General features: G+C 42.3%; 1 protein-coding gene across 1 annotated transcript; it reads left to right on the forward strand.

Annotated features, from left to right (window-relative positions):
* The first annotated feature begins 5,366 nt into the window (after nucleotides 1-5,366).
* Nucleotides 5,367-91,051, forward strand: PTEN (phosphatase and tensin homolog). The gene is made up of 9 exons (XM_053307449.1): nucleotides 5,367-6,071; nucleotides 30,547-30,631; nucleotides 43,206-43,250; nucleotides 58,439-58,482; nucleotides 66,319-66,557; nucleotides 76,165-76,306; nucleotides 80,356-80,519; nucleotides 85,606-85,833; nucleotides 86,621-91,051. Exons 1-9 carry the CDS (start codon nucleotides 5,993-5,995, stop codon nucleotides 86,804-86,806), a joined length of 1,212 nt encoding a protein of 403 aa, XP_053163424.1. The 5' UTR covers nucleotides 5,367-5,992; the 3' UTR covers nucleotides 86,807-91,051.
* Nucleotides 91,052-144,179: the final 53,128 nt, after the last annotated feature.

Consider the following 144,179-nt stretch of genomic DNA (forward strand, 5'->3'; position numbering starts at 1 on the left):
CTGCAGATGTCCATCCGCATTGCTTTGGGGTGAAGTAATGACCACAGTTCTGGGATATATCAGTCATGAAGCAATGATGTGTGGTTTGAAATGTTAATTCTCCAGTCCCATAAAGGAGATTGATAGATGAGGCATAAAATGGTTCCAGATGCTGTGTTTTCCTAACTGTTCAGCTGTGCTCACTTTCCCTATCGCTATAACCTGAAGCTATATTACTGTAAGTAGGCCACCTGCAACTTCCGATTTACCTGCATGTGGAAGAATGCCCTTGAATGTATTTGGAAAACTGTATGTTGCTACTTCATTTTATTCCTGAATGGTTGAAAAAATATTGCCTACGAAGCAGGTAATGTGGTTATATATGACTGGAAATATGCAGAGAAGAATTAATATCGAGAGAGAAAGTTGCATATGGATTGAAAACAATGTATCCACTTAAGAATGTTGAATATACTAGTACGATTGTGTCAGTGTTTTCTCCCACTGATTGATGTACCTGTAAATAACAGAGATTTATTTAAATCATGTTTATGCTGCTCTTCAGATTAACAAAACTCTCAGGGCAATTCAAAAATGGTATAAAACCAGTATCAAGTAAACATATATATACACAGACTCGGCAGAACACTAAAAATCAGCAGTACCACTAACAATCAACAGATTAAAGTCAGCTTAGATGGCATGAAGGAAAGCAAGCATGCTTGGATAATTAAGAAAGAAAGAAAGAAATAAAGAAAGGTCTTTGCCTAGTGCCAAAAAGGCATTGAATTTGGTGCCAAGCAAGTCTCCCTGGGAGAGACACCAGGGGTGGAAACTTATTAACAGTGCTTACACCTTGTCAGGATTGCGCTTTGGCTTTTTAGCCCTCATCTAGTCTGTCACTGACCTTGAACACAGAGTATGTACACCCTTAAGTCTGTCATTATAATCATGGAACCTTCAATTGCTTCATTTTGACATTATGCTTTTCAACAAATTCACACAATGAATTTGAATATGTAGTGTTACTTAGTTCTGCTAACAAGAGGGCTGAATTGGCTTGTGGAGACTGAAATTAAGAGTCTCTTCTCACATTGCTCTTTCCTTCTGCTGCTTCCAATTATGCAGCTTATTTTGAACCATTTGTGTGACGTGCACCCATCTATCCAATTTAAAACTGTTGTTAGCCACTCTAGCTTCTCTGCATAGGATGAGATATAAGATCAAAATAAATAAATAAATCTCACATTTTCCTTTAATGGGCTACACTGGATTAAACCACTGAACAACTAGAATAAATGGTTTGATTCTTGTGGCTTTACTATAATGTTGTGAAGAAAAGCAACAATCATGTAAACCTGTATCTATATTGTTGGTTTTGCTGTTTGCAAATGCAAACTAATGTCCATTTAGTATGGTTTATTATGCAATTTAACAGGATCCTTAATCTATTTTGTTGACATTCCCTAAAAGAGAGTTGTGTGACTCATCTTGTGTTTTGTAAAGTGGGTGGGGGAAATGGAGGGGATGCTGTTAGCAAACAAAATTGGCTTAGAGGATTCTATTTCATTCCACTTGAGAGGCAAACAGTTCATTATAAAGCCCATATATCTTTATTATTCTTGGACATTCTACTTTTACAGGACTTTAAATTTACACTGTGCTTTGCAATCACAGATTAAGTAAGATGTGTTCTTTACCCTGAAGAACTTGCTATATAAATAGCTGCTGCTAAAGGTGACCTGTAAAAGAAAATCCTGAGTTGATGACATTTTGCCCCTAGCAAAGTGAATATACAAAAAATTGTTACTGTTTGCAATATGTTAAACTATAGGTCTGACTTTCAAGTGAAATTCAACAGCAAGTTATTGGATGATTATTTGTTTCACCTGCAGCAGGAGGGCTTAGAATCTACGAAAGATTGTTTGGTTTTGGTCATGGGGAGCTCAGAGATGTTTCTGGTGACAATTTAGGAGTGAAAAGCTACAAGGCTCTTGGTCCTCCCTATTTGCTTTCATGCAATTTCTATTCCTCCTCTCACTTCTTAATTATCAGTGATAGTCCTTTGTGTGCACTCAGAAATACCTATTGATGAGTCAAGGAGATTGGTTTTCAATGGGTGAGTTAGGAGCTTCAATTGGATTGTACTGCTACCTGATCGCTTCTCGACCTAAGGGCTAAGATCAATGAGTTGTCCTTTACTTTCTTTGTTTTAAGTGGAAAAAGAACATGGGAGAAAGGGGATGGGAAAAGGAGTCAGACATACATGGTAAACATTTAATGTGGGTTCCATGTTGTCACTTAGAGTAGAAAGTGGGTGCTGACACTGAAAAAGTTGAAAGGCTGAAGCAAGCTGTAGGCTAGGGGATTAACTGCAGGTCTTCATTCGCATGCTGAATTTGACAAATGGTGAGAAAACCCAGCACTGAATCAATAGTGGAAGAGAATGTGATACAGGCCAAGACCGCTTCTGAGTCCATTCTGTTTTTAGTAATCTACTGTCTCCTCCTAATGCAATTATCATATACTGTAATTAGGCATCTATGAACTTTAGCTTTGCACTAGGTGTGCAATTTTCTCCTGCTAAAGACAATTGGCTCAACAGAATTATACTGCATTCTTTTTTTCACGATGGCCTTTTTATGTTTCAAGGCAAAGATGATCTATCAGATCTGCTTTGTCTGAAGAGTAATAACAGTATCAGTATTAAGCTTCAAAGGAAGATGTAATAGAAAAATCAGGAAAGCAACTAAAGGGAGTGAAAATGCATGGAGTTTCTCTGTCCGCTCCTCTTTTGGACCTACTGTATACTAAAATACTTTTTAAATTCAGGAAAGTTCAAATGCTATTTAAAGCAGTTGGTGAGTGAGCAGCTGGAAACAGAAAAACTGATGTGTGCGTGCAGATGGCATGCATAGGTTTCTGAATCACAGCCACACGTTCCAATAGAATAGCTTATAGAAGAGCCCAAGAAAATATTTACATACTTAAGAAATTTCCAGAGAATCAGTTAGGCCATCAGAGCCAAAAGATGAGACGATAACTTAAGACAGCAACAGAACAGAGAAGCAAATGAATTATTTCAATAAGTCCTCACAAAAGGAGATGGCAAAATATTCTCAACTGAAACATTATTTGTGTATTATAAATCTGAATAACTGTTGCAACTGATGTACAAGCAAAGTAAGACAGTCCAAGCCGGTATAAAAGAGCAAGCCAAGATTCCCCCAGTTTGCAACCCTTATTCTCCATATTGTGCATAGTAAGATCTGGCATCAGAATACAGAATCTTGAGAAACTCAACTTTTATTTATTTATTTTTGTAGATCCCGTGATAGACAAGTTTCAAAAGCCTCTAGTTTGAAAGCGGAATGGTTCTGGTTGATTTTGCCTTTCTTTCAAGTAAGCTTTGAGAATCGTCACTCACCCTGGTTTAAGACAGGGCCCGTATCTTTTTACCGTGCAAGCACTGGAGCAGGGCTCTGTGCCTGAACTAGGGACAGATGAGGTTCACGACGGTGGTGATGGCCCTGAGAATTGTGAGGGTAGAGGGGTGGGATAGTGCCCCCCCCCCCGCTGCCCTTCCACCCTGCTATTTTAGCTGCTATTTCCTCTTCCGAGGCAATAGGTGGCGCAGCAGCCTTGGTTGCAGCTGCATCCGTTCCTTGCGATTCCTGCTGTATATGTTTGAGCTCGATGCCAGCCATAGAAAGAAGGCGGCTTATCTCGAGCTGTGTTGCAGCCACCTGGGGGCCACCGCAGTCCTACTTCCACCTCTCTGAATTCACTCCGTTTCTAGTACTTGCCCTTGTACTCCTCTGCTCCCTCCCTTCCCCGCAATCTTCTCTTGAACAGTAGCGAACTGCTGGCCAGGAAGACTTTGCTGTCAGTCAGCTCTTGAGCATCGAGTGACATCAGCAGGAGAGCCACGGAACGCAGCCCTTCCCTTTCAGGTTTACAGGTGTCTACGACTGAGAAAGCACCTTTCTCCAGCATCAGCCCAGACTGGGTGCCATGGGTTCTGCGGTTTCCATCCGATGCAGCCACACTGCAGGGATTCAACGCCCAGCTTTCCCCTTAATCCCTCCCCGCGAAAAAAACCGACCGCGAAAGGTTTCTGCTTGATACATTCCCCCCCCCCTTATCTACACGTTTTTCTTCTTCAAGAGTTTATGTTCTCTCTGCCCAAGGTGTAGAGACCCACTACCCAATTTGCAATTCGAGAAACAAACTTTGTTGGATTTTGTTCTATCGCCACCTCGATCTGCAACCTTTAGCCGGGAATTATAGTTATCCCTATGCAGTTAAAAGCTGCACCTGCTAAATTCTGCAAATCGGGTTGCTGTGAAAGGCACAGGAGTAGGCCAGGTCTCTCTATTAAGTCAATTGGCAACCATTCTTGCAATGGTTCAAGCGCTCCAATAGCCAAACAGCAGAGGCCAATTTCTTTCTATATCTTCCAAGCCTAAGGTGCAAGGGCTGGCGGCCGCTACGCTAGCCCCTTGCCTTCACTGCGGGGAGGGAGGGAGGGAGGGGGACGGAGATGGCGGCTGTGGTTGGGGAAGCGGGAAGTTCCCCCCTCCTCAAGCGCGCATCACGTGACTCCGTAGGGAATTAGCCCGTCAGTGCGATGAGGCAATCGCCTGCTGTATCCTTCCGCCGCCCAGTACGTGTGCGCGCGCTCGCCCTCCCTCCCGCGCTCGCCGAACCTGGCCAGTACCTTCCATGCGGAAAGTCCCCGCCGCTTCTTGCTCCGGAGCGGGGGTGGCTTATGGAGCTAGGGGGTTGCTGGCTAGGCGCGCAGCAAGTCGTCTGGAGCTGTGGCTGAGGCGGCGGTGATGTGGCGAAGGAGAACTAATTTTTTCGTCAGCGGTGGCGGAGGGAACCTGCGAGGAGTGGGACCGTAGCGCTCACTTTTTCTCTCCCTCCTCTCCCTCTCGGTACTGTTCCCTCGTTATCCCTTCCCCCCTCCCTGTTTCCCTTCCCTCGTTCTCCCCCCCCCCTCTCTCTCGGAAGCTGCAGCCATGATGGCAGTTTGAAGCCCAGGCAATTGGCGCTGGGGCTCGGAGCCACAGCCCAGCGGACCGACGGACAGACCAACGCTCCAGGGAGGCAGGCGGGGGGGTGGGGGGTGCGCGCGCGCGCGCGCGGCGTGAGGATAAGCGGGCGGCGCGCCGGATTGATTGAGGAGGGCACCGAGGAGCCGAGCGAGATGACACGGGGCAGCCTCCAGCCCCGCGGTCCCCTCAGGACCTGAGCTTTTCCTCCCTCTGCTGCGCGCATTTCTTTGCTCCAGGCCCTGCCGTTTCGCTTCTCTCTCCCTTCGCCCCGGGGAGGGAGCCGGAGCCAGAGCCAAGGAGCCAGCCGCCGAGTCAAACTTTAAGTCGGACGCCTTCCACTGAACCTAAACCTTGACTGCTTGTCCGCCTGCCTGGCCCCCCCTTCGCAGGGGGTGAGGGGCGGGGAGAGGAAAGAAGGGGGGGCCCTCTCCGCGCCCGCGGAGCCGCTGTCACCGCTTCTGCTTGGAGCGTCGCTGCCCAAGAGAGGAAAAAAGCGACTCAAAGGCAGTGGCGGCAGCGTTTCCTCTTTCTCCTCGCTCAGCACCAGCACTAAAGAGACTCGGCCCGATATCTACCCATCCGCCGCCGTTGCCACCGCCACCCCCACCGCACTCAAGGTATTGGCAGCAGCAGGAGCACCGGGTAGCCGCGCCAGTGCCGGGAGCTGCAGTAGCAGCAGGAGAATCCCTTCCCCGCCACCGCCTTCTGGCCAGGCCCCTTCTGCCGCGGCGGGGCCTTCGCCTGAATTGCAGCCGCAGCAGGCCCTGTTCACGGTGCCATCCTCGCAACGCCGGAGGAAGGAGCAGCGTTGCTTTGCTGGCTCGTCGTCTTCCTCATCGGTGGGGAAAGGTGGAGGGACAGTCTCCTCCGCCAAGGCTAGAACCATCTGCGCCCTGCAGCCGCTGTTGCTGTGCCTGTCCCTGCTGTTCTTGAGCGGCTCCAGGCTCACAGACATGACCGCCATCATCAAAGAGTTCGTCAGCAGGAACAAAAGGCGATACCAGGAGGATGGCTTCGATTTAGATCTTACCTGTATCCCAAATCTGATTCAGGCCTGCCTGGGTCGGGCATACCTTGCTCTCCCCTTGTATTGGGGGGTGGGGTGGAGCCCCTACAACTTATCTCTCCCCACCATGTCTATTGTTGTAGACCAGTGGTGGGTTCCTTTTAGACTCTCTCTGGTTCACCTTTAGGTACCATGTTCTGGGGGTGGATGGAGTGGGGGAAGCTGCTGTGACTTTTTCCTTCCTCACCTTCCCTGTTTCCAGCAGCGAGAATCTGGCAAGCTTAGGCCTAGGCCTGGCATTAAAGGTAGAGTTGGAATTCAAGTGGGAATCAGTAGTGCACCTATCGCTGTTGCATCAGAATCCTGCAGCAATTATCCAGTATGGTGTTGTGGGTTTTTTTTGGTATTTCTTGTCTAATATAATGTGGCACGGTTAGATTTATGATGGCAGAGGGGTGTGTGTGAAAACTTTGCCAGCTATTCTGACAAAGAGCTTGGTACTCTGTGGCTCTAATGCCTTTGTCTTCTGGAAGATGTTCCTTGTGGTATAGAAAAATGGGCACTGTAGGTTGGTTACATAGTATTTCGTTCCTGGCTGCAGATGGGGAGATTGGCCATAGGTATTATCCACTTAATAGGTTTTTGTGTGGTGTTTTATTAAGTAAAAATAGAGGCTCAGTAGTTGATCTTAAATGATGACATGTGTATTATATGCAGCAAATGATGATTGCAAAGATTAACATTAGTGTTCATTTGAAATTAAACTGCCTTGTCCTGACATGCATCTTACATTGGGTTATGTCCTACAGAAATTGACTACCTGGTGTGTTTCAGAGTGATGGTAATCTTGAAACAATCTCTATTGACTTCAGTAACTTCTCCTATTAAAGTAGTGGAGTTCTAAATAGTGATGTAGTTGAATATGAAATTTATGGTATGAAAGTGCATAGTTGTAAATTCTAATACTTGAGTATGATGATTAAATTGGTGATAACAGATGAATTCACACCATTAGTTTTATAGACTCGGGGTGGGAGGCGTGGTCATTGTACTCATGAATGTAGGTTCTTTGTGTCAGCTGATTGACAACTAAGACCACCTCTCTTCCAGATCTTATAATATAGTATTTAATTAAGACCAAACCTGATAATGCAAGCCAAAATAAATAGAATTGGAATGTTAACTTGTATACAGTTACTGTGTTGCAGTTGCAAGTGTTCATATCACTCACCAGAGTTAAAGCACAGAGGTGGTTTCATATGCAGAAAGAGGCTTCATATAGCAAAGTGATATGCTATATTAAATAGATTAGAATGTTTCCGAAATACTGATTAAAAGTGAGAACCCTTCTCAGAAAGCAATTCTAAATTAGGTTCATAGTTCTTCAGATAGACTACTAAAAATATATATATATGTCTTGATTATAGTTGTAAAATAGTAGCAGTTTGTACATGGGTGTGGAGAGGCTCTAATCTTGCTTTGGTCTTAGTTTAATGAGTTGGAGTCTCAGATTTTCAGAAGTGAATACCAAATAACTTATTCCATGTGTTTAACCCTTTGGAGGCTTCCAGTGTCTTGGAAGATTAGGTTCTGTGATTTGAAAATATGTCTGCAACAAATTTTGCTAAGTGCATACAGTGATCCTGTAAAACAACAACCACTGTTGAAGAAAATACTTTGAATATTTTTAAATAATTCATTTAGCAGTTCTGTTCAGAGTGTATTCTTCACGCATATCTTCAGAGGAATAGAACTGACTACTCCACTGATGACATTAATTATTTGAAATCTAACCGACCCCAGTTCTTTGAAATGGGACTGATCCCAGTTTAGCATTTTAAAGATGCTAACAAATTTGTTCTTAGTTGTGTAGAATCTTTATTTGTGTTAATTATGAATTGCAAGACAGCTGCTTTATTGAAGATGTAGCATGGTTAATTGAAAGGTTAAATGTATGAAATTAAAAGCAAAAAAGCATAACTGCTGTACTGAATAATCTTCCACCTATTTGAATAAAGGATGAAATCACTTCACCCATCAATGAATGACAAATCTATTTGGACCTTGTAGACTAGCAAAAATAATCCAAGCAACTTGTTCAGCAGTAGTCAGTTGTGGATTAAATTATATGCAGGTGTAATTGGTTAAATTAATAAGCATAGAAATATTGTGCGAGGAATCCCTTATGAATTATTTTATTGCTTGTAGTGTCTAAGACTTCCAGAATTACCCTTCTGTAATTAGTTGCATGTAGCACACTGTGGTATGCTTATTTCCTCAGATGTAGTCTGGAAATCCCTCACTTTTTCCATTGGAGGGGGGAGTAATTTCTACTTCATGAAACTATAAAACAAGAAATAAGTTGTGGATTTTTAAAAAGTGTGTTAAGTATTCAAGTACAATGGACACAATCAAGCAAAAATTGTAACTAATTACAAACTATTAAATTGGGACTGACTTCTGAGTAAACCTGGCTAGGATTGTACTGTAAATCCTGTTCCATTACTCTTGTGGAATTTAGTCATAACTAATGACTTATTTTCCTCCTAATTAAAAACATAATAGACTCAGAAGTATCTATTTCATAGATATAAGATTGCATGTGGTAGTAAATTGAACACAAGTTCTTATGAGAAGGAGTGGATGTTTACTACTTGTTGCACAGTCCCAATATTACATTAATTTAAGGAAGATTTGTACTTGGGGCACATTGCATATTGGAATAGCAACACAATTCTTGTGGAAAAAGTATTTAAAGCATGTTGAATGACAACGCATTGCTTCTGGTACATCCTCAAATGTTGTGAGAAAATGTATTAATCTTGCTGCTCTGTTAATTCACATGTTGAAATTTTGTCTTGTTGGAATGTATTTTGGTATAATCTTAATGGAAGATTGAATATCTGATTTATGCTTCCTTACTTGTATTCATCTCTCCCAAGTACTTTGGAATAGATGGATTTTATTTCTTTCCCCAAGTGCTTTCAGTTAGGAATTGTTTGACTTGAAAGCTGTAGTTAGAACGTACAGATTTGTAAAGGTATGCAAACTAAACATGAAGTTAAAAATTAACATGTTACTTGTGTACACAGTTAAATCACTGCTTTTGGTGCTCTTGTGGTCAGTAGTAGTTGCTGTATAAGCAGTAGCCACATGTGTTGCTGTACAAGCAGTAACCATGTGTTGCGCTGCAGCTTTGTTTAATAAAAAGGGTTATTTGAAGTGGTAGGTAACTGGTAAAGGAATTGGCATATAAAACAGCTGAAAGTTTGGATTCTGTCATAATATAATTATGTATATGTGAATGATTATCTTAACAGTGATAGCTGCCTTATATTGAGTTGGATCAATGGTCAGTTTAGCTTAGTACTACTTATTTTTGCTGACAGTGGTTCTCCAAGGCCACAGGAAGATGTTTTCCCAGCCTTGCTACTGGAGATGCCAAAGGATTGAATGTGGGGCATAATGCACGCAAAGCATGTTCCATAACCTGGTGCTTGTATTTCTGTCTTTATAAACTTAATTTGTAGCAGTTTTTGCAGTGAGTTTGTCTGATCTTGTATGGGGGATAATTGGTATATAGTACTATGTAAAAATAGGCAGGATTAATTGAAATTGTTCATCCTAGAGCAGGCCTTGACACATTTTCTTTGTATCTAGCAGCCAGCCCCAAAATCTAGGAGCCAGCTGATGGACACTTGATAGAATTACTGTGGTTAGTGACACATTGTGGAGGGGGAGGGTAAATGAATTCTTGTTTTTATCCTTTTTACAAGTAATTTACTTAGAGCAGTATGTATCTAAGTACATATAAAATACAGATTTTATTAAATAAATTTATCTTTCAATATCTTAGTCAAGGTGCCACAGTTAAATTTCTAGGGGCTGTGCCTCCTGGGTGCCTGGGATTTCTCAAGTCCTGTCCTAGAAGCCTTTGAGAGAGGCAAAAATTTGGGTAACGGGGGGGGGGGGGAGATTCTGAAATGAATTGTGTTTAGTGCTATTATATCTAGATTTGAATTCATAATGTATAATTTAGAAACTACAAGTACATACTTGTCAGCATATGCAGCAGGAGTGTCGACCAGTCTTTTCCACACACATATGTGTGTTTGGCGTGGGCTCTAATTTCTCACCAAAAATGAAAATTTGGCATCTATAAATGTGCATCAGCTCTCTTTGACATAAAAGATAAGTTCAATAGAAGTGATTTGTAAAATTAAAAAGACTACCTTTGAAATCTGGGTTTCAAATAATAGAGTTCTGGAAGATGATGTGTGAAAGGCTAATGCTAACTAAATTCTTAAGGCATTAGCAAATATTATAATGTTCAGTTGTCCAAATCATGGCATGCCAAAAGCACAGGAATTATTCTGCTAGTTATGTCTCATGTTCATATATTTATTTCAGTTTTTCCAAATTTGTAGACCACTCGAAACTTCTGTCTCTGGGCGGTTGCAAAATGTTTGGACTATTTCGTAGAAAGTGAGGGTGTTGACCAGATACCTTCATCTGGTCTTGTTGGTCACAAATCAGTGTCTGCAAATAAGTGAGCTTTATGCAACTCCAGCTCTATGACTGCCTGTAGTAGAGCAAAAGAGAACTTGATTTAACCCGTAGCCTATTCAGTGAATGTGATGCAATCACCTTGAGACTCTGCCCTTATCTGATCTTTCCTCAGCCAACAAAAAAGCTCTCCTGCACCCCACTCTGAAGTAACTGACTATACCATCTTCATAGGTGCATTAGAATAACTGCTACATTTGCAGGTCTTTCTGCCTTTTTGTTTTGTTGCTGCGTTTTCTGCATTTTGTGCTTCATGTTGGATCTTCTGTAGGAAATTGAGCCTGGAAGGAGAACCCCAGCCTCTTAACTTTACCCATCAGGTGGCAAGTCAGACCTCTTATTTCAAGGGCAAAATCAAAATAGCACAGCAGCACTACTCTGAAGCCATAGCCTGGGTTTGGGAGACTTTGGGCTATTTCTTGACTGTAGATTTAACAGGATATGAGATTCTTGTTTTTAACATAAGCAGTCTATTATTGATAAATACCGATTTAGGATGTCCATACAATATTATTGTTAGTAATGTTTAGTAGTATTAAATCTTACGATATAGTAATGCCATCAGTATGGCCATTTCTACTGGACTGGTAAAAGGTTTAAACAACTAAAATAAGGCAAGTGCTAGAGATCACACCCGTAAGTGTTAGTATTGTAGATTTGTGCTTACCAACTTCAGAAAGCATGTTTTTATGTATCTAGAAATAACCTGCCTTGTGTGGTGTATAAATATTGAGGCCACTCCTTTTGTTCTGACATACATTTGTAATTTTGGCTGGCTAAATAAGAATGTTTGTGCAGTATTGTTGACACTGCTAAAAAAATCCTAACATAGTATCTGTCATTGTGTTTGTTTTGGTTGCCTGACGTTGACAATATTTTTATACTTTTTCACACTTCTATGTCTTACTACAAAAACCTTGGAATTATATACCTACACTGAATAGCATATAGCTGTACATCTGTTTTCAGAAAGGATGCATAATTTTAGCCAACAGTATTATGAGATAGGTTAAGATAAGATAGAGGACCTTGCCCTAGATCACTTAATAAATTTCATGAGTAGAATTTGAAGCTGGGTCGTCCCCATCCACGTTAGACATTACTACTTATAACATGATGGCTTTTGTGCATGTATAGTACTATTGTCCTTCAGTAGTTACCCTCTCTGTTGTAGAAACTGGATGTAGACCAGTGGGATTGGAGGGAAGCAGTGTGTGGAAGATTTACCCACTCTGGTTCTCTTTCCACAGTCACACCCACATGTTGTAATGATAGGCATTTTGGTACGAAGTAAATAGGCTCTGATCAGGGGGAGTTGTGGAAGCCAAATGTTGCCATTGCTGCATGATGGGAGGTGGTAAGCCTTCACCTCAGTGGTGTATCCAAGCTGTGCACTTCCTTTTAGAAAGAATGCATCATTTTCATGAAATTTGACCATATATAATGGGCCTTTAATCTCAGCACTAAAAAAACTCAAGAAAATTCTGTTGTAAAGCACCTGAGCCTCCCTGAAGCTGCTGAATGGCTTTTCTATGGGCTTTTGCTTGGGGACATTGGTTAGTTCAGAACAAGCCCAGCTGCTTTAATAGTTGGTAGTCTAGACCCATTGATTGGGATCCTACAGAGAGGAACAGTACATAGGTGCACAGAGCTGACAGCTACACAGTAATACTTGAATATCCCTGAAATATGCAGGTCTTCTGCTTCCCGCTTAAGTGCATTTTGCTAGTAGTGAATGGTGGTAGTAGTAGAAGGCTGTGGACTTAAACACTGTTGAAAACTAATTCAGTACAATTTGATTAAGAAATTATTTCGAGAGCAGTGTTTGCTGTCACCCCATAATGAGCCCCTGGAGGCGCAGTGGTAAAACTGCCGCCCTGTAACCAGAAGGTTACAAGTTCCATCCTGACCAGGGGCTCAAGGTTGACTCAGCCTTCCATCCTTCCGAGGTCGGTAAAATGAGTACCCAGAATGTTGGGGGGCAATATGCTAAAATCATTGTAAACCGCTTAGAGAGCTTCCAGCTATAGAGCGGTATATAAATGTAAGTGCTATTGCTATTGCTATTGCTAGTAGAAGTTATGTGAAAACTACTGCCACTTTTTTGGTTTTGTGTTGAATTCTGTCATGTCTTTAGGATCTTGTTGGTGTGTTAGTCATGGATCAAGAAGTTGGTGGCTGATATTCAGACTGACTTACTCATGAGTAGTCCCATTGAGATATTGCTAACTTGAATTGATTTCAGTGGGTTTACTTAGAAGTAATTCAGTCTGGATGTCAGTGGTCGTCAATAACTCTTTGTATGTAACACTGCAACAACCATATGTTTCAGCCATAGAAAAACAGTAGCCACAGCAAAATGCTGAACAAAGTTTACAAAAGAACAGTTTTATAGTTGTATTCATTGAGGCAATAAATAGAATCTCTTGGGCAGATTGTATATGTTTGGGATTGGAAAAATCTGCCATGACACACAGGAAGAAATGTTGGCTCAGTTTATTAGTCGGACAAAATATTTTACTTGTCAGATGGTTCCTTAAGCTATATTGGCCAATTATTCATCAGAACTTGTTTCACTCGTCAGGCTTCATTTTTTCACTCGTCACCATGTGGTAGACTAATGGATTTCCATAGCCCTGATGACATGTATCTTTCAGATGCATTTTTAAAAAAATAAAGGCAGAAATCCTTATAGTAGTACATATTTAGAATGGAAACTAATGACTATTGCATTGGTAAATGTTCTAGAGATATAGTTCAGTAGGCTGTGCTTTTGGAGAATCCAAATCCAAATAATATGTACAACCCTTTGGAATTGTGTGAAAGTCACTGCTTCAAGTGTGGCAGTCCTTCCGCAGTACTGTGGGCTTCCAGTGTGGGGGGACTTACTTCACAAGAAGTAGCGCCTGTATTGCCTTGGTGATAGCTGCGAAATTGCATGGGGAGTGCTGGGATGTGTACCATTTACCCCCTAGAGCTCTGTGGGGAAAGCATTTGAAGGAACTACATATTCTGCTTTCACAGCACTCCCCATGCGTCTTCTGAGTGGATGCTGGGACAGTTCAGGGCTCTGCTACCTCCAAAAGAGGCCACTTTGCACTGAAAGGTCACTGCTGGGAGCAGCCACCTCTGTGCAGTAGTAGAGGGCTGGTATATATAAGGACTGTGCGCTTCAGTAACGTTGGATTTCTGACGCCTGAAATCTCAACAGGAGGCAGCAGGATGCGGGACAAGTGCCCTGGGTATTGCAGTGGTGGTGATGGCCCTTTAACTGCCCACCCAGCTCTGTGGAGGCTGAGCAGCACAGCGATTCTCGGGAGCTTTGGGAATGGGTGGGAAGCGAAGGGCAGCTTGGGAAGCCTATACAGCTGCTGGGAGAGCTGCCACCACTGCACTAAGCAGGGTACTTGTCCACTGCTCTCCTGCCTTCTGGTGGTAGTGGCAGGGATTTTGGATGTCAGAAATCAAAATTTACTGAAGTGCACAGCCCTAGTATATATTATTTGGCTTTGGATGTTGCAAAACATAGTCCTATTTAACTGTAGTTATAACATTCCAGTAACTTTAGGAAGTCTCAGGGCATTCGGATAAATGCCAATTTTACAGTTTCTGGTGTCGTTGATGCTAAACTTAGAGACCCTTTTTAAATTGACCTGTGTCATGAAAATGATTCTCTCTGTGCTTTCAGTAAAACAGTGGTTTCAAGCATTTTGAATTCATGAAATGATTGAATAATATGCACAACAGTGTTAAAATTGAAGAGTGTAATCTTAATTACATTGTGTATGCATAGCATTTTATGTGTTTTCAAGGCGTAAATGATGCTTGGTTCAATTTATTAGTTGCAGAACTTTACATGCATAATCATATGTTCCAGAACTTGATGTGTAAGGTTTTTAAGAGAGAAGACTATAGTCCTATGCTCATTTCAGTTGCAATGAACTTTGGGACTTGTTTTCATGTAAACCTCTTCTAGGATCACATTCTTTTTCTATAAAACGTAGAGGTTCCTAACTATTGCTGTGATTTTAGAATAGAATATAATTTCTTTAGCCAAGGACACATGCATGAATTTGGCCTTTCCATCCCATGTCTGCATTATCTAATACTTTCATTGGAATAAATTAATGAAAACTGTGAATGTTTTCAAACTTGAAGATAGCATTGGACACAGGATTTTTGTTTGTTTGAAAGCTAAAGTAGGAGGCAATAAATAGACTACAATACATTGTGGCTGGGGATGAAGGAAGTTGTTGTTCAACAGCTGGAATGCCAACATTTCCTACCCTTGCTTTATAGAGTAATTAAATTTCTTTAGGTATGGTGCATCCCCACAGCTTTTAATTTATCACAGGCAAGTGGGGAGTGCACTTGTATTCCTGGAAACACTTAGCTGCCATTTGCCTATAAGGAGCATTCGTGTGAATTAATGGCTTTTCCACTGTTGGAATCTTGTTCTTGTCTGTTCCCAGACAGTTGCTGGGAATAACCATAAGCCTGTCTGCTCCTTTTCTCCCAGGATTCATCAGAGAGAGATTGGGAACAGGCTTCTGATTTACACTTCACCCCTGTGCTCCGGGCGGGGGGTGGGGCAGGAACAGGAACATCAAAATTCAGAGACCCTGTTGCTATAACCACAGGCTCTCCATGACTGGGAGATTTTCCTAGGTTCAGGTAAGGTCTGCTGTTCAAATATGCATGTGACCTTATGACTTTCGCCGTGTGATGAGAGCTGGGAGAAGATAGCAGGGTCGGAGTCTAGGCCTGCTCATGATTGCTTCCTTGGAACAATTGCTGGTGAGGTCAATTAAGTCTTAGTTTTCACCTGTTAATTTGTTCTAAAACCAGATCCATATGTCTTCAAGAATAATCTTCAAATATATATAGATAGATAGATAGATAGATAGATATTGTTCTGCCTTAGTAGTAGTAAATATTCAGACAGTTTTTAGTGATTCTTCTTTTTGTAGAATCAGAGTAGGAAGAAAGTTGCTCATATATCCTCTTGTAAAACGGTATTAAGCAAGACTCTGATGCAGCCCTAGCAAACTTCTATGTACTCTTCTCTTGCAACTTTCAAGAAAGAGCATTCTACAACCTTCCTAGGAAGCTGCTTCAATTATTGAACTACTCTTACAATTAGTACATCTTTCTAATATTTCTCTTTGGTCTTCTTCCCTTTACTTCAAAACTGTTCCTTCTCATTCTTAGTATATCACAATTTTTATTTTATTTTATTTGCCAAACATGCTTTGTTCCTGTAATATTTAATCATGATATAACTTCTGGGCTGCTTTATCTTCATAGCTGTCCCCTGAATTTAAAAGAAGAAATAAATTATTGAAGGGTTAAGTCTGTCAGCACCTAATCACCATAATAGTTTAGTGAACTTACCTATTCAGAGCCATTGTGCTATGAATTTCTGGGGAGTAAACAGGACTGCTGACAGGAACTGGTGGTTTCTGGTTCAGCAAGCAAAATCCCCTAAGGTGCGAGGGTGCACCAGGAGTAGAGCAGACAGAATCACATGACAGCTGGTCAAAACGGTCAAATGATAGTAAGGGAGGTAGCACATGCCAACAACCAGGTAAGAGGCTTGGCGTATAGGTATTTATATACCAATGCCAAGAAGCTTCCAAGCCAAGATGGGTGAGCTGGAGTGCTTGGTTGCTAATGAAAACATAGATATAGCAGGCATAATGGAAACCTGGTGGAATGGTGAGAACCAGTGGGATATACCTGGATACAAACTCTACAGAAAGGACAGAGGGGAGGATTTGGGGGATAGAGTAGCACTGTATAATAAAGAGGGGATAGAATCCAACAACTTAGAAAACATGGGAGGAGCAGAGTCCTCCACAGAATCATTATGGATAACAGTACGAGGACTGAAATGATATGATGTTAGGGACGTGGTATCGCCCTCTGGATTATAATACTGGGAGAGACCTGAAGTTGGAGAAGCAAATCAGAGAGGCATCAAAGAGAGACAGAGCTGTAATAATGGGTGACTTCAATTACCCTCACATTGACAAAGCAAATTCACATGTGGGTATTGACAGAGGCGTGCTAGGCATTTCTAGGCATGCTAAATGACTGTGCCTTGGAACAGTTGGTTGCAGAACCAACCAGAGAGAAGGTGAGCTTGGACTTAATCCTGAGTAGTGCCCAGGACCTGTTACTAGATATCAGAGTTGTAGAACTATTGGTGAACAGTGACAATAGTGTGACCCAATTCAGCTTATATGTGAGTAGAACATTGTCAAGGAAGTCCAACACAGGTGCGTTGGACCTAAGAAGAAGAAACTACTTAAAAATGAGGGGACTAGTAAAAAGGAACCTGAAAAGGAAAGTCAGGAGGATCAAATCACTCAAGAAAGCATGGAACTTATTTAAAACCACAAAAATAGAAGCTCTGTTGGAATATATATCAAGATGGAAGAAAGATACCTCCAAGTTCAGGAGGATGCCACCATGGCTATCAAGTAGTGAAGGAAGCTGTAAAAGGAAAGACTTGCTTCAGAAAATGGAAGTCCTGCCCAAACGAAGAGAACAGAAAGAAAGAAGCTCTGGAAAAAGAAATGCAAGAAGACAATAAGATATGCGAAAAGAGAGCATATAGCTAGAAGTGTCAAGGGGAATAACAAAAGCTTCTTGAAATAGATCAGAAGCAGAAAACCTGCCCGGGAGGTGGTTGGGCGCTGAGATGATGAGGTTGTGAAAGTGATTATTGAAGAGGATAAGCAGATTGCAGAGAAGCTGAATGAGTTATTTGCATCTGTCTTCCTGGTGGAGGATACTGATCATATCCCCGCTCTGGAACTGAGCTTCTCATGCTTGGAGGCCGAAGACTTGGGCCATTTTGAGGTGATGAGAGAGCATATTCTAAGCTGTCTTGAGAAAAACCTAAAAATTAACAAATCACTACCCAAGAGTTCGGAAGGAATTCAAATGTCAAATTGCTGATCTAGCAAAAATATGTAGCTTGTCCTTACAATCAAGATCTGTGCCAGAAAGTAGTTAATGCAACTCAGATTTTCAAAAAGGAATCCAGGGGGTGATCTGGGAAACTACAGGTGAATTAGCTTAACTTCTGTGCTGAGTAAATGGATGGAAAGCATGTTTAAGGACAAAAACATATAGAAGAACATGCCTTCCTGAAGGAGAACCAGCATGCCTCCCTCAAGGGCAAGCCTTGCCTCACTAATCTTTTGGAGTTGTTTGAGAGTGTCAACAGGCATGTGGATAAAGGTGATCCGGTTGAAATAGTATACTTGTACTTCCAAAAAGCTTTTGACAAATACGATGAATATTTATATACCGTTTTCAGCAAAAGTTCCCAAAGCACTTTACATAGATATAATAAATTCATAAAATAGAAAGTTCCCCACCTAAGGTTATTGAGTAAATTTGCTAAATTTACTCATGGGATAAGGGGACATGACATGTTCATGTGTGAATTGGTAACTGGTTGAAGGACAGGGAACGGTGGGTAGGAATAAATAGTGTTCACAATGGAGGGAAGCAAGAAGTTGGATCCCCTAGGGATCTGTACTTGGACCAGTGCTCTTTAATTTGTTCATATTTATTCTAGAAGTTGGGGTAAGCAAATTGGCCAAATTTGCAGATGATATTAAACTATTTAGGCTAGTGAAATCCAAAACAGATTGTGAGGAGCTCCAAAAGAACCTTTCCAAACTGGGTGAGTGGGTGACAAAATGGCAAATGTAGTTCAGTGCAAGCAAGTGTAAAGTGATGCATATTGGGCCAAAAAACCGAACTTCACATATACACTAATGGGGTCTGAGCTGTCAGTAGAGATCTTGGGGTTGTGGTGGCTAGCTCGTTGAAAGTGTCAATGCCATGCGCGGCAGCTGTGAAAAAGGCAAATTCCATGCTGGAATCTAGAAAGGGAATTGAAAATAAAAAAATGCCAAAATTAAAATAAAGGTAGTGTGTGCTGTTGACTTGATTTTGATTCCTGGCACCCACAGAGCCCTGTGGTTTTCTTTGGTAGAATACAGGAGGGGCTTACCATTGCCATCTTGTGCACAGTATGAGATTATGCCTTTCATCATCTTCCTGTATTGCTGCTGCCCAATATAGGTGTTTCCCATAGTCTGGGAAGCATACCAGTGAGGATTCAAACTGAATCCTCTGGTTTGCTAATCTGGCTTGCTAATCAAGTCATTTCCCTGCTGCGCCATACCCTTATACAAATAGATGGTGTGGCCACATTTGTTGTTCTGCTTACAGTTTTGGTCACTGTATCTTGACACTGTAGAACTGGAAAAGGTGCAGAAGAGGGCATCCAAGATTGTGATCAGGGGCCTGGAGCATCTTACTTATGAGGCAAGGCTACAGCATCTGGGGCTACAGCATCTGCAAAAAGAGGTGACTACAGGGAGACATGATAGAGATGTATATAAAGTTATGCATGGCATAGGGAGAGTGGACAGATAATTTTTTCTCCCCTTCACACAACACTAGAACCAGGGGTCATCCCAAGAACTGATGACCAGGAAATTTAGGACCAACATAGGAAGCTGCCATATACTGAGTCAGACCATAGGTCCATCTCGCTCAGTATTGTCTACACAGAATGGCAGCGGCTTCTCCAAGGTTGCAGGCAGGAATCTCTCTCAGCCCTATCTTGGAGATGCAAGGGAAGGAACTTGGAGCCTAGATGCTCTTCCCAGAGTGGCTCCATCCCCTGAGAGGAATATCTTACAGCGCTCACACTTCTAGTCTCCCTTTCGTATGCAACCAGTGTGGATCCTGCGTAGCTTAAGGGGACAAGTCATGCTTGCTACCACAAGACCAGCTCTTTTCCCATAGAAAGGAAGGAACGAAGTATGCGAAGTTTTTCACACAGTGCTTATCTATGGAATTCTCTACCATAGGATGTGGTGATGGCCACTAGCTTGAATGGCTTTAAAAGTGGTTTAGACAAACTCATGTTGGATATGTCTGTCAGTGGCTATTAGTCTGTTGGCTATAGACCACCTCCAGCCACAGAGCCTGGGATTGGGACATTTAGTGTTTTTTTTAAATATATAGCTGTAAAAATAAACAATACGTTGGTGACTCTTTCATTTATTTTAACACTTTTTGTTTCTTTATTATGCTCCCACCACCAAATTAAATTACATTTGGGTTTCTAACACTAACTTTGGTATTGTGCCTAAGTGGTAACATGGAGAGAAGTAAGTAGACACAGTTGAAACAGTTCTAGAATTCTAAACTAAAAAAAACACAACGTTATTCTTGTACAATAGCTTCAGTGGTTTCTTATTCACTACACTGCAGGGTCAAACGTGTAATGGTTTCTGAGACAAAGTAACAACCTTAGAATTAGCAAGACTGTACACCACATTTTATATATTAAACTTGTATTCAAACTCAGGTACTTATATAAAAATGTGTCAGTATATCAACAAAGGCTTTACTTTCAAGTTACTGAGGTGACTGTTTAGAAATAACAAGCTTCTTTAGACTTTCAACACCTTTACTGGAATACAACCTCTCTGGCTGTGTATCCTGTGTAATCAACCATACACTCATACAATTTACATTCAGTAGTCAAGCTTACTCCACAGAGGTCATGCCTGATGTGTAAAACCTACCCACCAAGCTGCCGATTCCACCCTCAGTCCTGCTCTAGAGACTGTAATCAGAGACTATATCTCAGGCTCATCCAAATCCTATCTGAACTAGGGATGTGCACGAACCAGTTTGGAGGCCTTTTTACAGGCCTCTGAACTGGTTTGATATTAATCCAGATAAGACGGAAGTGCTCTGGGTCAATTAAACTGATTACCTAGTGGTCCAGTAAATCCAGTCTTGGTCAGAATCAGATTCCCTATGAAAGGCAAAGTTAGCAGCTTGGGGGTGCTTCTGGACGAATATTGTCATTGAAGGCTCCAGTGGCAGCAGTGTACAGGAGTGGCAGCTGCTATTGGTATGCCAGCTGCAACCTTACTTTGAAACGTCAGACCTGACTTCAGTCATACTTGTTTTGGTGAAATCCAGATGGGATTTCACCAAATCCAATTGATTTAGAAGCTTCAGCTGGTTCAGTGCACTGCTGCAAGGATGCTCGTGGATGTGAGTCACTTCGCAAGTAATACGCTCATTCTGCGACAGCTTCACTGGCTACTAGTCTGCTTTCGGGCTAGATTAAAAGTGCTGATTTTGACATTTTGAAGCTCTGTGCACCTTGAGGCTGATGTATCAGTTGGACTAAATTTGCCCATTTGAATCTGCCAAGGCCCTTGGTTCAGCATCTCAAGCCCTGCTTGTGGCTCTGCTACTGACTTGAAATTTGGTTGGCAGGCTCTTAGGACAGGGTCTTTTTGGGTGTGACCCCTTCACTTTGGAAAACCATTCCAGAAGAGCTTTGCTAGACTCCCTCCCCAAGAGTTTTAAAAAGCATCTGAGAGGCTTTTTAGTATTTTATCTACAACTATATCTGGTGAGGGTTTTGTTTTTTTAAATGTTTTAGCTTTTTAAATCTAGTTTTAACTAGATCTGTGTTTTCACATATTGTACTTATTCTATTAATGTTATATTTTTAATTATGACTTTAACCATTTTTGTAAGCTTCCCTGAGCAATATTGCACTGGAGGGGTGGGATATAAATACTTTAAATGAATAAGATAAGTAATCTCAGTTGCATATTGTTCCCAAATAAGAAGTCGAAGTAACAGGCTTGTAACATTATACATATGCATATACATGCGATATATATTTTTTCCCTTCGTCTTTTGGGACCATGGCAGTTTACCATGAGTTCATGCATACAATTGCTAGTGATTCTGAGAGACCAGCTAACTTTCCATAGAATCCTTGGGTGAATGTTATGAGGCCTTGCTGACTTTAGTAAACTTGTGTTTTTCCCCCCACTTTCTGGATTATCATGACCTCACTCTTGTTTTATGTCTGGTGAATGTCCTATCACTTTTTTTCTTTGTAAATAGTTTCAGTTATATCGATGAATAACCTTCTTGCCTTGTGTGTTTACTTCATATTAATCTGGCTGTGATTTGAATTTTTTGTTTCCAGAAATACTTATATTGCTATCTGGAAAGTAGGTGTTTCTAGATAAATTGTTACTTTAGTCACTACTAGTCAGAGATATGAAGTTCAATGTTTTTTACAGAAAAAATTCCCAGTTTTTTGTATAAAATAAATTTTTAAAAAAGTATGCCCCCCACCCCCCGTGAAACACTTCCTTTTCTAAAAACTCCTTGTCTCATAACATTCGGTAAATGAATGCCAATGCATTATAAAGTTGTGATGTGTTTTCAGTTGATCATCCCTAGCACATGTTTGAGAGAGTACATATTTATATGTGTACTCTTGTAGCTAATAAGGTACTACAGTGTTGGTTTTTCATTAAATTTGTGACTGTAGAGCTGCTGTCATGGTAGACAAGGACTAGTCTCTTTCAGCATCTTCTTTCTTATGACACAGAATATTTTGAGTGGGGGGGAAACGGTTCCTGGGCATGTTACTAGCTCAGTATTCCAATGCGCCTTCTGAATGGGAAGTTCCATGCTGACCTTAGCATGCTGGCACCCAGCCCTGTGCATGTTTACTCAGAAGTAAGTCACATTGAGTTCAATGAAACCTGCTCCCAATGGAATGTTAGGATTGCAGTCTGAATTATATTCCTTGCAGAATTTGTACTGTGTTGTATTGGAGCAAGGTCTGAGATTTCCTGATTAGGTCATCTGCACTAAGAGTGCAACTATTTCTTGCTGTTAAAGGCAAAGAAATGGAGTAAGCCCCTTGCACCAAAAGTATACATTGGCTAAAATTTGATAAGGAGTTCATTGCAGGGTTGATAAGTGTTAATTTTTTTAAAATGACATGTGACTAAGGGTGTGCACATACAACTTGTTCCTGGAGATTAATACTTGCATATGTAAACTGGTCAGTGAGAACTTTCTGTTCCTGAAAGATGAGTTTACATTTTCTTATGCCATGTTCCTCTCCTCCTGGTGTGTTCATTTTTATCCCATATCACCCTTTGTGCCATAATGTTAGCAAAGGAGGATGCGGGGCATAAGGCAGTGGAATAATCTCTGATCTCCCTGTCAGCTGGGCTGGCCAGGCATAAAAAAGTTAGAGGCAGTCTTCAGTTGCAGCTTGCTTCCACTTTCAACAAGAACATCTAACATTCATTGCAGTTGCCCTGACATGGTGTGTTGAAAGATTGATTAGAAAATAGTCCTGTGTATGCAGTGACATCAACCTAATCTTCGTTAGCTTTTCCAAACGTAATGTTGACAAAATCACCTTCAGTTGAACGTTTTAAATTAGTAGCTTATGCATTAATTGCAGATGAATTTGTATCTCTGTCACATAAACAAGTGTATTGAATATTTGGAAGTTGCTGATGTTTTATAGTGGGTTTGCACAACTTTGGCCTTCCTGCAGATGCTGGCCTACAACTCCAATCATCCCTCCCTATTGGGCACTGTGGCTGGGGAAGTTGAGAGTTGTAGTCCAAAAACAGCTAGAGGGCCAAAGTTGTGCAGCCTTGTTCTATAGCATAGATGTTTGCTTATTGAAAGAAAGTAACCTTCTGGTGGGAAAGGTACTACATAAGGAGACAAATTTGGAAACATTCTTTTTGTTAAAAGACCTTGATTGTATTACTATTGTTTGTTCTTTGGCAGTGCAGTAAAGAAATATAGCAATTTCTGGGAACAATTTGCACTATGGCTTTCTTGCCTTGCTTCATCATCATCATTATCATCATGTTTATTAATAGCAAACTCAAATGGTTGAGTTGATTTGAACTAGCTCATGCCTGCTTGCTGAGACATACCTGTGGTGCTGTATACTTGGGGCCTCCCTAGACAGACAGAAGTGTAACAATTTGTAAAGAAATGGGAAGCTAATACAAACAATAAAGAGCCCTGTGAGCTTCCATTAACTTGTAGAATGTTGAGAGAGTAGTGATAAGAATATATAATATATCTTATCTGCATAAAGTAAACTGTAAAATTCTGCTGCCACCAAATGACACCTATATTAAAATCATAGTTTTAAAAAAATTATGGGCAATACTATCACTTTTGTGCTGGAGAAAGGAGCGGCGGAGGGAGCATCTAAATTAAAGTTGGATAGGATGTGGGAGTTTAATCAACTAATTTGGTGGTTGAGACAAGAATGTTTAAGGTGCCCATTGAAAAGACCAAACAAACAACACCCACAGAAAAATGGAAAGTGTGAGCAGAAGGAATTGGCCTGCTGAAACTTGGTAACAGCTTTTAGTAAGTATCCTGGAGGAGAAAATTAGGATTGAGTGGATATGTGCTAAGAGATTAGTCTCTGCCTGCACTGTGCAGGGATGTTTCAGGAGAAAGGAAAAAGGGATGATTTCCCCATTTCTACCCACGCCCACCCAATGAGGGGGATGTTGCTGGCAGGCAGTCTCAATCCTGAACCTCTGGTGTGATATAACACATCAGGATAGGGCCTCAAAGTGGGAAAGATAAATGTTTGAGGCTTGAAAAGCATTTCAAGGCTCTTGTTTCAGGCTAGCTGGAACCTCAAAGAGAGGCATGCCATCTAGCAACGGGGGGTATACTGAAACATTTTGTTGCAGGTCTCACTTATGTACTATTCTGCAACAAATTAAATGCCCCTTTTGTATTAAGAAAAATTATCAAAGGAAAAAGTCTTGTGGCATCTTAAAGACTAGCAAACCTATTAAAGCATACATTTACATGAACTATAGTGTACTTCATCAGATGCCTGGAGTGGCATGTATATTATATGAATATAGAGAAAAAGAAAAGTACTCAAACAGTATGGCCAAATGGCCATGAAATACAAGCGATATAAAATGTGAGTAGATTTCAGCTTCGCTGATGATAGCCCTTGCATTTCATGGTCATTTGACCCCACTATTTACAATGGCTTATCTTTTCCCTACACCCGTTATATATAAACCTGCTAGCTGAGAATCGGCATCTGATGGAAGTGAATTGTAGTCCAAGAAAGCTTATGTTATAAATTTATCAGTTTTTAAGGTGCCACAAGACTGTGTTTGCTGCCTCACACTTGACAAAGCAACAGACCCAAAATGTATCTAGGCATTATTGCAGCACAGCTCAACATAGATCATTCAGATCTATGAAATAGGAGGGCAGAAACACAGCATGAGTTGGAGGGACTGAACCCTTCCCCTTACTGTGCTTTCTCACAAAAATGAACTTCTCCCAGTAGTTGTCGTCCTGGCAAGAATACTTTTGGGCTGTTTGTGTGTGTACGTACACAAAATCTCGGGCAGGGGACAGACTCTGTTCCCCCACCTTACCATGCTGTAGTCCTGTTCCTTCCCTTTCCTGTTTCATATTGAAACGGTGGCTACCTGATATATGAAATATTAGTTTGGTGTCAGGTATATTTTGCACACAGAACACTGTGTAAACATTCTGAACAGCCTTGCAAATAATCTTACAGTGAATGTTCACCCACCCAGCCCTGTATATTTTGCACTACTGCTCCTTCATCCTCCTCCCTGCTGCTGCTTATTACGGCACTACCAGAACTTCAGGCACCAATGTGTTGCTGTCACTTTACTGGGAGCTTTGTGGGTTACGTGCAGCTTGCCTTTTACTATTCATCTGGGGACGATAGCTGCTATTTGCCCTGGCAAATTGCATGGTTAGTTTTAAGCCTTCTAACTGTTAACTATGCACAGTTTACTCACCTATAACTTCTTGTTACTACAGATATTTGAGAATACTTTTTGCTGTATCCCCAGATTTAATTATTGCCAAGGCTCATTCTCATAGTACTAAACCATAATGATGTATTGCATCTGAACTGAACCAATAGGTCTATGTCTATTTACCACAAACTATTTAGACCATCAACAAAACATGGACAGTTCCATTTTATGAAAAAGCATTGTTTTGCCCAGTAATACCAGCTTTTGTTCTGGAATGCTTGGGGCATTTGCTCTACAGTTCTGTATACTTAACTCAGTAGTAGATTTTGACCCTTGCCGCAAGTAAGTGATTTTGCTTAGTCTTAAATGTGTAAAGATAATTGCACCACTTATTTAAGAGGAATATAATCATGTATTGCAAAAGGCTTGTGAACTATAGGTGGCTAGAGTAGAGGTATTAGACTTGGTTTGTATGAAGACTATTTAATTGTAAACCAACTTGTTTGCAATCTTGATTAGCAAATGCATGAATTACATACAAGTGGGTAACCCCTTCTAACTGAGCAAAGAGGCACCTTTTAAAAGTGGTGATTCTCTTATATTTAGCATGGGGAGAACAACTGTTCCTATCCAGCCCCAGCACATCATTTCTCCAGTGGTTGTAGCTGGTGTCTGTTTATTTTTAGATTGTGAGCCCTTTGGGGACAGGGAGCCATCTTTCGTCGTTTTTCTGTGCAAACCACTTTGAGAACTTAGTTAAAAAGCAGTATATGAATATTCATAGTAGTAACTTTAAAAATCATTTAAAACCTTTTGGGATATGTGTGATTTCAATCACTGATTTGAAGTTGTTTTTATATAAAAATAATCCACCCTGCTAGGTCATGCAAATTTTAACTAGCCTGCTTGCCCAGACTTAGCTGTGATGTTTGCACAACCAAGGTGTGAAGAGAACCCAACTAATTCATTTTGCAAAAGTTTGGTCAGAAGGACATTTGTTTTTTCCATAAGTTATGAGGCGAATGTTAGGTACAAAAGTGATTTGTGCATTTTCTCCAGGTTTGAGGAAGCAGATAAATGACTTCCTCCAGCAGTGAGCATGTTTGTGCACATATTTAATTATTTTACTGTTGAAATATAGATGGTTAGATATACAGATTCTATGTACTGTGCAGTATCTGTAGTGAAAAGTACCATCTGTTACACAGATTTAGCTCTTTTAAAATGCCAAAAAGAGCTTGTGGATTAAAGCAAACTGGACCTGTCGGGTTTCTCTAGCTGTTCACTTTCCAACTTATTTAACGGTTTTCTCTACTCCCCCCCATACAACCACCACCACTCACTCTAGTTAAACTAAATTACGCACCAAAGCTGTACATTCACCCAAGTAATGGATTCATGTACAGTTCCTCTTTTGTTAAAAACAGAATTTACTTTTTAGATCTTGGCAGGAAAAGCACATTGGCTTCTTTAAGAATGTCATTTGAAATCCAGTTTAGGCCCAGCACTAGTATTGGTATTTCCAAATTAGTATGGCAATTGTCAAAAACAGTTTGCACTTAAATTGCTTAAAGAAGCAGAAAGAAAGAAATTGTCTGAAGAGTATTTTGGAAGAATTGTCATTGTGTTAATACTATATTCAGATCTACAGGTGAAACTCGGAAAATTAGAATATCGTGCAAAAGTCAATTAATTTCAGTAATGCAAATTAAAAGGTGAAACTGATATATGAGACAGACGCATTACATGCAAAGCGAGATAAGTCAAGCCTTAATTTGTTATAATTGTGATGATCATGGCGTACAGCTCATGAAAACCCCAAATCCACAATCTCAGAAAATTAGAATATTACATGGAACCAATAAGACAAGGATTGAAGAATAGAACAATATCGGACCTCTGAAAAGTATACAGTGTACTGTGCTTGATTGGCCAGCAAACTCGCCTGACCTGACCCCATAGAGAATCTATGGGGCATTGCCAAGAGAAGGATGAGAGACATGAGACCAAACAATGCAGAATTGCTGAAGGCCACTAATGAAGCATCCTGGTCTTCCATAATACCTCATCAGTGCCACAGGCTGATAGCATCCATGCCACGCCGCATTGAGGCAGTAATTGCTGCAAAAGGGGCCCAAACCAAGTACTGAATACATATGCATGCTTATACTTTTCAGAGGTCCGATATTGTTCTATTCTTCAATCCTTGTCTTATTGGTTCCATGTAATATTCTAATTTTCTGAGATTGTGGATTTGGGGTTTTCATGAGCTGTACGCCATGATCATCACAATTATAACAAATTAAGGCTTGACTTATCTCGCTTTGCATGTAATGTGTCTGTCTCATATATCAGTTTCACCTTTAAATTTGCATTACTGAAATTAATGGACTTTTGCACGATATTCTAATTTTCCGAGTTTCACCTGTAGAACAAACTCCTGATGGCCTGATCACCTAGGAATATAATCTGCCTAAGAATCTTATACTAGCATTTAAGAATCAAGGGTCAATTGACTCTAAATTGGACAAGACTAATTTAAATTGTTGATTCTAAATCAGATGTCCCATTTTTACTCCATCTGCTTCTTTCCCAAGCAAAAGCATACAAGTTGATTGATTGCTTCATTAAAATATGCTGACTTACAAATAAATGACATAAAAACATATCTGGAAGGATAATCTAAAACTGTTCATGTGGCCTGCATTGCAGGATTTTACTCTTTAAAAAAGGGTGGGGTGCAGGAGGAGCATTATGAAATTAATTGATATATTTGTTTTTCTGTACTTGTAAGTGTACTGTGCAAGGTGATTACACAACAGCTTCCGAAAGTGATAATTGATACTGGTTGGCCAGGTCAGTATTTCTGCACAAGATGGGAAGTGTTTGCCTGATTTGGCTGGGCCTGAAAACGTTTACAGTTTGAGAAGTGAACAAAGAGCAGAGTTTGGATATTTAAAGGGCATAAAATAGAAGCATGAGGTAACACAGCCGGGCTGAGTAGATGATGCTGGTAAAATAAAGGATGGTGTCTCTTGGAAGATGTTTCGAGGGACGAGTTCTGGTCTTCATGAATTGTCTCATTTGCTTAGCAGGGTCCACCCTGGTTTGCATTTGAATGGGATACTACATGTGAGCTCTGTAAGATATTCCCGTTAGGGGATGGGGGCCGCTCACATGCAGAAGGTTCCAGGTTTCCTCCCTGGCATCTCGAAGATAGAGCTGAAACTTCTGCTGGCAACCTTGGAGAAGCGGCTCCCAGTCGATTTAGACAGTACTGACCTAGATGTGGACCAATGGTCTGACTTGGTATAAGGCAGCTTCCTATGTTTCTATTGTGTGCTAGAATGTTGACTCCCTAGCCCATGTTTGTATATCAAGGTTACAATAATGTGTGTGTGATCCAATTCTGTGTTCCTGTGTAGATTTCAGGGCCTTCGAACATCCAAAAGACATGAAGGCCAGCATGCATGCTGCTTAGACCTCTGGCTCCTAGTGTTGCTCATGCATAAGGCCTGGAGTCATACCACACTGAAATATACAACTATGAATATTTATATACTGCTCTTCAACCAAAGTTCTCAAAGCAGTTCACATAGGGGGAAAAAATTAAAGAGGATGGTCTCCTGTCCCCAAGGGGCTCAGAAATATAATGGGCGATACTGGGACCAGCATTGGATACTGGTCACCTGGTCCCTAGCTACTAAGAGCTTGCCTAGTTAGCTTAAATGTGCAGATTGTCTTGTGGAGATGGGCTGATTAGACTAAGATTGCAATGTGGGAGATAGCTTGTGGTTTCTGCACCTCTTCCAGCTACCTGAGACTTAAGATGCTGTGACCTGATGGCATGGAAAGTCAGGAGGGGACAGGCAGACCCACTCCAGAAGGCATGTTGCTGTTTCCATGGTGGCCCTGATAATATTAGGAACCAGCTATCTTCTGGGTATGATCATGTATAGTATAGTATAGTGTATAGTAATGGGAAAGTAAAAGCATTTTTTTCTTATACTTGGCTGGACAATCTTTAAACGTATGCAGGTGTTAAGGTCTTGGTCTTGAAACTTCTTCCTCTGGATGAGTTAAGATAATACTTGGAGAAGATGGCTGAATATGGCCATGAAACATTCATGGTAAACTTGACAATGATTTGTTAGAATTAGAGATTGACAATGGAAGATGGGTTTTGTTGTAATTGATGCTGACTACAATATTGGTCAAAGAGTTGATAGCCTCACACGTAATCTGCATGAAAGGTATGCAGCTAACTTTGCCAAAGGGCCACTTTCAGAAAATGGCAGTGAAAGAAAAGGTATGGGTACGAACACATCGATGTGCTTATCAAGTTTTTTTGTTACAGCTGCTGTCACCACTCGGTTCCTCTTTTGCTTCTGTTCTGGTAACAGGGACAGGGAGAAGGAAACCACCTTTCTCTAGGCATTCTCCTGGCCTGCAGATTTGAGGGTGGATATGTAAAAGGATATATTCACAGATACATTCATCTGATTCTGTATGATTATCTGCATTTGTATGATCCACTGGGAATAACTTGAGCTCAAGCTTTTTTCAAATGAATGAAAGATAATATGCAGTTGTAGAATATGATTCCTGATGGAATGGGTAAATTGAGAAGGGATACCCACGCAAAGCTAAATTTCTCCTCTGGATTTGTATATTCCTCTGACACAAATGCTGATGCTTTTCTAAATGATTTTTTTAAAAAATTCCATAGATGAAATTTCAAGTATATGGATGGAATCTTGATCCATACTGTAACATGCATATGAGAGTGCATATTGCATCTGCTTTTACAGTGTGGATTGAACATGCATACATATCCACTGTTCAAGGATTTTGTGTAGAATGATTTCTGGACAGAGGACTTCTAGCAAAAGCTGAAAGAATATTGCCTCTGAGAAAGAGTACATGCTCAAAATATGTCGGGCACTTGTGAATATGCTAATAACCGGGTTTTTAAAAATGTTTTAATTTCCTCCTTTTTGTTATTTTTCCAATCTGGTTTAATTGAATGTTAGGTTGTTCTTAGGAAATTGCAACTTAATTGTTAAAGTTATACTTGAACTTCATTTACATGGAATGCTAAAATTTGAACTTGTTTCTATATAAATAGCTGAGCATTTGCTTTTTAAATCTAATTTATAATTTTTAAATCCAATTTATGAAATCTTTAATAGTGTTTACTATTTTTCAATGTTATAAATATTTCCCTAACTTGAATATTCAGATATTTATCCAAACATAATTGCAATGGGTTTTCCTGCAGAGCGACTTGAAGGGGTATACAGAAACAACATTGATGATGTTGTGAGGTAAGTGTTCAAGTCTGTTCATCTTGCTGACTAATTTAACCTTTTTGTGGTTTTGTCAATGTGTTTAGTCTATGGTTACATGTTGGTTGCAACTGGTGTATAAGCAGGAATGGAACAAAAGCAACATTGTTTTTTGAACTGGGTTCAGTTCTGTAAAACAATCTCAAGTAGGATAGTAGTCATAAACTTCCACCTGGGAGTAAATGTGGTGATCCTTAAGATAAAAAATGTAAAGTCTAGTTGTGCATTCTCTTACAGAAGGTTCCCCATTGAAGAGGTTATCATTCATTTGGTACAAATGAACACTAAAATAGCAATTGGTTATCAGTTTTTTCTTTGAAAGAATCAAATTTTATATAGCTTCCTCATCTTCTGTTCACGTGGAGATAGTTTGGTATCTAGCAAATAGCAGTATTGCATTCAAATTTCAGTGTACATTTGCCGTTTGTCAACCCTATTTCAGTCCAGCAAAGATCCTAGTGCATCTGAATTCATGCTATGTGCACCTTTAGTTAACTCTCTTTTTGGGTGACAGCTTCAGATTTTCATAGAATATTTATTTCTGTGGTTCTACTTGTATATTATTCATAATGTCTTTATATGATTTTGTTGCATGTCTTGTGAAAACTGAAATTAGAATATTTATTCCCATCCATCCACACCAGTATTCATTATAGGTGACTCTCTTTGGTTTACCAGCTTCATAACTTTCATAAAAGTAACCTTAGACATAACTGCTTAATCTAAATCTTAAAGTTTCTCTCCAGGAATATTCTGTCTTTATATTTTTCAGTCAGCAAGGACACAAAATAGAATAAATAGAATACCTTTTTTACCCTCTCTATCAGCCTTTCAAATGGGTTTCTAAAAATCTTACAAGCCCTCATTTTTACCTTGATTCTTCCTCCATGCTACTGAATTGCTCATCTATGGGATAAAATGAGAGCCACAGTGCTGTTGCAACTGTCATGCTTTTTAAACAGTTGTGAGAAACCACCATGGAACAGGAACATAAGAGGCTGCTATATACTGAGTCAGACCATTGGTCTATCTAGCTCAGTATCGTCTTCACAGACTGGCAACAGCTTCTCCAAGGTTGCAGGCTGGGATCTTTCTCAGCCCTATCTTGGAGATGCCAGGGAGGAGACCTGGAATCTTCTGCTCTTTCCAGAGCGGTTCCATCCCCTGAGGGGAATATCTTATAGTGCTCAAACATCAATTCTCCCATTCAAATACAACCAGGGCGGACCCTGCTTAGCTAAGGGGACGTCATGCTTGCTACCACAAGACCAGCTCTCCTCTCCTCATGGTGATACCGTGTGGTTCCTTTCACCGCTTAAAAAAGTGTGGCAGCAGTGATAGGAGGGAAGAAATAGTTTTTCTCCTTGGGGCACCTGCCAGTTGCCCTGGCAACATATGAATTAACATCTGCTGTATGAAGTGTATTCTGGATCTTGTCTTGCTATGAATCCTTTACATGTTTTATATATTAGATAGAAAAAAAACCTGTCAGTTTTAGACCAGAGTTGAGGTGCTCTCATTTTGGCATAAGCTCCGCAAAGCCAGGAAACTAAAACCTAAGGCATCAGCCTTAACAGATCTGCCATGTGATCAGTAATTCAGTGTCACAAACTGTGCTCGTTTACAAATTGCTCTCCATACATGCATGCTCTTCCTTGGTCTTGGAGGCCCAAATCAAGATGGGAAGGATGGAGTGCTTGGCACTGGTAAAGATGCCCCACACTGACCACTGAAGGCAAGTTGTAAGTGAGCGCAATCTATGACATTGCACATCATCATTACTAATCATAAAATCATTACTGAGCTGCATTATGGTAGAGTCTTATAATATCAGATGTAATCCTTCACATTGCTTCTTACTTCCCATCTGGCTTTTCCCCCTGTTCTGGAGCTCATCAGTATGGGATCAATCACTGAGCATGCTCGAGACAGATGGGAAATTGTTTAACAGTATATCCTTCACCAAGAGGCGCCCTCCCCAGTTCTGATTCTGTCTGTTCGAGGCTTCACACTCTGAAAGTTGGGCTTTGCTAGATTTTGGTCTTTGGCTTGGAAAAACCTTTATTTATCAACTCTTTATCTAGTGTGCAAGGGCGGGAAGGCATCTGCCTATAGTCTTTTTTTATTTTAGATTCTAAAGACTCCTAAATTTGTTTTTTATTTGCAGTTTAGATCATTGGCGTTTACTTTCATTTTTGGCTGTTTGCTTTGTTTCCTTCAGTCAGCGCCCCCCCCCCCTCGGCATTCCTCTTGTAATGGAGATCGCTCATGCTAAAGAATTGTTGGGAGGCTCTCTCTCAGAGGGCTCTAATGTCCCCGAAAAGACTACGGAGTTAACTCAACCTGTTCCGACCACCTCGGCTGCTCTTGGGACTGCCTTTCCTGCTCTGGCGTCGTCATCTGTCCCTATTGCCTCTCATTTGTCTCACAAGGCACACAAACTGAGGAAGGAGAGCAATTCCCTGGTCAATCTTTCTTTTGATCCTGGAGACAGCAGACAAGGCAACTTCCGAGGCGCTTGCAGGCACCATTGGAGACCCTGAGGCAGAGGCTCCTTCAGGGGACAGGATAGTAGAGCTGCCAGCTTGACCATCCAGTACAACAAACAATGAAGACTACCTGCCCATAGTGGGCAGACCATTGCAGCTTTCCCTCACTTGGCTGTCTACTAGCCAAGATCAATGGGTATTGGACATGGTCACCAAGGGTTATTCCCTAGATCTCTCTCACCTTCCTCACGATTTCTTCTATGTCACACCATGCTCCTGGCATCCAGGGAAACATCGCCTGATGACCAAAGTGATTCTACATCTTCTCCAGACTCAAGCCATAGAGCCCGTTCCTTGCACACAAAAACGTTCAGGCGTCTATTCACTTCTGTTCCTGGTGCCCAAGAAGGACGGTTCTTGGAGGGCGGTCTTGAACCTCAGGCGTCTCAACCGGTTCATCAAGAAGCGGAAGTTCCGGATGGAGTCCCTGCGGTCCATCAAATATTCAGTACTCCCGAATGACTTCCTCACATCTGTGGACCTGTTGGAGGTGTATCTACATATTCCTATTGTGCCGGAACACAGAAGATTCCTCCGCTTCTGTTACAACAGCCACCATTACCAGTATTGGGGTCTCCCGTTCGGCCTAGCCTCGGCCCCTTGGGTGTTCACCAAGGTTTTGGCGGCACTCACAGCACACCTCCGCCTCCAGGGTGTGTGTATTAACCCATATTTAGATGATCTTTTGATCAGAGCATCGTCCTTTCCAGTTGCCCAGGACCAAGTTCACCTTACCCTGGAATGTCTGAGAGAGCATGGGTTCATTGTGAATCGGGACAAAAGCCATCTCACTCCATCTCAGTTGCTGCAGCATCTGGGAGCGGTCTTCCATACCACCCCCACAATGGTAACCCTCCCCCTGGTAGGGATGTGCACCGGACCTGTTCGGGGCCATGTTAGAGGCTTCCAAACCAGTCCGGCGGGGGGCGGGGATTATGTAGCTTTAAGGGCGGTGGGGGGGTAGTACATGCGCCCATGCGTGCACTCAACTTCCCTTTTTGCCGGCCAGCGATGGGGGCAGGGGCAGCAGGGAGGAATTCTGCCGCCCCCCAAACTTTGCTAAAAAGTCAAGCGCCGGAGGGGGGAAAGCACTGCTCCCCACCCTTAAAGCTACATACCCCCCCGTGCCGTGCCGTGCCTTCGTGGTTCCGTGCACATCACTACCCCCCGGAATGGAAGGACAAGATAACTTCCACCATTGCCCCCATGCAGCAGGTCTCATCAGTGGACCTGATGGAGTGGCTCAGGTCCTGGGCCTGATGATCACGGCCTTGGAATGCACTCTGTGGGCCAGGTGGCACTCCAGGCCCTTCAATGGCTCCTACTTGCTTACCAGGAGGCGATCATGTATCCCACATCCAGGTGCCCCTCTCCGACCAGGTCAAGAGGTCCTTTCTATGGTGGCTTTCCCCAGCACTAGACGAAGTTCTCCCATTTATAGATCCTGAGAGAATCCTGATCACTACAGATGCCAGCCTCTCGGGATGGGGGCAATCTGTGGGAACCTTCCAGATCAGTCTCTCTGGTCCAACCTAGAAAGGAAGTGGAACATTAACTACCTGGAGCTCAGGGTGGCCAGACTGTCTCTACTACATTTCCAGGAGTTGGTTCAGGGCAAACGTATTCATCAGGACAGACAATACCCCCACCAAAGCCCAAATGAATCCTCAGGGAGGCACACAATCTAGGGGACTGATGCAGTAATCCCACCTTCTTTTTGCCTGGGCTGAAAAAATCTCCTCTCCATGCAAGCAGAACACCTAAGCGGAGTGTACAACAATCAGGCAGATTGGCTAAGCTGTCAGTTGGTCGACTTCTCAGAATGGAAGTTGCATCATCAGGTGTTCCATCAGGTGACCCGATGTCGGGGTTTCCCCATAGTGGACCTCTTTGTAGCTCCCCACAGTGCTCAAGTTCTGAGATATGTGTCAAGGTTCCTATCCCCGCAGGCGGAAGCCACAGGCGCCCTTGCAACATCTTGGCCAAAGTGATTGCTTTACGCATTCCCTCAGCTTCCAGTACTCCCCAAGGTTGTCAGGAAACTGCATTTGGAAAAGGCAGAGATCATCTTCATAGCCCCCCACTGGCCACAAAGGGCATGGTTTGCAGACCTGATCAACTTGTCGGTGGCACCCCCATGGTGGCTTCCCCTTCGCCAGAACCTGGTCCTGCGATTGGACCCAACCATCTTAACCAAGATCAATATGGTCTTCCATCATTCCCAGGACATTGTCTTACTATCTTTTCTGTTCCAATCCCTCCTATCCCAGAGAGAGACTCTGACACAAACTGGATGTCCGATGTGCCCTGTGCTTCTATGTCCGGTGCACTAAAGACATCAGGAAGTCCGACGCCCTCTTTGTATCTTGCTCGTCTCATAATCTGGGCCAAAAGGTGGTAAAATTGACCTTGGAGTCTCGGATTTGAGCCTGCATTAGGATGGCCTATGAGGCTCAGAATATGACACCCCCTCTGGGTATTACTGCTCACTCTACCCGCAATGTGGCGTTGGCGGCCTTCTCTATCCAGGCTCCCTTGGCTGATATTTGCAGGGTGGCAACTTGGAGCTCTACCACTCCCTTTATCTGCCATTATAAAATTCCTACCTTTGCTTCCTTGCAGGCAACCTTCGGGCGTCGAGTGTTGCAACAGATGGTCTAAACATCCTTCCCTCCCCGGTCCTTTGGGTTTCTGCTTGGGCATGTCCCATACTGATGAGCTCCAGTACAGGGGAGAAAGGAACATTGTTCTTACCTGTGAAGGGTTCTTTTCCCCTGTAACTGAGCTCATTAGGTCCTCCAGGATGTTTATCTGGGGGCGCATTGTAAATAGTTGGAAGGGCTAGATCGTTTTTTGGGTGGAGGCAGCTTCCAGGGTTAAAGATTTTTCTGCCTCCTGTTTCTTCTTACTTATCTACCCTTCTCTTGGAAGTTCTTCATCTTGTTTTGTTTGTGTTGATATGTTTTCGCAGAGGCTCAACTTGCTCCTCCACTATCCGTGTCAGTCCTGGAACTGGGGATGGCGCCTCCTAGCGGAGAATATACTGTTAAACAATTTCCAGTCTGTCTCGAGCATGTTCAGTGATTGATCCCATCTTTATGAGCTCCAGTTACAGGGAAAAAGAACCCTTCACAGCTAAGACCAATGTTCCTTTCCCAATAGGTCTCACCCCCTCCCCCCACTTCCCTGAGAGTTCACATTCCATCACTAATAGAATAGGCATTGCACCTGCAGTAGAATCCAATGGCTGACTCACCCTGCTGATGTCAGAGCACCGGCAAAACATGTCAGCATTCTGTCTTCATTATCAAAACAGTCATTCTCTGTTGGCCTTAAGCTTTAATGGAGAAGGAAAACATTAATAACTTTTGAATCGCTGTGCAAAACTTCACCAAACCATTAAAATACAAGTCTGACAGAGTACACAAGTCATTTCCACCAAAATTTGAAAGAAAAATATGCCACATTGTTGTAAAGCCTGGAGAAAAAAGGATGTGTCAGTTCTCAGTACTTTCTAGCTTTCTGTAGCTGTAAAATTTGTATCATATCTCCTTGAAAATATGCATATTTGTAGACCTCATAAAGTTATGTATGCCAAATTATGTATGCCAAATTAAAAGTAGTTCTCTCAAAAGATGTTATACACACACACACACGAATTTTGATGGTGGAATCTGTTTTTGCTACTCAACTTAACTAAAGGGACACTCATATTCTTCTTCATAAACAAATAATGTGTGTGTGTGTGTTACATACACCATAAATTGCCCATAATACTGTGAAATGGAATTTCTCACTTAAGAGGTCATCCTTGACTATGGGTTGTATCCCACTTGCTCCTACACGTGGTCAGTGTGTTTTTCACAGTAGATGGCCCAGCCTTCTTTTCCCAGCAAGCAGGTTCCAACCTTACTACCAACAAGAGATGGTCATAGGAGATCCTCCCCCCTCCCCAAGTTTCTAGCCTTCCCGTATCCTTTTATTTGACCTTTTAGTGGGAAAGGGATTAAGACCTTACCCTCTTCTCCTCTTCTCCAAGCTTTTCTTTCTTGTTCAACTTGGTTTTTTGTCCTGTTTACTAAAACAAACCCCAACTTTTTTCTATTACTGCTTTGCCTTTAATTTCTTCTTTCTTCCTGTAGACCCCTTCCAAATCGAGCATGTTTGGCCAGCTCCCTCTCTGAGGAGTCTGCCTCTGCTGGAAGTGGATGGGCGCCTGTTGTTGTCAAGACAGTGGGGGAAGCGGATCCCCATGTTCTGGGTGGCTTGCCCATGAAACCCCAGCAGCGAATGTCTGATAAATCTATGCCTTGATGTTTTAGAATTCTATTTTAGTTTAAAACTGAAGATGCAGAGTTGCCATGGTGAACTACACTTCTTCATGGAGATGCATGCTTATTAATGTAAAATAAAAACGGCATTTTCCTTTGGGAAAATACAAAGTGATCTAGCATTTCCAAAAGTTAGTAGCTGCTGAATAATAATTATTTATTATTTAAAATATTTCTATAATGTGATGGTGACTAAACGTTTTGATGCTTGATGTATAGAAACATTTTTCTAATGGAGTTTGAAAAAATTCTTTTGAAGGCAAAGCAGAATGGAAGAGTTGCAACTTTATAAAGAGCATATGTTGATTGCTGTGATGAATTTGTAATGTTAATATGAGTATTGGATGAGACAGACAGAAGAATTTTGAAACAAGACTCTATGTCAGGAGTGCACAATACAAATGCCCTAAGTGGGCCAGAACCAACCATGACTGCATGTACAGGGGCCACAATTAATTTTCAGCTCATTAAAATTAATAAGAATAGAGTTGGTGTCAGGGGGAAAGGCGAGGAGGAAAGAGAGATGGTGTCATTGGGCTGCAGCCCAGGGGCAGGGGACATCTGGTTTTGAGCAGCACTGAACTGCTACTGCTTGTTGCCAGACAGGCCAAGAACTCTTTGTGGTTCCTACTGTTGTTGCAGGATGTTCCTACCTGTGAGCAGCAAAAAGGTCCTCTCAGGCCAGATCTGGCCCCTGGACTTCATGTTGTGCAGGCCTGTTCTGTGTTCTAGCAACTACAGTACCTTCAGCACTTATTTAATGAAGGACTGTACAGCAAACAGAAATGGCATGGCTCTTGCCCAGAGAGTTTACAATCTCAAATTGTGACACAATAGGGCTTGATAATGAGATAAAAGCATATGTAATGGAGGATAAGACGAAGAAATAATGAAATGAGATGCTGGTCATGATTGTGAATGGGAAGAATGTGCTTGACTACTCCTCTGCTGCTATATACATGTTTTGTTGCATTAAGCAGATCACTATCTAGTAATCTAAGTTTGTATCAACTTTACTATTGTTGATAAAAACTTAGATTGCTAAATAGTAATCTAATAAATTGTAACAAAACATGGAAATGACAGGCAGTGGAGCAGCAAAGTTGATAAAAACTAGCTAAAAACTGGAACCCAATTAAAACCAGGTTTAAAAACACCACCAAATACAAACAGCAGATTAAAAATGCTAAAATCCCACTTCAGATCTTTTTTAAAACATGGGGAAGAAGCACAGCAAAACTCGCATGGGAGGACATTTCAAAACTGAGGGGCTATAACCAAAAAGGCCCTGTCTCTAGTCTCTGCCAATCAGTCAGTGGCAGGGCCACTAGCAGAGCCTGTGGTGCAGAAAGAATGTTCCTGGCAGGTGTTTAGTGGGTAGATGCAGTTAGACAAATACCCTAGCCCCAACTAAAATATGGTTGGTTCTTAAGTTGTATATGCTGATTAGATTGATTCAGGAAAAAAATGATAGTCCTACGCTTTTGATAGCCCTTGCAGTTGAGTATGTGTCATAATGAGAACTAATCTGAATGGCCACTCTGCTGTAGGGGAAAGGGAGTTAATTTGCTTTTGTTTTGTTTTTACACTTTAGGATTTATGAGTGAAACATTAACATGCCTTGCCATCTAAAAGATTCATCGTTTAATTCTAAATTTTTAACTTGGTTAGCAGTGTGCATCATATAAATGACCATTCATCCAATGGTAACCTTATGCAATGGTAACGGAAACAAGACTTGAAGTCACCATCATTGGAAACCTCTTATTGCTTATTGCCAAGCTTCAGCTTGGTATACTAAGATAACATTGTGCAATCTCTGGGACATATATGTTGAGCATGCAATTTCCTAGACTTTGCTTGGTTGAAGTTTTGCATGTTAGATACTATAAACCAACAGTTAAACAACGGAGTGATTTTTTTGGCATATATAACAACTTGTAGTTCCAATGTGGTCAACAATTTTTTAAAATAAAAAGCTAAAAAGTCTTGTCTATATAAATAAGGACTACTGCCTTTTTAAGCTTCAATAGCTGGATTAGAATCAATGGGTATTGGTCAGCTGAAAGAAGAATGTGGTCCGGAGGCTTATTGCAACACATGCAAAAATAAGACTGATAGTAAATTTGACCTTACAGGAATATCTTCTGATCTTAATATGCAGAATATAATGCATGTTGTGTAACTATAGCAAGTCTTCCCTTTTCCTTTCCTTTCCTTAAAAATGTTTTTATTGTTTTAACAGAAATGTAAACAAAGAGACATAAGACAAACAGAAAGAAAGATAAAATAAATTAAAATACTCAAAGCCAATACAATGATTCTCATTACAATCCGCATACATCAACCTGAATTCTTTCGACCAACATCTCTCTCCCTTCTTTGCCCTACTCTGCAAAATATATAACTGCAAAACTGAAAAATAAGTCCGCATTAAATTTCTATACAAAGAAAAACCAGATTTGATGAGGTACCAAACCCTGTGATATATTATATTGAATAAATGGTTCTGATGTCTGAAAGAAAAAGTCTTCAGTTTTATTCTTAGTATATGCAGTAATTTTAGCCATTGATGCATATTCCCAAAGTTTAAGTTGCCAATCATCTACAGGTGAAACTCGAAAAATTAGAATATTGTGCAAAAGTTCATTAATTTCAGTAATGCAAATTAAAAGGTGAAACTGATATATGAGACAGACGCATTACATGCAAAGCGAGATAAGTCAAGCCTTAATTTGTTATAATTGTGATGATCATGGCGTACAGCTCATGAAAACCCCAAATCCACAATCCCAGAAAATTAGAATATTGTGAAAAGGTTCAACAGTCTAGGCTCCAGGTGTCCCACTCCAATCAGCTAATCAATCCATAACACCTGCAAAGGGTTCCTGAGCCCTTAAATGGTCTCTCAGTCTGGTTCATTAGGAATAACAATCATGGGAAAGACTGCTGACTTGACAGTTGTGCAGAAAACCATCATTGACACCCTCCATAAGGAGGGAAAGCCTCAAAAGGTAATTGCAAAAGAAGTTGGATGTTCCCAAAGTTCTGTATCAAAGCACATTAATAGAAAGTTTTGTGGAAGGGAAAAGTGTGGAAGAAAAAGGTGCACAAGCAGCAGGGATGACCGCAGCCTGGAGAGGATTGTCAGGAAAAGGCCATTCAAAAGTGTTGGGGACTTTCACAAGGAGTGGACTGAGGCTGGAGTTAGTGCATCAAGAGCCACCACACACAGACGGATCCTGGACATGGGCTTCAAATGTCATATTCCTCTTGTCAAGCCGCTCCTGAACAACAAACAACGTCAGAAGCGTCTTACCTGGGCTTAAGAAAAAAAAGAACTGGTCTGTTGCTCAGTGGTCCAAAGTCCTCTTTTCTGATGAGAGCAACTTTTGCATCTCATTTGGAAACCAAGGACCCAGAGTCTGGAGAAAGAATGGAGAGGCACACAATGCAAGATGCTTGAAGTCCAGTGTGAAGTTTCCACAGTCTGTGTTGATTTGGGGAGCCATGTCATTTGCTGGTGTTGGTCCACTGTGCTTCATTAAGTCCAGGGTCAACGCAGCCGTCTATCAGGAGATTTTGGAGCACTTCATGCTTCCTTCCGCAGACGAGCTGTATGGGGATGCTGACTTCATTTTCCAGCAGGACCTGGCACCTGCCCACACTGCCAAAAGTACCAAAACCTGGTTCCATGACCATGGGATTACTGTGCTTGATTGGCCAGCAAACTCGCCTGACCTGAACCCCATAGAGAATCTATGGGGCATTGCCAAGAGAAGGATGAGAGACATGAGACCAAACAATGCAGAAGAGCTGAAGGCCGCTATTGAAGCATCCTGGTCTTCCATAACACCTCATCAGTGCCACAGGCTGATAGCATCCATGCCACGCCGCATTGAGGCAGTAATTGCTGCAAAAGGGGCCCAAACCAAGTACTGAATACATATGTATGCTTATACTTTTCAGAGGTCCGATATTGTTCTATTCTTCAATCCTTGTTTTATTGGTTTCATGTAATATTCTAATTTTCTGGGATTGTGGATTTGGGGTTCTCATGAGCTGTACGCCATGATCATCACAATTATAACAAATTAAGGCTTGACTTACCTCGCTTTGCATGTAATGCATCTGTCTCATATATCAGTTTCACCTTTTAATTTGCATTACTGAAATTAATGAACTTTTGCACGATATTCTAATTTTTCGAGTTTCACCTGTAATTTCAAGTTTGGAATGGCTAATCCTCCACATTCTTTTGCATCTTGCATAATCTTAAATTTCACTCTGGGTCTTTGATTTGCCCAAATAAGACTTAACCTGTCTTTGCCATTCATTTAATATCTTCCTTTCGATTCTAATTGGTAACATTTGAAATAAGAAGTTAATCCTAGGCAAAACATTTATTTTAACCGCTGAAATTCTTCCCAGCCATGAAAGATTTAATTTCCCCCCATCTGTTCAGATCAGCCAGTATATTCTTCCATACCGGTAAATAGTTATTTTTGAATGTCTTTATTAACTGCCATTACATTAATCCCCAAATATTTTACTGGCTTAACACTGATCTGGAATCCTGTTCTTTTCTCCAGTTCTTTCTGTTCTTCTTTAATATTCTGTGTTAATATCTGCGTCTCATTATTATTCAATTTATATCTAGAAGCCTTCCCATGTTGCTGAATTTTCTGCATTACATAGTGTAGTGAGACTCTTGTTTGAGTAATTGTAAGTACTACATCATCTGCATATAACTTTAACTTATGTTCTTGCCTGGCCATCTTAATTCCTGATATTCTTTCCTCTTGCCGAATCTCCCATGCCAATGGTTCTAAAGCCAGAATAAACAATAAAGGGGCAAGTGGGCACCCCTGTCTTGTCCCTTTGTCTTGGATATTGCCCCATTCACTGTTCTATTCAGTCTTAAAGGTCCCTGGACAGCCTCTTCGAATCATGCACGAATCTCGATTTGTGCAAAACTTAGTTGATGGTACTGCACGAAGGAATTGAATCTGTCTTAATGAATCTACCAAAAACAACCACAGGGCTCTGTGGTTGCCAGGAGTCGACACCGACTCAATGGCACACTTTATCTTTAAATGAGTGTGAAGTTTTCTGTCAAGGACATCTGGTTTCAGTGGCATTTTTTGTGTGCAATAAGTGAAAAGGTGTGTTAAATAAATCCCCAATTAACATAATGTAACTAACTTTTGAGCAAAAACATGAAGGAGCAGACTGTTGATGCATTGTTTCGCTAGTAAATGTAAAGATGTGCTACTTTATTTCAACACTTGAATTAATGTTAAATCTGTTCCACTTTGAGATATATTTTGATCAACACTGTTACTTTGATTTTAAAGTTTCAGAGTTCTGATTATGATCCTTGGTATTTGTTTTTTAAATGAACCACCTTGGAACATCATCTGCTAGTGGTGGTGCAATTTGAGGTTCAAAGGTATTTAAAACAGGAATGCTTCTTAGAGCAATAGTTAAACTTGCAGTTATAATTTGACACTTGACCCAGTTCTTAGATCTCTGGAAGAAAGAAAAGAGCACAGTAGAATACCTGTGGAATAAACTTATTTCAAAATTGATACCAAAGTTTAGCTGCATATGCTTGGTCAGCTGCAAAATGGTGAGATCAAATATATGTTCGTATCTTTTTCTTGCTTTCAGGTTTTTGGATTCAAAGCATAAAAACCATTACAAGATATACAATCTGTAAGTATGTTTCTCTTATCTACCTTTAATTTTTATACTTTAACTTTGTTACTCTTTTATTAAGGTAGACTTCAAAGAGATAATTGAGTTTCAAAAATCAGGCAAGTAAACACTGCTAGAACATTTGACAAAGGTGATATTAAAGTGAATGGCTAGCTTGGTACAGATGAATGTTGATCTGATTGAAGTGGCTTGACAAAAAGCCTATCTTAAATAATTTCACAAGACAGGTGTTTTTTTTTTTAATTGCTAACATCTTCATAATGATGCAAAATTGTTAGGCATTGTTTCTTTCTACTTATTTTGGAAATGTGTTTGTAATTCTTGGTATCAAACACCTTAGAACTGATAACTGAGGAAGAAAAATAACAATATGTTAAGTAATTTTTTTTAGGCATTTTTTTGGCCGCTTTAAAAACTACATATGTAAAAGGTATTACTTTTATATGAACCAAGTACCTAATGGCGCAGCAGGGAAGTAACCTGCCTAGAGAGCAGGAGGCTGTTGGGTCAAATCCCCACTGGTGTGTTTCCCAGAATATGGGACACTCTTATATCGGGCAGCAGCGATATAGGAAGATGCTGAAAGGCATCTCACACTGTGTGGGAGATGGCAGTGGTAAATTTCTCCTGTATTCTACCAGAGACAACCACAGGGTTCTGTGGTCGCCAGGAGTTGACACCGACTCAACGGCACAACCTTTCCTTTCCTAATCAACTCTAATGTTCAGAATTGAAAATTTCTTGTTAGTTGCTTGCATTCAGATAGTTGCTTGCATTGAAGTTGCTTGCATTCAGATTTGTACTTGCCTAATCTTGTAACAAGATCATGCATTTTGAAAGTTGATGCATTTTTGAGTTTATTACAATAGAAAAAAGTTGTTTCTGAGAAATTAAGAATTGAATCTCAGCTTACTGCTGTGCTAGATTCTTCCATGAATGCCTCTCACAAGGATTCCTCCCCTGAATAGAAAGAGCTTCCATGAGTACAGGATAAGTCAGAAATGGGATTCCTCCCAATATGATTTGCATGATCGCAAGCTCCAGATCTGGAATAGCAGAGCTTCTGACATGGTAGTTTAGTTGATCCTTGGTGCATATTCTAGTTGTTTATTTAGACCACGCCTGCACAACATACAGCCTGCGGGCCACATCTGGCCCATGAGGCCTTCCTTTCTGGCTCTCCACTCGCTTCCACCCGCTTGTCTGCCAGCTACAGCTCCCAAGCCCTTCTCGGGGCTCGCTTCCTACCGCCCGCCTGCCTCTAGCTCCTGAGCCATCCACAGGGCTTGCTTTCCCTTTTGCAACTACTTCTCTCTCTATTGATCTCCAAGCACCTTGGCTCCTGCTCTGAATGCACCCTCATTTCCAGGAAGCTCCTGCCCCGACAGGAGCAGAGATGCTCGGAGATAAGTAGAGAGAGTAGTAGTCTGCAAGAGGGAAAGCAAGCCACGTGGAGGGCTCTGGAGCTAAAGGCAGCTATAGCTCCCGGAGGGGCAGGCAGGGGGAAGTGAGCCCTGAGGAGGGCTCAGGAGCTAAAGGCAGCTGTAGCTGCTGGAGAGGTGAGCGGGCAGTGAGAGGAGAGCCTCAAAGTGAAAGGGAAAAAACCCTTCTGATTTCTTCCCTCACCCCAGCTAGACTCTCCCCATTCTCAGAAGCAGGACGGAATCCCAGAATAGGTCAATGGACGTCAGCGCTAGTCAACAAATATGTGGAATTTTTAAAGGAAAGGGCAGAACCCCCACACAGGTCAGCCCCATTGACACCTCTCTCCCCCTTGAGACCACGTCCCCGCTTTCATTTGTCTTGCCAAGCCTGCCCAATCCTCTTTTCTTCTTTCTCTCCCACTCATAAAGCTTGAACCTTCTCCCCTCTCCCTCAAAGCCTGCTGCTCCATCTTCTTTCTTTCCTTTCTCTCTTTTCAGTGCTCCTTCCACATGCAAGCCATTTAAAGTTCAGGAAATGTTGCCAATGGTTCTCTCTTCCTCCATCCCTCTTCTCTAGCCTGCCCCATCACCTTTTTCTCTTTATTTCTCTCTCCCTCTCATCAAGCCTGCCCCATTCCCTCTTCTCCTCCCTACCCCCTGCATCTCTCATTTTCCACAATGGTGGGGTTGTTGTGAAGGATCAAAAAGTGTGTGGTGGAGAATCAAAGTGTAAATTTTTAAATAAAAAATTAAGGGGAAAAAACTCTTTTTTTCCTTACCATCCACTTAACATCCCATGTTAAGTGGGATGATTTGACAAAGGTGGAAAGGAAGAGCAATGCAGTTTACATTGTTATGTTTTTTGTACAGTTTGTATTGTATTTATGAGTTTTATTAGAATTCATTTTAATTCAATTTAAATTAAATTAATCTTGGCCTGTCAGAACTTCAAAAGTTAAAATTTAATTAAATTCATTTTAATTATTTTTACTCTAATTTTTAATTAATTACTCTCATCTTAATTAATTAACTGCTGTTGAGTGTTACTTTAATAATCAGCACCCTAAAAATTGAGCTCGGCCTCCACCAAGCCAAGTCATGGTCAGTTTTGGCCCACCAGGGCATTTGAGTTGTACACACCTGATTTAGACCAAGAACTTGACTTCACTACTTTGGCAACACTGACTTCCTTCACCTGAGCTTTTCTTGGAACCAATTACTTAACTTAAATAAAGATAAATATTATATACTAACTTAATGTTGAAAATATCTGTAGCAGTTGATTTTTAAAAGATCATAAAGCTAAAGAAAAACCCAAGAAAAGGCAAAAAAGTCCAAAATTGAATAAAAGAGCAAAAGCAGGTCAATAACAGCAGCGGCTACAAGTTGTGCACTTAAAAATCTTGAAGAATTAGAAGCTCTTCAGTACTTTACTGACATAGGAATTGCGGGCAGCTGAACTTCCCTTGGGAGGCATTCCATAATTCAGGAACTATTACTGTCTCTGATGTCACCCATTTAATCTAATGAGGCAGACCCACTCAGCGGACCATCTCCAAAACACATTTTTAATTTCAAGCAAGTTTGAGAAGAACAGAGGTACTTAAAAACCCAGGTCCCAAGCCGGGAAAGGTCAAAACTAGCACCTGGATTCTGCCCAGGAACACACTGGAAGCCAGTGAAACACATTAATACAGGTATAATATTATCAGCCTTGCATGTCCTAATAAGTAATTGGGTGGTTGTATTTCCAGCTGAGATTTTTAAGCAGACTTCAAGGACAATCTCAAATACGATGCTTTGCAATGATCTAACCTTGAAGCAAAAGAGTATGGATAAACTGTAAGGCAAGCTGTCCCTGTCTTGGGTGGGGGGTGGGGAGGGGGTAGGGTCAGCTGTCACACCAACCCACAGCATTTGTGTGAGACCACTTGCCTTTGGCTTCCTACCATGCCATTTCTAACATATATCTAAGAACCGTATAGGCAAGTCCAGTGACTTATGAACAGACCCCTAATATTCATGAGAATTTTAGGATTGTCTTGTGAGTTTGCTCCAAGATCAGTTGCTGTTTCCACTGTGTAGTGGAAGCACAGCATTGTGCTAATAGTAGCTGCCTTTCTAAGTTGTTTCCCTATCTTCTGGGAATATGTGGAGAAGGAGAAGAAATACAAGAAAAATGACTACTAACTAACCTGTCACTTCATTTGCAAGATTGGTCTTAATACTTGGATTCTACTTCTTGGAAACTGAACTTATCCTCCTTAACACAAGAGGCAAACTTATCTTCCACTTTAGGGGTGTGAAGTCAGGCTGTTCAAATCTGTAACATAGGTAGCAATTCCAGATAGAGGAATAGTACACAAAGTTATACTGATTTAATGAAACTACCAAGTATATTAACCTTTTCTTAAGTGTGTGTGTGTGTATACACACACACACACACGCCCACACGCCCTCTAGGTTCTGAGTTCTGGTCCAAGATGAGTGACCTGGGCTATAATAATACCTGGAAGCCACTTCTATGATGAATAGACCAGTAGCAAATAAGTTCATTTGGATATTAATTTGTACCTGCAGACTTTTCTGTATGGGCATATAAATTGAGTAGGGAGAAAAGAGTAGGTTCTATGTAGGATTGACAATGCATTTTAAATTAAAACTGCAAAACATTTTTAATCTTATTAAGCATTTTTAAATAAGATTAAGATTAATAAGATTAATAGTTCTTATTTGTGCCTCACTAGTGAAGCTTGGAGTGTTAGATATAATGAAATGGTTGGTCTCTGAGTCTTGGAGATAAAGACTGAGCATCAGTCCTTGTACGTGTGTTTTGTGCAGTTGCATCTATGGGATCTGTGCCTGTTCAGAGGCTTATTTGGAAGTGGCTAGAGTTCAACTTCAAGAAATTTGACATGTGCCACACCCCATGGAACAGTGCATGTCTAAATGGGCATGGTCTGCACCTTTTCCACCAGCTAGTTGACTGCTTCAGCAGTAGCATCATGTACTTTCTCTTGGTATTTGCTAAAACTAGGCAAGTTTGGCCTCTCCCCTCTGAAGAATTATTTCATTCTACTTCACTTACTTGCTTCTAATTTTGTATTTCTTTCACACCCTCTCATTCCTGCCACTATTTTTCTGGCCACAGACTTAGGGCATTATGGACCTTGTCTTAAAAAATAAAAGATAAGCAGGGGTAATCGCCTTACCACCTACTGTCATGAATTCTGCCTTCTGTATCTTGGCAAAGAGGATGAAATTGAATCCTGTTTTCTCCTCTCACTGCTTTTTCAAGCAGGCAAGATGCAATCGATTTACCAGACTTTGTACCACTTCGTGGGGGGAAAGTGTTTCGTACCTCAGATTTCTTGGCCCAAACTCCAAGCATACACACCAAATTGCTTTATTTGGTTTTGGCCCCATCTACTGCTGCTCTCCTACTTTCAGGCCAAATTGCAGCAACTCTTATGTTAATTTTGGGAGATGGGAGCATTTAGATCTCCAGCTCTACTCAACTATGACAGCCTTGACCTCAGAATTAAATCTGGTCACATTCTGTTTCAGCAGCCTTCAGTTTCAATTCGGCTCCCAGGTTCCATGCTGGTTATCCAAACACCAGCAACTTTTGAACCCTTAGTTTCAAAAAAAATCTGCAAAAAAGCACTGATACAAGCAGTCCTTCTCTAGCCAACCGTAAGAAGAAACACAAAAATAGACTCTTCCCACTTATAAACTTCCTTCTGAATAACATGGATCTGCACTTATCCTCAGCAAATTCTTCATCCAGAATTGCCTGAAGATACTAAGCAGTTATTCGTGGTTCAGGTATGCTAGTCAGCAGTCCCCTCAGTTGGGCTTCCTGGACCAGCCCAACTGCAGCAAACTGTTCTCAATATACTTTGATCCCTGGGATCAAAGTAGAAAGTGCATGTTCTCTCTCCTGTGATGGATCCTCGTGATCCTGTTGTGACTGAGAGACTTCCAGACAGCTGTCTCAATCCTCCCTAGCCCAGTTCTCACTTGTGTTCCCCCACCCACCCCAGACCTCCTCACCATCCTTCTGAACCTGCTTCAGTTTGTCAGCATTCTTAGAATGCAGTGCCTAGAACTGGACACAGTATTCCAAGCAAAGTCTGACCAGTATAGAACAGAGTGTGAAAGATTACTTAGTGATCTAGACACTCTGCCTCTGTTAATGCAGCCCAATATTGCATTAGCTTTTTAGGAGCTGCATCACACTGCTTGCTCGTGTTCAATTTATGATCTAAGACACCTAGATGCTTTTAATAAGTGTTGCTGCCAAGCCAGATCTCCCCCAGCTTAAACTTGTGCACTTTATTTTTCATACCTAAGTGCAAGACTTCACATCTAGCTCAGTTGAACCCCATATTGTTTTTGCCCATTGTTGGCCTGTCAAAATTGCTTTGGATCTTGGTTCTGTGTTCTAGGGCGCTGGATCCCTCCTCCCCCTACTGGGTAAAATCTAAAAAATTGATGAACAATTGCCTTCAGTCTTAACATAGCTTAGATAGGTTTTCCCCCTCAAGCAGTATTAGTCTGGATCCTGCTCTCTGTTTTTAATATCAGGACATGAGAATATTGGAAGTGTCTGGGGCAACCTTCTGAGGTTGGGTGTTCAATTGATATCCAGGAAAGGGGGAGGTGGTTATTTTAAAATCATTATTTAATAGTTTGATTGGAGAAGTCTACTCTGTCGGGCAGAGAGTAGGAAATTCTTGGTCTGTGTCTATGGAGGGGATTGATAGTAGCTTCTTAGTTTCGAAGGAGCTTCTGCTTGGAGTTCATGCCCCCTTCCTAATTGGGACCAGTAGCAAGAGTAGCCAGTAGTAAGAGGTAACATCTTGCCAGCAGTAGGGCAAAGGAGGCTGGGACAGTATCTTGGTGGTGTGTGGAAGGCCAGGAGAGGGAACAGAACCCAAGTTTTGATGGCCATCTGTTGCACCAATTCTGGTTTAAGTAAACCTAAATTAAAATAAACCTTGGTTCTGCTTAATGTGTGAGATAGGGATGGGCCCGGACTGGTCCGGATGCCATTGAAAAGGCCTCCGGACCGGTCCGGACCTGGGTGGTTCGGTCCAGGGGTGGGGGGTAGCTTTAAGAGCGGTGGGAGGGTTTACTTACCCCTCCCGCCGCTTTCCCGCTCTGGCACCGTAATTGTAGGAGTAATTGGGGCGGCAGGATACCTCCCTGCTGCCCCTTCCCTGATCTTGCTCTACAAAAACTCCCAGTAATCCTTTGCGTGCGCGCACGTCAGTGACGTGAAGCGCGCGCACGATGTGTGCGCACGCAAAGGATTACTGGGAGTTTTTGTAGAGCAAGATTGGGGAAGGGGTGGCAGGGAGGTATCCTGCCACCCCAATTACTCATTACATTACAGCGCCAGAGCAGGAAAGCGGCGGGAGGGGTAAGTAAACCCTCCCGCCGCTCTTAAAGCTACCCCCCACCCCAGTGCCGGACCGCAGTGTGGCGGTTCCGTGCACACCCCTAGTGTGAGAAACTTTGGTTCTGCTTAAACTTGCAGAAGATTACAGGGTAGTTGAATCCCCCTATTACTATCGCTTAACATTTTGACAATTTGGTAATCTTGTTCAGGAAAGCATTGTTGATGTCTTCTGCTTAACCAGCTTGTCTGTAATAAACTTGGGGGATGCTGTGCGTTTTTTTCTTGTTTTTTACCTAGGCACTTTTGACAGGGCTCCCACACTTAGCTTCATGTATTTATCTGGAAGTATATACATTGTGTTACGTATAATTTAGCTCCCCCTTTTCTAACATCAGTTGATTTCATGTAGTATTACTCAAATGAGATAACATCCAATAAGGTTACATTACGTTATTTGACATACAAATTAACTAACATATCATCATCATCATCATCGATACTATTTCCTTAAAGTTGATGAGTTCATTCAGATTGATTATGTTTAGGTGTTAAACCCATTAGATAAAAAGACTATTGTTTTCAGCTGGGTTCCGGGATTGAGTTTAAGGACTAATTGCAAGATCCCTTTCTGGGACATCATTTGTGTCTTTCTGTGGTAGAGAGCAAAAAAATACAGACAAAACCCATTGCCAACATCTCATTGACTACAGACTGAGCTAGACTTGCTTAAACAAATTTATTGAATTCAATTTATATACCACCCTTCCTAAAGTGACTTGGGAAGCTTACATTAAAATTAAAAACACATCATAAAACAATTTTTTTAAAAAAACAAAAAACTTAAAATTAGATTAAAATTAAAACTAAGTTTTAAAAATTTATTTAACATATTTCTATACGGTCCAAAAATACTTCTCTGGGCGGTTTACAATTAAAATCATTTAAACACTGAAATCAATTATACATTTAAAATCATTTACATTAAAGTCATTTAAAAAACCAACATTAAAAGTATTAAAACTATAAATCTAATTAAAAGCCTGGGTAAATAAGTATGTCTTTAGTGCCTTTTTAAAAGTTGCCAGAGATGGGGAGGCTCTTATTGCAACAGGGAGTGCATTCTAATGCCCAGGGGCAGCAATGGAGAAGGCCCATCCCCAAGTAGCCACCAAATGAGCTGGTAGAAACCGCAGATGAACTTCTCCAGACCATCTTAATGGGCGATGGGGCTCATGGTGAAGACATTCTCTTAAATACCCAGAGCCTACGCTGTTTAGGGCTTTATAGGTAATAATACCCAAGGACCCTGTTAGGGGAGAACCAGCATGGCTTCTGCAGAGGTAAATCTTGCCTCGCAAACCTTTTGGAGTTCTTTGAAAATGTCAACAATTGTGTGGATATAGGTGATCAAGTTGACACAGAATAACTGGACTACGAAAAACTTAATGGAGGAGAGGTCCATCAACAGCTACTAGTCTGAGCGCTACAGGCCATCTCCAGCTTCAGAGGTAGGATGCCTCTGAATACCAGTTGCAGGGGAGTAACAGCAGGAGAGTGGGCATGCCCTGAGCTAGTGCCTGTAGGCTTCCAACAGCATCAGATGGGCCACTATGAGAGACAGAATGCTGGACTAGATGGGCCTTGGGCCTGATCCATCAGGGCTGTTCTTAGGTTCTTATGTTAAATCAGCACCTTGTATTTTCCCCGGAAATGTCTCATCAGCCAGTGTAACTCTTTCTACACAGGAGTAATATGGTCTCTCCGGGATGACCCAGGGACCAACCTGGCTCCCACATTCTGTATCAACTGCAGTTTCCGAACTACATACAAAAGTAACCCCACATAGAGCTCATTGCAATAGTCCAGCCTGGAGGTTACCAGCATATGTACCACCATTCTGAGGTTGTTCATTTCAAAAAACGAACGCAGCTAGTGTATCAGCTGAAGCTGATAGAAAGCACCTCTGGCAACCCTGTCAGTCTGGGACACCAGGAAGATGTTCGGATCCAGAAGCACCCTCAGACTGCATACCTGTTCCTTCTGGGGAGCGTGACCCTGTCCAGAATCGGCAGATCAAAATCATCACCTGAAATCAGAGGCACATTAAAACTGAGCTGACCCAGGATTTAAAACAGAAGCTGAATTAAAATACCCACCCACGTTTGCACACCCACGAAGAATTCTGAACCAGACAGCCTGGCCCCCTTTGGTGGCAACCCCACTGGTGGTGGGCCCACTGCCACAGGCAGCGTTCCAATAAGAGGCCCAGAGCTGTGGAGATTGCACCAGGAACTGCTGAGTCACTCACCCCAGCCTCAGTCCTGCACACACTCCACACAGATGTTCCACAGAGGCAGCAGACCACAGTTCAACAGGGGAAGCAAGGAGCAGGCAGGTGACCGTAGAAGGAGCCAACAGTGTGCACAGACACGGTCTCTCAACTCGGGCAACACTGAATGGGAAGCGGATGGGTTCTTCCTTTCCTCTACTGGGCTTCTAGTAAAATATTAAATTAAAATATTATATTAAACGCCAGACTAAAAAGATGGGTCTTTAAGGCTCTCCTGAAGGCCTCCAAGGAAGATAATCCTGTTATGTTCACAGAGATCATGTTTCGCAACCCAGGGGCAACAACTTAGAAGGCCTGATCCCAGGTCACCACCAGATTAACTGCCTTGAGTTCTGTTTAAGGTGAATAAACTGGAAGATTGACTCGGTTAAAACATTACCTTGCTACTTGCATGCATTCTATACCTGTAAGGCTCTTGAGACAACACACCTTTCTATTGGATTTATTTCTTCTGAACAAGCTATATTCTTCAAATACTGTATTCCAGTCATGAAGCTTATCCCACCAAGGCGGGGTAACATAATTGGTGCACATTGGTCGTGTTCTGAGTCTCACCGCAAAAGTTCTGTTATCTAGAACTTGGCAGTTTTACAAAATCCTCAAGGTGTTTTTCTCCCTGGTCAGGGACAGGGTGCTGCAGATAGCCATAAATCACATAGCCACATAGCCATCAACGAACAAGGCAATTCAGGATCTCATTGCATCTCTTCTGCTCTTCTCCAGGTCTTGCCCACAAAGTTCTTCCTCTGCGAAACAAATACACAGGTCTGAGAATATTCTTGCAGACACTCTTAAAATGACATGTTTTAATCAACTTCAAATGGATGTTTAGATATCAAATTCTATGAGCCATCTATGAGTGGCTCTTTCTTTGAGCTTCTTGACCTGTTCATGATGCAGTACATTGCACAATGCCAGTCATTTTCAGCAGAGTGAGAGTTACAACTCCACTCCCTAAGGGGTTCCTTCCTCCAGAATTAGGATGGCAGTCTGTTGTCTTTCCTTCTTTCTTTCTCTTACTGTGGGTGCTTTGTAAATTCCTCCCTGACTGTGCGGACTGTATCTTATTTGGGAACTATGGTTGATAACTCTTTTCTCCCTCTTATGGGACCATTATATCCATCTCTCTCTCCAGTCCTTCTCCTCCTATTCAGGGGTGGATGTAAGAGTATGTCCATACTCTCCAGGAAGAGCCTGCTTTAACTGCTCTCACTGCAGTCCTACAATGGGTGATTCTTGAATCCAGAAAGCTGCTGTTCGCTTTTCATAGATTCCCTTTCAAAATGCTTCTTTAAAAGATTTCCTACTTAAACCCTCTTAATGCTGAAAATAGTACTGGCTTAAGACTTGCCAGTGGCCATTGCAAAACTTACATCAAAATTATTCATGAGCCTGGCTCTATGTGCCCTCACTCTTTTGCTGTAACCTTGATCTGATGAGTTGTTGAGCTTGTAGTCCTGCAAATCAACTCGTGTTTTCTCCCTACTTTACCATGAGAGAGTTGACCTTCAGTAGAAACATCTGGTTAGAGAACATATCTATGTTGCCTGTGGCACAAGATGTATTGCTCCCAATATCCTTTTTCTTGACAGCACACTTTCTCCATTTGCTCAATGTCTGCCATGCTCTTTGTTTACTGGACTGCTTCGTTGCTGTGCTCCTCGTGTCCCACAAGAGCTTGAGAGTCTCACCTCATTGCCTTGCAAGGCGGATTTCTTAAGTCAAATTGTCATACCAGTAGGCATCTTAACAAGTCCAGGCCTATGACAACATCTACAGTGTTTTGCAAAGGTGTTGCGGTTTCTGATCATTAAGTAGCACATAGTGGTTTCAGCTATTCACCTTGTGCATCACAATGCACAAATGTTCACTGGTGCGCTGATGTGCTTTTGGTAGAACTATCCTGCAGTCCTTTTTCAACCAACAGTGTACTTTCCTTCCAGGTGTTAGTTTGCTAGTCTGCTATAGGTGTGACAATACAGAGGCCAAGAAAAAGAATGGGTTTCTTACCTGCATATGATGTTCTTCAAGTGTATTTGTATTTCTTAGTCATACTCTGTATTTGTTAGTCACACCCATTCCTTCTCCGCACTGCAGTGACTATTTCCTGTTTTGCCTTGTTGGCGCCCACTGTGACAGTCGAATGAGTCTTGGGGAGTAAGAGCAGGACATGTCCATTTTTTTGTGTGCTATTGCTGCACAGGAGCATGGCTCATACAGAAATTCCTGGAGCTGAGCTCTAGCTCCAGTGGGATCTGCACCTGTGCAGAGCTTCATAGGTGTGACTGCACAGTTGGCCGTTTGAACATCAGTTACAGTTAAGCCGCCTGACCTTATCATGATAATAGACTGATAGTGAGACTTAACTGGTCTAAATTATTGTCACTTTCCCTTTTTCTATTGGGCCTGTTGCCTTGGATGGGGATTCAGTCATTATTTCTTTTTTCTGTTTGTCTGTCACACTTAGCCCTACAGAGTACATGCAGATGATTGATTCTCCTATGAGATTCATTTGATTTAATTATTTAACACACTTGTATACTGCCTAAAATTTACATCTCTAGGCGGTTAATACAAATTAAAACAGAATTTAAAATGTTAAAACTATTAATTTTTTTTAAAAAAAATAACTGTGTTAAAACTATTTAAAACAATCTAATTAAAAGCCTGGGAGAACAAATGTGTTTTAAATTGCCAGAGATGGGGAGGCTCTTATTTCAGCAGGGAGCACATTCCAAAGACTTGTGGCAGCAATGGAGAAGGCCTGAGTAGCCACCAAATGAGTTGGTGGCAACTGTGGACGAACCTCTCCAGATGATCTCAGTGGGTGGCAAGACTCTGCAAAGAATATTCTCTCTTAAATACCCAGGGCCTAGGCTGTTTAAGGGCTTTATAGGTTATCGCCAGCACCTTGTATTTTGCCCTGAAACCTATCAGAAGCCAGTCCTCTTTCAAAACAGGAGTAATAGGGTATCTCCAAGATGACCGAGAGACCAACCTGGCTGCCCCATTCTGGACCAACTGCAGTTTCCGGACTACGTACAAAGGCAGCCCCACATAGAGCGCATTGCAGTAGTCAAGTCTGGAGGTTACCAGCATGTGTAACACTGTTTTGAGGTTGTTGATCTCAAGAAACTGGCACCGCTGGCTTATCAGCCAAAGCTAATAGAGAGCACACCTAGCCACTGCCTCAATCTGGGAAAGGCATGGATGCAGTAGCACTCCCAGATTGTATATCTGTTCCTTTTGGGGAAGTGTTCCCCATTGAGACCTGGCTGATGAAAATTGTCAGGAGACAATTTTCAGAACTCAATTTTCTGAGTTCTTACCCCACACAATAAGTACCTCCATCTTATCTGGATTCAGTCTCAGTTTATCTCTCAACCAACCTATCATTTTTTCAAGGCCAGCATGTAGGGACATTATGCCTTCTGATGATGATGTTGACATGGAGAAATAGATTTGGGTGTTGTCAGCATACTGATAACATCCTGCACTAAATCTCCTGATGATCTCTCCCAGCAGTTTCATGTAGACGTTAAACAACATTGGAGTCTTTATGGAGCCCTGAGAGACATCATATGCAAGTTCAGATTTTGAAGAGCAAGACACGCAATCTGGAATCTGCCCAAGAGGCAGGAGTGGAACACTGCAGAGTAGTGTCCCCCAACCACTGTTCCCTCTAAGGTGTGTACTCATGTGCTTGCTCACAAGTTTTCTGATGTCTGCTCAGTTAATTTTAGATCCCGCTCAGGTTGAATCACTTAGACCCCACTCTGAATGCAGGTGCACACACACTGCCTTGATTCTGCTGCCCAGAACAAAACTAATTCCACACAGAGATGAAAAAAAATAGAGGGACCACTGCCCCCAACCCCCTAAGATACTCCAGAAGGATTCAATGGTCGATGGTTCTGAAAGCCACTGAGAGATCCAAAATGACGTCTTACTCCTTCTGTCAATTTCCAATTGGAGATGATCCTTCAGGCCGACCAAGTCAATCTCCATCCCATAGCCCACCTGAAAGAAATGGGTCTAGAGATAATCAGTTTCCTTCAAGATTGCCTGAAGCTGAGAGGCTACCACCCTCTTGATTACCTTGCCCAACCACGGAAGGTTGGAAATGGGCCTATAGTTGCTTAACTCTGAGGTTAACTCTGAGATCCAGAGTTAAGCAAGTCAGAGAGATTCATGTAGGAGAGGAAGCAGTCTGTTCTTCACATGGGAGGAATGTACTTGATTACATAGCCTATCGCTTTCTAAAGGATCGCCTGGCTGCCCCGCCCCAAAGAGGGGACAATGTTTAAGGGAAGGGTTACAGTACATTTTCACAATCTCTTCCTCATTGGTCAGGCATCAATTAGTTGCCTTTATTTGAACTTAATAATGTTGAATTTACACAATTGCATTGTTTGCCAAGGGATGCATTGATCTGTTTATTCTTACTTTTTCTGGTCAATGCATTATATTTTTCATATGTTTATGCATGCCCAGGTGCAAAAACTGAGCATTGATTATGGAAAAATCAAGAGCTGGCAATTGTGAGATAAGTGGATATGAAATATGGAGATTAGGATTAGCATGGTGAAGTTGGCAATATGGAATACAACAAGATGGCTGGCTTCATTGTGGCCTTTTTGGGAAATTGCATAGTCTAGATGTGTATTGAAGACAGTTCCAATCTGTCTGTATTTCTACACTGGATTGCCTTTCATTAATAGTATGATGTCCTGTGTCTAAACATGGCTTTTGGCTCTATTTTTAGTCTACATCTCAAATTGTGATGGCAGTTGTGTTTGGTTTTTTGTTTGCCATCAGTCTGCTGAAAACTATGTGGATTCAAACTGCTTATTTAAACCGGCTCTGAATCGTGGAAGCAGTTTGGAGGAACATTGCATTGTATGCATATACTAGTCATCTTGCTTCTGTTAGTTGGAGAAGAGTGTTGGTCACATAGGAAGTAGAAATACTCCTCTTTTTTTTTTTCTTTTTTTTTTGGACATCTTTCTTGCAGGCTAGCATACAGTGGTATTGAAAAATTCCAAATAAACCATTTCTCCAAATTGAGTTGCTAGTCCCAATTTAGAAAAAGTTCAGTATCTTCTACCAGATTTGTATGCATTCACTTTCTTGATGTGAGTTTACTTTACCATTAATTATTTGATAATTTATTGAACAGGTGGTGTATAACTTGGGAAATTTGCTCCATTCAACATCAAACTCAGGAGATTTTATTATATCCCACTACCATTCTCCTTTGTTGAGCTCAGACTGGTATGATGGGGATTTCCCTTTTATCTTTGCAATCATTATCTACCCTGTGTGATATAATGGTCTGAGAACAAGCCCAAGAACACCCAATAAGCTTCATGGTCAAATGAGGATGTGGAGATTGGACTTCTAAATCAATATCTGACACTAGGTGTTACACTCCAGTTCTACCCCCTCTCCCGGAATTACTATTTGTAAGACACACTCCTATGCATCAGAGTTAGTTAGTTGGTATAGTGTCGATGAAATACATGTGATGACACTCAAAGCAAATCTCCTTTCTTGACCTTCCAACAAAATTCTGTAAAAGAAGCATACATTTGGATGTCAAAATGTCTCTATCAGTTATATTTATTATATATTATATAACATTATATTTATTATAATTATGTTTATTATAATTATATAACATTGCGTATGATATTAGATATTATAATTATATAACATAGCGTATGAGCAAGCTTTTATGCATAGACACTGCTTAAGTAGAGACGATGTTACGTTTTTAAACACTACTGTATTTGTGTTTGGAAACAGAATCATTCACATTTCTCTATATGCCTGGCAGAACATCTGAGACATCTAGTTATTCAAATATTAAGCTAACAGAAATGTTGTTTGCATATGTTCTCATTATGGGTGTGGTATTAAGATGTAAAATGCATTCGAATATGTCTCCTTAGTAGGCAGTTTTGTTGAATTGGAGTTTAATGATTTCTAACTTTTCTTTCAGATGTGCTGAAAGACATTACGACACTGCCAAATTTAACTGCAGAGGTATGTTTGTGCTGTCACATTCAATTGTATTCCCAGTAAACTCTCAATCTTATTATAAACTAAGAATCAAAACAGAATTATTGGAAATGCTTAGAGAGAGACTAGTGTTCTAGAAAACTACAGATTTCATTTTAATTTCTTATTAAGAGGTAAGAATTTCTCAACAAGAGAACTTGTGTGGTTTGTTTTCCATGTGCTTCCTCTTCTCCGATGTGGCACACCAATCCCCAGCTGTTTTAAATTAACCGTTCTGTGTAACTCAATACTGCTTAGGAACAGCCTTCTACTTCGGAAAAAGGCCAGAAAATACTAGAAACACAGTAAAATATTGACTCTTTCGCTGTCTATAAATGCTTTGTCTTCAAAAACAAAGCAACCCTCCTTAAAATTGACACGCTAGACCAGTGTTCTTCACTGCAAGGCCTGGGAGTGAGTTGCAGCGCCTATCAACCCTGTTTGGCTCCCTAACTAATTATTTATTACTTTCCCACTCACTGGGAAAAGCACAGCACTGTGCAGTGGTCAGTGCAATGGGAAATGGCTTCCACAATAAAGCTTAAGTAATTTATTACGGTCAATGACCAGTCAACATACACACCAAAATATAAATTAGCATAAAACAAAACAAAATCAATCTTCCACAGTGAACACTTTTTGTTTCCAGTTGAAAAATGGTGAAGTTCACTGAGCTAGTCAGTTAATTTAAAATCGTTCTTTGACGTGGTCTCTGTCTTTTACACCAATGGGCTATGTGCCTGCGCAGAGACCTTGTCAGAATCTAACAAGCTCTGTTCTCCTGCTTTGGGCAGGAACCCTACCCCCAGCCGCTATATGCGGCTGCACCACTCCTCATCCCCTCAGTCTTTCGTCATTCGCACTTGAATCAACATCATGGAGTTTGCAGGTCGGCAATGAGTAGGATTGTGTCTATCCCCTTGTCTTTTCCTGCTTTCGTCTCTCTTTTTACTTTACTTTCTTCACGTAGTAGCGTTTTTCCTCTTGGCGTTTTAATTTTTGCGGTCTTTTTCTCCTTGGGAGCTCCGATCCTGGATGAGACGGAGTTTGGTGGCCAGCTGGCCTTCGGTGTTTATGCCGGGGATCACAAACGTCAAAAAGTGTGTTCGCTGTGGATTGAAGATCCCTTCCCCCGATACTCATACCGAGTGTTTTCTTTGTTTGGGGGAATCCCACGTTGTCGAGACCTGTCTTCACTGTCAAAGGTTCACGAAGCAGGCTCACAAGAATAGGGCTTCTTGCTTGCGCGTAGCCCTGTGGGATCTAGCTCTCCATTCATCTGAGATATCACTGAAGCGGTCAATTAAAATGGCCTCATCAGTTCCACCGGACTTCCCTGAATCCGCTCCAGTGGACGTTGATATGCCAGCCTCAATACCGGGATCAATGCCTCCTGTTGTTGTTCCCTCGACGGCGTCAAGCACTTCGGTGCACTCAGAGGACTTGCCTCGGAGCCCTCTGCTAGCAGGTCCTGATTCTTCTACGAACCCCTCGGTATCAAAACCGAAGAAAAAGAAGCCTAAGCTGCCTCAGGATTTGCCAGCGGGGAAACACTTTCCTCCGATTCCAAAGACAGAGTGTGGCAGCGCCTGCATCGGTAGGCCTGGTAGCCAAGAAGCCCAGATTGGACTCTCTGTTGGCGGGGGAATCGAGGGAACCCGAGCAGGTGCAACCACATCAAACACAGTCAATAGCGGCGGACGAGCCTGGCTATGTTTCGTCGGAGAGGAGGCCTATTCGCCCGAACAACCTGCTCCAGATGCGTCATGGTTGCTTCAATGTTGATCACTGCCCCATAGGTGTCAAGAGCGTCTTTCACCTAGAGATTGCGGCTCCTGTTGGGGCTCCGAAGATCAATCCTTGGGTTACAAACTGGATCAGGATTGTGACTGCCGTGATTCTTTATACACGGATCAGTACCATGGTCCGGAGCATCGTTCTCCTTTGGATGAGGTGACGTCTTTGTTCAGCATTTGGCACCGGGACTTCGGATCGTATAATCAATATCATATAGATTATCATTTGGACTACTCAGACTATGGGGGCCTCAATATGGCCCTCGCTTCTCGGAGGATCAGGCATATAAGAACCCTGGATCTGGTCAGGATTACCACGTGCCCCCTCTCACGCTGAAGGAAGGTTGCTCTCGCGTTCCCCACATCGTTTCCCCGGGATCTTCTGGAGTGGCACAACTTGCCTTTGGTGGTTCTTTATATGCATCAAGTCTCGCTCCCTACCCAGGTGATACCAATGGAGCTCCCCTCCTCAATACCGACGGATAAGGTGAACAATCCGGAATCTCCTACGGTCTTAGGAGCAGTAGCACAGGTCTCTTCGGTGCCACTTGAGTCAGATGACAGCGATTCTAGCTTCCCTGAATTGGAAGATGTGTTCAGGGGCTCTTCTCCACTGGATATACAATTGGATTCTAAACCTGTTTCTCTATCGGAAGATATCAAACTGTACTCCGCGTACGTAGTGGGAATGGCCTCAGCCTTGGGTGTGAGCCTTGGTGCGCAACAGAAAGGGGAATTGGACCCTTTGTTTAGCCTAATTGATGCAGAGGCCAAGATACCGGCTGCTTTGCCTCTTAATTCGGCATTGTTGGGGGTCATGAAAGGTCACTGGGAAAAAACCAGTGAACCTGTTGTAGCCTAACAGGCGCTTGGAGAACTTCTGTAGGGTGCAGTTGCAGGATGATATCGCTTTCCTATGGAATCATCCCACCCCTAACTCTATCGTCGTGGAGGCATCCCTACAGAAGACTAGGGGCCACAGCCAGTTGACTCAAGGCTACAGAGGGCCGGAAGTTGGTCTTATTTGGGAAGAGGCTCTATTCATCCTCAGCGCTTCACTTGTGAGTAGCTAATTATCAGGCCTATAATGTCAGATATAATCACTTCCTGTGGGAGAAAGTGGCACCCTTTCTGGGCCTACTGCCCCATGATAAACATGATCCTGCCAAGGCATTCCTGCAAGAAGCTATCCAGGTTACCAAGCAGGAATTATACTCTGCCAGACACTTGGTGGAGTGCGTGGCTAAAGTCATGGCCATGCCTGTGGCACTCAGGCAACATGGTTGGCTGCGTTCCTCTGGACTGACTTACGAGGTACGCGCTAGGGTGGAAGATCTCTCCTTTGAGGGTCCCAGCCTATTCGCTGAACAGACTGATGATACACTTGAGAAAGTCCAGAAGCTGCGGAACACGGCGAGGTCCATGTCCTGTTTCTTTCCAGCTAAAAAACAAAAATTTACCAGATGGGCACCTTTATCAGCAAAGGGTTTCTCCACAACAGCGATCCTCTTCAGATTAGCCATTTCGTGACAAATTCCAGTCCTGATACAAATTGAACTCTCAACCTAGCAAACAGGCTTTCCAAAAGCAGCGGCTGGGCCCCTTTCCAAAGAAGCAATGACTGGGGAAGTTTCCGGACTCGCCTGGCCCCATTTGCAGGGAAATGAGATGAGGTGACCACGGACCAGTGGGTACTTACAATCATACGTTTAGGCTATGCTCTAGAGTTCTGCAGGATGCCAGCTGTGTCCGGAATCGTTATGACTCCATATACTCCGGAATTGAACCAGGAGGTCTCTGCTTTACTATCCAAAGACGCGATAGAACTGGCTTTCAGTCTGGTGAGTCCAGGGTTCTACTCTCGGTACCTCATCGTGCCGAAAGCGGACGGAGGTCAGTGTCCTATTTTAGATCTCAGGGCTCTGAACCGACACATAATATGTAAACTATTCCAAAAGCTGTCGGTACTGACCATCATGACCATCCTAGGAAAGGACACATGGATGGTGTCACTAGACCTAAAAGACACATATTATCATGTGCCTATTCGCCCCCAACATCAGCGCTTCCTACTCCTCCAGATAGGGGGGACCCCCTACCAGTTCAAGGCCCTGCTGTTTGGGCTCACAGCGTCTCCCAGGATTTTTACAAAGTGTCTGGCCCCAGTGGTGGCCTTTCTACAGAAACATGGTCTGCACGTACTACCATACTTGGACGATTGACTGGTCCTGGCAAACACCAGGCCAATGTTTCTGGATGCCCCCGAGATGGTCATAGACACCCTGCAGGGCTTGGGTTTCCAGATCAACTTCACAAAATCCCAACTGGAACCGATGCACAGAATTCAATTCATTGGATTGATATTCAACATGACCTCGGAGATGGTTTTTCTGCCAGAGGCACGCGTTTGTACCCTATCAAGACTAGCTGCAGCGTTCCTGGCTGGAGGTCCCCAGACTATGCATTTGGTGCAATGCTTGCTGAGACACATGGCAGCTACCAGTTAGGTGCTCCCTCTGGCTTGCCTTTGGATGCTGGTTATCCAACGCTGATTCTTAGATGTATTTGATCGCCTTCGGGATCCACCCCATCTGGAACAGACACCTCCACAGTGGGTTTGGGAAACTTTGGCCTGGTGGGTCGAGAGCCGTTATCTGACCATGGGCGCTCTCTTCAGGACTCCCAGGTCTCATTGGGTGATTACCACTGATGCGTTGGAGCTCAGTTGGGGTACACACCTGGACAGGTTTCATCTGCTCAGACATTGGTCCCCCAGGGAACGGACTCGACACATCAACTACTTGGAGTTGCTGGCCATTTTCAGCGCATTCAAGGGGTTCCTACCAATGATTGTGGGTTCTTCTGTGACATTCCAAACGGACAATATGACGGCGAAGGCCTATGACAACAGACAGGGCAGCACATCTTCAAGGAGTCTTTTTGTTCCTGTCAGTGGACCTGTGGCAATGGACAATATGACGGCGAAGGCCTATGACAACAGACAGGGCAGCACATCTTCAAGGAGTCTTTTTGTTCCTGTCAGTGGACCTGTGGCACTAGTGTGTGACACATGCAGTGTCGCCTCAAGCGGAGTACATTCAAGGGACCAGGAACGTCCAGGCAGATGCATTGAGCTGGATGGTGTCCGTCTCGCACGAGTGGACTTTGGACTGGGATGTTCTCACAAACATTTTCACGAAGTGGGGTGTCCCGGTTCTGGACCTACTTGCATCCAGAGACAATGCTCAGTGTGCTTTCTATTGCTCCAGAGTGGGGGAGGGCGAGGACTTGTTGGGAGATGCCTTCGTCCGGTCTTGGGTGATGAGCAAACTGAGGCTGGAGTGGGCCACGGCCATCCTGATATGCCTTGGTTTCCAGCTCTGAGGATACTGGCGGTGAACTGGTTATGCCTTCCTGTTCGACCATACCTGCTGTCACAGGAGAACGGTCGAGTGTTACACCATTTGGGACCTTCACCCTGATGGCTTGGAAGATCTTGCGGACTTCACCCCCAAGATTAAGGGACATTTTGGTTGTGGCCAGGAAACAGTCCACTAGAAAAGCCTATGATCATAAGATGCTTTGGGTCTTTTGCTAGTCTACATGGGTTTGATGTTTGTAACACCTCTGTATAAGATGTTTGTAATTATTTGCTTTCACTTAAAGAATCTGGTCTCAAGCTGTCATCCCTTTAAGTGCATTTAGCTGCCATCGTGGCACATTCCCCGGCAACCCGGGCTTCTTGGTTTAAGGACACGATCGTTAAAAATTTTTTTAAAGGTCTTTCCCATGTTTTTCCTGATGACTCTGTGGTGTTGGCCGGATTGATGAGGCCCCCATTTGAGCTTTTGGCTTCCATTGAACCCCGACTCCTTACGTGGAAGTTCACTTTTCTTGTGGCAATCGCCTCCGCCAGGAGGGTGAGTGAGTTACAGGCACTAAGAGTTGATCCACCATATCTACAATTTCACAAAGACAAGGTGGTACTTAGGCCAGATGTACAATTCCTCCCTAAGGTGGTGTCAATGTTCCATCGTTCTACATCACTAACTCTGCCTGTATTTTTCCAGGAACCATTCTCTGATGCGGAACATTGGTTGCATCGCCTGCACGTTAGGATGGCACTGTCCTACGTCCAGAGATCTGCGGAGTGGAGGAAGATTCCTTCTCTATTCGTTGTTTACGATGGGCCTTGTAAAGGTCTCCAAGTTCCTGCTCAATTTATGTCCAGGTGGATAGGTTCGACGATTGAGCTTAGTTATAAATTGGCCCATAAGCAGTTACCTGCTACTGTTAAGGCCCACTCAGTAAGGTCCATGGTGGCCTCTGTTGCTGTTGATCTTGCGGTCCCATTGGACACTATTTGTCAGGCTGGGCTTCGCCCCATCCATCCATCGTCCATTATGTTATTGATGCCAGGGCAAGAAATGATGCTGTGTTTGGCAGGAGTGTCTTGCAATCTATTTTCAGTTAATATATTTTCTATGAATAAAATGGTCTGGCAGATTATATGTTGTCTTTGTTTCTTTCCTTCTCCTTGATTGCTAGCTTATTTTGTGCCCATTGTTGTAAAAGACAGAGACCACATCGAAGAGCAGGTTACTCATTTGTAACTTTGGTTCTTCTAGTGGTCACCTGTACTTTTACATGCCCTCCCATCCTCCCCGTGGGGTCTCCTGAAAGTGGACTTGGTGACTGAGGGGATGAGGAGTGGCGCAGGCGCATATTGCTGCTGGGGGCGGGGTTCCTGCCCAAAGCAGGAGAATAGAGCTGGTTATAGACAGATTAAGTGCCTGGCAAGTCACAATAAATGACTGGTGAACTGTATCTGGTATAGTGAATCATAAATTGTGCAAGCCTCTGCTAGTTTATTGGTTACATAATGCTATAGCTTTATAAAACATGTGATTTTAAATATCTACATGTTGGTATTATATATAGTAGTCATGAACAGAAAAGTTCTCATGGCAGTTTACATAGAGAAAAGAATAAGAAGATGATTTCCTGTTTCCAAAGGGATCACAATAGAATAACACACACAAGGTAGACACTACTACAAATATTTATATACTCCTTTTCAACAAAAGTTCTCAAAACAGTTAGCATATTTTCTGATAGAAAGGCCACATCAGTGTATAAGCCATACCATTGAAAAACAGCTGAATTTTTAAAAATCGCATCGATGTAAATGCCGCAGCTAAAGCACCAACTACCCCCACCTTTCCATTTCCCATTGATAGCCCTTTGCACTCCATATGGGGGCATTTTGGCCCCTTGCTCTCCCCCCCAAAGGTGTTTGCTCTGGTGGGAGTGACCAGGTTGTGCCCATGGCAAGGCCATGGCCATATTCAGTAGCCAATGCAGGTGCCATAGGGGCAGGAGGCAGTGGGAGGTACCTTTATGTGGAAATTAGAAAGTGCTTATCTCCCTGTATTGCTGGCCCTGAAAGCTCTTCCTAGCAGCATCGGAGGATTGGTTCCGCCACTCACTTGGGGTGTGTGCTGCTTGGAAGAGTGGCTGCAGCTGAGTGGCAGAGCTGATACACTGCTGCTGCTGGGGAGAGCTGTTATTCCGGATAGCGTGTGCTCCAGCTGAGTAGCTGAGTCAATTCTCCGATGCTGCTAGAAAGAGCTTTCAGGGCTAGCAATACAGGGAGGCTCCATTCTTTCCAGGCCCTTTCGGCCACATGGAGCCTACTGCTGGTTGGAGAGTTCTGTGCTGCTACTGCAGCACCTCCTTCTCTCACCTCTCAATTCTGGTGTAGCTGCTGCATAGGCATAAAGGCCACCGGTGCCTTAAAGTAACGTTTAAAAACGTACGCGCCTTTCTACCAGAAAATACAGTACATAGAAAACTAGATAAACAGGATACTGGCAATAGCTACTGGAGGAATGCAGTGCTGTCTTGAATAGGGACGGTTGCTTCTCCGCTCCTAAGTAAGAACCACCACTTTAAACGTTTATTCTTACTGAGCAAAGAGGCATCTGATACCTGATTTAATCGATATATTATCTCCATTTTATAGTTGCACAGTATCCTTTTGAAGACCACAACCCACCACAACTAGAGCTTATCAAACCTTTTTGTGAGGATCTTGACCAATGGCTTAGTGAAGATGGCAATCATGTTGCAGCAATCCACTGTAAAGCTGGAAAGGGACGAACTGGTGTAATGATTTGTGCGTATTTGTTACATCGAGGAAGATTTCAAAAGGCACAGGAAGCCCTAGATTTCTATGGAGAAGTAAGGACCAGAGATAAAAAGGTGAGAAACTTGCTTTTTCCTCATGTGCTTTTATTTAAGTCATGTAGAATATCTCAAATAAGTTGATTTTTGTGGCATATGTATATTACTTGAGATCACGAAGATGTAGTATCCTAAACAATGTTTCACTATTTTGTTTAGACGTTTTCTTTGTTTCTCAATATTCTTAGCAATCTGCACCAATAGGAAAATATTTTCACTTTTCTTTCCACCAAAGAAGTGCACATTGTGCAGCCCACAAATTGTCTGTAGTGCTTTTGATTACAACTTATAGACTTATTTATTTGACCATTCATATTTTTTAAAGTGAAAGAGTAACCTTTTACCCGACTTGTTTTCAGAGAAACTAATTTATTTAGGTACTCAAAGCAAATAATGGTAGTTTAACAAAAAGGGAATGGTTTTCTAAGATGTGAAACCTTGCAATTATGGCTAAGCTGACCAACTACGTTCATTTACATGATGGCAAGCAATGTATCCAGACTTTTGAAAAACGTAGATTCCATTTGTTACTTCACTGTTGATTTTTATCCATATAAGACATTTTTCATTGTTAACTTATTGCAGGGTTGCACAGCTTTGGCCCTCCTGCAGATGTTGGGCCACAGCTCCCATCATCCCTGACTATTGGTCAATGTGATTAGGAATTATGGGAGTTGTAGTTGAATAGCTGAAGAGCTGAAGTTGTGCTGCCATCTCATCGTCACAACTTACTGTTAAATATGCATGCAATAAACAACAAAACATGAATTTCTGTTCTTGGCAGGTTTGCCACACACATAAGTAATTAGAAGAATAATTGGGAAATCAAAGAGATCCACTTCTTTCCTACCATTTCATTGGCATTCTAGATCTCGTCCCTTTTACCCAAATTCCAAAAGATCCATGTTTCCTGCCAACTCAGTTCAGAACTTAAATGAAGATAAAGAAAACTTCATATGTCTCTTCCTGCTGCATTTGTTAGGTGGAGAAAGGAACTGCAGTTTGAAAGGAAGCAGCAGTAACAGCATATCTTCTCCACCTCACAGGTTAATTGCAACTAGGGCTGTCACTTGTGTAAATCTTAATTGATTCTCATATGAGTTTTAATAAACATGCTTATACTTGCATATGAATAAAATATTCGTTTTAAAGAACAAAGCATGTTTTTATAGATGATACATAGGTTGTAGCAGGCACCATCTCAGGTGATGCCTTCTCTGAGAGAGAAGAGGGAAAATGCTTCTTAGAAGGCACCTGGCACCCATGGATTTGTAAATACAGTACTTGCATTGAAGAGAAAGTGCATTAAAAATCCACTGTCCAATCCATTGGAGATACCTTTTAAAATCAAAACATTTTAATGGATTAATCAAAAGTTGCTGTTCAGTTGAAACAGTTAAATTAATGTGACCTCATTATCTCTGGTCCCTGCTGTGTATGTGCACAACATCCAGAAAAATATAAAAAATAGACAGTGCCCTTCATCACCCACAGCCAGGCATAGAAATGACTTATAAAAGATGCTGGTGGAGTGGATGGTTTAAGTCCCAGGTAATTGGTGGTAATAGGGCCTGTGAAGTTCTTCCAGAATGAGATAGGTATTTAGTTTACAGCAGCACAAACTGTCAAATGGTGGGCTGTTCCAGAGAGGCTACAGTTGGTGTATGTATTTTTCCTCCATAAATGTATGACCAGTTTTCACCACCAGATAAGTCATTAGCTTCTACAACAGGACAGAGTTGTCCAGTATGGTCTAGCTTGCTATAGCATATCAAGCTTTAGCTATTCAGTTGGTGTATATCTATTTTAAAATTTTAAACTTTTGATAATTGTCTCCGCTTCTCTAATGCAAGGCTGCACAACTTCAGCCCTTCTGCAGATGTTCGACCACAGCTTCTATCATCCAGGAGGTTTGGCCATTGTGGCTGGAGATGATGAGAGTAGTAGTCCAAGAGCTGGAGGGTCGAAGTTGTACAGCCCTGCTCTAATAGCTTCCAATCCAAAGAGCTGCTTTGTATGTTACACTGAATGAACTCTGTGGCAGTATTCCCATATAGTGTTCCTAGTTACCTTGGTTTCATTTGGACATAAATTGGCTCATGTATTTCAGTTGGTTCATATATCTCATATCATATATACCATTAAGTTGGGTCATATATAACTTGAAATTGCTGGTTTATATATCCCTGGTTCTTATATGTCAGAAATCTTATAAAAGTTGAAACAGAGCACCAAACCATGACAGTTGAGCTACAGATTTATTAGAAGTAACGAATCACACTGATGGAGGCTGATAGCATATTTTAAAGTATTTTGTACAATTTTAGTGACTTTAGAGATTTAATATATATAATGGTTATGAAGGTAACTGGTGTGCTTGCTGACTACTGTTCATTATTTTCTGCACAAATTATTCTTGTATCCTTATGAAAAGCTTTTAAAATGAGGAAACAAAAGGTTTAAAACAAGATTTTGTCTCTACTTGACATGAAATGTAGCAGTATTGATCTGCAAGGGAAAATAGACTATACTCAGTATTAAATTAAAATAGCTCCTATTTCTCCAGCTATAACAAAAATTGAGGGTTTAAAAAACCTGTCGTGAACTCTTTTCAGAGGTATTAGGCATCCAGATAGCAAATGTTGGATACATGGATGTTTGCTGCTGCTATTTTCTGAATACAGAGATGAGTGCTTTCAAAATCATGCTCTGTGACATACTGAAAACGTCTACATGGTCTGCTTTCCAGCATGCTTAAAATGCAGGAATACATATGACATATAAGAGTTAATAGACTGTATTTAGTCTCATTGATTTCAAGATATGAATCTTCCTTTAAAGTCACTGAGATAATTAGAAAATTGTATATTGTGAAACCACTTAGTTTCCTAGAGCTACACTTGGCAGAAGATGTAGAAATACTTAAAAGTAATGAAAAGAACTTTGTTTTCCTTTAAACCTTGTAGCCCTGGTGTTCTGTATTAGATCTAAAATTGTGTCACAAATGCTCCACCATTCTATACAGTCCTACATATAGGAACGTGAAGAACTATATAGGAGAACCTGCCCAAGTCCCCCAGCTCAGCCATATGCAATAGCCTCCCACATAAAGGGGAAGGGGGAGTAAGGACCTCCTCACTATTTCTGCCTCATGGGGAGCAGAAGCAGCAGGGTTAGAGTTCCTTACTGCTTTTTGTTGCATCTTCATTCATTCACTTAGTTCACATTTCCTTTTCCTTTTATGTCTTTCACCGTCCTTTATGATTGGAGTCAGACCATTGTTCCATCTAACTCAGTATTGTCTACTCTTCACTGATAGCAGCTCTCAAGGGTTTTGTCTAAAGGTCTTTCCCAGCTCTATCTGGAGATGCTGGTGATTGAACTTGGGACCTTCTGCCTGCAAAGCAGATGCTCTACTACTGAGCTGTCTGTCTATTAAATTCGTAGACTGCCCCAAATTTCCATCTGGACTGTTTACAGCAACAAAAAACAAAAATGAAAATGTTAAAACAATTTGAAACCACAGTCACATTAAAAGGTTTGGGTGAAAAAATGAGTCTTTCAGGACTTTTAAAAAGTTGCCAGAGATGGGGAGGCAGGGAGTGAATTCCAGAGTCTTGGGGCAGCAACGGAGCAGGCCTGTCTCTGTGCAGCCAACAGGCGAGCTGGTGGCAACTTCAGATGAATCTCTCCAGATGATCTCAATGTGCGTTGGGGCTCATGGCAAAGAAGACGTTCTCTTAAATATCCAGGGCCTAAACTGTTGAGGACTTGATAGGTTATAACCAACATCTGTATTTTGCCCAGAAACGTAACAGTAGTCAGTGTAGTTCTTTTAATACAGGAGTAATATGGTCTCTCCAAGGTGATGTGGAGACTAACCTGGCTGCCACATTCTGTACCAACTGCAGTTCCCAGATGACATACAAAGGCAGCTCCACATGGAGCACATTGCAATAGTCAGGTCTGGAGGTTACTAGCATATGTACCACTGTTCTGAGGCCATTTATTGGCCGAAGCTGATAAAAAGCATCTTTGGCCACTGCCTCAACCTGGGAGACCAGGAAGAGGTTTGGATCCAGAAGCCTTCGCAAACTGCGTACCTGTTTCTTCTGGGGTAGTCTGACCCCATTGAGAACTGGCAGATCAAAATTGACTCCAGTACACTATAATTTGGTACATGGATTAACTCCACATCTGAGATTTGGGTTTTCTCTGTAATGACACTACAAGTTTTATATTTTCAATTTTGATGTTTGTTTAATTATGTAGATATGTATTTTACTGTCATTGAACTAGAATTAAATAAGAGGGGACATGGTGAGAGAAGTGGAATCCAAGTTGATGTATTAGATAACTGTGAGATGTCATATTGGTTTCTTTTTCCTTGTTTAAATACAAATAAAACTAAAAACAACAACAAAATATTGACTCCTGAGTTCCAACCCCACACAGTAAGTACCTCCATATTATTTGGATTCAGTCTGTTAACCCTCATCTAGCCAATCACTGTTTCTAGGCAGACATTTAGGGAGGTTATGCCTTCTGATTTTATTTATTTATTTATTTATTTATTTATTTATTTATTTATTTATTTATTTAACATATTTTTATACCTCCCAAAACTTACGTCTCTGGGCAGTTTACAAAATAAAAACAGAAAGTAAAACATTAGTTAAAACAAAAACAGAAAGCAAAACATTACAATAATTTAAAATTTTTAAAACAATATTTTAAAACAGCATTAAAACAATATTTTAAAACAGCATTAAAACTATTAAAAGAATATTAATTAAAAGCCTGGGTGAACAAATGTGTCTTTAAAGACTTTTTAAAGTTGTTAGAGATGGGGGGGAGCTTTTCTTTCACTAGGGAGCGTATTCCAAAGCCTCGGGGGAGAGGGGCAATGGAGAAGGCCCTTCCCTGATTGGCCACCAGACAAGCTAGTGGGAAATGCAGATGGATCTCTCCAGATGATCTCAGTGGGCGGTGGGGTTCATGATGAAGACGACGTTCTCTTAAATACCCAGGGCCCAAGGTGTTTAGGGCTTTATAGGTTATAACCAACACCTTGTATTTTGTCTGGAAACATATTGGCAGCCAATGCAGCTCCTTGAATACAAGAATTATATGGTCTCTCCTAGATTGACCCAGAGACCAACCTGGCTGCTGCATTCTGGACCAACTGTAGTTTCCAGACTGCATACAAGGGCAGCCCCACATAGAGCGCATAGCAGTAATCCAGTAATCTGGAGGTTACCAGCAGATGTACCACTGTTTTGAGGTAGTTCATCTCAAGAAACGGACGCAGCTGGTGTATCAGCTGAAGCTGATAGAAGGCGCTTCTGGCCACCGACTCAACCTGGGAGACTAGGGAGAGGCTTGGATTGAGAAGCACCCTTAGACTGCGTACCTGTTCCTTCTGGGGAAGTGTGACCCCATCCAGAACAGGCGATCAAAATCGTCTCTTGAATTCCGATCCTGCACAATGAGTACCTCCATCTTATCTGGATTCAGTTTCAGTTTGTTATCCGTCATCCAGCCCATCACCGACTCCAGGCAGGCATTTAGGGAGGTTATGCCCTCTCCCGATGATGTTGACATGGAGAAATAGATTTGGGTGTCATCAGCATACTGATAGCACCCTGCACCAAATCTCCTGATGATCTCTCCCAGAAGTTTCATGTAGATGTTAAACAACACCGGAGACAATATCCTCTTGTGGAATTCTCTGTCACAAGATGTGGTGACAGTCAACAACCTGGATGGCTTTAAGTGGGGGTTGGATAACTTCATGGAGGAGAGGTCTATCAACGGCTGCTAGTCAGAGGGCTGTGGGCCATCTCCAGCCTCAAAGGCAGGGTGCATCTGAGTACCAGTTGCAGGGGAGTAACAGCAGGAGAGAGGGCATGTCCTCAACTCCTGCCTGTGGCTTCCAGCGGCATCTGGTGGGCCACTGTGTGAAACAGGATGCTGGACTAGATGGGCCTTGGTTCTGATCCAGCAGGGCTGTTCTTATGTAATATGGAGCCCTGAGGCACACCATACAAGAGTTCAGGTTTTGAAGAACGGCAGTATCCCAAGGGACACCATCCGGAACTTGCCCGAGAGGTAGGAATGTAACCACCACAAAGCAGTGCCTCCGGCTCCCAATCCCCTCAGGCACTCCAGAAGTATACTATGGTTGATAGTATCGAAAGCCGCTGAGAGGTCCAAAAGGACCAACAGAGGCACACCTCCTCTGTCCATTTCCAATTGGAGATCATCCATCAGGCCGACCAAGGCAGTGTCCACCCCATAGCCAGCCTGAAAGCCAGTTTGAAATGAGTCAAGATAATCAGTTTTCTCCAAGACTGTCTTTTGCTGGGAGGCTACCACCCTCTCAATTATCTTGCCCAGCCACGGAAGGTTGGAGACAGACCTGTAGTTGCTCAACTCTGAGGGATCCAAGGTAGGCTTCTTCAGAAGCGGTCTAATAATTGCCTCTGTAAGACAAGGAGGCATCCTACCTTCCTTCAGATGCATTTATGATCTCTACCAGGCCTTCTACAACAACCCCCCTGCCAGATAATATAAGCCATATCGGGCAAGGGTCAAGAGAACATGTGGTAGGCCGCACCGTTCCAATCAGCTTGTCCACATCCTCAGGAGTCACATACTGGAAATGATCCCCACAAAGAATTCGTTAAACACATCACAGCGGGAAATAGATGGTTCCAGATTCTGATTCAAGGGAGGAGGGGCACATACTAGCCCTCTCACAACCCTGAACAACTCCGCCGGACGTGAACTTGCGGATGCAATACAGAGAAGAATTGTTTCTTTGCTGCATGTTTCTCCTGAGCATAGGTCTTCAAATGAGCTCTATGTTGCAATCTGTCAGATTCAAGCTGAGTCTTTCTCCACTTGTGCTCCAGTTGTCTACCTCGCCGCTTCAGCCCCCGTAGTTCTTCTGTATACCAAGGGGCCAGTTTGAAGCAGGTTGGAGAGGACGCTTAGGAGTAATCATGTCTACTGCCCCAGTGAGTTTGCTGTTCCAGTTCTCCACCAGGGCATCAACAGGATCACCGGCAGAGCCAACACTAAATCCCTCCAAGGCTTCTTGAAATCCTATTGAATCCAATAACCTTCTCGGGTGGACCATCCTAATAGGTCCCTCACCCCTGCGAAGGTGGGAAGTGATTGTGAGTCCAATCTTAACCAGATGGTGGTCCGTCCATAACAATGGAGAAATCACAGGATTCCCCACCCATGGAACACCACCCTGATCAGAGTGAAAGACCAAATCAAGCGTGTGGCCAGCAATCTGCGTCAGCCCCAAGACCACTTGAGATAGGCCCATAGTTGTCATGGCCACTATGATGATGATGTTGACATGGAGAAATAGGTTTGGATGTCATCAGCATACTGATAACACCCTGCACCAAATCTCTTGATGATCTCTTCCAGCGATTTTATGTAGATGTTAAAAAGCATTGGCCTTGTTAAAAAGTTCTATAACTTTCTGAGGGTGACTTAGTAGGTACTGTACTGAAGGGAGAAACATACCAAAGAGTTACTCTAAATCTTCAATTTTGTTGGTGCCTCTGATACTTTCAGTGACCCTTCCAATGAAGTTGCCTCTTCACAGGGTTTTCTTGTTGGATTGTGACATCTGTAGAGTTTGCCATGTATTCCTGAACTTCAGGGATGTAAAACTTGGCTTCAGTGTCCAAAAGTTCCTTCTCTATCACCACAATTTTTTTAATATCAGCCGTGTTCAGAAATATTGTGCTGCTTGAGGTTACATTTTAAAGTCTGGAGAATGTCAGGTGGGTTGATTCAAACTGAATTTACAGCTCTGTTTGTAACCAGGTAACAGCTATATTTCTACGATCAGCTCAGCTATAAGTGCAAGCATCCAAGCGGGTTGAGTGTTCCAATTCTTATGACAAGAGCAAGTTAGATTATTACTTTGGATGCCGTTTTGGTGATGTTTGAATATTAAGTAGGAGAGACTAATGATACTTGAACTTTCCCAAACCAAAGCTGACTGGCTTGGTTGGCAGAAATATAACAGTTGGTATTATGGAATATAACTGCACTTTAGTCTTTGTGAGCATCACCTTTTTGGAGATATTGGCGGTGGGGGTGGGAGTGGGAGTCCTGCTCATTTTAACCTTGAGAAATGAAAATTGGCTACGGTGCTGATGTGTAATAAATCAACAATAAGTTTTGTATTAGCATTAAGCTATCCAAGTTGTCCTGTTTTTGTTCTCGGGTAGTTTAAAGGTGCATACTTCAAAGGATGACCTGGAATCCCTTAATCTTTTCTCCCACAGCATCGCACTCTGTAAACAATGCTGGTTTCCTCACAGCAGTGTGCTGCTAAAGATGAAAGGGAAAGAGTCTCTGTCTAGGGTGCCTTCTGCAGAGTTCTCTGTTTTCAACCCTCCCCCCCCCCCATGCGGATCTCCATAAGAACTTCTCTTGATATCAATGACTGCATTTAACATCTTTATGCTTCTCACTCAGCTACTTGTTCTCTGTAGCTCTCTCATATTTCTGGTTAAAATTGCTAATAGAACTTTCCTCAAAATGAGACAAATCTATATTTGGCAGTTTGGCCTAGGGAATTATTTACAAGTGGAAGTGTGTTGCTTTTATATGTGAAGCTTTGGATTCTTTGCAGGAGAATTGTGTGAGTCTCTCAAAGGAACTACATGGGTTCAAATTGTGTGTCAGGTCCATTAAAGCAGTGGGACTGGGAAACCTCTGAAATGATTCATAAAACTTAAATGTATGCACAGAGCTTTTCTCCCCCTGCATTTGGTCCACACTATTGGGTAACACACTTTAGATTGAGGTTGTGTGAGTGTTTCTAGAAGTTGACTGCTTACATCAGTATTGCCATTGTTGAGCCTTTGGATGTGGTGATTTGAACTTACAGAATATATAACATGAACCTCTCAGTTCATGTTAACCTATTCTGGGTAATTACCTCTGGGTAATACTGGTGATTACCCAGAGCAGTGGCGGTGAGTGCTTTTAAACTTGGCACGTAAAGGGTAGGTTCTCAAATACTGATTATCGGTAAAATATCGAGTCAGTTCCAAGCCAATACTGACTCAGTGTTGGAGAGGCCCTATTGTGAACTGTTACATGAGTTCACATGGTAAGATGAAGTACAGACAGAGAGGCTGAGCCAAGCCACTGCCAAATCCATACTAATTTCATTTTCATGAGCGGCACAGAAATGGGTAGGAATAACAGTGTCCTGTGCCCCCTTCTGCTGCTCTCTCCTCCCTGCCACAATGTTGTTGAGAGGTGTGTGTATTCCTACTTGTAGGCTAGTGTACATTGCCTTAGTCATCCTCTCTGTGTTGATTAATTTGAAGTATTGGGGGAAAATTGTATTCTCATGAATGTATACAGAAGAAATGGGTGTGATGTGGACCATCTGAAGAAAATTGGTCTGGCTTCTTGCTAGCCTTTTGGGGGGGGCTTTTTAGTTCTGCTCAGAACAGTGAGCTAAACTTCTCAAACCATCACAAATGCTCAGCAGATTTTAATTTCTGAAGCCCAGTTTCTTCAAGTAACGTTGTGAAAACCCTAAGGATAATAACTGATCTCTTTTTCTTATTAGGGAGTTACTATTCCCAGTCAGAGGCGCTATGTATATTACTATAGCTACCTGTTAAAGAATCAAGTGGATTACAGACCAGAAGCACTGCTCTTTCATAAAATGATGTTTGAAACAATTCCAATGTTCAGTGGCGGCACTTGCAGTAAGTACTGTTTTAAATATCTGCTAATATTCATATTTATATTGTGTACTGTCAACCTCTTTCCCTCGTACAAGTAGAATATTTGAACTTAAAACCATTTAAGTACCTCAACGTTTTCAGAATCTTGTTGTTAAAATGTCAGTGGATCATCAGTCTTCTTTATTTCGATCACCTACCAACTTCATCCAAATACAGCAAAGTTACAATACAATAAAAGCATACAACCATTATCCAAGGAATCTTTTAATCATCTCATCTTTTACATATTGCAGCACACACTTACTTAATATATTTATATACTGCCCCAAACCTGCATCTCTGGGCAGTGTACAACAAAAACAGTAAAAATTAAACAAAATTCAAAATGATTAAAACATTACAAACTCTTAAAAGCCGTAATAAAAAACTATTAAAACTATAAATCTAATTAAAAGCCTGGGGGGAAATGTGTCTTCAGTGCCTTTGAAAAAAGTTGCCAGGGATGGGGAGGCTCTTATTTCAACAGAGGGAGTACATTCCAAGTCCTAGGGGCAACAACGGAAGAAGGCCTGTCATCAAGTAGCTACCAGATGAGCCGGTGGCAACTGTAGACTAATCTCAACGGGTGATGGGACTCATGGCAAAGAAGACTTTATCTTAAATACCCAGGGCCCAAGCTGTTTTGGGCTTTGTAGGTAATAATAATCAGCACCTTGTATTTTGCCCGGAAACTTACTGGCTGTCAATGTAGCTCTTTCAACACAGGAGTAATATGGTCTCTCCTCGATGACCCAGAGACCAACCTGGCTGGCGCATTCTGTACAAACTGCAGTTTCCGGACTATGTACAAAGACAGCCCTATATAGAGTGCATTGCAGTAGTTCCGTCTGGAGGTAACCAGCATATGTACCACCGTTCTGAGGCCATTCAACTCAAGAAATGGACGCACTTGGTGTATCAACCGAAGCTGATAGAAAGCACCTCTGGCCACCGCCTCAACCTGGGTCATCAGGGAGAAGTTCGGATCCAGAAGCACTCCCAGACTTTGCACCTGTTCCTTCCGGGGAGTGTGACCGCATCCAGAACAGGCAGGTCAAAATCGTCCCTTGAGTTCTGACCCTGCACAATAAGTATATCTGGATGCAGCTTCTGTTTGTTACCCTCATCCAACCCATTACCGTCTCCAGGCAGGCATTAAAGAAAGTTATGCCTTCTCCCAATTAGGTTGACATGGAGAAGTAGATTTGGGTGTCATCAGCATACTGATGATCAGCATCTAAATCTCCTGATGATCTCGCCCAGTGGCTTCATGTAGATGTTAAACAACATTGGAGACAATATGGAGCCCTGAGGAGACAATATGGAGCCCATACAACAGTTCAGATTTTGAAGAACAACAGTTTCTAAGGGACACCATGGAATCTGCCCAAGGGGTAGGAGTGGAACCATGCATGGCAGTGCCGCCCACCTCCAATCTCCATAGATGTTCCAGAAGAATATTGTGGTTGATAGTATTGAAGGGACACCATGAGATCAAAAGGACCAACAGAACCACACGCATTCTGTCAATTCCCAGTTTGAGATTATCCATCAGGCCGACCAAGCCAGTCTCCACCCCATAGCCTGCCCGAAAGCCAGTTTGAAATGTGTCTAGATAATTTTGTAGCCTCAATGTAACTTTTGGATATTTGTCAGAAAAATGATAGGTTAGATAGAATTCATCTGAGTTTCCTTGAAAACTTGCTAATAAGGGGAAAGTTGAAGGCCATCTGAGGTCATTATAAAACGGGCAGTAAAATATCATATGCTCTATCAACTCTGCCTCCTTTCCACCATGTGGACAGACACAATCTTTATATGGATTTTTTTCATTTAATCCTCTGGGACTCTTGAGGACCTCAGAAATGTGCATGCACTCTCACCCTTCCCTTCAGAGAAGCTTAGGTTGGTGAATGGGTTCTTTTGCTCATCTGCCCCCATAATTACCTTCACAACAAGTTTCTAAGATAGTCAATCCAGTACCATGTTATCCTCTCTGGCAGTGACTCTCCAGAGTCTCAGGGAGAGGTCTTTCCTATCACCTGTTCTCTGAGATCTTCTTAATTGAAAGTACTTCGGGACTTCTACATGGAAAAAGCATATTCAATACCACTTCCTCCCCTAATGAGTTAGTGGATATAAAGAAAAGGAAAGATTGTGCCGTCGAATCAGTGTTGACTCCTGGCGACCAAAGAGCCATGTGGTTTTCTTGGTAAAATACAGGAGTGGTTTACCATTGCCTTCTCCCATGCAGTATGAGATGATGCCTTTCAGCACCTTTCTATATTGCTGCTGCCCAAGATAGGAGTTACCCATATTCTGGGAAACACATCAGCAGAGATTCAAACCAACAGCCTCCTGCTCTCTAGGCAGGTTGCTTCCCTACTGCAATAACAATTGAATAATGTATCTTGGAAAGACCAATCTTAATTTTTAAACTTTTCCTTTCCAAAAAGCTTTTCCTAACTTATGTAGCATTTACCCTTACAGTTCTCCACTGCCCCAACAGAATATGGCATCGATCTCATTTTTCATTCACTTTGGATGTGATGCCTGCATTATAAAGTAGTGGTAAGCTGTTGCCCATGTTGACTAAAATTCACCCAGAAAGAACTAGTGTGTTGAGTCCAAGTGTGCAGCTGCATAACTGTTGATAGGCATTAGTGATACCATTCAAAACAATGGAAACACTTTGCTTTAAAGAGATCCACAGTGAAATTAATGCAGATAGTTTACTATATTAAAGTTGAAACAAATTAGAACACTGCTCCTAGAAAGGATCTCTAGAACATTACTTGATTCCACAAAGACACTGAAGGTTTTTTTCTAATGAGGTCTGCTTGCTGCCACCTATGCACAGCATTCTCTTTACTACTCCTTTCTGGGCAAGCTATACCAGCATACTGGTATACTGCCGCAGTTGATGATCTTTGAAAACATTAACTTACTTCATGTGCAGTTGGGAAAGTCAATGTTTTGAATTTTGTGTTAAACTGGAAAGGTCTGTAGAAGCTTTTTAAGTGTCTGCTTGGTCACTGCTTTAATAGTTTGCAGATTAATGCTGGCAAATAATATTGTAGGCTACCCATGTTTACAGATTTGGCATTCGTGTGGGAGGTTACTTTTGTCCAATACATTTATAGGTTGTCCTAAATGTCTCATTGTTTACATTCTGTTGTTCTAATGGCTTTTCCTTTGTAGTCTAGTTCATGTATACAATTGTGCTGTTCCACAGTCTGAGCCTATACATGTTCACTCTGCCAAAAGTAAGTCCCGTGAATTCAGTGGGACTGAATCCTAACTAAGTGTCCATTGGATTGTAGCCTTATTTTCTGAGTGACTTAGTCTCTAGCTTCTCTTTGGCTTGAGTCTCTAGACCGGTTCCAGACAAAGTGAGATCTTTCTGTGATTGCCATTAGTTCAGGCCATCAAGGTACTATTTCTCATGACCATGGCCACTTAACATCTTTGGTATCATATGATAGTATACACTGTTGGCTGTCGGTATTAGGGATGAGACTACAGAAGGGGCATTGTCCAATTTACAGCTCTATTAGGAGTTTCTGTACCTAGATGGCTTGTCACTGTTCTAGTGTAGCCCTGCTCAACTTTGGCCCCCCCCCAGCTGTTTTTGGACTACAGCTTGCATAATCCCCAATAGCCAGGGATTATTGGAGTTGCTGGCCAACATCTGCAGGAGGACCAAAGTTGAGCAGCCCTGTTCTAGTGAATGCCACTGATATTGCTGCCAATCACCTGTGCTAAGAATGAAGCTCACTATGAGCATTCTTCCACAGCAGAAGATTGTCAGTAATTAATGCTGAATTGTTCTGAGAATATACCTTGGAAACTATTAGCTTTGATATATTTAAAACACAATATATTTGATATATTTAAAACACAATTAATTCATAACGAATATTGATAGGAAATAGCTTTTTAACATGTTTGCAGTATGTTCCTTTAACTCTGGTTCTTCATAGTAACCTTAAACCTTTTGTGTATGTGACATTACTATTTCTGTCCTACAGATCCTCATTTTGTGGTCTACCAGCTTAAAGTAAAGATATACACCTCTTCAGGACCCACAAGACGTGAAGACAAATACATGTACTTTGAATTCCCTCAGCCATTGCCAGTGTGTGGTGATATAAAGGTGGAATTCTTTCATAAGCAAAACAAAATGTTGAAAAAGGTTTGTCTCTTAATCAAAGAACTATCCCCTCTCCCCAGCTCTGAATGTATTTAACTCTTCACTCCATAGCTTGATTATGATGTATCTACTATGGATGCAGATGTCGATCAAAATGTTGTGGTGGAAACATGAATCATTTGGGCTTCCTCTGTCGCTGCTTTTTGAGCAACGCGGGAGAGGGGGAATACCTCTTTTCCATTTACCCACTTTTATTTATGTCTGAAATGTTTTATGAAGCCAGTGTAGATTCTGCTTGGTTTTCTGTAACTTGTCCCGGTCAAGGATATGCATTGTGCATCTAAAGTGTCCAAACAACCTTGGCCATAAGAAGTCAATTATTGTAGTTTAGAAGTTATGAAGGCATTAATGATGATAGTTGCTAAGCCCAAATCTGAAACGACTGCAGTCTTTTAACTAGGTGCAGTTGGTGAAAAGTGGTCCTGGCTACCACTGTTTGAAGCTAATGCAACAGTTCCATAAACTAAAGTCGAAGGATCAAGCTAGATGTGGTACAGCAGGCACATTTTATGGTTCATGAGTCTGTTTGGTTGATATTTTAAAGGAGTGTGGGTTGGGATTAACAGTAGCATAACAAGGGGTGTACAGGTAAGGGGAGTGGATCTTACCGTACCTTTCCACACTTGGTTGCCTGAGCTCCATTGTTTCCTTTGCCCAGCTCCAGTACTAGAGCTGAACTGGGGAAAAAGGTGCCTGGCCCAGGAAGACACTGCAAGGAGGTAAGGCTAAGGAAAATTCCATTCCCCTCACCTGTGCCTCTTAATATTAAAATTAAATTCTACTTCCACTCTCTGCTTTATGTGAATGAACAACCAAATGAGACAAGGGTTAAATCTGGAGAAGTGCAGATGGAGCTCCACTTGTGCTATGAGGTTTTCCAGCCTGTTAAATACCTTAAAGCTGTCCTTGAGGGACAGGGAGGGCTCCAGGATAACATGGAATGCAGTGGTGACAGGAAACAGCAGCAGGAGGGAGGAAGCCCACTAATAGCCATCCAGTATTATCTGGAATCTCTTGCTAAAACTGAGCAGCACCTCTGAAGAATACTCTCATAATATAAGATTGGCCCTACGTTGCCCAATAGGTTTGGCCTGTGCTGGAACAGAAGCAGTTCCTGCACTGCAGTGAACAATACAATCTGTGGCAGCCCAGGGTTGCTAGGGCTGGGGCCATAACTCAGTGGAAGAGCATCTGTTTTGCATGCAGCTAGATTCATTCCTGGCATCTTCAGGTAGCACTGAGAAACTCACATCTGAAACCCTAGTGGGCTGTTGCCAATCTAGTGCTGAGCTAGATGGACCAATGTCTGACTCAGCATTCGTAGGAAGCTGCCCTATAATATTTGGATTAATATTGCTGTACAGTGCTTTGTCACCTCTATAATGTCTTCAAAGGAAGCTTTCTTTGCTCACATCTTTACTGCATATCATCTTCTTTTTCTTAAAGAATGGGACCATAATCATTTGAGTTGGCTGAGGAAGTTGAGTGAGATGCATTCCTGTTAGAACCTTGTGTGCGCCATACACCAAAGTGCTGCTGTAATGGTGAAATATGGCTGTGGCCAATCTCCTTTCATATTTCATTTAGGCCATCAGCAGTCATCTAGATAAATAGGTGTAGCTCCCAGAGAGTTCCAGAGTCCAGTTCTGTAGCAGATTACAGCCTTTGTCTCAGAGCAGGCTCACATGAGGGAAAGAAATGCTGAATCATCCCTGCTGAGCTGCCTGGCTGGGCTTCTCCTAAAACTATTCTATATCTGTAGGTTCAAAATGCTGCCGCCACAACCCCTTTATCTACAGAAACTCCCTGGGCTTGGAGTGAGATAACCCAGAAAAAATTCTCTTAATTTGGCTCTTGGACAAGTACAAAAATCTTCCACGTGCAAGCCTACACGTGGTGAGAAAACTGATAGTTGCTGAACGTTTGAGGATATGTTTGCACCAGAGGAAGCCCCCTTTGCCGCTGCCCCCCTTTCTTGAGTTAAAAACCAACTCAGAGAGGCTTGTAAAAAACTAAAGAAAAAACATCTTTATTCATTTACAACAAACTGCTTCCATCTGAGACTTTCTCAGCTTTAAATACAGTTAAGAATATTTAGTAGGGTTACAAAAATAGGTTGTCTTAATGCACACTTAAATGTTTATAGAGTCACCATAGGTGTATTGGTCGTAGGCTAGTGTTTCTTATTTCAATTACGTTGCAGGTTAACCATAATAGAACAGTATCCAGAATATGCAGAGCACACACACAAGAAGCAGAACATCCCTTATGCAAAGCCTGACTAAACAAACATTTCCCAAGACTAAACTTCCCTTTTCCTTGAACTCGCCAAACTCCAGGAACTTCAAGCCTCCTGTAATCCTGTTTTCCCAGGATTTACAGTTATCTTCCTGCAGCCAACCTCCATGGCCACATGTCCTCCTGTGCACCTCAAGCTAAGCTTCTTCTAACAAAGACCTCCCTTCTTCCTGGCAACAGCTCTCTAGGTCCCACCCACCTGGTGTGCTGATTGTCTGAGCCCGGGTGTTCACCAGCCTGTCAGTCAAGACAGGGGTTCATTTCCAGTTAACTCTTTAGAGGGAGGGGTGCCTGGTCACTACAAGTTCACTTTACAAAGCTCTAGAAACTGACTGACCTGTTTGTGTTTGCCTTGATGGTAGCATAGAAGTCCTTAGATGGTAATGATCCTGACCCTCACAGTGGTATCTTCAACCTGATAATTTTCCAGGCCAATCCGATATGTCAGATGTAGCACGTATGGAGCCAGTTATCTGGGACTATGCATATTGTGGAAACTGTGAAGTTCTAAACCAGGGCTGCTCAACATGCAATAAAACCATTTTGGGATTTAAAAGAATTTGTTGAGGAAAATGTTTGTATGTGAACATACACAAATATATGTAGAAACTGGAAAAAAAATAGCCAGACGACAACAACGATTCAAATAGTCAATTGTACTTTGTGTGTTTCTATAAAGAAAAAACTTCATGAATCCTTAACTGATTAAATTTTTTGTTGAGAATAACCTTTGTCTTGTAGGAGAGGTTGGTTTAGGAACTTGAACAATCTTGGTTTATGCAGAAAAGGAAGAATACTGTTTTATAGAATACTATTGCATTTGTGTGTGTGTATCAAAAGTGCACACACTTTCATAAATCCCAGAGGAGAATGATGAGTCTAGAGCAGGGCTGGGCAAACCTGACCCTCCAGATGTTGTTGAATCTATAACTCCAGTCATCTCCCAACCACAATCAATTGTGGTTGGGTATGATGAGAGTTCAACAACATCTGCAGGGCCAAGTTTGCCCAGTTCTGTCTAGAGGGTTAAAACAAAGGTTTCCAGTGTTGTATTTTTGTACAAATAGTAGTATGCTTGGTTTAATTCTGCTTCTCCTGTGACATCCTAATTTTCTAACTTGGTTAGAAAAACTAAATAGGGTTTAACTAGAACCTATAATGACCTGAAATTTCACAAGTATTAAAATAACCTGGATTCATGTTGACAGGACTATTTATAAAAGAGCAACATCATGACTAATAATCAGTGAATGTGCCTTGCTTAGTGAGTCTTAAACTTGGACATCTGTTTTAGAAACATAGTTCTGATATTATACTTTTTCATGCCCTCCTTTTGTTCTGCATGGTTGAAATAATCTTCAGTAGGGTAATGGGTGAAGTAGGCCCCCTACTGGCTACAAGAATCAGTTTATCCATGAAAAGTATCTTTCTTTGAAACATACAAGTACATCAGTCAGCAAAAGCACTTGCTTCTAGAGGCTCTTGCTAGCCATTACAAATACTACCAATACTACTTTGTCTAAGATAGAAAAGTACAGTAGTGCTAAATAAGTCTTTATCAAACTGAGCTTAAACAGTACTGAGTTGCCTTGGTGTTCCTTTTAGCAAATTTTGCCTATCCAGGCAAACGTAAATCTGGACTTGTAGAAGCATTTCACTTACTTCATGTCATTCTCTTTTAAGACCACAAAAACAGTGAGCATGTTATCTAACTTCAGAGGAACAAATAAGCCTTCTATGTTGCAGGGTAGGAAGACAGGCCTCTCATCAAACATTGTGTTTTTCTCTGCTCCCATATCTAATTTTTAGTTGAGTGACGCTTAAAAAATATTGCTCTAATCTGGCAACTTTCTATGTTCATCTTGCACAATGAAAATGATATTCTTTCCCTTGTAGTTTGCCAGAATCTAATTTCTTACAGAAGGCTACAAAGTCTAGAACAGGAAAAATTCTGATGGGATCTGCCTGTAGCATTGGAGAATTCCAGTATTCCTGACATCGTATTTCCCCATTATAGTAAATGTTGTGAATAAGTGAGAATTGCAGTTTTCCAGCGATTGCTGATACAGCTATTCAAGTTGCTTCTAGAGATGCTGCCAAATTTGCAATTTTCAGACTTGAATAACTAATTTCAGCTCTTTGAGAGGAGAGTGAGCATTATGATCCATGAGTTCTTCTCTGGCTCAATCTTAAAATCTGAGCCAGAGAAGAACTCAGACAACAACAACAACAACGACTATTACTACTACTACTCCCCCACCCTCCACACCCACTACTCTCTAAATAACTTCCTTTTTATCCAACCATGTCTCTGAAGAACATAAGAACAGCCCTGCTGGATCAGGCCTAAGGCCCATCCAGTCCAGCATCCTCTTTCACGCGATGGCCCACCAGATACCTCTGAGAAGCCCACAGGCAAGAGGTGGGGGCATGCCCATTCTCTTGCTGTTGCTCCCCTGCCACTGGTATTTAGAGGTAACTTGCCTCTGAGGCTGGAGGTGGCCTATAGACATCAGACTAGTTGCCATTGATGGACCTCTCCTCCATGAATTTTCCTAAACCCCCTTTAAAGGAGAATTGCTAGATTAATTATGTGCGATGTGTAAAGATACTTCCTTTTGTTGGTGTTCTTTGTACCACAAGCCCTTCTCCAAAATTCTTTCTTTCTGTGTTTTGTGCATTATATGACAAGTAACTACTAATTATATATGAATTGCCCTGTGTCTGTATTATGTTGAAGGAAAAACCCCTCTTTATTTTTCATCTTTAGGACAAAATGTTTCATTTTTGGGTAAATACATTCTTCATACCAGGACCAGAAGAAAATTCTGACAAAGTAGAAAATGGAAGTCTTCTTGGAGATCAGGAACTGGATGGTATTTGCAGTACAGAACGTGCGGATAATGACAAGGAATATCTAATACTTACACTAACAAAAAATGATTTAGACAAGGCAAATAAAGACAAGGCAAATCGTTACTTCTCTCCAAACTTTAAAGTAAGTATAATAAATGGCAGCAAATAGTGGACCTTGAAGTGCATGCAGTGACTTAGAATATGCTGTGCATGTTAAATTGGGGGTCATTTATTGTATACTTCAGGGGTTCCCAACCTGTGGTACTCCAGATGTTGCTGAACTATAACTCCCATTATCCTCAGCTACAATTTATTGTGGCTGGGGATGATGGGAGTTGTAGTTTAGCAACACCTGGAGTACCACAGATTGGGAACTGCTGGTATACTTGAAGGATAAATTCTTGACAAGCAAGAAAGCAATGCCAGTTAGAATAAGATGTTCAGATGTAAAAACTAATTTTGTATTGAACTGAGTTTTGCACATTCAGCCTGCTGAAGCACTGATTTGTGCATTTGTGCAAGCCCTTTCTTGCATTTGTATTTTCTGTATCTATATTTAGAGTGTAGTAGTGCTCTCATGGGGTTTGTTAAAAGATTTCAGTGAGTTTGCTATTCCATTGATAGATAATGTCTGGAACCTAATATCGGTCAGAAGAAAAACAATTTTAAATAAAAAGTGAAGTATCTAAATATACAGAGCACATAAATAATATGCTGCATGTTTAGGAGTTTCTGTGTAGTCTTAGTGCCTGGGTGGTAATCTTTAATGTAACGATTGTAATACATTTACTTACTTTAAATATTATGTAAAGAAACAATGTGGTATCCAATTCTAGCATTCACTTTCCACTCATAACAGCAGCAGGCAATATGTAAAAACCTGGCTCTTCTTTTCCAAGCAGATATGTACTTACTTTGTCTCTTTCTAGGTGAAGCTATTTTTCACAAAAACGGTAGAAGAGCCATCAAACCCTGAGGCTAGCAGCTCAACTTCAGTAACACCGGACGTTAGTGATAATGAACCTGATCATTATAGGTATTCTGACACCACTGACTCTGATCCAGAGAATGAACCTTTTGATGAAGATCAGCATACACAGATTACAAAAGTCTGAATTTTTTTTATTTGGGGAAAAAAATACCACAAAGAAGAAAACTTGAATAAACTGAATTATGGACCTTTTGAAATGGCAATAGGACATTGTGACAATTATCAGTTGTAGGAACAGTTCTTTTCCTGACCAATCTAATTTGCTCTATAAAGCCACTGGGCTTGACACTTGTTCTCCAGTTGAAAAAAAGGTTACGTAGCTATGTTATGTATATACCTTTTTGTGTCAAGAGGACATTTAAATTTCAATTAGGAAAATACAGATGGCACTTTCCCATTTGATTCCAGTTTTATAAAAGTGGAGACAGATCTGATGTGTATACGTAGGAATTTCCTTTTGTGTTCTGTCACCAACTGAAGTTACTGTAAAGCTCTTTCTAATACACAGGTTCACATCCTGCCCCTTTCTTTGCACTTATGTGGCAACAGATAAGTCTGCAGTTGGCTCGGAGAAGTAACGGGTTTTACTACATTTGAATGCATGTAACATGGGTAGGCGAGTCAAAAGAGAAGCTCAGAAAGGAATGTGTTGTGCTGGACCCTGGACTGTGTACCATTTCCAGCTTACTTACATGCGCCTCTTTAGCATGCTACAGTAATAAATCCTGGACATTTGAGGAATTGCCGCTGTCACTTGCTTGTTTGTGCATTTTTTAAAAAGCATAATGGTGCTAGAAAAGGCAGCTAGAGGGAGTGGTTCTGTATTAGGGATACAGGAATGAACCTTCCGTACCATCTTAAAAGATTTACAAATGAAGGGATATGAAACAATGTGGTTATATGTGAAAAACAGTAACAATGACTTAACCATACAAATGTGGAGGCTATTGGAAATGGGTTTACACAGTTGTTTGTGTGTGACTGACATGCCCTCAGCTGTGGATGATAAACATAAGAGGAATTTTTTACTAAAACCAAGTTGCAAAAATACCCTTGTCTTGGAAACATTTGGAACTGCCATTTTGAACTTAAATCCCATTGATTTATTAGTGGCAGGGCTGGTGCCACAAGAGGAGTCAAGTTGGGCGAAGGCCTGTGTCTACACAAGGGCTCACCTGGGACCCCTTCCATGTGGAGGAGTCTGCTGCATGAGTTGAGTATACAGGGATGAAAAAAGAGTCACTGCATAATTGTTGGATTATCTGTATATGCAGCTTGCATAGCAGCTTTTCCTTGTCCTGCGCTTTCCAGCTGATGAACTTCTTCCCAGGCTTCTGTGATAACACAGGAGCCTTTGAGGGGGAAAGCCATTGGCTGGTGGGAGGATAATCAAAAGCATTTCCTCCAAGGATTGGTGGAATGAAGTGGAGGAGTGGAGTTGCTGCTGCTGTCTGCCAAGTGTGGGGTGGGTGGGGGAGATGTTGCATTGGGCAGAAATTGGGACCTAGAACTTCCTACATTACTGGTGGTCCTTCTGAGTCTGCAAGCCACCACACTTTGTTCATTAGCATTAATTCATAATGAAAGTATAAATGGTAACTAGCTGAGGCAGTTCAGGCTAAATACTGATCAAATGGGCAACATACTGCATTCAATGGTGAATTTTGTTCCCTTTTCTAATCCTGTGCATAGTTGCATGCCTATAACTCTATGAATGTTCATGGGATTTTGCATGTAGCTGCACAGGATCATAGCATTCATCCATTATGTAAACTTTTTACAAAGCTAATGTTCAGGCTTCTGAAGTTTGATCCACTTCTAAGATCCCATAGATGAAACTGATTGGCAAGAGGCGCCTACTGAATCAACTTTGAGTTTTCTCCTGTGACTTATATGGATCTTGGTTTGTGTTAAACAGTTTGAAAGCCACATTAGCAGACTAAAGTTTGTGCTCTAACATATTTGGATGTTGACAGTGTTCGGTGTGTTAGAACTTCATCTTGTACAGTTCTACTGTGTAACATGGGAGGGCCAAATTGGAAATAGTTTCATGGCCTTTTGCACTGTGCTTCCTTTGGAATGTGAAGGTCTGAATGAGGGTTTGGATTTTGAATGTGTTGGTGGTTCTGAGATGCCCTGCATACGTTTTTATGGTATAGTCATTGAAGAAAAAATGGCATCATTCATACACACACACGCGTGCGCGCATACTCTCCTTCACTTCATTTCAGTTACCATCCCTGTAGAACATGGCAAGAATTACTGATTAAAACTTTTATTTATGACAGTATTCATCATTAGCTTGAAAATGAATTCTTGTAGGTAATTTCTTGAGTTTCTGGACTGTGTGCTTAAATTCTTGGATGTGCAGCAGCTTACATGTCTGAAATTACTTGAAGGCATCACTTTGTCAGGAGCTTACTGTTAGTCCCTGAGCCATCCCTAGTCATCTGTAGCCCCATTTAAAATAGTTTGTCACAGTAGTTAAAGGGCAGTTGTATAAAATAGCATCAAAGTTCTTTGCTGTGGCACAAGTTGTAAACTGAAGGGATGTTTACATGCAGCATCAATTGTTTTCAGCTTTAAGAAGTAAATAGGGTGCCAGTGTGCAGTTCCATGTTTAAATTCTAGCAAACGTGCAATATGTTTAACGATGCCCGTGGTTGCCACAAAGTGCCTCGTTTACCTAACAGTATTTTAACTGTTAATGTGTCATGCATGCAGATGGAAGGGGGTGGAACTGTGCACTAAAAGGAGGCTTTAACTGCAGTGTTCAGTAGAGCTGCTTCTCTACTCTGCCAGTTCAAAATTCTCAGTCTGTTTTTCATATAGTGTGTGTGTGTTTGTGTGTACACGCGCGCGCACACACACACTCTCTCTTTCTCTCTCTAAAATTGTTAAGCAGCCTTATTCTGATTCAGCCTCTTCAGATACTATTGTGCTGTGCAGCAGTGGCTCTGTGTGTAATGCTATGCACCGAGGATACACAAAACAAAAAAACGACATGTACAGGATAATGTCTCATGCAAATCAGATGTCCGTTTGTTATTGTGTTTAACAGCCCTTTATCTTAGTGTTAAAACTCCACTTAAAACTGATTAAAGTCTCATCCTTGTCACTGTGTGGGGTGTATTATTATATGGAAGTACATTGAATGAAACGGCTAATATGTTTCCATAGAATAATGAAAAGCACATGTGATTACAAGCATGAAGATTGCTTACTGGAGAGGAGCACTTTTAAAGACAAATCTTTTTTTAAAAAAACTCTTCAGTTTTAGAAAATTCAAATTAAATTATCTGAAGGTATTGGTGGGATTTTGACAATTGAAGATTGGATTTTAAAAATAAACTTGCTTGAAATGAGAATGTAATCAATACTTTCAAATGACTGGTATATGAATTTGACTGCACACTGTATTCTTGAATCTACTCATTTTTTAACATCAGCATGATGAAATGCTTGATTTCTGGTGCAAAGGAGAAGGCATATCTCTGAGAGTAAGCTTGAGCTTTGCCTGTTTTAGGTTAGACCCATGGTGTATCTTTCAAACGAAGGATTACATTTCAAAAGAAGCTTGAGTCACAAGGTTGAGCAAAACGTGCCTGAGACCTTGGAGAGTAGCTACTAGTCAGGGGAATAGTACTGGCTTAGTATATAAGGCACAGGTCCTTGTATCTATGCAGTTCTAGAGCAACTGCTACTTTTGTTTGTTTACAATCTAACATGGGATCTTTACATGTTGGATGTCTTTCATGATAAATGACCAGCATGAATATATCAGACTGAAACATCTGGGATAGGGTTAAATGGTAGAGCATTCAAATAACTTTCTATTACCACCAGAAACTAGTATTTGCATTTGGTAACTTAACTTACATTAGAAATTGGAATGTTTTCATTAAATTTACAGATCGATCATTTCAGAGATACTTGAGATTTCTCATCAGCCAAGGAGGATTTTTAATGCTTGTTTCCTTGAAGTATTTAATGTGCCCAAAACATTTTGTACAAGTCTTAAATGGACAGTCTGTCACTTTGCCGTTTATATAAAGTGTGACAAAAGCTTTCTGTTAAAGTTGCCCAATTTAAATGGCATTGCTGTTCCCCCACCCCCATACCTTAAATTGTTAAACCAATATATCAGGTGTGTATGTGTTTCTATGTGCCCTGATTTTATGTTTCTTTGTACCAAGTTCTTAGCTTTCAACAATTGCTAAGCACCCAATATATGGTTGAACAGATAACCATGGAAGGGTGTAAATGGATATACTAGATCTCTTCCTATTCTAACCATTCCAAATGTACCTGAAATGAAAACTTGAAAGTCAAGTTTTTTGTGCTGCATTAAAATCTCAGCTTTTCTCCATGTTGTGATGCACAATCCTGAATCCTACTGGAGTATTTCTTGCTTTAAATATTTCTAAATATATTTTCTAAACTATAACCAAGCTTTTGAACCTGGCATGAATAAGGAAGAAAATGGGGTATACTTTTAACTTCATTAAAATTTGATTTTCATTATTACTCAGAAACACATTCTGGAGTGATATTTGAGACATTACTTCATATGTGTACTGGTTTGTCACAGCTTTACTGTACCCATGCAATGCTAATAGTTGGTTACATTCTGAAAAGTTTTTTTATTTCCAGTAGACTTATGGTAGTTGGCCAACTAGATGTACAGCTTAATGCTAGCATATCCCTTCCAGGCAGGCTGCTGCTCATGTAAAATCCAGCCCCAGTAGAGTTGTGCAAGAGCGTAGTTGCGCAACAGCTCTGAAATTGTGTAATAGCACTTCAGTGGAAGATCTGTTGCACAGTAAAGACTGCTTTTGAGTCATTGTGCACCCGCACTCTTGTGCAACTTCAGAGCTAGTTTTACGTATGCAGCAGCCCTGGTGGAAGGGAAACAGCTCTGGTATTAGGCTATGCATCATGTTCTCTTTTATCGTTGGTTTCCCTGGTTGCTTGGAATGTTTCATTGTGAACTCTGTGCAGTCTAACATAATGACAGTATGCTTAGACCACAATGTAGAACCTTCTAGAGCAGGGAAACACAAATTCAGCTCTCTGAGCTGCTGTTGGACTACTAGTCCCATCATTCCTAGGGATTATGGGGGATGTTCTCTCTCCAACAAATGGATGGCCAATGTTGTGCAGCCTTGTTCTGGAACATGGAGAAGGACTTCAGTTGCTGCTGCTCCAACCCTTAGCTAGTACTGGCATGCTACTGCACAGGTGCTTAGGGGTGAGGCGCATGCCTTTCTGCTCAGTAGTCTTCTAAATACTATCAGAGCAGCAGCAACAGTCTGGCAGGGTGGTGGTGGTGCTGTCTTTTTTTTTTTTTTTTAAATTAAGGCTTAGTGTTTTGTTGCATTGGGTATAGTTCTTGGATCTCTGTCTGTCCATCTTTCACCTGATGCCAACTTCTGAGCAGCTATTTATATATACTTATAGACTATGTACACTTATGTACATTCAAAATTATGTACATTCAAGATTGTGCTTTCATGAAGTGCTGCCTTCCAGCATTGTAACGATTGCTTGATTTGCTTTCCAGCACATTTTAACAAGGATTGCCATGTAAGGACTCTGTCCACAATTGCAATAACGGTTCAATTTAGCCATACATTTGGCCATTATTTATCAAGTACGCACACTTAATTGAACTTTTATAGTACTACCCTGCAGAGATGATACTGGGTTCTGCACAGAAGCAATGTGGAGTCTTACTGCAATGTTACTTTTTTCAGCGAATAAAAGTGCCTCTCAACTCCTTGCGGTTTGCTACTCTGGAGTAGTAGCTTTGGAAGGTGTAAGCACAGCCTCAGAGTTTGTTCAAAGATATGCTACCTAATTTTGAATACAGATAAGCATTTCTGTCTTGCCTCTCAATTTTTTTGTTGGACCAGCACAACAATGAAGATAGTTGCTTTGTCGAAATAGAGGAAGTGTGTACAAAAACAAAACTAAAACTAACTACTCTATGGTTTGGCAAGTCTCCTCTTGGTTTCTACCATGTTCACAGTGCTTGTATAAAACTCAGTTTCACACATGCAATCTGTTTAATTTATATGGACAATTTCAGTATTCAAAGCCTATAAATGTAAAAACAAGATAGATCTCTTGAAACTTTTGTCTTGGGCCAGGCCAAGCCTTGCCTTCAAACTCCACTGAGCCCATGACACCTAACTGAAGTCACTACTGTTCATATATCATTAAAATAAATACATGAATGTATCTTTGTCTAATAGATCAGAACAACATAAACCTGCATTTTGCTTAGGTCAGAGTGAGGTGGTCTGCTTTATAAAGTGGGGTATGTCCACCCTGCTTCCCCCAACCCTCCTCAGGTTGGTTCAGGGATCCCCTTAGAGAAAATTTGAATATTTACCTTAAATCCAAAATTGCTTGTCAGAAGTGGTGTTGGAACATGGTTGCATTTTTATTAACGGTTCTGTGATGTCACTTGTAACTGTGTGGTATGAAGCTGATGAAAATGTGGTTTGGGGGTTACCACAGTTTTAGCAAGTGCTGCAATCCTCCTTCCTTTCTCATGAGTAAACCTGGTTATTTACTGATGTTGCTTGTTCCATGGAAGCTGAGGTCATTTATTTTGATAAAACAAAGGCAAATCTGGTACATTTGGGGTTTGTTGTAGCTTAATGTCTTCCTTAAAGCTGTATTCACTAATATTCTCCCAACAAGAACATTTTATATCTTAACCATTTTGTTATAGTTGAAACAAGAAAATATTCTGTTCCTGTCTAGTGGATAGTTCAGGTGATGGGTTACAACTGCCCTCTGGGAGAGTATGACACTCCATTGATACCTTAGTTCCTTTTGCAGAAGTCTCTCACTGATTATGTCTTTGATGTGTTTCCTTCTCATTTCCCCTTTTTTAATGCAGGTTTTGGTATAAACCTGACAAATTTCTGACTTGCCCCATTCAAAGAGCTCTGGATTAATTATATTCACTAGAGTAGGAATAGTGATGACAGCCCATGTCTAGAATTTTGTTGGCTTGCTAAAGCGCCCCACCCCCACCCCTGGCTGCTCAGTGGGGAGAGGGGCTCCCATGGATTTTAGGAGCAGGTGAAATGTAGAGCCCCCCCAGCTCAGGTGGCCTATGTGCAGAGCACATGATTGCTCAATTATAGATCTGCCCGAATCCTAATAAAGTACTTGCAGATCAGATATACTAAACTTAAGAGTCCTAATCAATTTAATTCGAGTTACGATAAGCTAACCTAAACAAGGATACTCTTGAGTAAAATGCTTCACTACATAGTTTGGCAAGTCTCCAGAATTGAATCCTACAGTTGTGAGACTTTCTGTACATTACCATATAGATGGTTCACTGATGGAGTAATGCACAGGACGCTCTTGTCAGATAAAAGATTGCAACAGGAAGGAGGTGGTCTTTAAGGTGTGCAGCCTCCATTCTGTGCAGAATTTAATAAATTCTGGTTAGTCCCCAAAAGACAATGGATGGTAGTGCTTGCTGTTTAGATCTGGTAGTGCTGATGCTGATTGATGCTTGCTGTTGTCTAGATCTGCCAGTGTTAGGCACTCTGCAACAACTGGCTCTTTCAAGCATTTCTTTGGTGTTTTCAGGATTCAGTTACAATTTGTTTCCCCACATTGTTTCCTCACATCGGGCACTGGGCAAGTGCTGTGATTGTGGCGTATGGACCCAGTTTAAAGGGGAAAGCAATTGTATTTGGTGTCATTGGTATACTTATGCTACCAAATTATGTATCTAATTCAATGCTCTTGCATGCAGGAGAACGGAAGAGAGATTTTAAAGAAGAAATTCCATGGTAGATTGAATCCAGAATTACTAATTGAGAACTCAATCAATGGCAAACTGAATGAGTAGTCCTGTGCCATGCGTCTCTGCCATGTCACTGCATATCTCATTGGACTTTTTGGTGACCTTGATAACCACTAATTATGATTTAATATAAGACTGTGACTCACGGTTATCCCTATGCAACTCTTTAAGCAGGAGAATATTACAAAATATTACCAGAGTCGGGGAAGGTGGTAGGGTCTAAAGAGTGAGTACTATAGTTAATTTAGCGTATTCTATCAATTAGAACATTAATCCATATGGTCAAGGGAAACGTGAGTATTTCCATTTCCTGCTGTTTCTGTTAGCAGATGGTCGGCCCCATACTGGGTAGGTACGTTTATCTTCTTGATAGGACAGAGGAGAATCTTCTCTCCATTTCCTTTGTACTGTTCATTCTTTTTCTACTGGTTATCTAGTTGGGTGTAAAATGAGTATTTATTTTATAGGTTTGCCTTTTGACAGTAGGTATTAATGAGTCATTTTATCAGACTGGTTGCTTACTGTTTTCTTGGCTACCCTTGACTGTCAGTATGACAGTGTGATTAGAGTGTTTTAAAGAGGTAAGAAAGCTGATTACATGGACTTGAATGTGCTTCAATTTGCAAAATACTTTGTAAAAGGTAAAAGTAGGAAGAGACTTGGAATACTGGAGATAGTATTTCCTTTGCTACCTGAACCATTTGTACTATATTGGAAATGACATTAAAATAAGCTTTTTCAGGAGTCAGATGCAATATAATCAATTATTTGCAGTGATGCATGAAACTAACATCCCTGACTGGTAGCCTGCCTTTCACTTCAGAATCTCAGGAGCCCTATTCGAACATTTAAAGAAAAGTGTCATGCACAGTTACAGGCACCAAAACAGTCCCGGGTGCTGTGACACACCACCTGCATCTCACTTCTCATAATTACAGTGTGGTTTGTGTGAAGAGGGAAGCCCTGTAATGGTGAGCAGCGCTTTTCTTTGAATGTTCAAATAGGGCTGGTTTGGCAGCCAGTCTGGGTCCTGCTAAGCTCTGTTTAGCTTCAGAGATGGGCACTAAGTGCCTTCAGAATGGTACTATCCTGAATTACTTTTTCACATCTGATCCAGAATGACCTTTTTTGCGACAGAGCTAAATTCTTGACACATGTATTTAAAGCTTTCTCGCACACCAAGAAAACGAAGGGAAATGGATAAGTTCTAGGATATAGCTTTTCAGACTTTCTGCCTTCAAGAAACTCATTTCACATCCACTGGTCCAACTAGCTCTGTATTGTCAACTTTGTCTGGCAGCGACTCACTAGTGTTTAAATCAAATGGCATTCCAGCTTGCCTGGAGATGCCAGGGTTTGAGCATGGACTCTTCTACATGTGGTGTATGTACTCTATCACTGAGCTATGGCTTGCAAGGCATCCCAGAATGTCCAAGAACATGATTCAAAAGCCATCATCTTAAGATATTAATGAGCCAATCATTGGTATTTTTAGTGTAGAACACTAAACCAATCGCTCCTCTTTCCCTCAGTCCTCCATCATCCGTGCTTCAGTCGACATTGTTGGGACACTCTCTGAGCTTCCACAAGTTGGGGTTTTTTTAATCCTTTAGTTTATTCCCTCTTGCTTCTATCCATCTGTTTCTTCTATTTATTTGACATTTTAATTTGATTTGCCCCCCGGTTATTTTCCTCCCTTTCCCCAGCTGGGGAGGGAGACTTGACTATATCTTCATTGTCATATGACGAGTAAGGTAGTCTTCGAGAAGTGCGCCCATTGCGGGACCAAACTACCATCTTCAGATGCACACAGCAAGTGCCTTTTTCTCCTCAGAGAGGCACATGTAGTCAAGACTTGCTTCCATTGCCAGAAATTCACCAAGCAGGCCAGAAAGAACAAAGAGTCTTGCTTTTGTTCAGCTTTGTGGGAGCAAGGCCCCAGTCCTTCACAACAACTTGTGGCTTCGAGAGGGCTCAATTATGTTATCTTGAACTGCTGATACTCCTTTGGATCTCAAATCCTGTCCCCAGACTTGGCAACACTGCATTTGCCAAAATCCATCAGCATCAGTACCATGTGAGGATCCTTTGCCCAACACTGAGCATACTGATCTCTACTCCAACAGCTTAATCCTCTGCACCCACACCAGTCACTCATCCAGCAGCCATACCTGCACCAGCTGCTTCATTGTAAAAGGGGCTACAACTACTATTGCTGGCAGGACAGGACAACACCTTTCTCACACACCAAAGCGGAAGCATCCATTGGACACTACTGCAGTTTCTCTTAAACCAAAGAAGAAAAAGAGTCCTCTGTGCCTGGAGTCAAATTCCACGTGCCTGACAGACCTTCCTCTGACAACGCCTCAGGATGCTGGCCTGGGACCGAACCTACCTTCTCCATTGATAACAAAAGCAGGTGGATTGAACCTGCCATCTCCAACACACCCTTAGTCACCAGTCTCGGTACCAAGTGTAGCATCAGACTCAGAGAATTCTCCAGAGCATCACGCCACCTGGCCACATTCTCCAGACCCTTCAGAACTGAGCAAACATTTGGATCCCAAAGATTTAACACAGCTGGTTAGACCATTGCCTGATTTGAGGACATACTATACTCACTGGAGTGGGGAGTAAGGGTTTGGAAGAGATTGAACCTGAGAACTGGATAGATACAGGGATCAGTATGAACAATATGCCTAGGGACTGTTCACCCACAGATTCGATGTACTTGGACTGCTACCAACCAGATCCGTATTACTCACGGCATAGAGACTGGCATACAGGCAATTGATATCGAAGGGATTATCGATACAGAGAGGAAGAAGGTGACAGAAGAGGCTCATACAAGGGCCACTACAACCAGTATCTGGAGAGGTACCAGTCCTATGCAATACATCACAGCTATATCTCAAGATATTGGTCTTGTTGTTTAGGGATATGCTTGAATTGATTTGTTTGATTCGATTTGTGACTGAATCAAATCACCCCTGATTTGTTTTGTGTCCAAATCTGTCCCCCCAAATCACCCCAGATTCTATTTTTATTTGATTTGGATTTGGATCGATTCAGATCACTTATAAAGATCCTAGGGGCACCAAATATGGATGTGTAATGAATCATCATAGGGATTCATTATGAGGAAAGGTTATTAAACACCTACGAGTCTAAACACTTGGAAAAAAATCCTAGAACATAAGCTGAGTAGTACCACACTACCTTGCGGGTGGGAGGGGGTGTAGTTGGCAGTTGACAGTTGGCACTGTCCAAAGACAGTCAAAATGAATTGAAGAAATTAAGGTGTGTAATGAATCCTCATAGGGATTCACTGAGGAAAAGTTATTATACACCAAAGAATCCAAACACTTGAAAAATAGTTACCATACATTTTGCTCCATAACTCCACTTCAACAAAGGTTAGAGCTTAGCTTTTTTTAAAAAATGAAAGCTGGGAATCTGGGGGGATTATAGGAGGAATCCGAATTTTGAATATATTCGAATTGAATCTGGCGCAATTTGATTTGGCCCCGAATCTAGCCGATTGACTACAGGGGCTATTTTGTTCTGTCTCCAAATCACCCAAATGAGCTAGCTTTGGGTACAAATCAATTTGTACCTGAATTGATTCACACATCCCTATTGTTCTCCAGAACATATGGATAGCCTGTGTAGAACTCAATATCCAGAAGTGCCACAGGGCACACGCAGGGAAGGCAGCAAACCAAGGTTTTCACATGGTCCCACAAGCCACATCCATCAGCCATGGGCTCCACTGTGCCTCTGCCACCACCCAATCAACCTACGCCAGGTCCATCTAAACCACCAGAGCATCCTCCAAATCCTTAAGCCCCAGAGGACCCAGATTCCAGGGACAGTCAATTCTGACAGGGATGACTCAGAGGAGGAAGAGCAACACTATTCTCACTCAAAGTTTGCTTCTACAGGATCTTCACCTTTAGAGCTATTGACAGACCCAAAGCCTGTTTCACTGTCAGAAGAACTGCAATTATATTCTGACTACATAGCCAGAATGGCTTCTGCCCTAGGAGTGCAGTTGGACCAACAGCAGAAGGGAGACATAGATAAGCTCTTTGGCCTCATAGATGTAGATGCCTTGAGTCCTTACCTGTTGTAAATCTGTTGGCACAGCTGACCTGACAGGATTTACAATTCCTCCAGCTCCACTTCTGCGAGTCACGATGGAAATTCTATAGATAAGAGTAGCAGCTTAGGAGCACGAACCAAAACAAAAAAAAGACTCTCAAAGATAAAGTAGTATAAGCCAAAATAAAGTCCTTTAAAACTAAGCTAGGTGTCCCCCTCTACGATAACTGAAATAAAGGAGCAAGGAAGGAACAGAACAAGGACAGGCTGAAACAAGGAAGGTTGAACAATTAAAGTACGAGGAACACTGCGGAAAACAACATTGCTGACAGTACTGTCTCAGGAACAGCGTCTGCTTGATATAGGCCTTGAGATAACTGGCAGCCAATTAGGCTTTCCTAACTCAGCATTTCTATTTCCTCTCCTGTGAGATCTTGCGCCTGCATGTCTTCCACTGAGCCTTTCTCTTGAGATGTCTTCTTAACACAGTTGAAACTCCAGCTTCCTCCTGATCAGTCTCCTCAGCCCTCATCTCTGTCAGCTGTCCAGATTCCCCCGTCTGCTGCCGTTCCAGCTCAGCTTCTGAGTTGGTTCTCACAGCCAAGTCCTCCTGCTCCTCCTCTGACTCTTCTGACTCAGAGGTCTGAGCCATGACACCACCTCCTTGCCCATGAATTCTGTTCTTATGGAGATAGTAAAAAACTGTGAGAAACCTTCTCTGCCCCAACCTACCAAGTGATTACATAATTTTTATAGAGTGCAAACAGAGAGTGATTCATCTGCTTTTCCAACACAAGCACCCTACACCAAATGCAGTGGTTGTAGAAGCTTCACTGACCAGATCCAAAGGAAAATCTATCTCCAATCCATGTGACAAAGGGGCAGAAATCTGGACATGTTTGGTACTCGGCAGCAGCCCTACATCTAAAGATAGCCAACTATCAGGCTTATAATCAATGCTGCAATCATTGTCTTTGGGGGAAGATAACCCTCTTTCTGGGTCTCCTACCACAGGACAAGAGAGTCCCAGCCAAGGTGTTCCTTAAAGGGGCTGCACAACCAGCCAAGCAAGAACTTTACTCCACCAGACACTCTACTGAATGCACACCCCAAGGTTATGGCTACTTTGACAGCTATACACAGGCATACTTGGCTAAGATTGTCAGGTCTCATGTTTTTTGAAGCATGCTTTAGATTAGAGGACTTCTCCTTTTGGGAGACAGGCCCTCTTTGGGGTCTAAACAGATGAGATCCTCCAGAAATTAGAGTATAGCCCGCTCCATGAACTACCAGTCAACCACTTCTCGACCTTTAAAGCAGAACAAATGGCCACGCTACCAATTCGCTTGGCAAACCTGAACAGTCCTTTCATCCATAGCACTATTTCCCTACAAACAAACAATCCTATGACCCAAACACTTTAGCAAAAGCAAAGATCATCCTCTTACTCTAAGAAACAAGGACTTTCCCATTCTGGCCATAGGAACCCATTTAACCCCATACATACCTTCTTGGGAATGCATAACTTCTGACAATTTGGTCCCCATTACAATGCAAATGGGATACATCCTAGAATTCACAGAAATACCACCTTTCTCATAGAAAATTGTCCAATACCCTTTAAGAATCCTCATGGAGGAAGTCGCAAGCCTTTTGGGTAAAGAAACATAGAAAGAGTTCTCTGGACCTCTCACCACAAGGGTTCTACTTCCCGTACTTCTCAATTCCAAAGACAGTTGGCAGCCTGCACCCCATCCTAGACTTAAGGAAACTAAACAAATACATAGTTTACAAATGCTTCTGTATGATCACGATACCCATGATTCATCCCATGGCATCCTTAGACCTAAGAACGTGTATTATTGCATCTCTATCAAACCCCAACATTGGAAATTTCTGTTTCCAAATAAGACCACATGCCTACCAGTTCAGGGCTTTTCCCTTCAGATTGGTTTCAGCTCCCAGGATTTTCACCAAGTGTGTGACCCCAGTGATAGCCAATCTTCAAGAGGCCGATTTCCAAATCTTCCCATAACTTGATGATTGGTTAATAGCAGCAGAATCGCCAAGAATGACTTCTGCAGCAGTCAGAGAAATGGTTACATTTCTGGAGACTTTGGGATTGCAAATCAATTATTGAAAGTGACAACTTTACTCTACAAAGCACATCCAATTCCTTGGCATAATCTTGGACTCCAAGTGAATTTGAATCTTCTTGCCAGAAGCAAGACTCTACACACTCACCACCCTGGTGATACAGGGTGTATCACACATGGCCAGCCCCTCCTAGACCATTTGGCGGCTGCCATGTAAGTTGTGCCCCACGCTCACACACCCTTCAAAGATGGCTTATGAACAGTTTTAGCCCTCACAGACTCACAAAACACATGCCTGCACTTTGCTGCACTGGTGTATACTTCCACATCAGCTGTCAACAGGAAGCCCTTTTCACTCTTCAGTTCCTCGCCTTTGAACGGGGATGGGGAGTGCACATGTGAGACTATTATATTAAAGGGACACTGGCAAGTGCTAGAGAAGACCAAACACACAAACTGGAGCTCCTTGTTGTGTTTAAAGTGCTAAAATGCTTCCTTCCTATCATAGCCGGAACTTTAGTGACAATTCAAACAATACAATGGCCAATGCCTATATCTATAGACAGCGTAGAATGGGCTCCAGAAGCCTCCTAGGCTTAGCCATGACCCTTTGGGAATTGTGCATTTGACATCGCATTATCCCACAAGCAGTCCACATTTAAGGCCAGACAAAACAGGCAGACACACTAGGCAGATACCCTACGATCTCTCATGGATGGGGCCCGGGTGGGGTGGGGGTGCTACAGGTCATGTTCCGCCCATGGGGGACTCCTACATCAAATGTCTTTACCACTGTGGACAACAGCCAGTGCCACCACTACTGCTCAAGGGCAGGCAGAAGAGCTCATTCGTTTGGAGATGCGTTCACCATTCCATGTAAGAACCGTTTTCTGTACCTCTTTTCTCCAATCCTGTTGCTACCATGGGTCCTTCTAACGATTGGGAAGGAAAGCACAAATTGTATTCTGGCCATACCATGGTTAAACCTGCTGGCCTTGGTTTCTGCATCTCTATAACCTCACTGTATGTATGTATTTTTATTTTATTTTATTTTATCTATTTACATTTATATCCCACTCTTCCTCCAAGGAGCCTAGAGTGGTGTTTGCCTCACTGGCCTTGGTTTCTGCATCTCTATAACCTCACTTACTTACTTACTTACTTTATTTACTTACATACATACATACATACATACATACATACATACATACATACATTTAAATCCCGCTCTTCCTCCAGGGAGCCCAGAGCAGTGTACTACATACTTAAGTTTCTCCTCACAACAACCCTGTGAAGTAGGTTAGGCTGAGAGAGAAGTGACTGGCCCAGAGTCACCCAGCAAGTATCATGGCTGAATGGGGACTTGAACTCGGGTCTCCCCAGTCCTAGTCCAACACTACTACACCACTGCCTCCTAATTGACTAATTGCATCTCCCATTCCACAACCACCAACTTCACCCAGACACACAGTCCCTCCACCTGACAGTGCAGACGATGTTGGTTCCTTTCCCCATAGAATTACGCAGAGTGCTTCAGGCCACCCCCAAACTGGCTATGACAAAATCCTATGTTCATAAATGGACATGTTACTCTAAGTTTTCATAACAGGGTTTCAGTGTTTCAGCACGTGTGCACTTTTCTCTTAAATTTGAAGGGAAAGGGTTTTTAAGTTACCTTTGATAAAGGTACACCTGGCAGCCATTACATCTTACCTCAGGGACAGGTCAGGCCTAGTTCCATAATGACACAAAAAATGCCTAAAGGGAATGGCCCATCTATACCCAGATGCACCACGGATGGTACCAGCATGGGACCTCTCGCGTATGCTAGCCAATTTATTATAACCACTATTTCAGCCACACGCCACAATAGACCACAGACTACTTACTTGGAAGGTTGGTTTTTTGGTGGCAATTACTTCTGCACGCAGGGTAGGCGAGCTGCAGGTCTTGCATGGATGGCCCCTACTTTACCTTTCATAAAGATAAGGTAGTACTCAGGCCTGACATTCGGTTCCTTCCAAAGGTGTCATCCTTATTCCATCATCCACAACCCATCAACTTACCTGTGTTTTTTCCAGATTCTCTAAGGCAGAATGCTGCTTGCATCTCCTGGTTCTCAGGCAGGCCTTGGGCATTTTATGTACCGCATATGGCACCCTGGAGACGGACCAATCTCTTTTTTTGTCCTCTATGAAGGTCAAAAGAAAGTCTTCAGGTTTCAGCTGAATCCATCTCCTGATGGATAGTATCAACAATTGAACTATGTTATAAATTCACAAAGAAGCAGCCACCACTGACCGTAAAAGCACAACCCACCAGAACCATGACCATTTCCGTAGCCTCTGATAGTGCAGTGCCACTGGAAGTAACTTGCCAGGCGGCCACTTGGACAACAACATGTTCACCCAGCACTATACAATAGATGCTCGAGCATGAAGGGATGCCAGCTTGGGGAAATAAGTTTTACAGTCAATTTTTAGCTAGAACCTTCCTCCAGGTGGTAAGGCAGCTTGTTATGTGTCCAGAAGTGTAAGGGCCAGAGATCATGTCGAAGAACAAGAGGTTACTTACTTGTAACTTTGGTTTTCTAGTGATCATCAAGGCTTTTACATGCCACCCTCATCTTCCCCACTGGGTCTCCTTTAGGTAGGCTCCTTGACTGAGGGGATGAGATACAGCTGCATATAGGGTTGGGGGAGGGGTTCCCACCAAAAGCAAGAGCTGAGAAGCTTGGGAAGTTGCTGAAATGTTCTCTGAGCATGCATGAAGCCCAGATGACCACTAGAAGAACCAATTACAGGTGAGCAACCTGTCAATCTTTCTGCTCTTCCTCAGATTCCAGCCAGATTTCACAGTAATCCAATTCTGTATTTCATGCAAGATGTCCTCATCTGTCCTGCAAACCTATGTTAACAATATAGCAGCAGTAACCACCATATATTTTTTGTTACTTTTCTGTTTGTGTGTTAAATCAGATTCTGTGTTCTTTTTGTTAGCCAACTGTCAGCAACTCACCAAATCGTTCCACCAGCAACACATTTTCATCCCTATGTTTTTAGTAAAACATTCTGTTTTGATACTTGGTGCCACATTTTACATATATATGTACAGTAGTTATTGGCAGCTACACTTGAAGGGTTTATATTGCAAAGTAATTAAAGGTTTTTAACAAATTACAAGAATCTCCTCTCCATAAATACTCTGTAATTGTGAGACACATGCTGTAATTGTGGAGAGGGCAAGGGTTTAGCACCTTCATGGTGGGGGCAGGGCTTGCTGGCATGCCCTGAGGAGCACTAATGTACAGCACCCCCACTTTCATAACACCTGAGCAGAGCTTAAGTCTCTGTTAAATAAGGTGAGAAGAAATACAGATCAGTATAGTTTTTGAAGGGGGCACATGGCAACCCTAAAGCCATCCCAGATACAAACTCACAAACACAGCTAATTTGTTGGTCTGCTTGCTTGTCCTCTGTCTCTCATCCAAGTGTGTAGTACTGCATGAGTGTGTGCTTTCCAGTTCTTTTAGCATGAGGGCCAAATAGGCTGAAACTTTGATCCTAGTTATGTTTCTGAGGCACAGGTAAAGTCAGGCACACACATGACAATTGTGATCAGTCAGAGCCATTGCATCCTCACCCACTTTTGACAGATCTAGTCAAGGATTTAGAGATTGTGAAATTAATTCTCTGAGCATGTGGGAGCCGTGCAGCCCAATCCTATGCGTACTTGCTCAGATGTTCCAGTGAGTTATACAGGACTTCCTCCAAAGAAATAGGTACAGGATTTCAGCCTTTGACTTGTTTCTCTTAAATAGAAGTGTTGAACACATGGGTTTTTTTGATGCAGAGGGAGGTTTAAAAAAGCACTCTCAAATAGCTTGTGAAGATTAGTTGTTCAGTAAGTCAAATGTTCCATTGTGCCAGCAGAAACCCCTTCCATGAGTCCAAGTGCCTCTTTGGATTCTGCCCCCCCCCCTTTAAAGTTGTAGAGAAAAGATATGATTATCTCTTGGATTACGATTCTTACAAGACTTGCACATTATGTCAGTGGGACCACTTGACAGAAAAGAGAGGTGTTTACAAAGTTCTTTATCTTAAATGCTTGTATTCTTTGGGGGGATTGCATGCCACTACTCTTGGGAAATGTGTGACTTTGACCTTCAAATTAGTTTTACTCCAGAGGTAGAACTGGTATTATCTCTGACATTGTTCCACACTCCAGAGGTACAACTGGTAGTATAGGCTCAGGGCACACTTATGTATCAGAAAACACACACAGGGCTTGTGTGTGTTTTATGATACATAAGTGTGCCCTGAGCCTACACTACCAGTTCTACCTCTGGAGTGTGGAACAATGCCAGAGACAGCTGGCAATGGCAATGTTTTAGCTGCCAAGATTTTTATTTTATTTTTATTTTTTGGCCTACAAAGCTAACTGGAGAATTTCACAGCATTGTGCCTTCTGCATTTGGAGCTGCACTGAAGATCTGAGGCAAGAACTCATTTCTCTACAAAAGCATGGGCAAGCTACAGCCACAGCCTCTCTTGCTTTTTATGTGCTGTATATTTTTGAGTGTACACAGAAAGTGAATAGAGTATCTACTGGAAAACCTTGCTTTAATGTAATCTCCTGACTTGACTACTGCAATGCGATCTATGTGGGGCTGCCTGGGTAGTCAGGTTGTCTCCGGGTCATCTTGAAGAGACCATATTACTCCTATATTAAAAGAGCTACACTGGCTACTGATAAGTTTAGGGGCAAAATACATGGTGCTAGTTATAACTTATAAAGCCCTAAAGAGCTTAGTTAGGCCCTGGGTATTTAAGAGTAAGTCTTCTTTGCTATGAGCCCCATCACCAATTGAGATGATCTGGAGCGATCCATCTGCAGTTTCCACCAGATCATCTGGCTGGCCACATAGAGATGGGCCTTCTCTGTTTCTGCCCTGTGACTCTGGATTGAGATAAGAGCCTCCCCATCTCTGACTTTTACTTACCTTTTCACCCAAGATTATTAACTTAATTGTGTGTTAAATTGTGTTAAGCTTTTTATTTTTTATTTTTTAAAATCTGTTTTATGTAGTTGTAAACATAAAACACAGAGACTTGAGTTTGGGGTGGTATACAAATTTGATAAATAATGTGAATGCACTCTGCTAGTCTAGCGCACTAGAATAATCAGCCCTATGCAATATCCTGATAATGTCATTCATATTTTCTTCAAATAAAGCTTTTAACTTTTTTTAAAAAACAAGCAAACCTCTACTAGACATCAAGATGAAAATCTGATGCTGGTGATAGTGGATAGCAGATACAGAATCCTATAACTCAAGCAGTCTGACAAGACTTGAAGCAAACTTGGTTTCATTCTGTAGCCAAGGGCTTTTGAGACTCTATGTTGCAAGAAGATGCAGATCTGTTTCAAAATTTGCTAAATTTCAATGTGTGGGTCCCTCTGTTCAAGTTGAGTAGGTAGTTACAGGAAACTGAAAGCACTTGCTAATGGGTTACGGCAGCTAGATGGCCATTTCCCAAGTTAAGATAACGTGTTTGTTAGTGACGAGTACTATACTGATCATGTACTGGAAACATGGCTTTTGCTTGAGCTTGGTGTTCTTTACAGTGTTCTGTTTTCAATAGTGATGCATTGGAGAAGCTGCCCATTCTTTTGTTCTTGAGAAAAGATGGTGTTTTATTATGAGATCCCTTTTTAAATCAGGGATGTTCTATGGAAGCATTAAGCATCTATTTATAGAAAGGCACTGAAGTATTTGAGTCACTTTGACAGTCTGCTTAAGTGGCGCAGTGGGGAAATGCTTGACTAACAAGCAGAAGGCTGCCGGTTCAAATCCCCACTGGTACTATATCAGGTAGCAGCGATATAGGGAGATGCTGAAAGGCATCATTTTGTACTGCGTGGGAGGAGGCAATGGTATGGTAAACGCCTCCTGTATTCTATCAAAGAAAACCTGAGGGCTCTGTGGGTGCCAGGAATCTAAATCAACTTGACAACACACTTTACCTTAGTGTGACTTACCATCAGTGGCGGCTGGTGAAGTTTGAATTTGGTGGGGCCAACTGAGTGTACAGTCATCTCACTACAACAGTGTTTACACGATATATATTAAATGTGCCACTGTATATGTGTGTTTGGAAGTCTGATGATTTTTAAAATAATAATAATCTATATTATTATTATTTTAAAAATCATCAGACTTCCAAACTCATTACTGGAATTTTGGCATTATTTGTGAATCTAAATATTTTCTGTGAGTTCTTTAGCTTACACCACTACAGCACACATACTTTGTGTGTATGTGGAAGGGTGGGTAACACACTTTTGGGTAACCACTGTATGCCAATGAGTAGCCCTTAAAGATTAAATGGGTAGTACTGTACCATATGCATTAACTTAGTAGGTAGCCAACTGATATTGCTTAACTCCATTGCTCCAGCTAACCTATTTTACAGTACTTTTATCATGGTTCATGAAATGGTATCTATGAAGTACTTTCAACACTCAAATGTAATATGAATACTGTTCACCATATTGAGCACCAGTTCCTATATTTCCCATAAAGTTTCTCCTACAGTACACACAAATATAAAAACATAGATACAGTAGAAGACAGCTTCCTATGGTCTCTAACACCCTCCTCAAGGATCCATAATTCCCTAACTGGCAGACCCATCCAATGACGGACACACACACACACACACACACACACACACACACACACACACACAGAGAGAGCACAGTTAGGGGATATAAACATGGATTAGGAAAATTCATAAAGAGAGAGGTCTAGCTGTTAGTCATGATGGCTATAATGTGAATCATCAAGATTCAGGGGGAATATGCCTTTGAATACCACTAAGTGTATTCAAGAAGTTGTTCAAACTCTGACACACACACAAAAAGATCTATCAAGATGGAAAAGACATCAAATTGCAGACAATATAGGCAAATATGTATAGACCACCAATCTGATTTCAAACAATACCTGGATTTACCCTTTTTCTTCTTTTTTTTAAGGACTAATAAGCAAGCACTTCAGTGGCAGGGAAAGGCATCTTTTAAAACAATTCCCCATGATTCATTTTACAAAATCCTATTCTGATGCAATAAAAAAGAGCAGACCACAAAATCATTTATTATTCGTGAGGAGAAAATGTGTAATTCTCAGTTTTGAGCCTGTAAGCATTTGCAAAACAGTGAAATAAGGTGGATATTTTATTCTACTTCAAGCTTATAGAAACAGAAATTATGTAAATAATATCTGTATGTACTGCTGTTATAAGCATAGATTGGGGATTTTTGGCGGGAGGAACCACAGTCTTTCTTGGGGGAGAGCCATCTAGGGGTACAGAGAATAATTTTCTCATTCCTTTTGCTATGTAAGCTGCTTTGAGAAGCAGGCAGGTCCTTCCCATGGGTTAATATTGTGGAAAACGTTGTGTGTGGGGAGGGGGGATCCTGCAAGAATAGCTTCAGTAGGAGTTGCCAACACAAACTGGAATGCAAATTTGGAAAGAAAGGTCTACTAGCCTAGGCCTACTTACCCTGAATTCTATCCACTGGAGCCAGCCCTTTTCCTATATCTAGAAACAGCGAAGCAAAAGGGGAAGGGGATACTTTGCTCTTTAGAACTATGCCTCTTCCTGCCAATATGCCAATTGGTCTCTGTGGGCATGGCCCAGCACTCAGACTGGAAAGTTGACCAATCAGAGAGAAGTTCTATCTGAAGGAATATCTGGGGGCCAGCCCTGTCCAAGATTATGGTATGCCATTGTGCTTTATGTGATGGCTAAACATTCCTTTTGCTGGCCATTTCTATTGGCTGATCATTTGCCAACTCAGCAATATCCCTAGGACTTTTCCTGCCCAAAGGGGGCCAAGACAAGAGAAGCCAGTATGGCCCTCCCTGTATGGAGAAGACTGGAGCAAGGAAACCTTGTCATGTGATCTGTAATTTGCAGGTCCCTTCCTCTGCCAGCAAGAGCCTAGGCTCAGGATTCAGACTTGAGAGAAGCAATGGACAAATCAAAATCAAAATAGGATTAAATAGTCAGCAGTGATTAAGGTCACACAGAAGTGTTAGTTACGAATAGAACAGATATTTTTATACTGCTTTTCAACAGAAATTACCAAAGTAGTTTATACAGATATAAACAATCAAATAAATAAAATGGCTGCCTGTCCCCAAGGGGCTCACAATCTGAAAAAGAAATCTAAGTTAGACACTAGCAACAGCTACTGGGGGATGCTGTGCTGGGAACGGATAGGGCCAGTTACATTCCTCCTGCTAAATAAAGAGAATTACCACTTTAAAAAGGTGCCTCTTTGCTCAGTTAGCGATTTAAGTGATTTGTTTAATTGATTTAATGCAATTAAGTATTTTATTTTTCTTTCTTGGAAGGGCCTGCCTCCATTTGGCCCTAAAGAGGAGCTTCCACTGCTTACCTGTCAAAACTTAGAATAAGGATCAGTAAAACCCCTGCTAATTTGGCAAAGAGACACTTTTTAATGTGGTGATTCTCTTTATTTAGCAGGGGGAGAGTAACTGGCCCTATCCACCCCCAGCACAGTACCTCCAGTGACTGTTGCTGGTGTCTATCTTATGTTTCTTTTTAGATTGTGAGCCCTTTGGGGACAGGGATCCATCTTATTTATTTATTATTTTTCTGTCTAAACCGCCCTGAGCCATTTTTGGAAGGGCAGTATAGAAATTGAATAAATAGTCAATAAAAGAAACAATAAGTAATAGATTAATATCAGGCAGCATCAATAAAATCCATAAAACCAATAAAGCAGCAAAAGCAATTTTAAAAAGCCTTGTTTAATAAATAATAATTTATTTGGCCGTTGGCCGTAATAAAGTGGATGGATGGATGGATGGATAAATAATAATAATAATAATAATAATAATATAAATAATTAATAAATAGTAGTAGTCTCCAGGTGATACCTGAATGATAGGTTATAGAAATCTTCTATAACAATCTGGATAAGCTCTTCCAACTTGGGTTGCCACCAATGAAAAGAATATACTCTGCTGCCATCCACCTAAATTCTGAAAGTGGGGACATCCTGGGATATTGATATATCTGCATTACATATTGACCCCATTCATATGTAACACCAAACTGGAGTTGAATGGGGCAGAGGTTGGAATTCCTGAATGTTTGAAAGTGTGAAATCACAGTTGTGTGGCAAAAGAGACCTGTGGTTTCCCTTGCTAAACTGCAATTTGAACCTTCAGACTGTAGTGAATTTCGCTGCTCCCACCTGAAGTTTTAAGGTGGTAGCATTGCATCTAAATGGAGGCGCTGCCATAACCATGGCTGTGTGCCATTCCTGGAAACAAAATAATAGAGGGCACCCTAGACCCACACAGGAACATGCCTGCTCCATGCCTGCTGTTTTTCTCGATGGCTGCTTCTCCTAGCACTTGCCCCACCCCAAGTCTCCATGCTCCTCAAGCTGTTGCCTGTCAAAGGGAAAAGTCACATGGGGTTGGGGTTGTCTGCTTTCCACTGTTTTTCTTGTTCCAATTTCTGGAAACCAGAAGAGAAAGGGGGAGGATGGAGGGGCTCTATGTATGTTGGTCACCAAAAATAAATCGATAAAACAATATGTAGACAAGCACATGTAGTTGTGGTGGCACCATAAACCAGGCAACCAAATTAGATAGTTGCAAAGCTAATATATGACAGGGCAGCAATACCCAGGGTTGGCTTTAAAAGGCAGCCCCGCCCAGGAATTATTGAATGTGTCTGCTCTATTTTCTGTACAAGAAAGTCGGGGAAGGGGGCCCATCCCCTCATGTGCAAGAACAGACTCTGTGGCAGCACTCCTGAGAAGAACCATCCAGGGGTACAGTGGGATGGGGCAGAATCACTAATAATATGCAGTGATAGCCCATTTCCCAAGGACCGTGCTTTTTATGAGAATGAAAGGTTGTAGAGACATGCATGCAGGCAGGCTGGATGGATGGCAGGTGCTGCCCAGCCTGATTGCTCCACACAAGTAAGCTGTGGGGATGGGTACCCCAGCATCACCTTTCCCTGTCTTGGCGACTGCAGTGAAAAAGCAGTCCCTCTGCTACTCCGATTGTCCATTGGCACACGTGCATGTTTGTTTTCACATGGCACGGCAACCCTGCTTTCCTGGGATCAGTGATAACTGGGGCTCCCTTCTTCTGTAATTCCCCGTGACAGCTGATCTGCATACTCTGCAATGCTAGTCCAACCCCCGGGAAATTTGAATGAGGGTAAAGATCTATCCCCAAATCCAGTGTTTTCCTACTCTGCCCAACCTGTACCACGGACACATGAGTGGCCACTACTGCCTGGGATTATGAAAGGGGTTGACTGGAAAGGATGGAGTCATGGTCTGTGTAAACCGCCCTGAGCCAATTTTGGAAGAGCGGTATAGAAATCGAATGAATGAATGAATGAATGGTGTACCAGTTCTATTATTCACCAGAGAGAACGGGGGCCCTACACAAGTAGGTCCCCCTTGATTTGGATGGCCTACTTCATGAGAGTTCAGTCGGATGGAGGAGCGAAGGTCTTGGGGCCTCCAGTCCTCCTTAGTGGACTGGCCCTCTCATGAGAGCACTAATCCCTGGGTGGCAAGCTGACACGGGGGTAGGAATGTGATTGGGTGTTCCTGGTCTGCCATCTTAAGAGCATCCTTGGTCACAGTGGACCAGTCCCCAGAAACCTTTGCCCTCCCTCATATACATATTTCTGCCTAGGAAGTTGTCATGATCCCTTTCCAGAGTGACAGAAAAATAGTGCCTCTCTACATGCCCCCCCCTGCCAGAAATAGTGCTTATGTGAGACTGTTTCAGTATGGGGCTCTTACAAGGGTAGTGGTGCAAATGCAGTTAGACAAAGGGATTAAATGCCATTTTAAAGGGATTTAAATGCCTTTTCCCTGCTGAAGGTGGGTGGTCCATTCTGAAAAGGCATCATCGCGCTCGGCATGCCCCCTTGAAGATCCTAGCCAATGGCTGCCACCCTACAGACATTCTGACACTTTGCCTACAGTCTGGCAATGCAAGCACTACAGAGTCTGCTGGGATGAGGCTTGGCGAACCAGGAAGAGGGAGGGCGAGGGCCCCCCTCACTATGAAATTGGAGGTTGCCGGCCTATGGTTGGACAAAGGTTCGTGATGCAATTCATGGTTACAGAAATTAACCAGGGGTTCATCTACCCGTGATTTCCCATTACATACAAATGTTGCCATTGTTTGTTTCAGATACTTCAGCTAGCAGCTGATGGAGAAGTTGAATAAGCTTCCATGGGGAAAAAGAATCTTTCTGCATGTAGAAAACAGCATGCTGAGGAAGCGAGTCTTCCTCAACATGAAGACTTTTCCTTTTTCCTAACACCTAGATCTTAGGGATTTGTTTCTGTTGTGGTACAGCCTTCAGGCTACAAGCAAGACTTTGCATACTTGGTGCTCAAGTTCACGAAAAACTTTAGCACCTGATATTCCTGAATACTTAAGTGGTGTGTCTCTTGTGCTTTAAAGCCTGCAAGTTCTGTGTTTACCTTCTGAAAGCATGCTTCAGAATGGCATAGCAGTAAGAGGCAATTGGCTGTATAGGAGTTCACACTCAGTTCTGAAATATAAACTTGCTTGTTAGTAAATTGCAGGTTTTAGCAATTTTAAGTATTGAAATGAGTTGACTATAGGTGCTGTGGAAATTCCCATCACTCCCACAAAAATTTAAAAGATCAGCCTGGACAAGCATTCAGTTAGATTAATTTAGGTGGATTGAGAAGTCTAGGTAAGAGCTTTGTGTAGGAGATCTCTCAAGGTCTATACAGACAGGAGGGTGCAGTGAACCTTTGACAAGCAGAACTTCTGGCTTCTGAGCCTTCTGGGTTCAGACTTGATTTACATTTCTTACAGCTTTGTTTTCTACTATTTTAGACTTCTGGATAACCAGAAGTTTGGGAAACAAGGAGTCCTTATTTTCCATAAATTGCTATCATAGATACAATGCAACATAAATTGAAAAAAGTTTTTTTGCACAATGGACTGACAACTAGGAGGTTCTGTCATCGTCATTTATGGTAGCACCCTCAACTTTTTCTGATCTTTAATCAAAGCATGTGATTAAAGCACGTTTGTTTTTACTATTCAAGTCCCTATTTCTTCTGTGTGTGTTCTTTCTCCCATTTTCATTTTTTTAAAATCAAAGATTAAAGGTAGCATTGGTTTCTGGCGCATTCCACTTCAGGGTCTCAGCTGAGCAGTTGAGAACCAATGGTTTCTGGAAAACTATTTCCAAAGTTTTCTGAATATAGCAGCTTCATTGTATTTGTGTTTCTTTCCTCATAATTGATTAATCTTCTATTTCTCCAAGACTACAAATGTACTTTCTGGCAAGAAAATTCAAGTATGGCAAGATTTCCATAGTTTTGTTTCCTTTAGTGGAAAGTGGTAATTTGAAGAGGGCCTATTGAATGTATGCAACTATTCTAGACAAGATATTGGAGTACTTACAAGCTGTAAATTAAGCTTAAGGCTGGTGGGGTCAGACAGAAGGGGGGAGCAAAAATTGACCGGAATGAATTCTAGCCATTTTTATTGGAGGCAGATTCGGGTTTGTGGGAAAATGCCTTTTTGACCAGAAAAGATGAAAACAAATGAATAAACAAAACAAATGCCTCAAAACCAAATAGTACACAGTAGATCAAAGGAACAGTCATTTAGGAATGCTGCAACTGAGCCCTTACCCTGTTGGAAATTCTCTGTGGTGAGAGAATCCCTTTCTCATTATAGCAGAGTGCAAATAGGCACAACACAGCGGATTTAGTTAGGCATGCGTGTATGCTGAGAGTAAAGTAACTTGGAGTCAATTCATAGTTTCTAATCAATATATAAGGCATTTATTAAGGAACTCCATTCTAGATAGGAAAGTGAGGAGTTAGGATCTCTAATCTATCTATCTAGCTGGATGCAGATGGATTCTGCATCTTCTCTGCACACATGGTGCAGGGAGAGAGGCTTGCCATGTTGCAAGGTAGAAGGGCAGGTAAAGAAGGGAGAGAGGAAGGAAGTTAATCCCTGAGATTAGCAATCTACATATTCAAAGGGATAGTCAGAGCAGTAGAGAAGGGATGACCAATGTCTTGATCCTCTAGCCCTCTGACTTACTAGTCTGTTCTCCACTGTTTGAGACAAGACAGCGCAAAGTCCTTTAACTTCCAACATACCCAACCTTCACAGGGGGAGTCTGAACAGCCTGGATTCTTGGTTCTTACTTTCTGGAATTTTCATTGGATTATTTTTTAATGGGGAAGGTGGAACAGCAGCCTAATGTGGTTCAGCATTGGGGATGTATGTAGGGGTTTCATTAGAGCTCAGGCTGAGCCAGGGGTGTGAGCCTCTTGGCGTGAGCTGGAGGTCGAGAGCACAAGGGCTCTCATCCTTGTGGTTCTCACCTTGGAGTGAGCTGCCTGAGGTTGGAAGATCTTCCGGACATCTCTTCTATCAAGAAATCAGCATATCCTGTGTGGGTCCTGGATTTGGTTTTTGTTAAGTTGTGGAGCTGTGGTTGGCTGGACTGAGGAATGTGCCCGGGAGAGCAGGAAAGTGGGGTTGGTGTGGGGGCAGCAATACCACTGGTAGCGGGCAGAGGGAGAGATGGCGGTGGGAGTTGGGCTGGCCATTACAGGGGGAAATGGTCCAGGCAACTGAGGCCTGTTCCTTTTTCCAGCCCTTCTCCCAACCCTGAGATCCCTGGGAGCTCTGAGAACACTCTCTCGAGGATTAGGGTGCTGCTACTGAATGCCAGGTCGGTTAATGCTAAAACATCTCTCATCCACAATCTGATTGTGGATGAGCATGCTGACCTGGTATGTGTGACGGAGACATGGTTGGATGAGCTGGGCAGGGTTGGATGAGCTCAGCAGTGTCCTCCAGGTTTCCTGAGGGTGCAGCAGCCCCGCCTGGAGGGTCAGGGAGGGGGCGTTGCAGTCGTCTATCGAGAGACCCTCCCCATTTCCAGTTGCCCAGTCAGGCAATCTCAGAATTTTGAGTGTTTGTCTTCGAGGGTGGGCCTCCGAGATAGGCTGGGGATTCTGCTGGTGTACCGACCACCCCGCTGCACTTCAGTCTCCCTACCTGAGCTGGTGGGGGTGGTCTCGGAGGTGGCCTTGGGTTCCCCCAAACTTATTGTTTTGGGGGATTTCAATGTCCATGCTGAGGCCCCCCTAGTGGGTTCGGCTCAGGATTTCATGGTTTCCATGGCAACCATGGGCCTGTCTCAGCTGGTATCAGGGCCTACCCACATGGCAGGACACGCTCTGGATCTGGTTTTTGCTGAGCGGGGAATAAATGATCTGGAGGTGGGGGAGTTTGAGATAATTCCCTTGTCATGGACAGATCATCATCTGGTGGGGTTTAGTTTGACTGCTCCGTCTGCCCTCTGCAGTCGTGGTGGACCAATTACAATGGTCCGCCCCCGGAGGCTTATGGATCTGCTTGGATTCCAGATGGCCCTTGGGGAGTTTCCAGTGTTCAGAGCTGGTGACCCTGTCGAGGCCCTGGTTGATCTCTGGAATGGAGAGACGGCCCAGGCTGTTGACTTGGTTGCTCCTAAACGCCCTCTCTGGTTTCGTGGAGCCTGTTCGGCTCCTTGGTTTTCCTCGTATCTTAGGGCGATGAAACAACTTGGACGATGGCTAGAACGATGCTGGAGGAAGAGTCATGCGGAATCCGATTGAACACAGGCTAGAGCCCATTTTAGGGACTACTCCGTGGCAGTGGGGACGGTGAAGAAATGTTTTTTCTCCGTCTCCATTGCATCTGCTCAGTGCAGACCAACAGAGCTGTTTATTGTGGTAAAAACATTGCTCCACACATCCCCCCAGGTAATGGGGGAGGAATCATCTACAACTCATTGTGATCAGTTTACTTGCCACTTTGCAGATAAAGTTGCTTGCATCCATGCTGACCTGCACTCCAGAGTTTTGGCAGTTCCGGCAGATGTGCTTTTGGTACCATCTGGTCCAGTTGTGTTGGATTCTTTTCAGCTAGTGCAGCCTGAGGATGTGGACAAGATCCTGTGCAGTGTGTGGGCGACATCGTGCGATCTTGACCTCTGTCATTCATGGCTAATAAAAGCTGCCAGGGAGGATACAGGTAGATGGTTGGAGGTGATCATTAATGCTTCATTAAGGGAGGGCAGGATGCCATCATGCCTCAAGGAAGCGGTGGTAAGACCACTATTAAAAAAGCCCTCCCTTGATCCCTCCAACTTGGACAACTATAGACCTCTATCTAACCTTCCCTTTTGGGGCAAGGTGATAGAGCGTGTGGTGGCATCCCAGCTGCAGAGGGTCTTGTATGATACGAGTTATCTTTCGTTCTGGCTTCCACCCCGGATATGAGACTGAAACTGCCTTGGTCGCTCTAGTGGATGACCTTCGCCAGAAGCTAGACAGGGGGAGTGCGTCCCTGTTGATTCTGCTGGACCTCTCAGCAGCATTCGATACCATTGATCATGGTATCCTTCTGGGCTGCTTCTTGAGTATGGGAATTGGAGGTACTGTGTTGGAGTGGCTCCATTCCTTTCTTGGAGGGAAGGTCCAGAAGGTGGTGCTAGGGGACTACTGCTTGATCCCGTGGCCATTGGCCTGTGGGGTCCCGCAGGGTTCGATTTTGTATCCCATGCTGTTTAACATCTACATGAAGCCGCTGGGAGAGGTTATCCGGAGACTTGGACTGAGTTGTCAGCAATATGCAGATGACACTCAGCTCTATCTCTCCTTGTCACCGGATCCTAGGGAGGCGGTAGATATCCTGATTCGGGGACTGGAGACCGTGATGGGTTGGATGTGGGCTAATAAACTGAGATTGAATCCAGACAAGATGGAGGTAATGTTGGTCAGTAGGATAACCAATTGGGATGAGGAGATTTTACCAGTTCTGGATGGGGTTGCACTCCCCTTGAAGGAGCAAGTATACAGCTTGGGAGTACTACTGGACCGGGCTCTGCTTTTGGAAGCTCAGGTGGAGGCGGTGGCCAGGGGTGCCTTTGTACGGCTTCTGCTAGTGCGCCAGCTGCATCCCTTTCTCAATAAGGTAATCTGGCCACAGTTACCCATGCCTTAGTCACGTCTTGGCTGGATTACTGCAATGCGCTCTACGTGGGGCTGCCCTTGAAGAATATATGGAAACTGCAGCTTGTACAAAATGCGGCAGCTAGGGTTCTATCTGGAGCTGCCCGGTGTGATCATATCACACCTATTTTGAAAGAGCTGCACTGGTTACCAGTGTGTTTCTGGGTCCAATTCAAGGTGCTGGTTTTGACCTTTAAAGCCCTTAACGGTTTGGGCCCGGGATACCTGCGGGACCGCCTGCTCCCAAGTGTTTTTTCTGCCCGCTTGACGAGATCATCTGAGGGGGCTCTGCTCCAGGTGCCGACCATGAGGGAGGCTAGGTTGTTGTGCACTCGGGACAGGCCTTCTCTGTTGCTGTCCCCAGGCTTTGGAATGGTCTCCCAGTGGCCATTCACTCCTCAGACTCCGTCATAGTTTTTAGGAAGCTGGTTAAATCTTGGCTTTTTATCCAGGCCTTTACATGATTGTTTTATTGCTGCTTCTGCATGTTTTTATCCATGTATAGTTTTTTGTATTTGTATATTTTAATATCAGATTGTTTTTATATTTTTAGCTAAATACTTTTAATTCATTTTTATTATGTGTTTTAACTTTTGTAAACTGCCTTGTGATTGTTTTTAATGAAAGGCAGTATATAAATCTAACAATAAATAAATAAAATAAAATAAAAATTATAAATAAAATAAAAATTAGGCCATTCTTTCATTAAAGAAATGGCCAATTGGTCCTGATGTTTTATAATGGGGCATTGTTTGTTCAATTTTTATACCACTTTTCATAAGGCACCCTGAGATGGTTTACAAAAGTTAAAATACAATAAAATTCCATTAAAATAATTTTAAAACCTTAAAATGTTACAGTAACATCCATAACACACACACAAACCCAACCACCATAAAAAAGGCAACAAAAGCAGGAGAGCTGAGAGGTCTGGCAAAGTCCTAAGGGGTAAAAGCCTGAACAAATAAAAAGGTCTTTAATTTTTAAAAAGCAGCCACAGATATCAGAGAAGACATTCACTGGGAGAGCATTCCATAGCCTGGGGGCACAACAGAGAAGGCCCTGTCCCATGTGCACGACAACGTAGCTTCTCTCGTCATTGGCACAAGGAGCAAAGGTTCCCCCTGACAACCTTGCTGGATGGGTAGAAACCCTTGGAAGCAGGCAGTCCTTCAGGTATCCGAGGATCAAACTGTTAAGGGCTTTTTGGATTTGTATTGTTGGTGCTTAAAGAAATCACCCATCCTCAGTCCCCACAATCCATACCTTGGCCATTGGTCACTGCCTTGCAACCTGGCACTGGATACTTGCCTAGAGATTTCAAGATATCTGTAGCTCTTCTCATGTGTTCCTTCTTCTGGTTCTGTTCTCCCTCCACTGTGTGTTTTGGGGAGGGGGGTTGCCAGGTACTCTGCAGGGTGCAATGTTTCGGTCACCAGTAATGTGCTACACTTGGGAACACTGCTGCAATGAGAATACCATCTGTGCTCAACCATGGACTGCGGGTGGCTTGAACCTTGACAGAGTCTCTACAGGCCTGTTCTGATCTATTGCAAGTCCTACTGCCCACACAGCCTACTCCTAGTGCCTCTTCCAGGGCACACTTTCTGCAGACTGCATTCAAGATACGCTGAATTCTGCTTCAGTAAGGGCTATTCAACCTAGGAAAGCATTGATAGGTTCCCACACAATGTAGCTTGCAAGACCTGCCACTTAAACCACTCAAGTGTATACAGGCAAGGCAAGCTGGTACATTTTCTATCCTTAATTGCAAGGCTGAGGTAGGACAAGGAAGATTCAACCGGAAAATTCAACCAGAATACTTCCATGGTAGAGCAGTCTGAAACTGGTTTTTCTCCAGTAGGGGGAGGTGGGATTGCAACTCCACAAGATGCCTTAAAGGGGTCGGGTTTTATTAGCTTTTGTCCTACCCTGGTACACATTGTTCTTTGTCTAATATTCTGATTAACCAAACCTGTGTTTCTGTTGCTATGCTGGAGTCTTCCCTTGAGCAATGACTTTTACAAAGGTCAAGCCTTGTGGATTGCCATGTAACGCCCTGTTTAAGGATTGCACAATCATGTTCCTAGCATTTTCAGGATTCAAAGCGCTGAATGCAGTCATCCTTGTATTTATATCTACAGGTAGTTGGGGGTTAGGGGCTATCTGTGGAGTTCATGGTGGAGGTGGAATGTTGAACTGGAAACGTCACAGCTCCTGTTGTAGATCAATGCATCATTTCCCACCAGACCTATGTGATGACTTGTTGAGAAAGGAATGGTGCTTTCCCCATAAAACAGTTGTGTCATGTAGTTTTAATTTTCTGAGTATTGCTCTAGATTTCCAGATCTAAGCTTGAAATGTTGCCCATAGAGGGAAGTGTGTGCATATTTTTGTGTTGTGTTCTTGCATTTTGCAGGTAGCATAGGTAAATGTTACCTGACATAGACTTTTTAATTTCAACTTTGGTGTCAGCAGGCTATTTTACTACTTTGTGTGTTGGTTGACGTGTGAATGTATTTGTTATGACTCTTCATTGAAATAAAACAATACGAATTGTAAACAAGGGCTTTGTATCCAATAGAGGTTTCCAACATTTAAAACAGCCCACTGATCATACCCTGGGGTGGCCAGCCTGAGGCTCTCCAGCTATTGGACTACAATTCCCACCAACCCCAGCCGTAATTTACTGTTTGCATTCTACTGCACCAAACAAGTGTGTCAATTTGCTGACTTAATTCAATGCTTGAAAAGAGAGAGAGGATTTTAATGACATTTATTGGAATATTTATATTTAACTTTCTTTATCTCTCTTATTTGGAACTAAGAGAACTGCAACTTTCTTAATTTTGCGGGGGCAATGTAACAGATGTTAAAAATCTGGGCCAAATACAATTGAATGTTATAAGAATACTCTGAGTGTGTATAGTAGCAAAGTGCCAGTTGTCATGATTACCACAATGCTCTGTGGTGGGGGTGCCTTCAAAGACAGTTTGGAAACTACAAGTGGTCCAAAATCCAGTTGTCATATTTCTTGTCTTTAGTACCAAAAATCAAAACACAAGTCCATTCTTTTACTATCCCTACTCACTACTTATTTGTTTCTGGGCTAAACTTCAAGTGCTGGTTTTGACTTTAAAGCCCTAAATAACTTGGGCCTAGGACACTGTAGAAACAATCTACTGCATTAATATGGTTGGCGTTTAAGACCTCTGTTCCATCCTTGGGTGACAACAGGTACACAAGGCAGGCCACAATGGTGACAGTGCCAGGTTATAGAATACCAGTTTGAAGCCTATGCTGGGAAGAGCAGAAGCAGCTTCAGGAGGTGAGCAAGCTTTTCTAAACAGAACGACATCAAGCCTTTCCCCCCTTCAAACTAAGTAACAAGAGGAGGGGAGATTTTGAGGGGGTGATATCTTTTTAAGAGATAAGTCTTAGTCTGTGTGTTTGTTATTTCCCAGGGCTAGCATACTCCGGTGGCATCCAGTTTTTGTTTGTCCCTTCCAGGAAGGCGTAGAGTGAACTAGGGCTGTGGAAGGTCCCACATTCCTTTGAGCCACATCCTGTTTCTCAGTTTGAAGCTTACTCTCTACATAAGAAGTGAAGGCCCAAGAGCATATCAAACATGGGTAGCAAACAGGGCATTGGAGTTTTGCGGGAGTTTAGCAGGAAGTGTGTGTGGGAGCCTGGAACAAGTCCCTGTGATCACAAGGAGCCTGGTGGAGAAGAGAAGGTAAGTACAAATCCCTTCCTCCTATAAGTACTGATCTCTCCCTCATATTCTTGAGAAAGGCTATTTGGACAGTTAAATAGCTGGCCAATACAATTGAGATCTATCCTTCTAATAAACTATCTATAAATACTGTAAACAGCCAACAAAATCAGTTATGAAGACAGAAAGTCTGCAGGGGAGGGGGCACTTCCCATTGTATTGCATAGAGTATCACATGTATGACTATTTGCTCCATTGGCAGAAGTCATGGGTGTGTGCTCGGTGCAAGGAGCTCCTGGCTCTCAGGGAACAAGTTCGTTCTCTGGAGACCAAGGTGGCAGATTTGGAGAAGCTCAGAGAGACAGAGGCATGTGGATGAGACCTTCAGGGATGTGGTAGAGGTATCCCACTCCAGGGCTGAAAGCTCTGCTGCTCTCAGGGAGAATGAAGGTCTCAAGGAAGGAAGACAATGGTCTGAGGAAGAGGGAAATGCTTCTTTAGAAGGGACCCCTTCCGTGGAAGATAAGCCCATATCCTCTCACACAGGGGATACTCCTCCAGGGGGTGGGGGCCTCCTTGTAGTGGGTGATTCAGAGGTACAGAGAGATGGGTTTGTGGCCCATGTGTTGACCGCACGGTGACTTGCCTGCCTGGTGCGAAGGTTGCGGACAGCATGCAGCATCTAGATAGACTGTGCTGAGGAGGAGACAGCTGTCGTGGTGCATGTAGGCACCAACGATGTGGGGAAATGTAGTCGGGAGGTCCTGGAAGCCAAATTTAGGCTGATAGGTAGTGTATGGAAGTCCAGGACCCCCAAGGTAGCATTCTCAGAAATGCTACCTGTTCCACGTGCAGGTACAGTGAGACAGGCAGAGCTGAGGGGTTTCAATGCGTGGATGATAGGTTGGTGCTGGGAGGAGGGGTTTAGATTTGTTAGGCACTGGGATACATTTTGGGGCAAGCAAGGCCTGTACAAAAGGGATGGGCTGCACTTGAACCAAGATAGATGGAACCAGACTGCTGGCACTTAAAATAAAAAAGTCTGCAGAGCAGCTTTTAAAATGAAATTTTTTAAAATTTTCTAGAAGGGATCCAGGGGGAATCTGGGAAATTACAGGCCGGTCACCTTAACTTTGGTGCTCGGTAAATTGATGGAAAGCATACTTAAGGACAAAATTGTTAAGCAAATAGAAGAACAGGCCTTGTTGAAGGAGAACCAGCATGGCTTCTGCAAGGGAAAGTCTTGCCTCACTAACCTTTTGGAGTTGTTTGAGAGTGTCAACAGGCATGTGGATAAAGGTGATCTGGTTGACATAGTATACTCGGACTTCCAAAAAGCTTTTGAAAAAGTTCCCCACCAAAGGCTCTTGAGTAAACTTAGCAGTCATGGAATAAGGGGACAGGTTCATGCGTGAAATGGTAACTGTTGAAGGACAGGAAACAGAGCAGGAATAAATGGACAGTTTTCACAGTGGAGGTAGGTAGGAAGTGGGGTCTCCCAAGGATCGGTACTGGGACCAGTGCTCTTTAACTTGTTCATAAATGATCTAGAAGTTGGGGTGACCAGCAAAGTGGCCAAATTTGCAGATGATACTAAACTATTTAGGGTAGTGAAATCCACAACTGATTGTGACAAACTCCAAAAAGATCTCTCCAAACAGGGGGACTGGGCAACAAAATGGCAAATTCGGTTCAGTGTAAGTAAGTGTAAAGTGATGCACATTGGGGCAAAAAACACCAACTTCACATATATGCTGATGAGATCTGACTTGTTGGTGACTGACCAGGAGAGAGATCTTGGGGTCGTGGTGGGCAGCCCATTGAAAGTGTTGTCTCAGTGCGCGGCAGTTGTGAAATAAGCTAATTCCATGCTAGGAATCATTAGGAGGGGGATTGAAAATAAAAATGCTAATATTATAATGCCCATAAATCTATGGTGCGGCCACATCTGGAGTACTGCATATAGCTTTGGCCACCGTATCTTAAGAAGGATATTGTAAAACTGGAAAAAGTGCAGAAGAGGGCAAACAAAATGATCAGGAGCCTGGAGCACCTTCCTTATGAGGCTAGGCTACAGCATTTGAGGCTCTTTACCTTGGAAAAGAGGCAACTAAGGGGAGACATGATCGAAGTGTATGGAGTGTATGCATGGAGCGGAGAGGGTAGACAGAGAGAAATTTTTCTTTCTCTCTCACAACACTAGAACCAGGGGTCACCCCATGAAACTGAAGGTTGGGAAATTTAGGACCGACAAGCGGATGTACTTTTTCACACAGCACATAATTAATCTATGGAATTTCTTGCCACAAGATGTGGTGACAGCCAACCACCTGGATGGCTTTAAGAGGGGTTTGGATAACTTCATGGAGGATAGGTCTGTCATCAGCTACTAATCAGAGGGCTATAGGCCACCTCCAGCCTCAAAGGCAAGATGCCTCTGAGTACCAGTTGCAGGGGAATAACAGCAGGAGAGAGGGCGTGCCCTCAACTCCTGCCTGCAGGCTTCCAGTGGCATCTGGTGGGCCACTGTGTGAAACAGGATGCTGGACTAGATGAACCTTGGGCCTGATCCAGCAGGGCTGTTCTTATCCCCATGGGTACATTCATGGGAGGAGAGCTAGTATTTTTGTAGCAAGCATGAATTGTCCCCTTTGCTAAGCAGGGTACACCCTGGTTTGCATTTGAATGGGAGACTACATGTGAGCACTGTAAGATATTCCGCTTAGGGAAGGCCTGCTCAACTTTGGCCCTCCGGTAGATGTTGGTCTACAACTCCCATAATCCTTGGCTATTGCCACTATGGCTGGGGATTATGGGAGTTGTAGTCCAAAAACATCTGGGAGGGGGAAGTTGAGCAGGACTGCTTAAGAGATGGGGCTGCTCTGGGAAGAGCATCTGCATGTTTGTATGCAGAAGGTTCCAAGTTCTATCCAGATAGGGCTGAGAGAAACTTCTGCCTGTAACATTTGAGAAGCTGCTGCCAGTCTGTGTAGACGATACAGAGCTAGATGGATCAATGGTCTGACTCAGTATGTGGCAGCTTCCTATGTTCCTATCTTTTTAGGCATCTTTTGAAAACTTGTTTCAGTAAGCCTTTGATAGTTTAATATGTACTGCCACTTTAGTGATGGTGTAATTTCATAAGCTGCATGCTTATGAAAAGGAATCAAAATTATTATTTGGGAGCAGGCAGTGTGCAGAGTTCTAAATTGCAAAATGTAATAAATTTGCAAAGTGACTTGTAATTTGCCAAATTAATAATAAGCATATTATTTTGGAAATCACTTTGATCAGTGTATAAAAGTGTTATGTCAATGTGGGCTCTGGTGCTAGATGACTAATGTGAAGATCTCTCTTCTAGACTCACCAACAAAGTCAACAGGGTGGCTCTAGAACCAGAGCTGTGTGCAGTGTGTCCTTCACTGACATTAGAGCGGTGAACCCTCCATTCTTTTCAGCCCTCCTATCTGATCATTCTTCACATCAAAGGCCTCATTACGCAGGCTTCCATTTTTTTAAAAAAATATTTTTTTCTCCATGCAGTTCTTGGCCTCAAGCCCACCTAACTTTTGCAAGGAGTTTAAGCAACATCTGCTTTGCCCATTAAAGTGACTTTCCTTACACTGGCCCTGAGCCTATGTGCTTGCTGCAACTCATTAACAGCAATTTCCTTCTCAAACCAAGGAGTTCACTGAACTCCAGAGTGGATTGTAGTCCCACATGTCTATATCATCATATGCATACGTTCAGTGGATAATCGGACCTGGCTCCATGTATATCTGTGGTCCTTGAACAGTGGAAAATAAGGAGGCTTCTGTAACTTGCATGGGGATTGGCCTTTGCCAAATGGAGTAGTGGCTCATGGCAGGGGGCAGATGATGATGTGGCACGGAACTCTGGTTGTGGCGCAGCTGGTACAAATTAACAGCGAAGAGCCTGTTGGCTGGGCTAGATTTGTGCCCCCTCCCGTTAAAAAGTGAGTTCTCTGTCCAGCCATGGGTCTTCAAATGATCTGATGGTGGTGTCATCCTGAAAAGGTCAAAGGGCTGTAAGGATCTTCTGGCAACGAGTGGCTGATCATTTGTTTTTGTAGATCATTTGAGAAGCGATCCTCCTCCTTCAGCTGCTCTGATGACTGAGCAGTTGTGCTAGGTTGCTGCATTCTATAGGGGAAGAGCCAGGAGGATTTTAAAACTGGAATTCTAATATCAGTGAGAAAATTGGGTTCAATTTAAATTGGGCCTGGGCCTTTTTGAATGACACCTGTTGATGTAAAGGAATTGAATGCTCCTGGGGCCTGGTAGTGAGCAGTCATTGTGCATTGACAGATAGATGACCCTGCTTATGTTGGGAGCAAAACTAGTTACATGGATGCTCCAAGTATTCTCATCAAAAGCACAAATGGAGCAAGCAAAGTATAAAATATCTGTATTATATTAAGTGTCTGCTCAGTTTGGTTGTAGCCATTTCCTCTTCCTCCAACTGCATGGATGCAATGAGTTCTTAAAGCATCTTCAACATCAAAACTTTAAGTCCTCTACCTAGCCTCAGGGGTGTCCAACTGTGGCCTTCCAGCTGTTGTGGGCCTACAGCTCCCATCATCCCTGGCTACTGGCCACTGTGACTGGGAACGATGGGAGTTGCAGGCCAATGCCACAGTTGGACACTCCTGACCTAGCCAATGACAGCACTTCTGTAAATACTTAGCAAGACCAGGAAGCAGAACGGGGCTGTGCAGATAGGAATGATCTTGCTTTCTCAATCATTGGTATCGGGGCAGCATTAGTCCCCATTCCAGTGGTGTTTCTGGGTCAAAATAGGCCATATGCCTATTGCATTATTTCAGCTTGCATGTTTGGTTTTTCTAATGTGCGTGTGAGACACTTGGAGGCGGGATACTGCTTTGCCCCTATCACAGCCTAAATTGGGTTCCCCACACTTATGATTTACATTGGAAAAATGGATGCAGGCCCCAATTATATAACAGGTGCATTGTCTAGTTTGGTCCTCTGAAAACATTTTAATCACCTCCAGTACAGGTGAATGGTTGCCATTCACTCCTGTGTAAACCAACCCAAATCTGTACTTTGGAATGTAGTGAGGGCAAAACCTGACTTCCTCCAGGACATTGGGTGGGCAAGGATTCTGCAGCTCAATGTGCTATGCACACATAAAACCGTCTTAGATGTCCTTGCACTATATGAGCCTTCTTAAATCCCACAGACTCCATCCAACATATTGGCAAGCATTTCGTTAGTTTCCAGTAATCTCCAGATGGTCCCAGCTTTACACACAGACCTCATGTGAGGCACCCAGATGGAATTTCTGCTGTTGCCACTATAAGGGGTTCCTTCTAGGACTGCTGGTGCTATCCTGTCCTTCCTCTGAGAGCCGCAAGGAGTACACTCCTACGAGGGTTCCCTTTCCCTGCCTGATCATGGGTGGGGATACTGCTCAGAGTGATCTGAATGAAAAACCAGATCTCAGGGAATACCAGCATTGCATTTGCCTATATTCCTGCTTTTGGTGATGGAGCATGGGAAGAATGCTGGAAAAGGCAGGTACATCTTCCAAAGACACTTTCCTGCTGTTTATGGGAAACCAGACCAGGCAGGCTGCAGCACCTTGTCCATAAGGACTGTGGGAATTGGATACACTCTATCGGTATGTACAGTCCCCTGGAAAAGAGCCATGTAGACATGGCCTCTGCTCTTGCCTTGTCCTTTTGTGCACCAATTCCCAAGCCCTGGAATTGAGAAGCTGGTTCTCTGGAGTGTGCTTGATAGGGACAGATGTTCCTGTGTTAGTCCAATGAAGTCTGAGACGTGTTCCAATTCCAGATTTAGGACTAACTTCCACAAACCATGCATACAGTTGGTGCGTTCATCTGTCTAACACTGCATTTCTCCTACCTAATAAGGGCTGCCAGTTAAAGCAATGGGAGGAGAGGAGGCTGGCTGGCTGGCTATCAGTAGCCCATGTGTATGGCTGTCCATCACGTTTAAAATATGGAGCTGGAACCAAGTGGTTTGGATTTGCTTGCATTTCTTAGAATGCAATTGCTTCTGCCCATGCTCCTGTATCTGACACACACTACTTGTTTTCCCTTTGTCCTCCTAGGTAGGTGATGCTATTCAGAGAGCTGTGGCTGCATTTCAGCAGCTCCTGAATGAGCAAATACTGCTTTTGATAGCTGGTATGTGTGAGATGGATATGGACAAGCCACTCCCCCGCCCCCAGTATTTCACCCCCGCCAGTGACTTCCACTAGAGCACTGTTCAGTTGAAAAAAGATATTTCAGAGGTAGGCAACTTTGGTTCTCCAGCTGTTGTTGAACTACAACTCCCATCATTCCCAGCCACATGGCTGGGGATGATGTGAGTTGTAGTTTAACAGGCTGGAGTGCCAATGTGGCTTATACCTGATCTATGTTATCACCACTTCAATTTGGCACTGTTTGGCATAACCACTCAATTGCTCGATGCTGGTGACAACTTATCCTTTTGTGACCACATTATGAGCTCACTTGGGGGCAACCGCTATGCAAGGTGAGTCAGGCCTCTGGATCAAGGACTATGGATAAACCGACTGTTCTTGGATTCTGAAGGTTCTCCGAGGAAGAAACCCTGAAATCCATCTGGAATTCCACTTTGGAGAAATTTCAGTTCCTACCCTTCTCCTTAATCACTGTCTACTGCTAACCACGTGTGGCTGCAAAGATACTTTGTAGTAATACTCTAAGCAGAAGCCACAGGATTTGAACATACAAACTTGCTTTATACAGTGGCAAGTTTTAGGCACACCTAACCCAGAACTATCTACCCTGGGGATGTACAACTTTGGCTCTCCAGCTGTTGTACTGAAACTCCCAGAATCTCCAGCCACAGTGGCCAATACTTATTTTATTTATTTATTTATTTTATGTATTCAGTTTCTATACTGCCCTTCCAAAAATGGCTCATGGCGGTTTGTACAAAGAAATAATAAATATATAAGATGGATCCCTATCCCCAAAGGGCTCACAATAATAGGGGTTTGTTTATTTTATTCACTTTATATGGAGAGGAGAGCTGGTCTTGTAGCAAGCATGACTTGTCCCCTTAGCTAAGCAGGGTCCACCCTGGTTGCCTATGAAAGGGAGACTAGAAGTGTGAGCACTGTAAGATATTCCCCTCAAGGGATAGAGCTGCTCTGGGAAGAGCAGAAGGTTTCAAGCTCCCTCCCTGGCTTCTCCAAGATAGGCCTGAGAGAGATTCCTGCCTGTGACTTTGGAGAAGCTGCTGCCAATCTGTGAAGACAAAACTGAGCTAGATAGACCAATGGTCTGACTCAGTATATGGCAGTTTACTATGTTCCTATATAACACCCTTCCTAAAGTGACTTTTTGTTCTACACTAGAATAAAAAACACATAATAAAATAAATACTTTTAAACCTAATTAAAACAAGATATGAAAAGCCAGGCTGAAAAGATGGGTCTAAGGCTCTTCTCAAGGCCTCCAAGGAAGATAATCCTCTCATTGCCACAAGAAGTGCATTCCACAACCCAGGGGTGACAACTGAGAGGCCTAATCTCAGGTCTCCATCAGATGAAGCAGTGGCACCTGAAGATGGACCCCTCCTGACGATCTTAATGAGTGGTGGGGATCTTGTAGAGAAAGGTGTTCTCTCACGTAACCCGGACCAAAGCTATCCAGGGCTTTAAAGGTAATAACCAGCATTTTGTACTTTGCCCAGAAACATATGGGCAGTGAGTGCAACTGTTTAAGAACCAACATAATGGGACCCCAGATACCTCAGAGACCAATCTGGCTGCTGCATTTTGAATGCTGAAGTTTCCAAAACAAGTACAAAGGCAGCCCTACATATGAGTGCACTGCAATCATCCAACCTGGAGGTTATCAGCTGGTGTACCACTGTTTCAGGTCATTCTCCTCAAGGGATGGGAGGAGTTGGTGAATCAAGAGCAGCTGGTAAAAAGCACTCCTGACCACAGCCTCAACCTGAGAATAGGGTGAGGCCAGATCCAAGAGTACTCCCAAGATATGAACTTTTTCTTTCTGGGTGAGTGTACCTCATCCAGAACAGGAATTTATATCCCATCTTATAGACTATGATCCCCAAAAATGAGCACCTCTGTCTTGCTTGGATTCAGCTTCAGTTGATTATCCTCCATCCAGCTCATTACTGCCTGTAGGCAGGCATGGGGCTAATGCCCTTTCCTGATATTCCTGACAAGGAGAAATAGATTTAGGTGTCATCAGCATGTTGATAACACTCAGCACCAAATCCCGATGAACTCACCCAGCAGTTTCATATGGATGTTAAAAAGTATTGGTAACAGATTAGAGCCCTGAGGGACTACATACAGTAGCTCCCATTTTGAAGAGTAACTGTCAACAAGCACCACCATCTGAAATCTACTTGAGACATAGGTGTGGGACCACTGTAAACCAGTGCTTCCTATCCCTAAATCCCTCAGGCAATCCAGAAGGATACCATGGTCGTTGGTATCAAAAGCTTCTGAGAGATCCAAAAGAACCAGCAGAGTCTCTCTCCCTCTGTCAATTCCCTGGTGAAGGTCATCTATTAGGCCAGCCAAGGCCATCTCAATCCATAGCCCACCTTAAAACCAGTTTGAAATGAGTCTAGATTCCTCCAAGACTGCTTAGAGCTGGTGAGCCCCCACCTTCTCAATCATCTTACTCAACCATGGGAAATTGGGGGCTGGCCTATAAATACCAAGGCTTTTTAAGAAGGGGTCTAACCACCATCACCACCACCTCGAAACAAGGCGGCATCATGCCCTCTCTCATTAAGATATCAATGATATCAACTAGGCCAGCTTCAACAACCAGCCTGCAAGATGAAACTGACCACATTGGGCAAGGATCCAAAGAACAGGTGGTAGGCTGTATAGCTCCAAGCAGCTTGTCCACATCTTGTCACGAACTGAAACTGATCTAATCTTGCAAGAGGGATTGCTGGACACCTCCCTAACTGTCCCTGTAGGAATATTGGAGTCTAGATCAGCCTGAATGCAAGAGATTTTATCTGTCAAGAACTCACTGAATACGTCACCGTGAGACATTGCTTCTGGAAACAGATTTGAAACAGAAGGGGCTTGAATTAAACCCCTAACAATCCGGAACAGCTCTGCTGGATGCGGACTTGCAGATGCAATATGCGCCAAATAAAACTGCTTCCTTGCTGTACATATTGCTACAGCATAGGCCTTCAAATGGGTTCTATGCTGTGTCTTATTGAATTCAAGATGAATCATCCTCCATTTGCACTCCAGTCATCTACCTTGCTGCTTCAGCTCCCACAGCTCTTCCGTATACCATAGCACTAATTTTGAAGTGGGTCGGAGAGGATGCTTAGAAGCAATAGTGTCTACTGTTCTGCTAAGTTACAGGTATCCACCAGGACAGCAACAGAATCACTGCCAGAACCAACTCCAAAATCCTACAAGGCCATCTTTCTTGGGTGGAATATTCTCATAGGCCCACCACCCCTGCAGGGGTCAGATGTGACTGTGAGACCAATCTTAAGCAGGATGTGCTCCATCCATGACAATGGGGAAACTACAGGAGACCCCACCCATGGAACACACGCACACACACCCCGCTGATCCAAGCAAACGACCAAATCCAGTGTTTGACCAGCAACATACATGGGTCCTAGGACTAATTGAGATAGGCCTGCAGTTGTCATGGCAACTATGAACTCCTGAGCAGCACAGGCAAGCCAGTCCCAAAGTGGACGTTGAAATCACCCAGCACCAAAAGGCTGGGTGACTCTGACACCAACTCAGCAACCAGCTTTGTCAGCTCAGTTAGGGAATCTGTTGGGCAGCAGGTTGGACAGTACACCAACAGAATCCCCAATCTAGCCTGAGTCCCCAACCTAAGATAAAGTAAAGTTATGCCACTGAGTCGGTGTTGACTCCTAGCGACTACAGAGCCATGTGGTTTTCTTTGGTAGAATACAAGAGGGGTTTACCATTGCTTCCTCTGCACAGTATGAGATTATGCCTTTCAGGATTTTCCTGTATCACTGCTGCCCGATATAGGTGTTTCCCACAGTCTGGGAAACATACCAGTGGGGATTCGAACCAGCAACCTCTTGGTCCCTAGCCAAGTTACTTCACTGCTGCAGCATTAGGTCGGTCAACTTAAGGTATACACACACACAATAGAACTAAATTCCCTCATAGGGATCCTGGTAAGGGATATGATATTCTTATGGACCACAACCACTCCACCCCTTCTGCCCACTTCCACTAACCTGCTCAGCAACAGAGTACCCTGGAGGAAGAAGTTGGGCCCATACAGAAACACTAGTCCCCCCGACAGCCCAGTCTCTGTTATACAAGCCAGGTAGCTCCATCCACGATCAAGTCATGGATTATTTTGATCTTATTTTGAACCGTTCTGGTTTTACAAAGAAGCATGGTCAGGTTCAGTGGGGAGTTGGAACTATTCCCTAAGGCCTGAGAGCTGACAGGGCAGCTGGAAGGGAAAACAGTAATTTAATTACTGGACTCCTTCCATTGTAATGGCTTGCTGGCCTACCAACGCCCAAACCTCTATTCCCCACCACTACTGAAAACAGCCATCCTAAACTCATTGAACATGCCACCTGCTCCGTCCTTATCAAGAGAGCCCAGACACATCCCTATGAGCATCTGGGCACAAACCACTAAACAAAAAACCAAAACCAGAAGACCTTGACCATAACTTCCCTTCAGGCCTTAGCCCCACATCGAAGGCTCGGCACCTGCCGGGGGCTACTCACAATCCCAAAAACCGGGTTTAAGGGGCGGGCTACTTGAGCAGGTTACCCGCTCAAGAACCACCGGGCTCTCAGCCGAGCCTGGTGGTTCACACAGTTGTAGGAAATCAGGCTAGCGGAGGCTAGCCCAATTTTCTACAATCGTGTGAATAGCCTCAATAAGTGTTCCCACAACTTTTCCTGGTTAGGAAAAGTTTGACTAACCCATTCTGTGATGTTCAAGTATTGTATGTGTAGTCAATATTTTATGCGGTGGAGCATCCATACTTTGGATCTTCCACCTGCAGTATGAAATGGTACAGCCAGCAAATACATCATGCCAGAGTTTTCCTTGTCTGTGAACTTTAAGTTAGAAATAAATCAGATGAATGCATGCAAGGCTATAGTGCACACAAAATAATAGTCTTATTTCTAAGACCATGTCTCTGTCCTTCCCTCCCTTCTGCTCCATTGGGTTCTCCTCTAGTTGGGTGCAAGAAGCATGGATTATTTGTTCTACCCTCTTTTGTTTGTATATAAGGATGCCTCCCCAACCCTGTCTCACTCTCTCTCATGCTTGAATGTTTGTGAACCTTCCAGAGCTGTAAGCTGTTGGCTCTGATCCTATGACAAGAATAACACTTTGTTAAAGTGACAGTGTTCATCTAAACCTTTCACCCTGAATCTCCAAATGGTCACATGTCTGCTCAACCATCTGCTGTTGGGAATCTTATTTTAACTTTGCCGTTTGTTCAGAGTTAGAAAATCATAATTTTAATCATGCTGCTGGCAAGTTGCAATTTGGGAAGGGCAGCTAAATGCACTGCAAGCCTTTAACATATTGATTGTAAAGGTGTGGGGGAGGGAAAGGAATAGGACATTCAGAAGGGCCCAAAAATCTGAATCTCGGTAATCCTGTTGAAGGCCCATGGGTAGTTTTGTAGCCACCCCGGCAGCCAGCTGTGGAGCCAAACAACAAGCCTGGGAAGAGGCCAACCAGATGCTGCTCTCAGAAGAATGCGTGCCAGAATTTGACATCTGTTTGTGGTCTCGGTGGCTTGCTCTGAAGCTAGAGCCGACCCAGTGAGGGAAAATGAAGGGCAGAATGTTCCTCCCACCAGTTCAGAGGCACTGATGACTGTCTGGTTTGTGCCACTGGGTTTTAGGGACATAATGTCTATGGAATTTGATGCCAATCTGCACAGAGGGCTGCTATTTGGGAGAATAGTTACTGGGATTAGATCAATGCACCGGTTCTCTCCCCGCTCCAATGTTGCATTGTTTTAAAGCTGTGCTTTTAAAAAACAGGATAGGGGGGAAAGCTGCATTATATGAATTAGGTAGGCTTTAAAGAGTGACTAGGGAATACATAAAACTTTACAAATACGGTGCTATCCATATCTTGGCCTAGTTTAGGAAAATGCTTGCCAGCACACCTCAGTTGTGTATTAAAGTCTCTTGAGTTCCTTTTAAATGCTGCCTTAAGCAATGCCTGTAAAGTCAATGAAAGTCCCACTGCTGCTGACTATGTATGCGTGGTCCACATTGGGAGTCAGCACCATTGGGCAGCTGCTGAGGGCCCACTGCTAATTCCTCTGTACCCACAGCCTTCATGCGGTGGTGGTAGAGCAACTCTCTCGGGCCGGGGGTGGTTTGAAACCTGGAGCCAGCCCTTTGTCTAGACCAGGGGTGTCCAACTGTGACCCTCCAGATGTTTTTAGCCTACAATTCCCACCATTTCCAGTCACAGTGGCCAGTAGCCAGGGATGATGGGAGCTGTAGGCCAAACACAGCCAAAGGGTCACAGTTGGACACCCCTGATCTATACAACAGTGCGTATATGGATCGAGATACAGTGGTCCCTCTACTTAAGAAATTAATCCGTTCCGAATGCACATTTGTAAGTCGAAAAATTCGTAAGTCGAAAAGCGGTTTCCCATAGGAATGCATTGGGAATGGATTAATGCGTTCCGGAGCCTAGAAAAAAGACCCAGACCCCCAGTAAGGCTTGCAAACTGCACAGGAACATTTCTTTTCAAGAATAAACAGGCAGTAAACAGGCAGGCAAGTCAAGGAAACCGCATGTAAAATTTGTAAGTCGAGGAAACCCCATCTAAAAATTTGTAAGTCGAAAAAACCGCATCTAAAACCGGATCTAAAACTGCCGTTTGTAACTCGAAAAATACTTATGTCGAGTAGTTTGTAAGTCGAGGGACCACTGTACTCTGAAAATAATGCCACAGCACAACTATGGCCTAACTTATATTTTAGTTTGTTGGTTAGGGTTGCCAGGTCCAGCTGGTGAAAAAAGTCAATATCCACCACCAAGAAGTGGAAATAGAGGATGCTTTTTACACAAACAAAAAGTATCCACTTCGCATAAGATTTTCATATGTTTATTGGTATTATATATGCATATTTTGATAAAAATTGGGTAATTTTGAGAATAAATGCAGCTCACCACTTTGCAGTTGATTACTAGGTGAGCTGAATGTCTGCTCAGTTTTCAAGGCCCCTGCTTCTTAGTGGTAAATTCATCTCCTCCTGATTAGGTGCACCACACACACAGTCCTCTGTCCTCCTCCCCATGTGTCACCCAGCCTGTTCTCCCCAGCCAGGCCAGCAACTTCATCTCTTGGCTTGCGGCAGGGCAGCCAGCCAGCTACTGAGCCAGCCTCTTTGCATGCTGGCACAGTGGTGCATGCAGTGTCTCCCACTCACTTGGTGTTCTCTAAGACTCTAAACTATTTATAGACTACTTTTCAACAGAAGTTTTCACACTGGTTTTCAAAGAAAAATAAATGACACCCCCCCCCCCAGGGCTCACCATCTAAAAAGAAACACAAGGTAATACCAGCATCAGCCACTGAAGGAATGCTGTGCTGAGGTTGGATAGGGCCAGTTGCTCTCCCCATGATAAATAGAAGATATTCACCACTTTAAAGGGGACTTTTTTTCTAGTCAGCAGGGATAGCTGTTAAATTAATGCTAATTTCTCACTGCTGCCACCACCACCACCACATGAAGGAAGCAAGCTGTACCTGCTGGGCCCACCTATCTGTGCTCCTGCATCACATGGCTCTGCAATCTACCATTGAAGCAGAAGCTCTACTCTGGCTTCCCCATTGGATAGATGGTCAGTAGGAAGGGAAAGGAGACTAAGGAAGAGAAGCTGCTCTTGAGAACACAGTCTTCTGATTGGACAAAATGTTCCTGCTGCTCCCTAGAACTTCGAACACCAAAACATATGCAAAAAAAAGTCATTTGATCCCCAAAATGGTCGCATGTCCTCAATAAAAGTCTCTAGTGGCAACCCTACTTGTTTGTAAGTTCCTTTTGTATAGAGGCGGGGTGTGTGTGTGTGTGTGTGTGCATGTGCATTTGCACAAGTAAGGCCACTTCTGACATGAGGTTTCAATATGCATGGTTGTTGATGTGCCATTTCTGAAGTAGAATTGCATGATTGGGCCTTCACATGTATGGTCTGCTTGTGAAGCTTTCATGCCACTTGTTGTATTATATGTACTGTAGATCTGACTGTCATCCCCACACTACAGGGAGTGGCCCAAAACATACTGTTCTGCAATTTAGGCTTTCTTATAGAAAACACTGTATCTGTGAGCTTTCATTAGTGTTAAATGTTAGCCTATTACTTTAAAATCGAAGCTAAGATTAGGAATCTGAATGCCATGCCCTGTACTGATATCTGTACTCTTGAGGTGCCACTGAAGAACTTCAGAATGCACAAGGGCTTGAGTAGAGAGAGACAGCTTCACATATTACAATTTTCTTTGTCATTCAGTGTGCTCATGACCTGAAAAGTTATCCCAATGCATTTCACACATCATCATGGATTACCTGGTGGTTGCAATTTTCTCCTTGAATATTTCCCATCTCAAATGTCAAAATGCACTTCAGCGTTGCTTTCTTAATGTCTTTGGTAGTACACAAATCAATAAATTCAGTTTTACTGAATGAGAAATAAAGTTTGACAGTCACTGCTGTACTTAAAGATAAAACTGGCAACACAGGCAGAGATCTAATGCATTATCTTGTTGAATGTGTTTTTATTTTTGTCTACAGGATTAAAGTAGTTCCTCTCTTGAAAGACCATTCCTTTCAAAAGATAAATGAGTTTTGTACTGCACCAATGCTGTAATAATTAGAAGTGCTGTTAATTTTGTAATAAACACATTAGGGGGGGAATTGTGTATGGATTAAATGTTTTGTATATGCCATCATTAAATGAATATAGATAACTCACTTGATTTGTTTATACTGTATTATGTCTATATTTTATATTTTCCTTGCTGCTGGAGGGAATAAAATCCTAGGTAACTCTTATGTGGAAGACACTTCTATTTACACAAGGGGAAGGGGCAATTTTTGCCAGTTTCTTCTTCCCTCTGCACCCCAGATGGTCCCATTCCAGAGGGCCCCCTGACCCTCAGGTGTGGATCTTCATGAGTGTAGAGTGTAGTATCTTCCCCTAGGTAAGCTTGTTAGGCATACTCACAACCAGTCACTTTGTTGGCCTGGCTTTGGGCTGGAAGGAGCAGGAGACAAAGTAGGTTTAGCAGCCTTCTTTATCCAGACAAGACTGCAACAAACTCTGGGCAGTTTGCACTTAGGAAACAGAAAGCTAGGCCACACCCAACCACACACACCCTAATCGTACAGAGAAAGGGCATATATGCAACACCACCAGTTTTAGATTAATACAGCTCTTCGTTGATTCCGCTGTAAAACATTGTAAATACTTGGAGCCAGAGGTTCAAGCACATTACTCCCACTGGAGGCAAGTCTTTACCACTTCTCCATGACAAAATCATAATATTTGGTTGGATGATGTATAACTCTGCCATTCCTAGTACATAATACAGGTGAAACTCGGAAAATTAGAATATTGTGCAAAAGTCCATTAATTTCAGTAATGCAAATTAAAAGGTGAAACTGATATATGAGACAGACGCATTACATGCAAAGCGAGATAAGTCAAGCCTTAATTTGTTATAATTGTGATGATCATGGCGTACAGCTCATGAAAACCCCAAATCCACAATCCCAGAAAATTAGAATATTACATGGAACCAAGAAGACAAGGATTGTAGAACAGAACAGTATCGGACCTCTGAAAAGTATACAGTGTACTGTGCTTGATTGGCCAGCAAACTCGCCTGACCTGACCCCATAGAGAATCTATGGAGCATTGCCAAGAGAAGGATGAGAGACATGAAACCAAACAATGCAGAATTGCTGAAGGCCGCTAATGAAGCATCCTGGTCTTCCATAATACCTCATCAGTGCCACAGGCTGATAGCATCCATGCCACGCCGCATTGAGGCAGTAATTGCTGCAAAAGGGGCCCAAACCAAGTACTGAATACATATGCATGCTTATACTTTGGGTGATACTCATTTCAACAGGGAGCATATTCCAAAGCCCTGGGGCAGCCACAGAGAAAGCCCAGTCCTGAGTCACCACCAGATGAGCTGGTGGCAACTGTAGCCTCAACCCAGGGGCATATCTAGGGGTAGGGCAGGCAGGACACGTGCCCCGGGCGCCACTTGAAGGGGGGCGCCATTTTGTAAAATTTTTAAAAAAATTAAAAATGGCTGCCGGAAACAAAATGGCCACTGTGCATGCTCAAATGGCCTCTGTGAGGCCCTAGGTCATGCCAGGCCTTGCAGAGGCCATTTGAGCATGCGCGGTGGCCATTTTGTATTCAGTGGCCTTTTTTTAAAAAAAAAAATATTTTAAAAAATGGCCACTGCACATGCTCAAATGGTACCTGTGAGGCCCTAGAGGCCAGCTGGATCAGGGGGAACCTTTGCAAAAAAAAAACCCCTAGCCTTTAGGAAGCCCCCCAAAGGGGCTACAGGTAAAATAATAATAATAATAATATAAGACACTGTACACACATTCAGATTGGCACTATGTACAGAGAATCAGGGCTTGTGAATACTGAGCTGATGCTTATGAGCTAGGATTGTATTCATTTGCTCTTAATTTGCTTCTTGTGATAAGTGAGTTAAATCTGATGTCTTAGTAATATGGCTATTAATGGTGAGTTTGTCTTTGAATCAGTGTGAAATCCTTAATATTAAGGCCCACTGGGAGTTTCTTGCTCTCTTTCTCTCATTTTAACTGTCTTTCTGAAAGACTAGAATATATTCCAAGCAGTGGCACAGTGTACTCTGCATATCCTTTAATTATTTTCAGAGTATCTGGGAAAAGTCAAATTTTAAAACTTATGAAATAGTGATGCTACAATGCATAGTAGGGAATTAGACAGGCACTTCTGTTTAGTTTTCCAAGTACACCTCCACATAGTATTTGGGTATTTCATGAGCCCCAGCATACTGAAATTTGTAGTTTTCCAGCATTTTTTGGTCTGGCTAAGTCCACTGCTAAATTGTTTTTGAAATATTAAAAGATTAACGAGCCTGACTTGTATTTTTCAACTGATATTATGGTAAAGTTATCTGAAAAATGTTGAAAAATCAGTTGAAAAATGTTGAAAAATCAATTGAAAAATATTCAACTGATATTATGGTAAAGTTATCTGAAAAATGGGTGTCAGATGCTTGGACAGGGGGCGCAATTTCAGTGTTTGCCCTAGGCGCTATTTTCCCTAGATACACCTCTGCCTCAACCTGAAAAACCAGGGAGAGCTTTGGGTCCAAGAGCACTCTTTGGGTGTTCATACCTGATCTTTCAGGGGGAGTGTAACCCCATACAAAATAGGCAGATTTAAACCATATCTTGACACCCCCACCAGTCACTATCTCCGTCATCCTTTTTTTGAGTTATGACAAGGCTACTGACCCATGCTGTTGGCTTTGTAATCTTAGAAATAATGCCCATCTTATCCAGATGATCTAAAGTATCTTTAAGTCTGGGCAATATAGTATATGGAATCTTCTGACATCCACGAATCACTGGCAGTACCTGAGGATTTACATAAATATGATAAGATCCTGGGAACTGACCAAGCCCCTCAAAAACATCAGAGTATGTCTTCAACAGGTCATCCTTAGTGGCCACTACAGGAATCCCTTCATGTACTTTCCTTACAAGATCAGGTCCAGTGCAGGCTTGCTTGCCTAATAAAGGTGGTTCATCATCTCCTGTGATATAAAAGTAGTGAAATGAGAACGAGCCTTACAATGTGCAGTAATGGTGCCCCTAGGCTTGATCCTGGCTCCCCCAAAGGCCACCAGGATCACATCCACTGGTACTCTCTGCACACTTGATGGTAAAGACTCCTGCTAACTTGGCAAAGAGGCACCTTTTAACGTGGTGATTCTGTTTATTTAGCAGGGGAAGAGTAACTGGCCCCAGCACAGTACCTCCAGTGACTGTTGCTGGTGTTTATCTTTCATTTCTTTTTAGATTGTGAGCCCTTTGGGGACAGGGATCCATCTTATTTATTTGTTTTTTCTGTGTGTAAATCACCCTGAGCCATTTTTGGAAGGGCACTATAGAAATTGAATTATTATTATTTCTTGTTTACACAGTCAGACAGGTGCTATTGACTGGTTTGTTTTATCCAGACATCGAGTCCTTCCCAAGGACCTGGGATGGCTGAATTTTGTTATCAATGTTGTTGCTGTTATTATAGATATCGTCGCAGAATATAGGCTATTCCCAGTAAAGTTGCTTTTTGTAATTGGCTGATGGTGATTTCTATGGTCTCTATGGTGTTGAGGTGCTCTTCAAGTTGTTATCGAATTGCACCTAGGGTGCCAATTACCACTGGGATTATTTTGGTCTTTTTCTGCCACAGCCTTTCAATTTCAATTTGTAGATCTTTGTATTTGGTGATTTTTTCTGTTTCTTTTTCTTCTATTCTGCTATCCCCTGGTATTACTATGTCAATTATTTTAACTTGTTTTTCTTTCTTCTTGACTACAGTGATATCTGGTGTATTGTGTGGCAGATGTTTGTCTATTTGTAGTCGGAAGTCCCATAATATTTTTGCATCTTCATTTTCTACCACTTTTTCAATTTTATGGTCCCACCAATTTTTGGCTACAGGTAGCTTGTATTTTTTTGCAGATGTTCCAGTGTATCATCCCTGCTACCTTGTCATGCCTTTGTTTGTAGTCACTCTGTGCGATCTTTTTACAACAGCTGATTTAGGTGGTCCACTGTTTCATCTGCTTCTTGACAATGGCGGCACTTGCTGTTGTTGATTTTCCTACTTTTGCTCTTATTGCATTTGTTCTTAGTGCCTGTTCTTGTGCAGCCAGTATCAAACCCCCAGTTTCTTTCTTCAAGTTGCCATTCTTAAGCCATTGCCAGGTCTTGGTGATGTCTGATTTTCCACTTATATTGTGCAAATATTGACCACGCAGTGGCTTATTTTTACATTTTTCTGCTTGGTTCTTGACTTGTTCTTTCTGGGAAAAAATTTCTTTTTTCCAGTATTTATGGGTGGATTCTTATCGCAACCCTTGGCTAATGTATGTAAATAATAACATTATCCAACTGGGCCTTTCTCCTTCAGAACTCCTTACTTGGGAACATAATAAGGTGAAGGAAATATTATTTCTCCGGTTGCACGATACTGAGCGGCAGGAACTTATGTCTTCAGCCAATAGGACTTGCTCCCCTTTACATTTTGGGATTTTGCCACCTTGGGGAGATAGAGGTACTAATTACTTAACAACACTGCATTTTTCTAAATTTGGGGTCTCATTTTCTCGGGCCCGGTTTAATGTGTTGCCCTCTTCTCTTTTGGAATGGAGATTTGCTAAAGATCATCCTGTTGCGGTTTTCTGCCCTTGTGGCATCGGCCTTCTGGAAACTGTCACCCATGTACTGCTATATTGCTCTTTGTATCGGGATGCTAGAGAAGAACTTATTTCCCCTCTGTTACTCAAATTTCCCAGAAGGTGTGAGCTCTTTTATACATATTACTGCCTCGCGGATTCAAGCCCCGGGATTACAACAATTGTAGCTAAAAAAATTTACATTGCAATCAGGCTAAGGTCCCTATTAAGTGCTTAATTGCGAGAGCTGTCTATTGTTTTTAAATAATTTATTATGAGTGATTGTATTCTGTTTTATTGTGTTTTAGCACTGTTTTATTGATCGTTGTATTGAGTATATTTGTTACTCCTATTTCTGCTGGCCAATGGCCGTAATAAAATTGATGATGATGACTTGTTCTTTCTTGTAGGCCTGCTTTGTTTCATTGGTGTTGAATAGTTTCTCATTATTGACCATTTGAAGTGCATCTTCTTCACTGTCCTTGATATATTCTTCAAGGCCTCTTTTCTCCTCCTCAGCTGTTTGATGGACTTGCAGCATTCCTCTTCCACCTGAGCTGCAAGGGAGGTATAGCCTATCTACATCACTGCGGGGGTGCAGAGCATGACTGATGGTCATTATTTTCCTGATCTTACGATCTAGCATCTCTAGCTCTGCCTGGGTCCAGTCTATTATTCCTGCAGTGTATCTGATAACAGGTATAGCCCAGGTGTTTATGGCCTGTATGGTGTTCCCGCCACTGAGTTTGGACTTGAGGATTTTTCTAACTCTCCTGATGTATTCACTTCCAATTTTTCTTTTAACTTCAGTGTGTGCAATGTTAATAATAATGATAATAATTATTATCATTATCATTATTATTATTTGCTTTTATAACATTTGTTCATAGTGATTGTTCCTGGGCTGCAAAAATGAGACCTTCTGTTTCTTTCTTCAGTGTCCCCTTCTTTAACCACTGCCATGTTGTGCTATTGTTGACTTTTGATTCTTACAAAAGTTCTATTGGATCATTGCAACAACTTTATTGTGTCTTTCCTTATAATCAGTCTGAGAGATTTTCTTACCTTGTATGTTGTTGTAAGAAAATTGTATGTTGTTGTAAGAAGTTCTATTGGATCATTGCAGCAACTTTATTGTGTCTTTCCTTATAATCAGTCTGAGAGATTTTCTTACCTTTTATGTTGTTGTAAGAAAATCGTGTAGACTAATTATAAGGAAAGACACAATAAAGTTGCTGTGATGGTCCACTGGAACCTTCGTAAGAATTATAAATTGCCAGCAAGCAAGAATTGGTGGAATCATCCAATTGAGAAGGTCACAGAAAATGAGGAGGAAAAAATCCTTTGGGATTTTAGAATACAAACTGATAGGCATTTAGCGCACAATCCGCCAGTTCTAACAGTCATTGAGAAGAATCGGGTTCTGATAATTGATATTGCAATCCCAGGGGATAGATCAGTCAGCAAAAAACAACTGGAGAAAATAACTCAATACAAGGACCTTCAGATTAAAATCGAGTGGCTCTGGGAAAAGAAAACAGTAGTGGTGCCAAAAGTTGTTGGTGCTCTTGGTGCAGTACCAAAAGAACTTGAACACCATCTTGGCACCTTGGGCATTGATAAAGTTACAATACATCAGCTACAGAAGGCCACACTACTTAGTATCTGACCTGTCTTTGTCTGCATGTAAACCTTTTCACCGACCTGAAATGGTGGCAAGGGAGCGGTCCCTTTATCATAGTGCAACTTTTGCCTCTGTTGGTTGATGTAAATGCGCTGATGCTCCAGTAGTCAGTGCAGGGGCCAATACTTTTGATGTAGCCGGTAATTTGCTGCATAGAAGTTGCCCCATCAACAGCTGAGCTGGTGCAAAAGAAAGGCCCATGACTGGTGTACTCCTTAAGCCAAAGGAGGATCTGTACCATCCCACATTGCCATCCTCTACACATATACTTGACAGTCTGAACCATATGCTCCACCAGCCCATTTGATTGAGGATAACTGTGGCTTGAATAAGTCAGGATGATGTCTTAATCCTCAGCAAACTGTTTCATCACTCTGTTTGCAAAAGACACATGATTTGAAATCTCCTTTGGGATACCATGACAGGCAAATATGGTTTTCATCCGTACCACAACTGTAGGGGCTGATTTATTAGGAAGACTGAGAACTTGAGGATATTTATCATATTTTCAATTGATTAAGTGCCGTCAAGTCGATTATTGCATTGGTGCTACACAAAGCTTTCATTTATCTTTTGAAAGGAATCAATTATGTTTTATAAGGTTCTTTGTAACTGGATCAGGGCACAGTGGCCCTACTGTAGCATATACTGTGACTCTACTCCTTTCTAGTACATGTTGCTTCCTCAGCCTGAATTCATTCACAAAAGCAAGTTCGACTGCCTTTCTCAATTTCAATTAGCCTTGTCCCTGAAACCATCACTGCATTCTGCTTTCTTCTCATTCTTGTCTACACTTCCTACAGGAGACAAGAAAGCTACTCTTGCTATGTAAGTTTTTTTGTGATGAGGGAACAACCAGCCTTTATGTTTTAAGCTGTGGAACAAGACTGGTGCAAGGATAAAATCGTGTACTGTTTTCGCACTGGAAAACTCCCATAATTATGCTACAACAGAGGTCTGGATTTGGCTTGGGCCTTCAACTAGAGCTCATTCAGCATTGTGGTTAATCCAGTCCTGTTAAGGAGTTGACATTATGAAACACATTGTGCATTTCCCGTAGTTTTTGGATGCCAAGACTCTAGTCACTACAAGCCCTAATCACTTGGAACTGTCTCTCTAATTATAATCAAGATCAAATGTAGGCCCTGCAAAATTACATTTATTTATTTTTAGTCATTTGGCAGGATTTATTTGGTGCTAGATGTGCAGTGTGTGTGAGTTAAGCATGTTCTTTGGCATAAGAGATGCTGCATGGATGCAATAGACTAGGATTATGTTTCTAGTGCAGTTATGTATTTAGACACTTAGTCTCTAAACTTACGCTGCTGAACTGGAGCCCAAATAAGCAAAATAAAATAAATTCCTATTATGGAAAGGAAACTGTGCAAATGGAGCCATACTTCTGTAGATACCCCAAATGAAACCTTTTTTGTAATGCAAATTGAGAGTTTAGCAATGGCTATAAAAGGCAGCGGGGTGGTTTGTCTGTCATTGGAAATCTATTGATTATGGACTAATCTTACTCAAGCTGATTCTGAGTTGAGCTTATTTGAGGATTGCAGCCTCTGGGTTCCTAAATGCATTATGTTTTGGAGTATTTACCCTAAAGCAGTGGTTGGCTGCCTTTACTATGTTCCACTAGCTAGTGCAGTGATCTTCACTATTTTTCAAGCAGGGGCCACTTTGGCAAAAAACCTTCAGTGTGAGAGCCATTTCCCACTGTGCTGACCTTCACAGATTACTGCACTCTTCTCACTTTTCTCAGTGCCGGGAGGGCCCTTTGAGAGCTGGAGATAAAAGAATAGGGAAGGATTACACTTCCCAGCACTCTGCAATACCTTTCAAGATGGAGCAGGGGCTAGAGAGAGTTCTGTTTCCCTTCAAGGAGCCCCACAGCACTAAATACAGCACAGTGAGGATGGTCGTCATCTCATGGTGCCAGGGGGGCTGTGCAGAGTGTTCGGCCAATAAACAATTAGTCAGGGAGCTGCACTTTGGGTTGATGGGACTGCCAATGGCTCCAGGGCTGATGGGAGGATCTGCCACTGGCTCCTAGCCCCCAGCCCCACCCCCAGTGCAGAGCTAGTGCCTGATTTTAATTCACATCCCACTCCCCAGCACCTCCCAGTAGAGTCCCATTTGCATCTAGGTAATTATTTCAAACCAGAAATATGGTAGTCTTGGGTTGCAGTATTTAATGTAATTCAGTTGTACCTTTTTAGCCTGACACACTTTCAGTGTGGCATTAGCTCTTACAATGTATATTATCTTGATTGCTTTTCTTGCTTCTGCTGTTTTGTTTTGTTGTTGCTTTGTGTTTAGTTGAATACTGTTTTATGGCTGTTTGAAAG

This window comes from Hemicordylus capensis, chromosome 3, assembly GCF_027244095.1.
Source record: "Hemicordylus capensis ecotype Gifberg chromosome 3, rHemCap1.1.pri, whole genome shotgun sequence".
NCBI lineage: Eukaryota > Metazoa > Chordata > Lepidosauria > Squamata > Cordylidae > Hemicordylus > Hemicordylus capensis.

Bases quoted from the DNA above. Each gene is read 5' to 3' on its own strand.
- PTEN (XM_053307449.1), top strand. From the start codon at position 5,993: ATGACCGCCATCATCAAAGAGTTCGTCAGCAGGAACAAAAGGCGATAC. The intron at 30,632-43,205 runs GTAAGTGTTCAA...TCTTGCTTTCAG, and splicing joins AACATTGATGATGTTGTGAG to GTTTTTGGATTCAAAGCATA. The intron at 58,483-66,318 runs GTATGTTTGTGC...TCCATTTTATAG, and splicing joins TGCCAAATTTAACTGCAGAG to TTGCACAGTATCCTTTTGAA.